The 144,179-nt window shown below is 33.6% G+C and overlaps 1 protein-coding gene across 1 annotated transcript; it reads left to right on the forward strand.

Moving 5' to 3' along the window:
• The first annotated feature begins 2,289 nt into the window (after positions 1–2,289).
• Positions 2,290–88,435, forward strand: LOC145662603 (venom carboxylesterase-6-like). Its single transcript, XM_081728319.1, has 10 exons — positions 2,290–2,561; positions 31,319–31,468; positions 42,358–42,511; positions 48,729–48,914; positions 57,819–58,009; positions 64,149–64,314; positions 67,726–67,910; positions 70,309–70,459; positions 75,560–75,692; positions 88,113–88,435. Exons 1-10 carry the CDS (start codon positions 2,373–2,375, stop codon positions 88,309–88,311), a joined length of 1,704 nt encoding a protein of 567 aa, XP_081584445.1. The 5' UTR covers positions 2,290–2,372; the 3' UTR covers positions 88,312–88,435.
• Positions 88,436–144,179: the final 55,744 nt, after the last annotated feature.

The raw sequence follows: 144,179 nt of genomic DNA on the forward strand, positions 1-144,179 counted from the left end.
CTCGCGACGGTCAATAAGAAACAGGAAACTGGGCCTTCGTATTGAGAATTATGCTGTGCTACTGTACCAATATGATCAGGACGCAGTTACAATAATGTACTCTTTGGAGCAACGTGATTTTATCGTTAAAAAGATTTTAGAGGCCGGGATCTGTTGTTGCTACGCAAAGGGCAGCTACACGCAACTTTGCCTCACGTTCTGCCCCAAACAGGAACATAATATGGTCGCTAGTGAATAAATTGCAGGAAACAGGATCTCTTCTGAGTAAGGCAGGGAAGCATCGGACACCGCTGGCAGATGTTGTTGGACATAAAACTTAAAGATTTCATTTCATTTTACTAACACTTAATTTGTATTCTCACTAACACTTAATTTGTATTCTTCAATTTCGCTTCAAATATCCAATATCTCATTCGAACTGTAACGTACAATGCCGAATATTTGCTGTTTTTCTTGCGGCCTGCTCGATATTACCCCGGATGAATTTAAACCAGTAAACATAGTCCCATAAACCTCCCATTCTCCCTTGATAATTTGCAACAAACCGCATGAAAACCGGACTTTAGTTGGAAATTCTAGAGCCCAATGAATCCGGGAGTATCACTCTACATATACATATGTAAGATGCAAAAATATATTGATCAAAAAAGTCTTAGTGGAAAGGGCAATATAAAGCAGGATGGTTTTATCATATAATATTTGTACAAATAGTTTAATTCTCCTCCAATCAGACACTTTAGTTTGTTTGCCTTAAGGTAAACAAGTACTGCAACCCTATTGACTCCTTATTGACTTCTCCTCCAATCAGGCGTAGATACTTTAGTTGAGGCATTTATTTTTACACCTTTGAGTAACATAAATAAACTATGTCGTTTTTGTAGAATTTAAATTTAAATATTTATTTATAAAATATACATAAAATCGTCAGAACATTTTTGAAAAATCTACAATTTTCAACTTTACCTGTCTAGTAACCTACTTTTTTTTTTTAAAATATAAAATTCTAGGAGACATCCTCCAAAACAGCATAAAAACTTAAGTTTTAAATGAAATGTCGATTGGTATCGATGATCGCTTCGCTAAATCACACAAACGGACATCAATAAACAAATTTCTTGTTATGTAAGGGCCATGAAATGCTAAAATCTGTCGAAATCTAGAATTCAAATTATTTCACGATCACAATTTTTCAAAATTTGGTATAGCAGACAGTAAAAGTACGTTCTACACAAAGTTTGAACTTAAAACTAATACGCTCATTTATGCTCAAAGTTAAGTTTTTAATAAATACTACTGTCTACTACAACGAATCTTTCTTTACACCGAACATTCCCCACACCGAGTTTTCCGTACACCGAATTTTCTGTACACCGAATTTTCCTACACCGAGTTTTCTTACACCGAATTTTCCTACACTGAAATTTCCTACACCGAATTTTCCTGCTCCCCGAAATATTATATCATTAAAGACAACGCTACATGGGACCACCTGTCCGGTGTTGTGATGTTGCGATCGCGGTAACATTAAAGAAATGCCGCTTGAGTTGGTTGATATTTATTCATGTAAATACAGTATTCTTAACTATCACGGGGCTATATGATGAATGAGATTATTGACTTCTGAGCACATTTTAAACCTTGCTTTTTTTTTTTTTTTTTTTTTACCTGTCGTTATCAAGTGGAACTTGATTTACCGAGATTAACAAGATTTTACTGTAAGTTATTTTCTGTACGGAATCTTTTAATGCAACCAATAGTAGCCAGTGGCGTAGGGAAGGGGGGGCAGAGGGGCCGCCCCTCCCCCCCCAAAGAGGTCCGACAATGTACTTCGGTACTTTGACATTTGTAATTTTTTATATATTTTTATGTTTATATATTGCTTTGTTTGTAATGTTTCTATATGTACCTATAACAGAACTTGCCCCCCCCCCCAAACACACATCCTGGCTACGCTACTGATAGTAGCCAACGTACCAAGGGGTTTCCCTTATGTTTGAAGTCGATTTTGATAACTGAATTTCATCATCACAAATATTTTCTTTTACATGTATACGTGACGTCTAAGCACACTATACAAATAAAAGTTTATCTTAAAATAGCGCGTGAAGATTGTTTTATCTAATGCCCATCACTAAAGAGTGAAATAAAAGCATAAATAATGTGATAAAAATTATAGGCAATAAAAATAAAAGAGGTTCCTCCTCCCAAACTAAGTTATCAATAATTGTTATCTCTGGTTAGTCTAAACTTAGTGCAGCGAACGAAACTGGTTATTCTATTTGACCTGTGCCCCAAGGACATCTTCTTTCTACGCTCGGCAACAGCATTGCTAATTTCAGTAACATTGTGGGAGTCTTCAAGCGCGTGTCGAGATGAAGTGGGCTTTGTTTGTGCTTGTATCTGCTGGGTTATATTTCAGTGAATCTAAATATTCTCCTGTTGTAAACGTAGCGCAGGGTCCCATACAAGGAACTGTTAAGAAATCATTTTCTGGAAAGGAATATTTTGCTTTTCACGGAATTCCATACGCTAAGCCACCAATAGGAGAACTCCGATTCCAGGTACGCTACTATTTATTTCTTTTTCATTACTAAACTACTGATGACGCCAGACAGGGACAGGGGTTTAGCGCTCCCTAGTGACCACCTGCCCCTCAGAAATGTTGTAATGTAAATCAAGTAGGGTACTATCTTTTTGCAACCAGAGCCCTGCAAGCCCAGGCCCAGCCCGGGTCGGATGGATCTGTATTCTGTGCCCGGCTCGACCCGACCCGGCCCGAATCTCGAGCCGGGCAGAGAACGGGCCGGGCACAAACGGGCCGGGCGTAACCGGCCTTAGAACAACCAAGTTGATAAGTCATGTCAATCCTTCAATATGCAATGGAAAATAAGAAATGTGTCGTCATAATATTGCAATGTCTATTTGTCCTTCTCGAATGGGAAAATTATGTGAAAGATTACCCAAGGTTTGTTTTCTATATCCCTATTCTGTCTGTCTATTTGTTATCTGTGCTTGCTCTGTCCAGCCATGTTTATTATGGTCTAATACAGCTCATGGACGTAAAAGTCTTATACTACACTCATTAGTGCATTACGAGTAACAGAGAAGATATGTAAAACTGTTACACCATATTCAGGGCCGTACCGTGGGGGGGCGGGGCGACGGCCCCAGGCGCCGAAGAAAGGGGGCGAAAAATTCGGGAGAGAAAAAAGGAAAAAAGATAGGAAAAATTGCTTGGAATATATGTATGGGGGCGCCGTCGTATACTCTCGCCCCGGGCGCTGATTTTCCACGGCACGGCCCTGACCATGTGATACTAATACTACAACTACTACTGCTAATACTACTATTACTATTACGATTACGAATGCTATGCTAATTCCACTATTGCTGCCACTGCTACTACTATTACTATTACCACTACTGCTACTACTCATTACTATACTAATACGACAGCGAATACCACTACTGCTATTACTAGTAATATGAAAACAAGACAATAAAAATAAAATCTTTGAGTTTTACGTCCCACAATTATGCCGGCTAGGCTAAAAGAGACGGTGATGATGAGAAATAAATGAAATGGTTGAATGAATAAAGTGGGAGGAAACTGGAGAACGCCGAGAAATCCCACACACTGTGTTTGTCCACCAGAAAGCTCACATAGCACAAGCAGGGATTGATCCGACGACCTCTAGCACCAGATGTGAGTGCTTTTCCTACTGAGCAATCATTGTCCCTCGTAGATCAAGCATGGGTTCACATTCTACGCAGACCGGCCATAATAAGTAGCATTATTCTGTTTTTTTTTCTGTACTTAGAAGGTAAATTCGGTACCACCTGACATGTCAGTAGTAGTAGTAGTATTACAATCCTTTACAGTCTTGAATAAAGAGTCAGTTTCCCAAACACATTACGATTAGCATAGGCTGACAGTAGAGACCTGCACGGGCCGAATTTTTCGGCCCGAGCCCAATCCAGCCCGAATGTACCCAGGCCCGGCCCAGCCCGGGCCCGAAAAGTTTTGGAGATTTTCGGCCCGAGCCCGGCCCGGCCCAATAGGTTTTTTAAAATTATTGGCCCAAGCCCGGCCCGGGCCCGATAAATTTTTAAAAAATTGAGCTCGAGCCTCAATCTTTCTCAAAATTTAGTACTAATTTGACCTAACCCTCAGAAACATTTTGTAAACTCTGGTTCACAACCTGACGCTTGCCTACCGAATAGTACCATTGCCTCCTAGAACTTTGCCTGTCATCGAGAGAACAAAATCTCCATTTCCTGTAAGAAAAATCTAACTTAATTGATTTTTAGCATAAGTGAAGATTGCAATATTGTTCAGCGACAGGCAAAACTTTCCTACCCCTTCTTGTCATATTTTGGGTTCAGTGAAGGTCAAGATCAGAGCTCAATTTACCGCGCAATGCCTACAATCCTCTATAGTGAAAGTGGAGCCGCTAAGCAACAAAAACTGTAAATAGCTATTACATTCTTTGTAACATTTTTCACGGACACACTTCTTCAACGTTTGGCTTTATTCCAATTATCGTTTAACGAAAATCAATAATTATTAAAGAATTGCAATTAATCGGCCCCAGCCCGGTCCGACCTGAAGAGAAATCAGTGTCGGCCCGCCCAAGCCCGGCCCAGCAGAAAGAAATAACAGAGTTGGCCCGCCCAAGCCCGGCCCGCGGGCTGGGCCGGGCCCGGCCCATGCAAGTCTCTAGCTGACAGTAAGACCGTACCAACACGGCAAAGGCAGGGGTAGTGGAGGACATTAAAAATAAAAGGTTGACAACATTAGTTTCCGATCCTTCTTTCAAAGTGTCCAGGCCGAGCCGGGCCGGGCCGGAAATACATGTGCCCGGTTCGGCCCTATAGCATTTGTGTCCGACCCGGAATGTACCCGGCCCGGTTAGGGCTCGATCCAGTTTGATATTACTTGAAAGGGCCAGAGCGGGCCGGGCCGGGCACATTCCGGGCCAAACCGGGCGCGCCCGACCCGTGCAGGGCTCTGTTTGCAACACAAAAAAAGCTGCCCCTCACAAAATTTTCTGTCCCGGGAAGGTAAAGCTAGAAAGTTGCGTCGTCATTCTACCAAACACTTTACTATGATAATCAACATATTTCAAATATAATTTCACGTTTATTTGTCTTTCAATACTGAAAAGTAGTGCAGTGGTTTAGAGCACTTTACAAATGATTTAACAAAACACTGTTTGGGCTCAATGACATCCTTCATATGACACACGATGAGTTTTACGGGCTCATAAGAAAAACATGTAGATTTTCAGTGATTCTTACGCCTGTGTACTCTGATAGACCTTGTAGTTAATTTTCATGCAATGCTTCGACATACACAGAAGCATACGGCAAAGGAGAATATATATCGATTTCGTGAGAACAGAGAGATAGAGAGTAGAAAATTCCGTTTGTTAGAATTGCTTAGGAGCTTAGGAGTAATACTCTTTATCTGTGTGGCATTTCGTTATCTCGGAATCTGTACTTGTCACTCCAGATCATGGGTCATGAATCTCTCCACCTCTGCACAAGAAAGCAGCTGAATCATTTGAAATGAATTTTTGAACATAGTATTTGCTTCGAGATGTGATTTTGTTTCACTCTGATAATCAACTATCCAATAACTGAGGTAATTGATCTCCAAAATGCCCATTGCGATGCAAAGTAGCCAATTTATCGTTGTTACGGCTGGTCTCTGCGCATATACATTGATTTCAACTTCCTAAAGCTTGCACCAACGTTGTAAGAAATAACCATTACACCACCCATTTTGTTCAAACTTATCATATGCTTTTTATTTTATTTTATTTTATTTTATTTTGATTTTTAACCGAAGATAGGAGAGAAGAATATACTGATTATGAAAAAAAAAAAAAAATCGAATTCGAGATTTCAACACATTTACTCATTTCATAGCCCCTACATATGAGGGATGCTAGAGGGTATGGGGACAGGAAAGAGAGGGACGGAGCAAAAGAGGTTTTAATTGATGGACGATATCAAAACAGAAAATCGTACGTGAAGACAGAGTTGCCTGAAGACCGTGGAGCATGAAAACTTCTCAGCTGCGGCAAATGTCTTGCCAATAATGGTAGAATATATATACATATATACCCGGTTGACCGGGACTTTTATTTCTTCGGATGAAACAAATAGCACAAGAAGCACCAAACTAGGTCAGCTTTTCAAAGTATTCTCCGTACGTTGCCATCGTTGTGGGCATGGGCGGCGATTAGGGGGGGGCAAAGGGGGGCAGTTGCCCCCCCACTTTTTTGAAATTACCCATTAATGTATATAGTTTCATTTGGAAATATAAAGTTTTGTATGTATTATTGGTTCATAGAATAAAAATGTTGCCATAAAATATTTGTCGTTCCATGAGTACGTATTGGTTGTCTTCCCGTGGAATTAAGAAAGCTACAGGAATTGCGTTTAAACTGCCACTAAAAATGGACCAAAAATTAACCTATTGGAGCTCCACAATTCGAGCGTACTTTAATTTCTACTTGCAAGGGCTCGATATGTTAGTCAGCCGCTCTGGAAGTAATTGAGATAACATTTCGCAAGAAAATAAGTCCTTCACAAGTTATTCTTTATTTGCACAAAAATCAACAGTTTCTAAAATGTATTTTCTTCTTTCTAATAATAAGGAATATTTTGATTTGGTTTTCTTCAGTTTAACATCCTGTTCAGCAGCGAAGTTATGCGAGACGTGGACTTAATTATCAACGTGGAGTCCGAACCACGTGACCTCCTCCCGGGGAATCGAGCCCGGGTCTCCCACGTCAAAGGCGTGTACGCTAACCGCTTAGCCACGAAGGAGATCAGTAAGGAATATTCATTTTGCAGTATAATATAGGAGTTTAGGGGTGTACATATACAGTTTTGTACTTACAATTCAATTTATTAAATTTAGCATAATTCTAGGTTTTAGGATTATTTTGTATAACTGGAATGTGGAGTCACTAAGTATTGCTGAGTTTTGATATATTCCAAGAAAGTGAAAATTGTACTTAATGGTAGCGAACATGTTTCGGGAAGCTGCAAAAGTATTTCTTTAAATGTCGTAGCATATGCTTGTAGTGTTCACTGTCATCCTAAGAGTAATAACATATATAATAGCATGCGTGGAATTAAAAATATAAGTTGTTCATTAATTTCGAGTTTCAATATAACTTTTGCAAAACAAGCCTCATCATTCATTACTATGTCAAATCCTTTGATTAATATTTGATTAATATTATCCTTTCTGTTTATTTGTTTTGCAAATTTATTAAATATACCTCTAATCTGATCACACAATTTTCCAGACAGATATTCATGAGCAAGGAATCAAATCTCATCCTTCGTTGTTTAAGAGTACAAAGGGCTAGTGCCTACTTGCGTTTCTCTTGTCAATTTACTTCATAAAATATGAAATACGATATACGGTATTTTAACGGAAAAAGATAGTATCCTATTAGTTATACAACCTTTCGTCAAACAGTGTTACAAGTAACCAGGAAAACTAACATTGATATCAAATATTCAGATCATGTCTTGCCCCCCCCCCCACTTTTAACGTCCAACCGCCGCCACTGGTTGTGGCAGCTCCCTGATTGCTTTGGCGCAGAAAGAACTTGGTTATTGTCGTAGCCACTGGAGGACATCGTTCCGCAGTGCTTCATCTGTCGTGAATTTCTTCCCTCCCAGATGGTCTTTAAGGGGTGCAAACAAATGATAATCACTGGGAGCTAAATCTGGACTGTAGGGGATTTGACAGAACTGTTCGCAGACCGTCATGCGTGTCCACTGCTGATCAAAATTCAACTGGCGTGGAACCCACCTTGCACAGATTTTGCGGAAGCGTAAGTGGTCGTGAATGATTGTCTCAACACTCCCGACACTGATATTCACCTCGGAAGCAATATCCCGCACTGTTACTCGCCGGTTCTCAAGAATCATTTGCTCAACACTTGCGATATTCACTGGTGTGATTGCAGTCGGGCGAACGTGTCCATGTGCTTCATCTGTCACCAGCTCCCGTTCTTAGCGAAACTGTTTACACCATTCGTACACTCTTGTCCGTGACATCGTTTGTTCATAATAGTCTGCTTGCAATCTTCTGAAAATCTCAGCTGGTTTAATTAACTTTCTCCTTCACAAGAAATTTGATTACACACCGCTGCTCCACAGCCACAGACACACTGCTTGCCGCCATGTTCGCTGCAACTGCTGCACATGCGTCAAATACATCATATCGGGCGCTAGTTACTCGAGAAGGAATGCATTACGTCACCCGCAAGTTTCATCATGATCCGGTTTTTCATTGATTATTTACGTACGAAAATCGCGGTCAACCTTGAATATATATATATATATATATATATATATATATATATATATATATATATATATATATATGATGACCAGGGCCCGGATCTTGTTGACCTAAAATTTTCTAAAAAGTGACCAATAAAATGACACTAAAATTCCTGTAAAATGACACTAAAATTCACAAAAATTGACTAATTTTTTTAAAACGTTTATTTCGTTAAACATTGTTATTTTTGAATATCTATTAGATTTTAATTACCATTTCTGACAGATAAGGTTTTTATTTGAAGTTGGCTTGTCTTATCCGTAAGAGAAAAAAGTTGACTTGTCAACAAGATCCGGGCCCTGATGATGACACATGGAATTCAAGCCATTTATCAATGGTTGTCCATCTATTCTTCCGTTGGGCAGAAGCCATATCATTCAACATATCTGGGCCAAACCCAAAAGATAAAGTAGTTTACTGAAGAGTAAAAGAAAAAAACCTGAAAACGTGATTTTCTAAAAAAAAAAAAAAAATCTCTGACGATTATTTTTATTTTTTAAATCACTAGCGTCGATTACCTGCTAGGTTGAAATAAAAACTTTAAATTCACAACTCCTTTATATATATATATATATATATATATATATATATATATATATATATATATATATATATATATCCCCTCCTCCACCAAGTTGCGGGGCCGAATTTGGATTTAAACGCATCGGAAGTGTCACTGTTCATCTCAGCGACCCCCCAAAACCTATCGATTCGACATTAATATCGGCCATTTTCGATCATTTTTATATATCTTCCCCTCCCCTCCTTAAGTTGTACCGTCAAAGTAAAGTGATAAAAAAACAAAAAACATTCCAGGCCCGAACCTCATCTATGCTGGAAACTGGATCGAAATCAGTCGATTGGTCCAAGAGGTATGAAGTAACAAACATAGTGAGTTTACAGATTAACAACCCTATAATATAGTATAAGTCGTTATTCTAGAAAGAAACCAGAAGAGGTAGTTGACTCTTAGGGGAAGTTCTTTAAGGAGCAATTTTGTTTATATTTCATTTTTAAAAAAACTTTCATTAACAAAACTGTAATATTTTACGTCATTTTTAATTTAAAAATTTACAAATGGTAATATACTCTTGGAGTGAGTTGTTTACTAACGGCTTAAAAAAGCAATTGGTTTTGTTCTTATTTCATAAATAACTGAATATTTCGTTTACAGTCCTACAATACGGCATAAATCATTTGGCATGGAAAAGTCTACAAGAGGTGGTTTACTCTTGGATTCAGATTTTTTTTTCTGACGATTTTCGGAAACACCGTTACGTTGATTTTGTTCAGATTTCATAAATAAATAATTCTCTAATAACTCCACAATATGAGATAAATATTTTCTCATAAAGAGTTAGCTTCCTCTTGGGAATGAGTTTTCTCCGGAAAAAAAATGAAATGAAATGAAATCTTCGAGTTTAACTTCCAAACCACGATTATACCCTTTAGACTAAGGGAGACGGATGATTAAAGCAAGTGAATGATGATGGAATTGAATTGGTGGAATGATAATGTGAAAGGAAACGGGAGTACCCGAGGAAACTCACGAGCACTATATTGTCCACCACAAACTTACTTGGACGGGTATCGAGCCAGGGACCCCACGCACCAGATGTAAGCGCTCTACCATTGAGCCATTATGCCCCCTTTCTTCGGACAAAATTTTCGGAAAATACCTATTATAATTTTGTTCATATTTCGTAAATAGTCTCCGTAATAACTGCAATATGACATAATTTAAGAACTGTGAGCGAGAAAGCTTAGTGCGACTGTCCGTACTTTTTATTTATTTATTTATTTTCTTATCGTTTTAAAGCTCTTTCATTAATTTACATTTTTTTTTCAATTTTCAGTTAGATAAAGTTCTGTGTAAAAGGAAAATGATAAACTACCTGTTTTAATCAATGTTGTAGTCTGGGGGAAAGGATGGAGTTTGCAGGTTAGAACCTTGAATATATTTAAAAGTACTGTTGCTGTGGTATTGCGAAGGATACGTACCTCCAAGATGGACAGCTTTAGGAATTCGCAATTAGAGAATGATAGTATGGAGTAGCAAATTATATTTATTATATACAATAGGTCGTATTTTAGAAATGGTTTTCAGTGAAAAATGTATTTGTAAAATACAAAAAATACGTACATAGGCCTAGTTAATTAGTTTAGCCTTAAAAACTATTGTATTAGAAACTAACTAAAATGCTTGTTCACCGCAAGGGAAGAACATAAAAATATTTGAACTCTCCATCCACCCTTAGGATACACATTTCAATGAAAATGTAATGATAAAAGTTCGCAAGATAATTTATTTTTTACATAAATGTATCCATTTAGTGTATATCCTTTAATTAGAATGGCATGATAAGAATCCAGTTTCAGATAGGTACTACGTTCTAAAATTCATTTGGAACAGGTCGGCCGTTTTCCGTGTTGTGATCACAAGCAGCAGATAACGTCGATTTTGGACCTTTCATTTTCTACCTTCCCCTCTCCCTCCAGTGCTGATGAAGGCTGTACGTGGATTTAAACTACATTGGAAAGTACTACACTGTTCATCCCAGTGACCCCGAAAATTATGGATTGGATACATATCGGTCGTTTATGATTATTTTTACATGTCGTTCCTTCCCCTTCTCACTGATACTGATGAGGAATGACCTTGAATCTTAACGGCAACGGGTATGCCATTATTCATCCCGGCGATTTCGAAAATTATGGATTCGACACTAATATCGATCGTCTAAAAATTTTTATTTGTCACCGCTTCCAATTCCCTAAGGACTCTAAAGGGGCCTTTACTTCCATAATATTTTTTTTTCAGAATGTCATATGTATACCAAGTTTATTTGAAATTGCTACAAACGTTCCAGAGTTTTGCTGGAACATATACATAGATACATCAATTTTTATACATACAGACAGGCACGTAGCCAAGGGGTGGGCCCGGGGGGTCCGGACGCCCCCTTGAGAACCAGAAATGAAAAATATTAAAGAAGAATGAAACAAAAAGAAACGAGAAAAAGAAGAATTAGCGATAAAAATATAAAGCTACAGCAAGTGTTTGGTTATTCTTTCTTATGAGGAGCTTTTTGTGGAGGAAACGGGGGAGGGATGTCAATTTGGAAATATATATTATTGTAACGGAGCATTCCGAATTCCATCTGGCTCCATACCAATCCTATGGACTACAAGTAACTATCGATAAACTGTTTGGATCAGATAGACCCTCAGGTAGAACTTAAGAAATGACCACAATTACCAATAATATGAGCCTGGCCACATAGATTAAAGTTACACTTGTTAAAGAAATTTTAAATTTCGCGGCAACACTAATCCATTTTATAGGTTGTCTTTACTGCCGAAAGAGATCTCGTTGCTATCCTTGACGGAATTAAACGAAGATAAGAGAAAGAAGACAAGAAGAACCGAGTTCGAATGATCTCGGAAAAGTATACTTTCATTAGTTTTTAATATTCTTTTACTCGAGGTTTCTTCATAGTTCGTTATTAAAACACTTACTAACATATCCTTATTTTATTGTCCTAACAAACCAATATGGGTATGTTGCCAGTAAAAAAGTTTAGACTGATCGAGCCCCTGGTATGTAACCACAGTATTTCATGTCACGCCTCCCCCCTCCATTACGAAATCCTGGCTAAACGAACCAATATATGTTACCAGTAAAATAATTTAGAATGATCGAGTCTCTGGTATGATAACCACAGTCTAAATCCTGGCTACGTGCCTGATACAGATATAGAATATCTAAATATTTTCGCCTAGATCTTTATGTAACCAGTAACTCAAATGTTTTGAAGTTTACACATTAACGATACTCACAGAGTAATATGATCTTGCATTGTAAATAGAATACATGCAGGCAGCGCCAACCGACGATCCAAATGGTGTGTCTGCAAGACTGAAAGATGGCTTCATTCACACCGCGGTACACCAGGGGTTTTGGAGATATGAAATACACCCCAAGGAACAGGAGGAGGGGAAAATCTCGGATTTTTTTAAAAATTCAACAATTGAAATTAGTATTTCAGAGCTTTATGAACGCAAAACTAGATTAAATTAATAGGCATTAAAAGTTAATATTTTATTGACTATTTTTTTTTTCGATGTAAATGTGTAAAAGAACTACTGATTAGTCGTTTGAACTATCTTTTTCAATGGACGCTCAAATAAACTAGGTTAAATGATTACCCTGAAATGTAATTTAATAATAATATTTTGTTAATAACTTCATTTAAAATACTTTTTTAAATAATAATCAAACTTTAAAATTCAGTCATAGATGACTGTAAAAAAAAACAAAAAAAAACAATGTATTAAAAACAAAGTAAATAAGTAATAATTTACCATTTCAATGTTTTACAATTTTTACCATGGTAGAAAATAAAACTACCAGTATCTCCTACTACAACATTTATTTGTTATTTGTTTCAAAGTAACTTTGTAATGGAAAGTAAACTAAATGCACGGAAAACAAATGAAATGTAGTTAAAAATAGTACCGTATCTATTATGTTATTTGTTTCAGTTTACGGAGTAGGTTTTAAGAGCAATGCATACAGTTATTTCAGTAAATAGGAGACTTGTAAGTACAGAATATTTACAAAGTTATAGTAGATTTAGAGCATACAGTAAAACCTCTGAATAACGGACATGGATGGGACACCATTATTTGTCCGTAGATGAGAAGCACAGACTAGAATACATACAGACGAGCAACTTCCTATATGCGCTATTGATATCAATTTCTGCACAGCGAAATAACCAATCAACGCTCTCGGTGGGTGAGATCTGTATCGTCGTGTGTGGATGGCGCTGCCATCCGTCTTGGAACGTGACGTCATGAGTTGTCATAGTAATCGGCGGATTGTTTTTGTCTGCATCACATCTCAGTGTTATGGGGCGTTTACACTTAGTCGATTTGCGTTCGATTCAGTTGAATTGACGTCACTTTCAACTTAATCGACCGTGTAAACGGGAATTCAACTTAATCGCCTGTTGATCGAAAGCGACTAATCGACTGGAAACTGAATTGAAAGACGTTCTATTTTCTGTGGTTGAAATAATTGAACACATCTATCGATCTGATTCGGCCTAGTTGCTTCGATTTAGTGGCAAATGCAGCGAGTCGATTTAGTCGTGCGACTAAATCGACCAAGTGTAAACGCCCCATTAGATGTAGTGCAGAAAGATAAGCTAATCTTCACTTTTTTATATTACTGTCTCTGGACTGGACGTTCCTTTTCAGCTCTTTTCATATTAACAAATTTTTCTTTTGAAGAGTTCACTTTGAAAATATCTAAGTTGCGCGAAGTACGCCAACAGAAAAAAGCTGTTCCCCAAATGAAACTAAAGGAGCGAAAGAGTAATAGTTACTTTCGAAATTTCCACGTAGGTGACGTCAGATGGACTGGTTAGTTCCGTCGTCGCGTGTTAGAGGTGCTACTGTCGCCAAGTTTCCAGTTTTTCGCTGAGTTTGAAGTCTATATTCTAGTCTGTGGATGAGAAGTGCCCGTTACAAACAGGTTACACAAATTTAAATTAACCACAGCTCATGTGATTGTTATATTCAATATCCAGTAAACAAACTACACTGACAAGGGAAGAGAGGGAGATTATATATCGTGGTGTATAATCCATGTGGAAGATGGTTTATACACCAGTCGAAAGCACTAATGACACTTATTACGAAACTGTAATTTAAAAAATTCCGAATGCATATACTGTGCGAGTTATATGAATATACAAGGTGGCCAAAAAAATCCGTTTCCACCCTTAGAAATCGCAAACAATGGGACATACGCCAAAACAAGGAAACATGTGTTTGATCATTTTAAAAGTACAATGTATCGAAGCAAAATGTGTTGTCCCAGCGCCAACCGCAGGGTCCCGTGCGGGGTTCAAGTTAAAAATTGCAAATGGTAAGGGGGTCAAGTAACCTGTTGTTAAATGAAAGAAGACGGAACAAGTCTCGACTCTCTAAAATTACCCAGTAAAAATATCAGCAAAAACGTCAGTGTAAAGTCTATGGCCACCCCCACCCCTCCAAAAAACACAGAAACGGTGAAACAGATATCAAAACAGGAAAACACATTACAACGATAACGTACGTTGTATATTTAGTAATCCGGACAGAAGTGCTATATTTACAAGCATTAGCCAGAAAATTAAAAGAAGAAAGAATAAGAAAAAATGTAAGTAGTATTTATAGATTGAGTAATATTTTTGTTAATACGTTGCTATGGTGATGGTATTCGTTGTTAAGGATATACTCGTTGTCAAGGACATGTTTATAATATATAATTATGAGAAACGCTATTATAGTCAGACATGTAATTTTGAATTGTGAAGGTAAACAAGCTATTATCGTAAAATGTAGAGTTCTGTGAATTCGAGACTGGTATATGTTTCTTTGTTATCTTAAATATGAGTAGCATATAAATAAACAGGTACTAACAATGCACTAACAAAATAAAAGAGGTACTAACAATGCACTAACGAATAACACTAATGTTTTCGTTCGTACTTGTAGTGGGGGCTAAGTTCACGCTATTTCCCCAAGTTTTCTTTACTTGTAACATTAGTGCTTCCTAGTGCTCCAACACCTAAGTTTAGTGCCTCATCAGTGTAGGTGCTACAATTAAAAAACCTTTGCGGGGTAGCGTGAATTTGGTTCCCACTTCAAGCACTAACGAAAAATAAATCCATTCGTTAATGTATCGTTAGCGCTTCTACAAAACACTCATAGTTCCGTTAATGCTTAACTATTGATGTAGATATGGCCAATTATATGCCACGAAAATCCCATAAGAAATTCATGGGGAATTTTTCATTGCGTCAAATTTTCGCCAAAATCAAAACCACTAATGACCTCTTCTACTGAAATCGTTAGTGCTTCATTAATGTACGTGCTACAAATTAAAAAAAAAAAACCCTTTGGAAGCCTTCATGAAGCCTTTGGTTGGTCACTTCAACCAATAACGAAAAACTTAGAGCCGTTCGTTAGTGCATCGTTCGTGCTTCTAGAAAACAATTTGTTTCGTTAGTGCTTCACTATTAGTGTAGTTATAGCCAGTTACATGTCAGAAAACTCACATAAAAAATTTAAGGGGAGTTTTTCACTGTCAAATTTCTCTCAAATTAAAAAGCACTAATGAACTCTTCTAGTGCAATCCTTAGAGCATCGTTAGTGCTTCTTCGTGCACCAACCTCTAACGTTAGTGCTTTATTAGTGTAGGTGCTACAAGTAAAATATCTTTGGTGGTCAGTGTGAATTTGCGCCCACTTCAAGCACTAACAAAGTGATTACTGCATTCGTTAGTGCTTCTAGAAAATAATGACAGTTTGTATGGAATTTGATATTTCTGAAGTTGGCCTCCACCAAAAATTTTGAATAAATCCCAAAGTGTGGTAGCACTAACGTTTGCTTAGTAAGTTAAAGTGCACTAACGACTACCGTTAACCATATATTTCTACGTCAATTTATATGAAATCTGATATTTCTGAAGTTGGCCCCCCACCAAAAATCTTGAATAAATCCCAAAATATGGTAGCACTAACGTTAATGCTTAGTGCGTTTAAGTGCACTAACGATATATATTTCTACCCGTTAACCCCATATTTCTACCTCTATTTGTATAGAATTTGATATTTCTGAAGTTGGCCTTCCACTGAAAATTTTGAATAAAACAAAAAAATATGGTAGCATACACGTTAGTGCTTAGTGCGTTTAAGTGCACTAACGATGCACTAACGATTGCCGTTAACCCATGTTTCTACGTCAATTTGTATAGAATTTGATATTTCTGAAGTTGGCCCCCCACCAAAAATCTTGAATAAATCCCAAACTATGGTAGCACTAACTGTAGTGCTTAGTGTGTTTAAGTACACTAACGATGAGTTATGTTTTGTGAAAATCCGTCTGCATAAAGATGGGTGTGGGGCTAACTTCATATGAAGTTGGTCCCCCCACAAAAAGTCTTCAATATCTCGTAAACGCTGATAGCACTAACGTTAGTTGTTAGTGCACTAACGATGCACAACTTTTGGTGTAATTTGGGAGAGGTGGCGGGCCAACTTCAGGCACGTCAAATGGCAAGTGAGGTCAAGTAGCATATCGTTGGAAAGCTGTTGGGAAATAAAAGAAGACGGATTAAGTCTCGACTCTCTAAAATTACCCTGTGCAAAATGGCGGCCGGTCGAAATGTACTTCCTCATTTCGATTCTCCGAGCGCATTCTCTTTCCATTTTGCAATCGGCACTTGTTGTCATTGTGAGACACTTGCACGTATTCACTGTTCCTAGTACAAGAAAATTCTTTGTTTGAAACATTTTTTTAACTTGAAAATCCCGACAAGGAGCATAAGTACCACCATTGTAAATTATATGTTAACTAGTTGGTTCTATACTCAAAGATGTCAAATGTTTTCTTTTCTTTATTCCTTAATTTAATTTTATTTTATTTTATTTCTTTGTTTATTTAAATATTACTGGGCCCAAAGAGCAGAATCTCACAGTAGGGATATTTTCTTTCTTTTCATTCAGTACAAGAATTAAAGTGAAAACAAACTAAAATCTGACTACAGAAAGAAGAACTAAAACTCAAGATTTTTGCAAGTATTATCGTAGACCGTTCAGACATATTCCATTTGCTTTCATGTAACAACAGGTTTCAAACGATATCCTACTTGATCCCCGTTGCCATTTGAACATTTTTAGTAGGACCCGTCTGGGACCCTGGAACAAATATTTTATTTTCTTTCAATCATTGTACTCTTGAAATGATGATATACGTAATAACCACACAATGCCTCAGTTCGTACATATATTGAGTAAAAACTCTTCACGTGTATGGCACAAAAAAGGATAGGATTTCCTACAAGATATGTCATAACATTTTTCCGAAGATAAATCCTAAGATATTTTCTAGAATTGATCTCGTAGTGTATAGCACGCCTTAGAGGAGTTTTCACTGTACTATGTGGATTTGCTTTTTAACATTGTACAAAACAATTAATTTCATTATACCTACTTTTTTAGCTTTTGATAACCTTTCTGGAAACGCTCGCGTGCACACGTGGCACACGCCTCAGGCCAGCTCTGCATAGGTTATTATCATTTATGAAAATTTTTGTTTTAAACCATATATCTACTAATTTTCTCTAAGTTGGTCACATGTGTAACTTGCCCACTTTTAAACACTATACAACTAATGATGGTCAATATAAAGATGTTTAACTTTTTTCATGGTACTTCACAGCATAAAGTTCCAAGAAAAATAAAAATTTCCATGTTCGAATGGAAATTAGTTTTGTGACTCTATCAGTACTGTAGAACCCAACACAGGAGTCGCGTAACAAATGAATTTTTATTTCATATTATGAAAATTACGACGCATTTCCAGACGGTAGGAAGATAACATTGAAACCGAAAGTGAGCTCACTCGTGGTTAAACCGTTAGCGTACGCGCCTTTGACTTGGGAGACTCGGGTTCGATTCCTGGCAGGAGCTCATGTGGTTTGGATTCCACGTTAAGCTGTGGATGCACGTCTGGTATATAGCCTTGCTACTAAGAGGGGCGGTAAACTGAAAATCAAATCAAACCGGAAATGTCATACTTACTCCTTTGAGTTTCAGTGGAGGGGTAAAACCGGATATGGATGTTACGCTTGCGACGCTGGGTCTATTTTACGCAAACAAGCGAAAATATTGTTATCTCTTATTATTTTTGCTATTTAAGAACTCCTCCGTGGCTAAGCGGTTAGCGTACATGCCTTTGGCATGGAAGACCCGGGTTCGATTTCCGGCGGGAGCTCATGTGGTTCGGATTCCACGCTAATCAGTAGGTCCAATTCTCATATAACCTCGCTGCTGAACGGGACGTTAAATTGAACTCAACAACATTTCTGCTATTTGAGAATCAAAATCAAACAGAAGTGGCCATATCTAAGTTTTCGGTGTTGGAATTTAATCCTAATTATGTTGAATTCACATTTTTAAACCGTTTTACTATGTATTGCCGCTTTTGTTCTGTGGAGATCCAATATTGAAATTGTTTAAATAGAAGGATTAGGGAAGAAGTAGAAAGGAAAGGAGTAAGTTGGAGGAAGTGTTTGGAAGATAAAGTCCTTAAAAATTAGTTTAAAAAGAAAACGGAATATCACGAGTTTATCGAAGAAGGAAGTGAGGACTTAAAGCTAGAAGATAGATTGAAGAAAAAAGTTTTAAATATTTAGGTTCATCTGTTGCGACGAATAGTGATTTGAACGTGGAAATAACACATAGAATACAAGAGAGACGATTCAATTAGAGGAATGGGGGCGTTTTGTTTGATGGCAGAATCATAACAAAAGAATAAATGGATGATTTACAAAATTGACTTTAGACCAGTAACGATGTACGAAGCAGAAACATTCCCAATAAAGAAATCACAAGAAACAAGATTGAAAGTTACCTAAATGAGAATGCTACGTTGGATGTGTAGGATAACAAGAAGAGACAGAGTAAGGAATGAGGGAGTATGGGGAACAACCAAGGTGGTAGAGATTTCTAACAAGATCCAAGAAAGAAGACTAAAGCATGGCCATCTAATGAGCAGAATAAACGACTATGTGTGAGAAGAGCGAGGACAATGGAAGTGAATGGGTAGAAAGGTAGACGGAGACCAAGAAGGAAAAACGAAATCTTTTAGTTTAACGTCCCACTATTATGCCCTTTATATTAAGGGAGGCGGATGATTATGATTATGATTAGTGAATGATGATGAATAAATTGGAGGAATAAAAATGTGGGAAGAAACGGGAGAACCCCGAGAAAAATCATGGATACGATATTGTTACCACGAACTTATTTGATTGGGGATTAGGATTAGGGACCCTACGCACCAGAGGTATAGTACGCGACAAAACATAACCAATTTTTTCCTAGAAGGTCAAGATCTAAGGATTTACTTGTCCCTAGCTTAAATCCTTCATTGTAACTAGATTCCGGCGTTGCCGCTCCAACTCAGGTAGAACTGTATAAAGCTCTCAGTATGGCTAACCCCATTACGGTTATCATAGTAGCCCGAGCCCGTGCAGACTTCTAAACACATTACCCCACAGAAATGAGTGCCATAAGTCCAGGCCTTCTAAATGCTGTTGCGCCGGGAATTTAGTTATCATTATTATTATTGCTAATAATAATATGTAATATTAGTAATAGGCTTAATAAAGATTCTGCCTTTTCATCTGCTCTGCTTGTAAGTATATTATTTCTAACTTTAAAATATAGTTATACAGGTCAATATATAATTGATCAGTTTCTTTCTAATGTGATTCGTCACGTGTATAAAAACTGAACAAACTACAAATTAGGATACTATACACAGGAAATTAATAATGATAGCTTTATTACTCAGATATTAACCTGCATACATTAATACATATAGGTACTTAATAGAATGCTTTTTATTCATTTCTTTTTTAAAAGAAAGAAGTTTCAAATTATCATTATAGACAGAGGCCTGTCGAATAATAATAATAATAATAATAATAATAATAATAATAATAATAATAATAATAATAATAATAATAATAAGAAGAAGAAGAAGAAGAAGAAGAAGAAGAAGAAGAATGTTCTTCCAGGACATGGAACAAAGTTATCGTGTCTTGCAAAATATTTTTGATGGAGACAAAGATCATGTTGTCATCGAGATAGATCAATCGTCCTCAGAAACTAAGGAATACGAAAACGAGGACACGTTTTGAACTCTTGAAGTGTTAAGTACCAATTGTTTATTTTATCTATTAATGTGAGAATTTTCAAAATAATGTTCAATCAGGTCTGATATAGTGCTTTATGTGAGATTGATTCTAAGTTGCATGAAGGGCATAAACAAATAATAATAATAATAATAATAATAATAATAATAATAATAATAATAATAATAATAATAATAATAATAATCATTTTTAAAAGATTAACATTAGTGCATCACGCTAACTCCTAATAGTAAATCACGTTGATGCTCATTGCAATAATTTAGATTTGAGCATTTATATTTATGTATCCGCAAGTTCGTTGGTCGGCTAACTAAAAAAAAGAAAGAAAAAAGAAAAAAGTGAATGCAGACAATTAGAGCTCTTAAGTATTGACTTTAACCTATAATTAGTGCTTGAACTTTTCGGGTAAACTGTACCCGCCCGATACCCATTGCATTTGGTTTACTCCATCCTTAGACCTGATAAACCCGTTTGACCCGTGTTTGGCCTGTTTGGACCGTTTGACGTGATAGACTCGTTATGAGTTCGTACATGATAATTAGAACAATTTGAGTTATGATAATAAAGTGAAACAACACATCATTTACAATAATGACAGATTAATATTGTTTTCATAAAAACGGGATTATCAGGTCATCCCTATTCATACGGTTCAATCGGGCAAACCCGATTCATAGGGTAAAAATACAATATCGGTCCAACGGGCGGTCCAGGATCTATTCTATTTTCCGAGCATTACCGAAAATGCACAGTAGCCCGAAACGGCTCGAACGTAAAAACTATCATATTATTATTATTATTATTATTATTATTATTATTATTATTATTATTATTATTATTATTATTATTATTATTATTATAATTATTATTATATTAATAGGAGAGAAAATTACTTGTTGAATGATGTGTATGTATTTTATCCCTATTTTAAATGGTTATTCTGGTTTTATGTATCTGCTTATTGGTTTGCAACACTCAGAAAGAATAGTTCGAGACTTCATTGTTTACACTGGCGACAGGGAGAGCGGTTAAGCTTTTGTAATACCGGCAACATCCAACTGGCTGACAAACCGCAGACTAGTCTAGGGGCCGTACATAGGTCCTGTTGGAAAGTTTGACTTCAGAGAATTTCTCTTCAGATATTAGTTAGACAGTTGAAATGCATGACTTTTGGCTTGGGTACGTTGTTCCAGTACTGTCAGTTTTTTCAAAATGGCCGCCAAATCCAATATGGAGGCCAGATTTAACATGTTTCAAATAAGAAAACAGAAAACTCATATATATTTTCTAAAATACGTTAATTTTTTTTATTATAACTTTTTCTACATAAAATTAGCTTTCCAAAGACATATAGAACGTTAGTGTTCGAATTAAACTTTTGGATTGGGGAGTGTTTGTGCTTATTAGTATAATAGATATAAATTAAAATGTAATGTATCTTATAATCTCTTTTTGTTCCGTTCGTTCTCTTCAGATATTTGTTAGATAGTTGAAATGTATGATGTTTGGCTTGGCTACGTTGTTCCAGTCCCGTCAGTTTTTTTTTTTTTTCAAAATGACCGCTAAATCCAATATGGCGGCCAGAACTGACACGTGTGAAACAATGAAATAAAAACGTGTTTTCTTTCGAAAATATGAAATGATGCTTTTGATGAAAATGCTTTTGATGAAAGGACTCAGTAGCATTGATTTCAAGAGAAATTCCTATACAAGAACTTTCAAAAAGGACCTATGGACTCTAGACTATGTTGATGTCGCTTGCACTTTAGGTCCATTTTCATATTATTTAGGATAAGTATCCGCAAAACATTCTGCACCAAACATAATAAAGACGAAAGTAAATTTCTTTCAGCCGGTTTGTTAATTCACATTAACACAACTTACACACTATTACTTTCACATCATCACAAAGAAACAGATGTACAGGTGTTGATATAATTATCACAATGATTATTCAGCTATAAAATAATAAGACTCAAGCGTTCATCTCAGCACTTTCATTCATACTGATTGCGACAATGAATGTTTCTCCCCCAGGCACAGAACCTACAACAGGTAATTTTGTGAACTCGACAAACACAGGTATTTTCTCTAGCACACTTTTTACAGTGGTATGGATGAGGAAAATCATCTGGCAAACTACTTTCAATAATTTCTGGGATAATATCATAATCTTTATGCACATAACCGTATTCAGTTAGAGTTAATTTGGGCATCTTGTCAAAAATATGAAACCAACTATAACTTTGTAAGTATGCACGTTTTATGTGCAGTCGTAAGCTTGAAGATGTTGGAGCTAATTTAGTGAAATCAAGTCTCTTCATTCTGTTGTACTGATAAATGCGGAGAGCATTTATTGAGGTTAATTTCGGTGATAAGACGAGAAAGAAATTTCTCTGCGTCGTCGACCATATTGTCTGATAATTCAGTTTTCCCGAACTGTGTTAAAAGTTGTGGGCTATGCTTGCCACAATTCAGAGCTGAACGTTTACTTCCTATTTTACTGCTCGTGTCACACCCTGTTAATGCATGAACAGAGCGAGGGATTTGAATCACTTTGTAGTCCAGAACATCGCCAAAGACGTGAACGGGGACATAACGTGAAGTGTTTCCTTTTCGGCACAGAACCCAAAGTTCGCTCAAACCATTGCTTTTAAAAGTGTTTAAAAAGTAATACACTGCACAGACAAAAACATCAGCATCAGATGAAGCTAGCACTACTCTTTTACCACCTGTGTCAGTTACAGCGTGCTGAATGTGAAGAAATAATCGTTCATCTGCTTCTTCAAGTTGTGACGAAAGGTCGGTAATTTCAATGAATTCGTTACCATTCATAATCCCACTTTTTTCTCCATGCTCACCAAATCCACCGATGTATATCTCTCTGTCAGGCCATTCAATGTCTGTCGATCGCATATATTCCACGAAAAATGGCTGGAATCTAAGTTTATTTGTTGCCGATGCCCAGAATGCTTCCATATTCTTTGGAAGAGGAGTTTTTGACCCTGAAACAGTCATCTCTATGGGATCTACTTTTGCTCTTCGACAACGTTCCGATGACTTGACACTGTTTTCATTATAAACGTCAAAGACAATATCTATCCGAGAAGAACAACTGGAAATAGCTTGAATATGCTGTAAAATTAAATGTGCAAAATCTCCAAATTTTCATTGATGTTTTGACTGAAAAAATTACTCTAGTATGCATCATGAAGTCAAACACAGTTGCAGTCTTTAAGCTTGAAGGTGGAAGAAGACAAATATTACATTCCTTAAGTTCTCTTTCCAGCTCATGAACGAGATCCGACTTATTAGGTTTTTGAAGAAAGCCATCTTTTGTTAGAAAGAAAGAAGTCGATGTCAGCTCTCAACATAGTAACTTATCGATAGGGTATTCTCTTTCTCGAGCAACATCAATAGTACGGAGTGCCTCAGCAGTTTCTTTCTCAACACTGATTGGTTCCTGCAACTTCTTTGGTATAACTTTCTTCAGCCTTGGAAGAGGATCTAATAGCCTTTTGGTCTTATCAACGAAACGTTCACGTTTAAGAGTCATACTCTTTCTCGCCCTGTGAAACACAATTTAATTTATAGTGCTGATCATCTTCTTCAAAGTGCTTCCCAGTGGTGATATCAAACATATCATTTAGCTTCAAGTCAAATGAATTTCCACGTTCACTGATGTGTTTCATGATGCATTTTATGTTTGCTTCATCCCTTTTGGTAATTGATGAAGAAAATTCGTGATGCACAGTGTACTCCGACTCTTCGAGGAGACCGCATATCTTTTGGTGGAACTGATGTATGTTCGATTTTTCATGCTTTATGAGGTCACACTGTGCTACAGATTGTTTTCTTCGCGTTATTCCGATAATCCCGCTGTGATCTTTTGCAGGCTTGCTGTACAGTTGCTCTAAAGCTTGCTCCATGGCAACGCTGCTAAACTTACGATCTCCATGCTGCACAAGGAAGCCACCAGCAAGAAACTGTGAATAAACGCTGGGGTGACTAAACTCAAGTTTTCATGTCAAACCTGGCCGCCATATTGGATTTGGCGGCCATTTTGAAAAACCTGACGGGACTAGAACAAAGTACCCAAGCCAAAAATCATGCATTTCAACTGTCTAACAAATATCTGAAAAGAACGAACGAAACAAAAAGAGATTATAAGATACATTACATTTTAATTTATATTTATTATACTAATAAGCACAAGCACCCCCCAATCCAAAAGTTTAATTCGAACACTGACGTTCTATATGTCTTTGGAAAGCTAATTTTATGTAGAAAAAGTTACAATAAAAAAATTAACGTATTTTAGAAAATATATATGAGTTTTCTGTTTTATTATTTGAAACATGTTAAATCTGGCCTCCATATTGGATTTGGCGGCCATTTTGAAAAAACTGACAGTACTGGAACAACGTACCCAAGCCAAAAATCATGCATTTCAACTGTCTAACAAATATCTGAAGAGAAATTCTCTGAAGTCAAACTTTCCAACAGGACTTATGTACGGCTCCTCGACTAGACAGTTTTACTGCTGATAAGAAAACTTGGTTTAGCTTTGAAAACCACTATAAACGATCTACCATTGAGTCACCATCCCCCCACCATAAGAGGACCATAGGAGGAAATGGATTGTCATAGTTAAGAATAACTTCAGGGGAAAAGGGATAAAAAAAAAGGAGGAATTCCGGGATAAGGCTTTATGGAGACTCAACAAGTGAAACGTCGACTCCACATAAGTGTGGAAAGGAGAAAAAGAAAAGAACCTTGAATCCCTAGCAAAACCCCGTTTCTGGCTATCTCTTCCTGTCTCTGCTCTAGTACTTGCCTATAGCCGGATAAATGTAAAGACATACTCTTCTATGCTACACATAACATAGTTTGGATGTTTACAAAAATATGCAATAACAAGATAAGGAAGTATAAGAGAGGTCTCAAGAGAGTCAAAGTGTGAATGACCTTGTGTATATGTACAAAAAATGTTATGTAACATTATCAGAAATATCTTATCAGCGAATTGTAAATATGGAGAAGACGAACATTCCTTCTTTCCATTATCTCTAACAAAATTATATAATGAGTCCTATGTTATAAATCACTAGATGCTATACATTACTAAGATTAAAAAGCATATATATATATATATATATATATATATATATAAGTGAACTTTAACTACGGATGTATTTAAGTATCTTATACGATAAGAAAGAGATAACTTTGCATAAAAATTTGAAAACTAATCTACAAGACCTCCAATTGCTTTCTTCGCGAGTGATTATTAGTAAATTACGGAAATGAATTTGTTGCGAAAGGGGCAATGTATTTTTAACTGTCTTTAAAAAAAGTTCTCAATTCTCAATTCGACTCATGTATAATTCTATAAGTAATTAATTGTATGGCATTAATTTGTTTGACTTATTTTTTATAGATATAATAATAAAACTTAATCGATTTAATACAGGGAGACTCTATGTAATATAGATATTTATGTAGAAATATCCGTGAAGATATTGTTTTATAACAAAATAAACAAATATTTATCTTATTACGATAGGTGACTCATTTTCTGTTTACAGCAGTTTTATTTTTTTCTGCTTTTTAACACTTTTTAAAATCGGTTAATATATAAATCCTACAAATTTGATTATAAAGCAGAGTGTGGGACTTGGGAAGAAAAGATAGGCGGAAAAGTAGTGAACTTTTTAAAATAATTCCTAGGAAAAGCATTTTATCCAGTAACATGGGTTAATTGCCTGAAGTTAAAATTAAAAAAAAAAATGCATGCACTATCTTTCCTTGGTAGTCTTGTACACATAGAGACAATGTTAATAATAATAACAATAATAAAGAGGCATGTTTTTCATTACATTTTAAAAGCCAAATAATTAACATCAATGTAGCTTATTAAATCTGAAATCAATGAAAATATTTTTGCATATTTATTATCACACTCGAAATCAGACACAGCTATATTTTCCCCCCGACTTTCTTTATATAAAAAAAGAAAATTCTACAGGTGTGATCTCTATCTTTATTTTATTTTATTATTATTTATTTATTTTCTTTCTCACTCATGGTATGCTCCTGACCCAAGAGAGATAATGACAGTTCTTGGACTCCGAGAAAATTCACACATATGGTGTTGGTCTACCTTAAAGCCCACTTTCTTAGCGTGGAACCACAAAACCATAGTTCCCATGGACCAGGGATAAGCGATCCCTAGGTTATTTGGACCTTTGGATTTCCTATGTTTTGGTGATTATTCCTCCATAGTTAAACCTATTTCAGATTTTATTTCTTATAATTAAATCTTGCAATCAACAGTCTTAGCCGCCATCCAAAATTTGGTCCAGATTCGCTGCCAAGCAAAAGGTATTTCAAAAGAAATGTGTTACTTCTTGCGGGGACAATACGACAACGACATTTGGATAGTGATACGGAAGCTTCAGATATTTTTGTAGAATTTTTGCACATGTGGTAGATTACTAATATCCTATTTATAATAGCAAATCATGATTAACATGTCAGTTTACTAACTTCTAATAGTAAGTCTAAACAATTAAGGTAATATGTGTCACTACTACGCTGCCTACCTGGTGGCAACAGAGGTCGCTAACGTGCAGCCAATTTGAAGATTTAAAACTATTGTGACGATACAGTGGGTTGAAGGATTTCACAATCCCCTGAATTTGACAATTATCGGCACAGCAAATACAAGTGTATTCATCAATGCTCAGGGACTTCAGTGATAGAGCTTGATGGTTCCTGTTTTGATTTCAGACGATGTAAATGTGTGGTAGTCAACATCTTGTCCTTACGTTCTCTGATTTTCACCTACATTCTTTCGCCTTGTTTATTTTAATTAATCTTGTCTTCTTTAGTGTAAAGAACATAACCGTCGAATGTTAAAGGTTTCATCTCAAAGATTTTATCCCATCAATCCTCAGAAATTCCCCTGAATAATGAGTAAATGATATATACCTAGGTAAATCTCTTACACTATTTAATATCATATGAAACAATAAATTAGCAACATATCCTTCCCAAATAGAAAGTATATCTAACCTTCTACGGTGAGTTAGCAATAAGCAACCTGGAAATAAAATATCTGAAATCTGAATTTTTTTGCTAAATGAATTTGAAATGAAGTAATAAAATAAGTGAATGTTGATAGAACAAAGAAAGAAAAATATTTATAAAAAAAGTATGAAAAATAAAAATAAAAATTACTTTCTATTATTTGATCCTTCTCGTAGTTTGTTTCACTGCAATACAAAAATCAGACTTATGGTCGAAAGAAATTGCCGCAACGAAACATACGAATATGAAATAGATTGAAGTAAAAATTAAATTCTTCAATTGTACTCCAAATATGTTCAAAAAATATGCATATCAAACACTAACAAGGAGACTTACGGAAAACAAGAATTTTAGGAATGATCCAAAAAATTAATCAAAAGATTCTATCTTGGCCAAGAATTTTGGGAATGATCCAAAAAATGCATCAAAAGATTGCGAACTTGGCCAATAATTAGTTTTTTTGGATCAGGGACCACAAAATTTTTGTACGGCCCCTAAATCGAGTTTTTATACTTTTTTTTTTTTTTTTTTTTTTTTTTTTTTTTTTTTTTTTACGGAATAAGCACATCATACTGAGTAAATTGTTAGTTTTGGTTTGACTGCATTATATGTAGTTCTCAAATTATGGAGCTGAATCAGGGGCCACAAAATTTTTGAATGGCACCTAAATCGATTTTTCGCATTTTTTACGGAATAAGCACATTATACTGAGTAAATTGTTAGTTTTGGTTTGGGTACACTGTATGTAGTTCTCGAGATATAAGGTCTAGAAAAAAATTTATGCCTGAAATATATTGGGTCTTTTGATCCAATAAGCATCCCGAATAGTGAAAGGTACAGAGATTCACTTTAATCAAGCATCCCGTTAAAATAAATACAGAAAAAGGTTTCAAATCAGTCTCACCTTCTCACAGTAATCCCTGTCAACCATGATTGTTCTTGGCTAACTTCAAGCATTTCAAACAGAAGGCGTTTTGTGATTCGAATCACCATATCGGATCCTCCATTTTGAATTTTGTAATTTTGATATCAGATTCTGAATCAGCTGTCCTAAAACCCCCTGGCAATATGTTTTCTTTTACATTAAATGATTGTTTTCTGTCTATGCTTGGAAACCACCTCTAATGTTCAAATGGTGGTTTCTACCCGTAAATCCGCACCATTGCCAAAATAATAATAATAAAAATACGTGTCGATTATTTTTCGATGTTCTACAAGTATGCGAAGTTTCATTCGAATTGGTGAGTTATACCTCCGTAAGTTTCCTTGTAAAACTCCCTGAGTTTTTGCTAAAGCACTGTGTTAAATATCCTAATCTGATTGAATTATATAAATGCTACAGTATTATTAGAACTTAACGGGAAAAAACGCCCAAAGATAATGCATGCCAATCAATAGAGCTTACTGAGCTTAAGAAAATACTATATGTGAGTGTGAAATGTCATGCGTAGTTTTCGAGTCAATGGAAGAAAATTAATTTCTTCCTAAACCCAAAAATTGATGTTATAGGAGAACCATGCCACTTCCTGAACTGAAACTAATACTGAAACGTACTTTTATTAAGCTCTTCATTATGACTCTAGCACAACAACGATACATTAGTACAGTTAACAAGATATAGGCAAAATATGATGATTGATTCGTAAACTAATAGTAAAAATTACGTAGGCCCTATTATGATTAATTCGTAATTTTTGTTTACCTATAGTATTTCCCAAAGATAAGATATATATTACAATCGATAAATCATATCGTGATGAACAAAATGCAATGCTAGGGAATAAATTCTGATGAGTAGTTTCTGAAAGAACAAAAAAGACTTTTTCTGGTGCAAAAATGTATGACGTTAGTTGTCAATAATAATGATCAGTTTTCATGTTTATTGGAAGAAATTGTTATTTATGTACTGTAAACGTAGCAAATTTTAGTCTTAACTAAAACATTGCATCTGTAGTTTTTTTTTTTTTTTAACTAACGCTGAGATACATTCAGGGTGCGAATTACCGGGGAGGATGAGGGGGATTTTCCCCCTCAATCACATTTCGTCCCCCCCCAACGAAGTCAGCTGAAGTATCCCCACCGGGGATGCTCGCTTTCCCCCTCAAACTATGCTTAGTATAACTCAAATTTTACTGATTTTTGTTATTTCTTGTAAATTTAATCTTCTAGCTGTATTTCGAAATGATCGATGTAAACTGTTCAGTTTTGGTCATTTCTACTTACCACCTAATTACCCACTATTTTCAACGTTGTTTAGTAAACCTATATTATTATGACTACGGTTGTTACTTGCAACTGTACCTTCGTACCCTTCAGTTCGTCATCGTTTGTGAATTTGAATATACTAATTGCGTATAACAAAGCCACATATAGATTTATAAATGTTCTTAGCGGTTAGCCAAGAAGAAGTAAACAAATAGCTTCTTCTACCATACTTGGCGAAGTTCGGATATGTCATATTCATCCTCTATATTTGTATCGATTATCATCTTATTTTAATTTTTGTTAAAACATGTTATTTCATCTTCCAGTGTACTCTTTGTTAGCACATGGTCTTCATTCCCTAGTAGGTTGTGTGTATGCAACTCAAAAGTTGCATTTAATTTGTGATAATTAGCATAGTAATCACTGCTTTTACAGTTTACGGAAATGAACTTTTGAAACTGTACTCAAAATCTGAGATATAGGTATTCTCTCGTAAGTATACATGCTGGGGGATACGCTCCTAGTGAGCAGACATGTTAATGAAGGTGATTTTTAGGTGAATAAGCGAATAATTCAAGATTTGTTTCAGCATTTGTTAATACGACTGGTTCTCCGTGTCATTGTCCGTGTCTGTATAAGCATTTCAACTGGAGCGGTTTTTTTTTTTTTTCTAAAGTTAACCCTTCATTTTTCCATCTTTTCGCTGTACAGTTTGCTGTCCACGCAATTAATGTTGTCTGAAAAACTTCAGTGTAATGTTTTACTTTATTTGAATAACATAGCCCATAGTGAATCAACTCATCTTCAACCTAACAGTAAAGTAATTTTTAAGTGTTGACTTTCTGTGCCCATCACGGAATCGATATTTGGAGAAAAAAAAGTCGTGATGAGCACAGCTTTAGCGGGAAGTAAAAGCACAAGCTCGAAATTTGAATTGAGAGATTTTAAATATTTGGCCTTCGATTTGACCTTGATGTGAGAAATCGGGACCAGCAACAATCCATTTCTTATTTGATAGGCTAATATCTAGATTTTCTTTTTTTTTTTAAAAAAAAAAAAAGATATGTTCGGTTTAACTGATAATTTTAGTGGTTTTCACAAGACTGAAGTAGGTTTCTTTTCGCAACCTGTATGTATTAATGCAAAGTGGAAGCTCTCAATATGAGTGGAAAAATTAACATATGGCTATCGCTCGAGCCGAATTATTAACTAAATAAACCTTAGAGAGCTACGGGGACAAGAATGAGTACAACATTAAAACACGTTCAGAAAGGTTTAGTGGGGTGTGTGTATGTCAGACAATATATATGTGCATAGTTATTGTCGGTAGATTTATTAAATTAATACATCTCTTATTACAGATGTCACACACACACACACACACACACATTATATATATATATATATATATATATATATATATGGGGGGTAAGGCATTTATTGTCTCATTTTGAAATTTGAACCTTCAGACTATGTCCTTTGGCCTAATTTTATCCCCCCCAATATAGATTATCTAATTTGCACACTGGATACATTCCTCATACGCTCATACAATTTCTAATTACAGCAATACTTAAACATTTGAAAAATGATATTGATTTAATGTTATCCATAAAAATATAGTTTAAACTCAATTTTCTAAAATAAGTAAATAAATATTTCCCACCGTAGTTATGCTCCTAATGTTCTAATTTTTAGAAAAGGGTATTTATTATTACTGTAATCTTAAGCGAGTTCTTATAGAGATAGTATCACACAATTTGTTTCAGAAATAGCTTATTATTGTCCTTATTTGAAACAGACTGTAGTCTATTGTGTGAATGTTATCATCTTGATTTTTATATTGTAATTTACTTTTTTAGCCACCTCAACCTCCAGAGCCATGGATCGGCGTATGGAACGCTTCCCATAACCCTACTGTCTGTCTTCAATATGACTTAACTTATGAAGACGAATCACTAAGGATACTTGGGACAGAAGATTGTCTACATGTGAACGTATACACACCACAGGTAATAATTGATCAAGTATCAGACGTGAAATATTTTAGAAATATTTATTGCATTAGAAAAACGAAAAACCCAGAAAAAAACATTTCATAAAAATATAAAATGAACTGAGTCAATCTTTGTGATGAGTAGTAATTGTTACAGTTTCTAATATTTGAATAATTTAATTTATTTTGTAATAAATACTACACATCGCAAAATTACTGTTTATGTTTTTCTCGGTTAGATATGCAGGATGTCCCAGTTGAAGCTCGTAAAAGAAAATCAATTGCAACTGTGTTGTCCGTAGTGCATTTTCACATGGCTCTTTTTCAAAATCACACTGTCGTCTGACTGATTGGGCAACTCAGCCTGTTTCCTAAAGCTGAACATGTACGGAGTTTGTGACGTTGCACGTATGACTCTGGTTCACCCATTGATTGTCCTGTCAGATATTTCAATCACACCAACCCCATACTTTAGTATGAGGATATAAAATACATTACAATGTTAACATACGTGTATACCTAGGTATCCAGTTTTATTGGCAAAAATGTCTTTCGTAACTTTTCTATTTAGTATAGCGAAGAAGACTGGGAAGAAAGGTGAAGCGAAAGTACAGATGGAAGGACAGAACTAAAGAAAGCAGATACACTTAAATATTTCAGTTTGAGTCTCATTAAGGATGGGAGTTTGGAGTCTGAAATGAGTTATATAATTAAGCAGTGGCGATTTCTCTGTGTTATCACGTTTACTTGCGGTAAATAAATAATTATAATCAGGAAGTCTCCTGTTTTTCATGATGTCTCTGTGCTTCAATACAAGACTAAAACACTAGTATCTTGTAACGGATACAAGACCACAAGAAAAACCAAGCAACCATACTCTACTTGTCATTCTACATCTGACGAAAACAATTTTACGTAAGCATTTTCTGTGTGCATCTGAAAATAGTAACAGGTTTATCGCTAAAGTAAGTGAACACCAGATTTCTGCTAAATTGCTTCACCACTTGCGGAGGGATTTCATAAATACATTTTAACTCATCAGCAGATGACGCAAAACCTACTACTTCCGTCTGTACAAAATTAGTAATTGTGTGAATATTTGGCACATTTATTCCGGTAACTAAAGTTTCTTTTCTGCAATACTTACTGTAAAACTTAAAAAAGAAAGGAAAGAAAATAAAATTAAGAAATATTGAAACTTCTATAACTTATTGATATATCGATAATGTTCCGGGTTCCTTCCTCAACGTTGGTCTCTGCCAAAATAGAACAGGAGGAGACAAGAAAGGAACAAAATAAACTATAGTGGAGTATCATATGTGACTGTGAGCTTCGGCCTTGATTTACTCAGGGTAGTAAAGCAGTTTTTGTTGTTTTCGTTTGTTGTTTTTATTTTGCTCAATTCATAAACTATGTCAAATTTAGTTATTTGTCCTACGGAAGAGTGTGCTTCTTCAGAGTGCAGCGTAGATTGTGACTGTACCACTGACTGAAAGTATTTTTGAGAAAACCGTAGTTTTTTCTCTCTTTTTTTTTCCAGAGAAAATAGCAATCAGACAACCTGAAAAATCAACTTCTGAGTATAATACTATATAAGTAAACATTCCGTTTCATGTATTTATCATAATATACGAACAAATTGTAATTAGTCCAGTCGTTGTGTAGTCGTTACCGATTATCAAAATTGTACCATTAAGATGTTATCCTATACAAGCTGTAAACTGCTGTTACTTTTATAAATTAAACAACTAATTACCTTTCCAAGGTGAGACAAATCTTTATTTACTGATACCGGCACATGCTAAAAAATATTATTCCGGTCCTTTCTCTAGCATTTCTTGTAACATGCGCACTTTTTTCTGCCAATTTCTCCACACAGACTCTCGACTTATCTCATACTAAATTCGAAACTCGACAAACTATTCTCTATAACAGTCTTCACAAACTATTCTACATTACACTGGTATCCCATAAAACAGTTTATTTACATTCACGCTAAACTCGAAACTCATTACAACATCTTGACAGACTATTCACCATTTTTTACATAAACATGAACAAATTTTCAGTAACGTTCAGTATGGCACTATAATTAAGGCCGAATGGATGAAGAGGGATAAGATATCAGATGTACTTTGTGGTAAAAGGATGAACGGCAGAATAAAAAGACCAGCCTACAAGACTGTAGTGATATCTTCAATGCTATACGGAGCAGAAACATTGAGAATCAAGCGTTGCAAGACAATAAACTCGATGTAACTGCAATAAAAATACTAGGATACACTTGTTATATAATCGGAATGGATAAGATCAGGAATGAAATAGTACAAGGCAGGATATGGTAACTAAGATTTGGAAAAGAAAGTACTGGAAAGAAGATTACAGTGATATAGCCACATCATGAAACAAATTTAGGATTATGTAGAAATTATAGATTGTTCAGGGGATGAGATAAGCTTAGATATAAACCACTTAAAGGGCGTTAGATAGAAACAGCTATATGTTTGGAATCTGTATTCAGTATGCTAACTGCACTCTATTTAAAGTCACACTCGTAATAATCTGACTTCCTTAGATATTTAACCATCACATTTATTTAGAACAGAGTGTCACTCCTCCGTAAATATTAATTTAAGGTGACCAGATTCTTCAAGCAAAAAGTAGTACACAACTATAATAGTATATGATGGCCTACTGCATCGGCAATAAGCATGTCCTTATTTCATGTAACGTTACCCTGAAGTTAATCATTCATTTTTTTTAAGTACTCAACAAAAATACTGAAGGAATTCAACACAACTCCAAATACTTTCATGAATGACAAATACAAGATTGATGAAACAATTCTAAATAATTTGATGGAGTAACAATGTTGAAGCAAAAAAAAAAAAAGAAAAAAAAGAAAAGAAAATAGTGCGGTTTGTCTTAACGGTTATTTATCTATTATCTTGTATACTCTTTCTAAAAATGTAAACAAATTATTTACATTAATATGTGACACCTGTTCTACCAATTAAACATCAGTACAATGTTTGGTAACTTTTTTTGTTTGAATGTATAGCGCGCAGTAACTTTGTCTTGTAAAATCATGTAATGAAATTCACTACAGGTACAATTATAGTTACGCTTGGTTAATATTAGGTGTTTAAGAGTCTCAGTTTTCAACTGAAATTTCTCATCAGTCCACGAATTATTCATTATAGAAAATACCCTCTCAGTCGAACCACTTGTGGCAGAGAGGCACATACTGAACTCCACAATATCACATTTGGAAATATGGAGTGGAATTTTCTTTAAAATGATTGAATAATTTATTCCATCTTAAATATATCCTCATTTGGGCAGTGTCACATTCTTTAATTTTTTCAGAAGTAGCATATTTTGTTTACATTTGTAACCTAATCAAACAGGCAAGAATCGTTTGTTTCTTTTCCTGACAATTTATTTATGTACTTCAAGTTGCTCTGGACATTATTTCATTCAATTACTGAGTTAAGTCTTGCCCTATTGAAAATCTTAATGCCTGGGGAAGATGTGGACCACTACTCAATATACTAACTCAGTAGAACTTCAATAAAATGAACCACATATTGCTTAAAATTCGATACACATACTACTTCATTTTTTCAGGGATTTTTTAGTTTTGACTATACTATAAATGGAAAAAACACAATCATACCTGTTAATCTATTTTGCTTCGAGTTCAGCGACCAATGGTTTACCTTCAGCCATCGAAACATACTTATCTTCAAGAAAATGAAGGTCAATAAAAACTGATGCCTGGTTGTGGATAAAATAGATCCATAATTCAGACAAAGGATCACTGAAAAAACATTTCAATGATTATGGGATACTTATCTTAGAAAATAGGATTTTAAAGTTGGGTAAAGTTTAAGTATACGTTCTATGTCTGGTAACAAAGAAATCCATCTAGGTTTACTGAAGGAAAGGAGTTTCGAGTACTCAACTGTCACGAAATCATAATATCCACGCAATGTAGCTTCACGTACGATATATATGTAGAAGTATGAATATATTTTCTAAATCACACTATCTACGCAAACTGGTAAACAGTCTAGAGCAGTTTGTATACAGTTATTCACTTTGTGCATAGCACAACCAACAGCCACAATTGGTTTGTTTACCGAATTCTGAAGAATATTGCGAACATTCTTTTACCTTTCTTTGCTGCACAACCAAAGTTGTAGTTGATATTATCAGCACAAAAACCTGCGACTTTCCCTCCAATTTTGTACTCTTGTAATGTCTGAAGAATATATGTTGACATAATGATAGATCATTCATCACATTTTTGTACTTCACTTATACGACGAAAGTAGCGAATCAACAATAAAAGCAGTTTCATAGACTTACGATTTGAAGAATGTGTATTGGAGTCTGTTGAACCAAATGACTGATTATGCACCACTATGTACACTATGTAAACTGCAAAATATGCTTCTTCTGCCGCGAGCATTTGCTCTTTCTGTCCGAAATCCTTATTTCGAAAGAAATGTAGAAAATGGCGCACTGGAAGCAGCTGCACTGACTGCTAATTTTAGTTTGTTTGTTTGTTTAGAGGACGTTCTATTTCAGAGTTTACACTGTTGGCAATGGAAAACTGAGCTGAACATTTTTCACAATGTACGTATATCACTGTCTTCCCTCTCTTAATAAATAGATAGAGAGAGGTTGTAATTTTGAATTTAGATATATTTCTGTCTTGGAGGAATCTTAAAAAAAAAAAAAAAAAAAAGTCACAATTAAAGTGTAAAGAATTCTCGCAGGCTGTACTTAGCACACTCTGTCCGTTCACTTCAATATACTTCGACAAATAACACTCTGAAGAAAGCGAAAATACTCCACACCGCAAGTCGCAAATGGAAAAATCAATTTTTTTTTATTATAATCAAACAAGTTCATTATATTATAATTACTATATTATACTTAATTAGATGCGTAATTAATATTTTCGCTATGGTTCATTTTTATGAACGTACAATGTAAAACAATATATCATGGGTGTCTGTGTGTGTAGACTGTTCTTTTCCTGACAATTTATTAATGTACTTCAAGTTGCTTTGGACATTATCCCATTCAATTACTGAGTTAAATCTTGTCCAATTCAAAAGGTGTCTAGGAAAGGTATAGTTCCTTGTCATGCAATTCAATGTTAATTTAGTAGTATAATACAATAGGAAGAAACTAAGAAGCAATGAAAATATTGCGTAACTAAGTACAATAAAATAAGTCAATAAAAAGGTGGACTCGGACAAATTAACTCCTAAGAGTACAGGAAATAACACGTTGTTCAAAGATTAAAATATAGAATATATCTACACCTTTGTCGTTACTTCGTGTGTGCGTAAAGACTTTTTTTTTTTTTTTTTAATGTATTTTCGAGACTGGAATTATTTCAAGGAAAATCTTGACCGGCACGGGGAACTTCTACGTAACTTGGTTCACATCACTGTCGTAAGTTGAAGTAAGAAACTCCTGCCTTACCGACATCTCAACAAGGCCTTCTCAGTAAAAACAATGTACTGTAAAACAATAGTTTGTTGATTGTTTTCCTTTTCTAATAATAGTCTTTCGAGGAGCTTTAGAAAAGAGCAGTTTATCACTCAGAAAAAAGTGCATGTGATTAGAAATATGATGAGTAAAGAATGAAACATTTAAAGTATAGCAAATAACTTAAATCGAGGGCATTTCGCAAGATATTTTAGAAAAGGACATTTTTTCATTTTTTAGGTGTCTTTGCAACACGCAGGACAACTCTTTGAAAAACAGTACAGTACTGCGAAAATCAGCACGTCTTGTCATCCTATATTAGTTACATCTACCGAGCTCTCTGGCTACAGACACTCAAAATTACTTCATTAACAACAACTATTGTAATCTTCTCTAATTCATGTTTATTCCTTACCGAGTAACAACTGCACATTGAATACTGTTAGCTCACTGCTAACTAATGTACCGTATGTGTTCCTTAATAAAACGCTTTTGAGCCTCTCTGAAAATACAAATACTTTTAACCCTCAATAGATTATATAACCAAAAGGGCGGGGGAAATGGTGGTGGTGGTACAAAACAAAGGAACGGATAGAAAAGAAAGTGGTTAAATTGTGTGGATACGACTTAAAGAAAATAAATTAACAGAAAATGGTGTGTGAGACTGAGCAAAGTGGAAATGAATCGTCAGAAATGTCGACCCTACGCATGTAAGTGGGAAAGCACAATGTAAAAGTAGAAAAAGGTTTGGAGAGGATATTGCATTATAGCTAAGTTCAGGGGTGTAGCCACGGGGGGGGCATCGGGGCCAGGCCCCCCCAAATGAGTTCTTGGCCCCCCCAAATGACCAACTTATAAAACATCATCGTAAGATTACCTTGCTTCAGTCATTTAAAAATAACAAAGTTTACATATTTTTACGGTAAAATAGTATGGAAAGTACAATTTTACCATACCGATCGAAAAACAGTGTGGTATCCAGGGGCATCGTTAAGGGGGGTAAGGGTGGAGTTTGCCCCAAAAGTTCTCAAATTCTTAACAAGTTGGCAAATTAAAATACCTAGTTGGCAATTTGAAGATTGCCGCTTTGTTCGTGCTGTAAATCATTATCAGTTCTTTTATTTATTTTTTATTTATTTTATTTATTTATTTATTTATTTAACAATCACCAGATACGGCTCCGAGGCCATTGTACACTGGATATTTAACAACAACAATAACAATGGAAAGGACTTGGGAAGGTATCGGCCAGGGCCTGTTTAGTAGGTACCATCCCGGCATTTGCCTGGTAGGACTGAGGGAAACCCTGGAAAACCTCAGTCAGAATGGTCGGCAGCGGGATTTAAACCCACGACCTCCCGAATGCGAAGCCAACGCTCTACCACTTGAGCTACTTCGCTCGGTAAAGACTTGGCATAAATTTTGTGTAGTTTCTTATCTTGAAATAAATTGATATATTCGTTGAAAGCTTCTTTACTTGTTGCAAGTGACCAGTGTCGGATTTTCTTACAAGCTAAACAAGCTATAGCTTGGGGCCCCACTGTCTTATGGGCCCCGGAAACCTGAAGAAAACTGGATATCCATTTCCAATGTATAAGAAAATCAATCAATAAAATAAAATTTACATATACGTAGGACGTAGCAAGTGCTTACTGTTGTGTAGGCTACTATGATGTAAGTAATGGTGCCCCTTCTGCTAGACTGCTTCCTAAAATATCATTAGTTTATCCATTTCTGTATATAGGGTACCTACGCTCACCTGGACACGTAAAGGGCCCCATTACCTTCAACAGCTTAGGGCCCCACTAAACCTAAATCGGACTCTGCAAGTGATCACACTTCACTTTTGTTCATTTGATATTCCTAAACATTTTGAAGAATCTTTAATGAAAAATCGGGAAATTGTATCACTGACAAAAGCTGAATAGACATGGCGTGCAAAATTAAAACAAAGACAGACAGAAGAAGCGTTTCGGTTGCAGGTAGAGCATTGGACGCAAAAGCATTTGATACAAGAGCGTATACAAGACAACACGCAGATTGTGGAGATTAATAAGAGAATAATAAGAATTAATAGGCCTATTAATAAAATAAGAACAAGTCAGTGACTGGTTAGTATAAACTTTCTACTATGTATAGTATGTAAATTTGACAAATTTAAGAGTTTTTCCCCCAATAGTAAAATATCAAAGGGAACTAGATTTTGATACCAGAGTGAATATATTGTGTAACCGTGTCTGCTTTGTGTGTGAATAGACCTTTCCCTTTGAACAAAAAATGATCATATTAATACGAAGGAAAACAATAGATTATTTCAGTTGTTTTGCAGTAAGACTCTATTTACAGGGCTTTTCGAGTAGAGAGAATTGAACAAAATGTGTTTTGGAAATGGTATCACAGTAGATTTCTGGGGGTGTTGTTCGGTGGGGAGAAAAGCTACAATGGATGTCAAGCAGTGCCGTGCCTTGGGGTGGGGCGACCGCCCCGAGTGCAGATGTAAAGGGGCACAAACTTCGGGAGAAAAATGCATGTGCGTACACATGTATAAAATGCAAGGAAAAAAGTAATTAAATTGCTCAAAATCAAGAGAAAGCAGGGTTTAATTTTGAAAATTTTCTACCGCTTCGCGCCAAGCATGGTGGCGCTTCGCGGCTGGTCTGTCGATCTCACCCATATGTACGGGGGCACCGTCGTATACTCTCACCCCGGGCGGTGACTTACCACGGCACGGCACTGGAGTCAAGTCATTTCGTCGCTTCCGCTGTGAACCTAAGTGCAAGATATCAAAAGTCACATTTTGGGGTTCAAAACGTCTGCTGGGTGAAAAAAATAGACCGTTATGTGTTTCAGTTCATTTTCATAGAAATATGTTGCCTTTCCTACCTTATTTTTAATCCCGTAATTGCTTCTTTCGAAAGTAAAACAAAAATTGCAATTCTTTCTTTCTTAAGTCAAAGCATTACATATACCGCTGTATGTTACTTATGTAGCCCACAGGGTCGCAACTATGGGGGAGGAAGCGAGGCACGTGCCTCGGGCGCGTGGTTGGAGGGGCGCCTAAAAAGGAGGTTATATATTAGTATTTTTTTTCTGCCAGTATTTAATATATTTCATCAGAGTGCGAAATCATGAAATCTAAGTGGGAAGAGACGAGGACTGAAGTTTAAAAACTTTGCGCACTTTTATGCTTCAAAGTTTCGATATAGAAAGTTCACGTATTTGGGCATCCAGAAGTAGTAAATTATACAAAGTTAGGAATTACTAGTATACCGCTGATCACTAGTTCATCTAATAATTAAATATGAAATACACGTTCATTACATATGAATTACTTTGGAAACTTCTGACATTATTTCAGTGTATTATACCCCCCAGCAAGGATTTAGTGAGGGAATTTTGTCCAAAAATATTCAGTGGGGGGAATTCCCCTGTTTCTCAAGGATTTCGCACCCTGTTTTTCATCGATAATAAATCTCATATTATAATATGAATTATAGTGCATTTTCATCTTCTCTAACTACATACATTATTCATTTTGGTAATAAATCATTCTACAAAGACATTCTCTCAGGCTTTCTCCCACTTTTCTGCCAGAGCCTTTTTCCGCACCCTACCTAACAAGATCCGGCGTTTTAGCAAACTTCTTAAAATATGAAGTAGATGAGCTAAGGAGGTATTTGTGTGCAGGTTAGCCTAGTCTCTCACTGAACCCCTCAATTGAATGTTTATGTAAATTATATGTCCCTATATCACAAGCAGTAAATATAGTCTACCTTATTCTACGTTTTTTAATGCATTTCTACAACAGATTATAGTTTTAGAGGTTCTCGTGAGGATTGGATGACGCGGATTATCTAATCTAGCCATAAGCTGTCAAATTAGGAGTTGTGTATCGTGCATGGTAATAATGATATTGAGTTGAGGTGTAAAATTGCACTCCAAAGTGGAACAAGGGCTGTTCGTATTCGTATCTCAAACGAGGCATGGAATGGGACGAATATGAAAATAAGGTGGCTGTAATAGATTTCCACAGGGTTGGTACAAGTGAGACTAAGATTTTCAAAACACTTTTAATTTTTTAATAAGACTTGGCAATTTTTAAAATCAAGACTTGGCAATGTCAAGTTTCACCCCTCCCCCAATCTTGTAATGCTCGCTACGCCTCTGATGGTATCTCTTCCTTATACCGATCGGAAAGTAGCATGGTATACTTTTTTGTGACAGCAGATTACACAATTTACTGCGATTTATATTTGACAGTTTGATGACAAACGTTTTAACAAGGTACTATAAATACTACCATAAAACATTGGTATTAAATTAATTTGTAAGTACAGTACATTATATTTTTATATGATCTATCTCGTGTTTTATAAAACATATTTTTTATCATATGGAAAATTTGGTGAAAAACAAAGTTTTTATTCAATTTTTCAGTCTGGATTTCATTCGCTTTTTAAAAAATACTACTTGGTGTAAAACAGGAAGTAAGATATAGCTGTTAATAAAATAAATGTTCGTTTAGTCACGAATAATAAATAAATATTTTTGTTAGGAAATCTTTAAGAAATTAAGTGCAATTTCAAAGAAAATCAATCTTATGTAGATAGGTTCTGTGTACAAAGGCTTAACTGAAATAGTTACGCACAAAGATATAACATTTGGTCCGGGACAGTAGTTCTGAGTTGAATATAATAAAAAGCATCTGGAATATAATTCATGGAGAAAAAGTATAATAATAATAATAATAATAATAATAATAATAATAATAATAATAATAATAATAATAATCTTAAAAAGCAGTGCTTTTAGTTTTCCGAGAGGAAACCAAAATTTTCCGTTTTTTTTTTCAGGCCTCAAAAACACTAGTTGCAACACATTTTTTTTTGCTTGGCCCCCCTTCAAAAACGACGGGCCCCCCCTACATTAACCTGCTGGCTACACCCCTGGCTAAGTTGCAACATTCCTCGTTATGAATATAATCTATCCATTTCTAGTAACCATCGGTTCACTTGATACCGTCAACCATAATAAACATACCACTCTGTTATGCCACACAAACGCACAACACACTTGCTCATGGCCATCTAATTACGTATGTTAAAGATTCATATTTTTCCAACACAGCATGCACGATTAATGTGAGTAGTTGTTTTCTTGTTCGTCCACGTGTTACATACAGAGCAGCATTGTCATCAATTTGTTTGCCGGGTTAGAAATGAATTTTTAAAATATACAGACTATACTACTTTTGTACTTGCATAAGTTGTATGTAGAATTGTAAACTAATCAGGTGGATTGTCAAGCGGAACTCTATTTTGTCATCATATACATTACAAATATGTTTAAGAATCATGTCTGATAAAGTCTCTTTTTTACTATTTATCGTTTCAGCTTCCTGAGAATGGGAATAATCCTAACTTAGACGTAATTCTCTTTATTCACGGAGGAGGCTTCATTTTTGGAACAAGCAAATATTTTGGTCCTAATCTGCTCATTGATAGAAACGTTGTAGTTGTTACTATCAACTATCGCCTGGGACCAATTGGTGAGTTCATAAGATTATCAGTGGTAGGCATCCTAGGTATTATAGTCTTGTGTTATTTATATTTTCTGTATTTTTCACGTCTAGCTTGTTTGGTAATATATGTAACTGATAGTTTGATCTGCTGTTCTCACTAATTTGCTATTCCAGAATGTTCAGATCTAAAGATAAATGAAAAGAGATAATTTTCTATCCATATATGTAGTATGGCATAAGTAAAATGTGGGTGTTAAATTACATTTTTATGGCTTACATAGATGAGAACAGGAGCGGATTCAGGGGGGGATCGGGGCGATTGCCCCCCTCCCCAGAAGAGCAAACTTTTTTACTTTATATATATAAATAAAATCCATCCCAGAGTTTGGAGCCCTTAAAAGTAGCATTATGACAACCCACCGCCACTCCCCCAGAAGTCGGTCCTGGATCCGCCCCTGGATGAGGAACTAGAAAATGAAAATAATTTTCTTACCGAGAGCCAATAACAGCAAGACAGGCATACCAGACAACATGTGGGAGTGGAATTGTGCGTATTACATGCATGTGATAATGAAAAGACAGTTTAGTTCTCTGTTTCTAGCAGAAGCAAGCCTCCTACTGACATCAGTCAGACTAATTACTGATCTGGCAAACATAAATTACAAATCTAGTATAGAGGTGGAAGTTATATGTACACAGAGGAGAGGTAAGCCAAGGAATTAATTCTCATTCTAGATTTCTCTTTCCTTGTCCCTACGTTTAGTCCTGTCTTTCCAACCTTGGGGATTTTTTTTTTTCCTTTTCTTGAACCATTTTTATGAAACCTCTTCGAACTTACGCATGTTTTCTAAAAAAATTATTTAGATTTCCTACATTAAATTTATGGTTAACATAAGGCCTTCTTTTTCCACTTGAACCCTTGCTTTTATTTCTTTATATTTTTAGTTGCGTTTCATTCGTAGCTTTCGCTCACTTTTCGAACAGTATATTAATTTTCTGTTTAGATTCGGCAATAAGACCCATATCATCTGCAAAACGTAACACCTAATCCTTCTACCTCCTATCGAAACACTTCTTATTTCTGTAGACCATTCTTCACTATCTCTTCTAGATATATTGTATAACGTTGATGACCTGCATAGCGTAGTTACTAACGCTCTTTCCTTTAGTGAAGCGGTCTCGAGTTCGAATTCCGATGGGAACACTTGATCGGAAAGATGTAAAAAGCTTTCTCAGGCCAGCCATCCTGAGTAAGGATTTTCTGGAATTTTCCTGCAGGAAAATGCCGGGATGGTACCTCACTAACGGTCCCAGACCGATTCCTTCCTTCTCTAATTCCACGGGTAGTATGATCACCGAGGGAGGTCATCCCTCATACATGACGGTCTAAAATAGCCATAGATGCCGAAAGCTCAGAAATATAATTCCTAATTTTAATGGCCCTAATCCTAACAACGTTAGTGAAAGGGCACATGCCTACTGAACTTCCTTACCAACTGCACTCGTCTTTTACATATTTTATCCTACATAGCATTTACTTCTTTGTTCACGTATGTTTTTTATAAGTCTCCTATCCTTCCATTCCAACTCAACTCTCTGTAGATTTCCTTTCCTTTTTTCTGTAAATTTTACCCGAATAATTCTTAATAAGCGAGTGGTATCTCTTGAACCTTTACCGATACTAAACTGAAATTGATTCTAGGGCCGCGGTGACTCAGTGGTAGAGCGTTCACCTCCGGTGCTTGGGATCTCTGGTTCGATCCGAGCTCGCGCCGTGTGGGCTTTGTGGTAAACAAACACTGTGCTCGTGGGTTTTCTTGGGGTTCTCCTGTTTCCTCCCACTTTCTTCATTCCACCATTTCATTCATTTCTCATAATCACCGTCTTCTTTAGCCTAACCGGCATAACCGTGGGACGTAAAACTCAAAGATTTCATTTTTTCATTTTCAAATTTATTCCCTTCGACTTTCTGACTTTTCTTCTATATAACTTTAAGTTCAGTGTTCGAAAAACTCTGATTCGCACTTCTCCATACGCTATAATACTAATGGTTCTGTAATCCTCACATATTCCTGGATTCGAGTTCGTATTCAATTGTACCCTTTTTTATCTTTGAGAAATCTTTTGGTTCTCCTATCTGGAACATCGTTTTCTTTATTTTTTCCTATATTTTTAATAAACTCAATTGATATAGGATCTACCCCGATTTTCTTTCCATTCATTTAGGATTAACATCTTGCTTTATTTTCCTTCTCAACATCAAGAATGCACGGTCTATCTCTACTCTTATACAAGTTCTTAATGTATTCTTTCCATCCTCTAAAACTTTGGTTCTACTCTGTGTTATCGCATCCTTATTCACTCCATCACTATTGCTCCCGCTTTATTTTCTACGAATTTCCATTAATTTATCCTCTTTATACATTTTTTTTCAATTTCTCCATGTCCTGATTTTCTTTTATAGAATTCATCCCTACTTCTATTCTTTCCTTCGTAGTTGACTATTTAACGTTCTATGCATTTTTTCCTACTCTTTGTACTATCTCATTTTCTTCCTTCCACTTTCTATATTCTTCAACATTTCTTCTGTAACCTGATTTCTTTAACTATTCTCTTTTTGGGATACTTTTACTTGTTCTTCAGCTTGGTGTATCTCTCACCACCCATTGCTACCTATAGTTATTTCGTCCAAGTTTAAATACTATTTTAGTTTTTCTCTGTGTTTTTTTTATTTCGAACTTTTGCATGAATTTAATTCATTTTCAAGCTTTTTATAAAAATTCTTGTTTCCTTGTTCTCCTGGCTACATTTTTCAGTTGGATATGCACTAGGACTAGCACAAGATTACGATATGAGAATATATCTATTTCAAAGAGAGAGAGAGAGAGAGAGAGAGAGAGAGTATGTCTTCACACTTTTCCGAAATCTCGCCTAAATCATAACGTAATCTATTTAATATCTACTCGTATTTTCTATTGAGACTTCATTAAGACTTCTTTTGTTGCAACTGTTCCCTCTACAATAATTGATTAGTCTATGTCTCTAATTTCTTTCACCGAAACCATATTTTTCTACTACAGTACTAAACTCCCATCCTCACAATAATAAAATCTCTCATTACATTTGTGTATTCACTTTCTTTCCCTCCATCATTCCTCTTGTTCTTTCCCTTTACTTCTTTTGTTAGTACAATAATCAGTGCGCACTACCTATTAGAACTAGATTCTCTTTTCCATTCAAATACTACAATCGTAGTTATTAGCAAGATGGAATATCTATTATTATTGTTGCATAACATCTCCAAAGTGAACCAAAAAAACATTTGGCAATATTTTAGTAAGTACTATTAAAGGATTAATCGTGAAGCTAACTTTTTTTTTTAAGTTTAATCCAACCAGTAATCTAACTTTTTATTTGCATAGCTACTGAATTTTGTTCTTGGCGTATACAGTAATTATGTACGTTCTGTTTTTCCAGCACATGTTGTTATGTTAAGTTTTTAACTCACAGAACATAACATAAAATTAAAATATAATATTGTGAAGCCCTAAATAATAACATCTAATGATAGTGAAAATACACAAACAAAGTGCTAGGTAAAACTGTGAGCAGTATATTTCTATATATATATATATATATATATATATATATATATATATATATATATATATATATATATATATATATATATATATATATATATTTCTATATATATATATATATATATATATATATATATATATATATATATATATATATATATATATATATATATGATTTTAGTACACATTGACCGAGAAGCGCCGCAGACAGGATAGTGTCTCAAAAGTCCCTTGACATAGGGTAACTCTATTATCAGAGTTACAACAAAAAGTAAGAGGAAAACCGTCTCTAAATATGATGTTTTCAATCTAAAGTGAAGGAATCTTATAAATCGGACGAGCCGTTTGGGCTGTACACTCTTCATGCGACCAATGTTAAATAAAAATGCAATGTTGCCATTTACCTGGTCCCACAACATAAGTGAATGAAGTTACTGTCTTTTACGCTAACGTGTCAATGGCCAGCCCTCATTTCAAACATGTCCCCTATTCCAATTTTTTCGTCAATTTTTTTCTTTAAAATACTGAAAACTTACTCTCCATATAGCTAACTACTACTAAGAAAAACGCTTTCAACAAGTTAATTGTATTTAAGATGATTTTTACTCTTAACAAATACTATTTAAATTATAATTATATGGGCGCATGAGGGGATATTCAAAATTAACAAAAATTTGGCTACTTACCAATGAATTCTCCCTTGAAAAATTTAAAGATTTTGACGTTTCGGAACTCTCAGCTGGTTCCTTCCTCGGTGGCAAAGTAAAAAGGATTAAAACGGTAAGGAGATAAAAGAGTAAAACCAGGAATACATACCACTATATAAAAGTAACGTACAAAAAAAGATCCTGAGATGAACAGAGCAGAGTGAAAAAAAGAATGAACAAAAAAATGAACTGAGTGAGATGACATACATACCACTACATAAAAGTAAAGTTTTTTTATTCAATTCATTCTTTTTTTTTCACTCTACACTGTTCATCTCAGGATCTTTTTTGTACGTTACTTTTATATAGTGGTATGTATTCCTGGTTTTACTCCTTTTATCTCCTTACCGTTTTAATCCTTTTTACCTTGCCACTGAGGAAGGAACCAGCTGAGAGTTCCGAAACGTCAAAATCTTTAAATTTTTTAAGGGAGGATTCACTGGTAAGTAGCCAAATTTTTGTTAATTTTACTATTTAAAATACTTTGACATAGTTTTGCAATCACTTCACTACAAAGTTTTTTTTTAGAAGAAAAAGTACTAGAAAATCACTTTGTGAAGTTTTCTTTTCGCTCCAGAAATAATTTGAAAAATTAAAAACCACTGACAAGGAACGGACATGAACGTGTCATACGGACATCTGAATCAAACCTAGTCCATTCGTTAAACATAACAAAGATATGTTCATGCACAAAAAATGAGGGAAAAGCATATATTGGTATATAAACATTTCACTTATATCTATTCCGTCTATTAATACAAAACTTGGTGATTTCTTATTCCCTGTAGCATTTTTCGAGATACATTTGGATTGTCTGCTTTTACCCGGGGTCACTCCAGAGGGGACCAAAGTTGATACGAGGGATTTCTGGAGGGAATTTTCCCGACATTCTCCAAATTTTCCCTGTTCAAGTACGCAATATGCCCCAATACATAGCACCCCTGGAAAGTTTGTTTCATACTAAAGAGAATACTAACAGCGTTAATGGGCCCCAAGGACCTACTTAGTTGTCCATGGCACGTAATTTTTTGTGCATGAACATATCTTTGTTATGTTTATCGAATGGACTAGGTTTGATTTGGATGTTCGGATGACACGTTCATGTCCGTTCCTTGTGAGCTTAAGCCAATTAACGTTATTTAATTCTATTGTCTTAAGCATCGGTCGTAGGTGTTCGTTTGCAACTAGTGTATTTTACATGGGTACTTTCCCGAGTTTGTCATATGAAGATTACTGAATGAGTTTCATGTATCTACTTGAAGAAGTATTTAGTTATTTAGTAAGGTTTTTGTATTTGTTTGAATTAATATTTTTTATCTCTTTAACAATAATATATAGTAATAATGATCGATATAATATGGTTGAAAATCAATATCCGGAAATGATCAGAAATAATATTTATTTTGAATATCTTTCTTTTTTAATTGTATAATTTATTTTATGTTTCTCTCTTTTCTTTTTACGCAGTCATTGTGTTACAGTACATATACCTTTCAGGATAAAATACCTTATCATTTGTATTTAATAATCTTTAAGATGTTATTACGAGATACTTCCGCAGATTTCAGTTTGTTTCAGTTTTGAAATCGTCGTCACTAACATTTCGTACGCCAATCGTCGTCTTGTGACATTAACTTTAGAAGCATTCTTTTATCAATGTTTTTAAGAATTGTTTGCTCCAGTAGTATAAGAAATTATATCATAAAGAGTGCCTTATGTTATACTATTGTTTATTCTTTTTCTTTTTAATAGCAAGCACATGATGTCTTGTCTTTAAATAACCTCAAAGAACTGATTTAATCTATTCTAAACAAACAAAAAATCATAAACCATCGTGTGTAGACAAAATTATAATAATGTCCTTGGCAAAAGACATATCTTAAGATCCTCATGTCATTGTACTAACACAAAGTTATTTCTGGATTTTCATTGTAGGTTTCTTGAGCACTGAAGATGAAGTATTACCTGGTAACAATGGTCTGAAGGATCAGTCTGCAGCTTTGAAATATGTAAAAGAGAACATAGCATCATTTGGAGGAAATCCAGACAGTATTACCATTACAGGGTTATCAGCTGGAGGAGCAAGTGTTCATTATCACTACTTATCGCCAATGTCAAAAGGTCAGCTCTACTTTGAAGATTAAAAAAAACAAGAAAAAAGTATCTTTAAACCAATGTCAAGTTTTTGTAGAGTCTTTAAAAAAATATATATGTATATTTGAATTTAGTTTTATGGTTTATGAAGATTTTTGTTTCTAAAGTTCAATTTTATACAATAGATCACATAAGTAACACAAAATACAAGTAGACAAACTAATAATAATAATAATAATAATAATAATAATAATAATAATAATAATAATAATAATAATAATAATAATAATAATAATAATAATAATAATAAAGCTGTTAGTAATGAATAATCACTGACCATACAGCAAAAAATGCATCTATATAATATCAATAAATCGTGGTTAGGAATACAACAAATCACGAAAATGATCTCTAAATATCTTTTTACACTCCACACACTTACAGATTCTGTAACACAAAGAAACCAGTCCGAACTGGAAATACCTTTTTATGGTCTGTTAAAGATAGAGAGAAAAAGTGGAAAAAGTGGAGGAACAGGTGGTGGAACAGTTCATGTGTTCTCATTTTTTTAGTTGTTGTGTAATGCTTCCCTATATTCTGTATTTTAAATTTTACATAACAACATTTGTATTATTATATAATTAGTTTAGCAGAATAATAATAATCAGACATTTTTTCTAACGGATAGGTATGAGCACGAGTCAAGCTAAAACTCAACTCGAATTCAAGTCGAGTTTCGAGTCGAGTCAAAGGTAATATTCTCGAGTCGAGTTCCGAGCCGATTCACTGTTTTTGGCTTCGAGTTTCGAGTCGAGTCGAGTTTAATAAATGGCTCGCTCGTTCAGCTTGTTTTAACGCGTTTTGAAATCATGGCCTGATTACATTAGAAAGCGAAAGCCATGAAAAATGTAAGCTAAGCAGTAATATGGAATACTTTTAGTGTTGTTTTCTCAACATCACCGTCTCCTTTAGCCTAACCGGCAAAATCGTGGGACGTAAAACTAAAGTTTTTTTTTTTTTTTTTTTTAGTGTTGCTCACGAGAGGGGACACTGCTCGCATCTCGTCTCGTCTTGATAGCGAGATCACAAGAGATTTTTTATAACAAGCTCAGCTTGACTCGGCTCAACTGAACCGATGGCTCGAGCCGGCTCGCTTGGGGTGAACTATCGACTCGAGCTGGCTTTGTTGGGATGAGTCATCTGCTCGGTTCGGCTCAACTGAGCCGAGGACTCTAGCCAACTCGTTTGGGAGAGCTATTGGATTGGCTTACTTCTCGGTTCGGGTCGATAGTGAATGAGCTGTGAGCCGAGCTGCTCGAGTTGTTGACAATTCTAAACAAGGGCGGAGCAGTTTTATTGGCCTATAACTTTTAACAATGTTTGGCTCATGCCCGAATACTCAACCTAAACCCTCAACCCAAATTCAGAAGCTCGTGAACAATGTCCTTGACTCCTAGACTTCACGACTAACGATGTTGGCAATCAGCTAGTTTTTTAGTTGATACAAACAAACAGCCTATCTTTCATGTTTATACACGTAGTAGTAGTAGTATCATTGATAATAATTATACTGTCTATGTAAGGTACTTGAAGGGAGTACTCGAAACTACACATCGGATTTGACTGGACTCAACTCGAAACTCGATCCGGATTCGAGTCGAGTTGGAGAAAATTTTCGAGCCGAGTTCTCGGGTCGAGCTCAAAGATGTCTGCTTCTAGTCGAATCAAATTTCAAAGAAAACTCGCTCGAACTCGCTCGTGCCCATCCCTACGAGTAACGCAGTATGGCATTTTAGTCAATGTTGCATTATATGAAAATGTTCATATACTGTAGCTTTCAAGTAAAAATTTGTCCTTGCATTTACATAAACCGATTTAGAACGTGTAATAATAATAATAATAATAATAATAATAATAATAATAATAATAATAATAATAATAATAATAATAATAATAATAATAATAATAATAATAATAATAACGGTAGTAATAGTAGTATGGAAAATTGAAGTAATAAAATTTTTTCACATATTCAAAGTTTCGAACCTAAAAGTAACGCGTTAGTAACACGTTACTTTCGAAGTAAAGTAACAGTTACTTTTTTGGGACAAGTAACGCGTTACATTTTAAGAGAAAGTAAAGTAACTTGTAACGCGTTACATTTTTCCAAGTAACTTACCCAACACTGCTAATAACTGATTTTTTCTTATAGGTAAAAATCATAGTGTGTGCTTCAAGTTATGACCTCGAATGTTACAATTTCACTTCATAAAGAAGAAAAGAGTGCACTTTGAAGTTTAGATGAGAAAATAAGAGTATTATTAAAGAAAAAAAAGGTAGTAATTATTAATACTTAAAGATGTAGCAGTCTTGAGCGAAGCATAACTTGACCTTGTGTACATGATTTTAAACTATACAACTTAAAAACACACTGACAAGGCAATATATAACTCGATACAATAAGAACTACAACTATATGATGGTTTCAATAGTGTATCAATATCTAATGTACACTGGCGGGGAAGCAAAGCCAACCTTCTTTCTTCCTCTCGGCGCTAAGATAAATTAAATGTCAATTACATCTCAGTCTTGCACATACATTTTGATTTTGCACCTCTTTTCCCCGCGGAAAAAGTTTTCTGGAAGAAAGTCTGTAAATATCGTCATCACACAAAATAATAATAATAAATAAAATTTGGAAATTGGATAACAGTCGGATAGCCAATATATAAAGGAGAAGAAAAGTACACTTTTGTGTAGTAGAATAATTATAACAAAAGGAAAAATAGTAAAGTATACTGTGAAATAATTAATAATATAAGTAAAAAGGAAAAAAAAGAATGTATAACACCATACATACCATAATCCATTATGATAAGTTAGTACAAAAAAGGAAATATAAATAAGAAATAATAAACAGTAATAACAGCTTCTTTAAAAGTTGAGGATTAAAGTGTCAAGAAGAGAGTGTTTTAAATGGGATGAATAATCTCGATACACACTAAAAATATGTAAAAAAAAAAAAAAAAATAAGAATACAGTAGGACAGTCATATACACCGAAAGAAGTTTAGAAATTAATAAAAATATAAAAAATAGTAAAACTTTGAATGAATCTTCTGCTTTGTCAGTGCCTTAATCCTATGTCTATGTACGAAGGTGGCACCACCTTTGATTATCTTTCTCCGTAATCTTCTAATTTTTGCCTCCTTTTTCTTTATCTTCTCTCCCTCAAATCATCTTCGAGCCTATCTTTAGCCATAATGGAGTGTAAAATTTTGAATGAATATTTATGGAAAATCAGTGTTGTAAACAATGATGGCTTAACTATAAATGACTAGAAAAGAACTGTTTTGCTGATAACGTTCCATTACTTACCTTATGAACCTTTTATATCTTCATTTAGGTTTTCGTGCGTTTCTGTTTCTAGCATACAAACCTATATCGGTAGTTGAAATTATAACGTAAATATTATTTTCTTTCACAATTTACTTCATTAATATTTACTCTCCATATATTATAGCTATTTTTTCATTGGTTAGTTGGCCAGATTTTAATATTCATTTTCAGCGCAGAGGCTGTAATGAGGAATCTATATTTTAAAGTGAGACCTAAACCAGTACTCGGTTTTTATTTGAGGAATCCGCGATTGTGTCTCCATCATTATGGATGGAATCCAAGATCCGAGATCATAAAGAAAACATGTGTTTAAATCACCTGACCACGAAGAAAAAAGTGTCAACTTTTGTATCAGATCAGTTTATCAATACAGCTCTTGTCAGATGAGAAGCGACATGAGTAGTGGCCAATAGTATACGATATTCAGCGCAGCGTTGCCGAATTGCGGACTCCCTTTTCCTTTTTCGCTATTTCTGTATCTAGCAATATTGCAAATGAATTGACAGCATTATACATAATGTCAAAAGTGATATTGTAATAAAATTTCGAATATTCACTGTACATGCTAGACACGTAAATATCAGCTATATTCATTATTTTTAAATTTAATTCATTAGAATTGCTAAAAGCCCCTAGTCTGTTTCATCCTGGTATGATCATCGTCTAGTTTGTATTTAGTAGTTACCTGAGTCTGAATCTTAAATCAATTATAACATCTTCTGAATTTTATTATTTACTATTTCGTGAAATCTTTCTCTTGTAAGTTTTCTACATGCCATGCAAATGATCACCCATAGTATTCCTGTTACATGGTTAGCTTTTCGCTGTTTTAAAGAGAGAGATTTCCTTACTTCAACACAGATGCATGACACAAACTAAATGAACTCTACAGCCTCTGATAATTATTTTTAAACATATTTTCTACAGCTTACAAAAACTCACAATGCGAACTTTATTCATTACATTCTTCTTTTATTATTTTTAATTAACATTATAACAGGTATAGTGCTTGAGTAAAAGCACTTTCTGCCCGAGATATATGTAATTATGAGCCGATACAAAGTATCTCGTTATATAAAATGTCGCCCGATAAAGGGACTAAATATAAAAGTTACAAGGGAGCTTGACTTTTATATTTAAGAACCACTGATCCGTTTATAATAATGACATGATAATAATTGTGTTCTCTACATTTTGATCGCCCTTCATATATAACTTCATTAAGTTTCCTTCATATAAATATTTTATACATTTATAATAAAACTTTTATTCCATTATTATTTATCTTTTATCATTAAAAAAATGTCGTCGCTTACTAATACAATCAACGAAGGATGCGAAATCAAAAGCGTAAGAGATAATTACATTTTAAAACACAAATTACAATGATCAACGATTTCATTCATCATTAAAAACGGTCATGTTAAAAAAAAAAATGTTTGCTCTTTCCAGGGCGCATTATATAACAATTACGTAAGATGGTATTTTAAAGTATACATCATATCAACAAGGCGTCATGATACAAAAGAATCTTATCCAAGTATCATATAAGGTGACACATGAGTACAGTCGTCGGATAATTAGCTTAATAGAATGAACCTTCTACTGAATATAATCTTTGACAATAAAGTTTCAACATAAATCAATATAATATAAATAATCTTTGTTTTTAATCAGTAACAACATTAACATCTTCCCGTATGGTAGATATAATAATCTATGTTCAAGTGAACGAAAAGAAGAACTTAAATTTATTTTCACACATAAATATTCATAAGAATCAATAGCTGATATGGGTTTAACCCCTACCACATCAACTGCAATCAGTTTAGATTCGTACTTGTATATGATTCCAATAAAGTACATTGTACCGCACAATCATGATTATGTCCCGCATTATTATTCTGTACAGGAATTGTGTCATTATTTTGATTTTGATACGAAGTGCCATCTCTTGAACTACGGTTACGTCTATCAATGTAGTTTACAGTATTTCTAGAATTTCGCCATGTATTTCGTCTGTTTTTGAATCTACTTTGGTTAAATGGTCTGACATAATTATTGTCACGATTAGTTAGGTTAGGTGTGTTCCCATCATATCTTTGCCTATTCTGATTGTTCTGATTGTTTAAATTTACTCGATTTAGGTTATGTTCCGTATCGTCTACATTACGGATATTTAGATTCCGGACTGGTACTGATCTAAAGTTATCTGAATTGTTTTTAATTTTGCCTATTCCTGCTTGATGATTCTGCGCCTGGTATTGAGTTTCATAACATTGAACAAGCATTAATAGATGATTAAAACTCATGCATTGCGTAGAAAACAGGATTTGTTGTAATTTAAACGGTAGTAGATTTCGAATAGATGCGATCACTCTAGATTCGGATTGTAGTGGATTTACGATTTTTAATTCATTATACGTATTCACAACAAAATCAACAACAGATTTGTGCAAGCGAGGATTAAAAGGTTGATTTCTAATCGTAGCGTCTCTGTTTGCAAGTAGAAAGTCATTCTCATAATTTGCAATCAGCGCTGCCTTGAATTCCTCATATGTGTTGACGTGTTCCCGTACCGCTTTAAACCATAAAGAACACGGTGGAAGTAATAAATGAGGGATTAGTTTCATATATTGAGATTTATCTATACACATTATACTGCATTCGTCCTGAAATTTTTCTAGGAAAGAAGTAGCATTTTCATTACATCTACCACTAAACTTACTCATAGCACGTATTTCGCTCATTTTTACACTTAACTTTACATTTCTTTCACCATTTCGTGTTCGTGTCGAGTGAAAATTTCTACCTACTGCGTTATGTGTGGTTCCACCATCTCTTTTCCGCCCATCTGTATTCCTTGGTTGAATTCTTTCCAAAATAATATCCTCATCGGATGGGTTACTTGAAGAAGAGATAACGCAAGGTCCACGTCGATCTACTGCGGGTGAATGCGAGGTCATCTCTTGTGAATGAGGGAACTCCAAACGATCATTAACCATGTTGTTGTTGTATGCGTTGTCTTTAATCTGTAATGTCCTAATTTCCTCCTGTAAGGTAGATATCAATTGTGTATTTGCACGTATTTGGTTAGAATTATCTGTCACCTGAATCTTTTGCTGACGAACAGAAGATTCGATTACTTCAAAATCTTTTTTTACAATATTAACTTCTTGGATTACATGATTGTAATTATCCTTGCAATCTTCAGATAATCTTTTTAACTTCTCGTCGAATTGTAACGTGATGTCTGTCACAGCTTGTATTACAGATTGTTTCGCTTCTTCGGACTTTTGATCTATTTGTTCTAACTGCCTACCCAATTCTTCATGCTGTCTCTCTAATCGTCCATTCAATTCTTCATACTGTCTTTCTAATCGTCCATTCACTTCTTCGGATTTTTGCTGTACCGTTTGTTTTAACTCTTTGAACATCTGAGTTAAATTTTGTTCTAGTCGTTGTTCCTGTCGCTGTAATGCTAGTAGAATTCTGTCTTCTAATGTCAACATTCCGGGTGCAATAGGAGCTATATTCTGCCCGTTGTTAGCATCTTCAACAGTTTCATTCTCTACTGTCTCACCAATCATGATTTTTCTTGTAATTACTCTGCCACTTCTAAGAATAGTTGAGTTCGTATTCATGAACCTTCTTACTAAGGTAAATTCACCCTTACTTTAGACTTCGGGATATGAATTTACAAGAATCCCGGGTGAGGTAAACCAAAAAATTTTACAACGACTCACCAAAGGTAGTCGTTAACCCTGGTTCAGTTATATCTTTAGTGGCAATAATCGTTTTCACCTTAAAATATCTTCTGAAGTTATATTCACTAGTATGCTCACCTTTTCTACTGAAATTACAAGTCCATAATGAATATTAAATAATTTATTCTTTGATTCCCTTTTAATGTATATTCACACAAACCGACTTGCAATCAAATATGTTAACTGAGTATCTATAAACAACGACATAGCAACCAACTAGACAATAATGTATATTTCTTATATATTAAAACATTCTTCTTTTATTATTTTTAATTAACATTATAACAGGTATAGTGCTTGAGTAAAAGCACTTTCTGCCCGAGATATATGTAATTTTGAGCCGATACAAAGTATCTCGTTATAAGTTGTACGAGTAAAGGTATAAGAGGTCATGTACTCGCACAACTATATCAGCTCTCCTTTACTCCTACGTGTCTCAAAACAGTCGAGCTTGTTTTAACTGCGATAACTTATTGTGTCATTTGGATGGCTATACTTTTATTCAGCAATCTTGAGTCCATATGTGTGTAGAAGGAAGAAAGGAGTGATAAAGTACTCAAACGTGAACACAAAGGAAAAAGAAAACACATCGACCATACTGGAAAGAAATATTTGTTTTAAAAATGTTTTATGATGTTATTACATTCTTTCTTTAAACTGTTCGTATTATATTTATGAAAATATTAGTGAAAAAATAAATAAAACAGAAATCTCATATTCATCTAACAGCGAAAAAAACCGTTAGTAACTTACTTCGTTTACTTCCAGTTCGATTTCCTGTAAGAAGACAATATTAAACAGAAGCTTGAGTCCAAATGTACTCTATTTTTCACGCGAGACGACTTATTCTAAAGTTTTTCACAATTATTTCATAGAGAAAGATTTAAAAGTCTGTATCATGAAAACCAGTTGACATGCTCGTAGAAACATAGGGTTTGCACGTATATGTTCATGATTACTTTTTCTACTTGCTAAAGAGAAGAATTAATATAGTAATACAACATTGCTAGGTAGCGCGCCTGTTATTGCCAACGTCGCAGTAGTGTGAAAAATCAGTATATACTATCGCCTGCTGCAAAATGACAACAGTGAGTAACTGCCATTGGAGAAAGGAGAAATCCCGTTCAAGGTCATGTAATTTTTCATTTGAAAAGTACTGTAATATTACTGTATTTTATATATATTTTTCTGTAATAAAAGTAAAGTAAAACGGGGCGCCATCTTTCGGAGCAGACCAATGAGGTAACAGTATCGGCAGTTAGTTGCACACTCCGGTAGCTTTTATTCCCCCCGAGCTGTCACAGATACCCATTTTACAAAGACTAGGTATACCTTAAATGAAATTTCCCATTTTCACCAGTGTTGAACTAAGGACGCCCATTTGCAGACAGCCACCTTACAGACCGCCCTATCGCACGGCTCTCACTTTTATAGAATAGTAATAATAACGTTACTTTTAGTGTTGCAAAGAATTTTTAAGCAAAAATACAGCACGTTGTAAAATACAAACATACGTTAATTTACAATAGACGATATATATAATGAAATATAAGATAACTGTTAACTAAACAGGCTAAGACCATTGTTAGAAGGTTAAAATGTTTAAGTTTCCAAGGTTAAAATCAAGATCATTCTTTTATACATAATATGTAAAAATTATTGCTCTATCAGCACCTCTAAGAAGAAAAACACCCTCTGACTGAATTCTGCTTGCTGAACAAAATAAATAAATAGATAACAAGTTATTTATAATGGAAATATTTTAGGTTTGTTTACTCGTGGAATATCCATCAGTGGCTCAGCTTTTTGCCCGTGGACAGTAATAGAAGGTGCCAGAGAGAAAGCCAAGATTTTGGGTGCAAGCCTTGGATGCCCAACTGAATGTTCTCGAAAACTCATTGATTGCTTAACTCAACGTCCTGGAACGCAAATCGTAAAAGAAGTCTCAAATTTCGAGGTGAGTATACAAATAGTTTCTTTCAACATATCCATATTTCTAAATAAGTGCATCTTTTATAAAATTATCTTCGATTTCAATTAACTTCATTTGATTTCATTAGTTCTGTAACAAATACACCCATGTTATGATCAAGATTAAAGGAAACAAAGTTCAAAACTATATACTGAAACTTATAAAAAATGCGCAATGAACACATCGTTATAAACCGTGAAGTAATTATATAATTGTTCCTGTATTTGCATTGCTGCTTGTGAATGTTGGAAGCACCAACATAGTACTCGTGATATAAAAATTTTGAATAAATTGTTGTCATTTGTAGATAAGAATACATTCGTTTCTTTTGCACTGATAGAGGAAATTTTAATTTTAAAAAATAAGATACTACAATAGAAAGTTTTATAATAAAGAATATACACGTAAATAGCATATTAAACTCGACACAGACGAAATAAGTTCTAGAAATTCTCTTAGAAGCTAAGTTTCAACAACAAGTTACAGGATTTCCTATCATAGAGTGCAATACAAGCAAACATTTCTTGTCATAATGAATGATACTAACGTGCGTAAATCCATAACGCATTTTATATTTTTTTTTAAAAAAATCTAAACTATCCTCCAGAAACTTTACTAGGAAAAATATGTCAATTGTCAATATAGTAGCACATAATTGAACTTGCTTTAACTTTTTCTCACCCGAAGGGGCCATTCTCTTATATTTCTTTAAGGTTTTTATTACTTTTATTCATATTTTAAATCTGTATGACCAAGTCTCCAGAGAAGAGCTGAAAGCTTGAAAGCGCAAGAAACTTTCAGGAATTGCAGGAATTCAAATTTGAAGTAAGATAGATGCTTGTTGAAATTTTTTGAGAGCGTTAACATATTGCCCTCCGACTTATTTCATGGTGTGGTCCACTCAGCATTTAACAATGTATTTAATTAATTTCACAACGTGTAATTGCATAATCCGTAGATAGTATGAAAAGTATTTGCTAACAAGATCTGGCAATAGTGATAACAAAAGAGAAATTACTAATATACGTATTAGCAATTCAATAAAAACGTAAACTTCTAATTGGAAGGTGAGCGTTTTTTTAAATTTTTATTTTACTTTTCAATCTAAAACTAACAGCTACCCTTCAATTTTGCTCTGCTGAAGATAGCACCTTCAAGCTACCAAAATTAACAAAGAGAAGTATAAACATAGGAACACTTATAAACAGTGTTCGAAGTGGAAAAAAAGCATAGGTGGTATGTTTTATTATGATTTTGACTCAACATACCGAATATTTAGATATTGTCTTGATCACTGAAAAAACAGAGATGGTATGTCCTCATTACAGAAAAACCAGAGACGGTATGGCATACCACCGAATACCGTCTCACTTCGACCACTGCTTATAAGTATTTAATAATTAAAATTATTTATTACTTTAGTTTCATAAACCATGTTGTTGTCTGTAAAGTAATGAAGACTGGAGTTCCACTGTGAATAGAGGTTAATATAAACTTACCAATCATTCCCAATTCTATTATACAGTAATTTCCACACTCAATTTTTCAATTAAACCCCATCCTCTATTTTAATTTAATCCGGAAGTACATCTTTCTCTCACGCATGCCTTTTTCAGAAATAAATAATAATAATAATAAACCAAAATTTTTATTGGTGGTAATACTATTAAAAAGTGGCTACCTTAGTTTACTGAGGCAAAAGTCAAAGGAATTTAGTTTACAAAAGACGAAGAAAATTCTCCGTTTTATTCTCGGTATACTATCACCCGATGCATACACGAATTGATCTTTCTCTTTAATTAATAAAAATGTTATATTGTAGAAATGAAATAAATTAGAAGTCAGTGTCCATTTAGACTTTAGAAATATTCAAATATATGGAGGCATAGAGAGAGAAATTATATCACCTATAATGCTTCAGACATCCTACAATATAATGATAAAAAAATATTATAAACAAATCCAGCACGCTTTTGTTTGAAAGGGCTGGTCTCTATTGGAATGGCTTAGCTGTAAAAGTATCCTCTCTTTCCTAACCCGAAGATCTGCACATGGTTATGTATATACAAGGATAGCAAAACAAGATATATCACTTCTGGGAGATTATCTCATTTCTCGCTCCGGTAGTTGGTCATATGGAGATATCTATGTTCTGAAAACAACGTTGATAATGACTTAATTAAACATTCCCTATTTAGCACTAAGTATATATATATATATATATATATATATATATATATATATATATATATATATATATATAGGGTGTTTCAAAACAACACCGACAACGACGTTTGGGAGGTGATTCCTGACACCAAAATAAGACTAAAGGTATAGTATAGACTAACCTTGTTGCACAAATGCTTCCTTTCGGAGTTATAGGCAGCCGAATACCTGAAAAAGGAACTTTAAAGGTCCATAGCTCCAAAATTATGGGACCTACGTAGTCGGGTGAAGATTTCACTTAGGAACTAGTATGTACCCGATCCAAATATCCAAGTTTCAGAATCCTGTGGTACTTCCGCAACAATTTTTATTGAGGTAGTTGGAGAGTACTTTAAATGGTATGCTTGTAGCCAAACTACCTCTATAAAAATTGCTTCGTGAGTACCTTAAGATTTTGAAACATGTATTTTTGGATAGTGCACATATGAGTTCCTAAGTGAAGTCTTGACCCGACTTCGGTAGGTCCCATAGTTTTGGAGCTATAGACCTTTAAAGTCCTTGTTTTCATGTTTTCGACAGCCTATAACTCCGAAAGGAAGCATTTGTGCTCACAGGTTGGTCTATACTTTTTGTCTTATCTTGGTGTCAGGAATCACCTCCCAAACGTTGTTCGTGTTGTTTTGAAACATCCTGTATATATACAGAGAGAGAGAGAGAGAATCGTTTGTTAAAAATTAGAATAGCACCACTGGATATAATCCATTCAAAAAATATGCAAATCAATGAATACTTAAAAATATAAGTCTTATCTTAAGAGTATCTTTTAAAATCCATTTATTTTTTTTTTCTACAGACAATTACGCCGTCTTTTCAGCAAAAAATGTAATATTGTTTATTATAGTTTAAACTACCCTGACATAAATAAATTTACATCTGCAGCACAATACGTTTTCGTGGAAACATCGATCGAATGCGAACGGCTGATGGGTATGATGTAGGTGATCTTGTTGGCATGAAGTACAAGAAGTCACGCCGTGACACGTGAACTTGGTTGTAATAAGCTTAGTTTACCCGAAGTTGTATAATTAAGCACTGGAAGTGTTGTAAAAGTTATAGCACCATCAGTGTGCTGTGTTACATCTACTGTTAGCAAGTGTTCACAAGATTATAGTGCTATTTAAACTTGACTGAAAGACATGCGTAGATCCAAAATCCCAGACCAACCGCAGACAACCGAAACTTATGAGTAGTATGTGTGTACCTATGTGTGTAAATGTTGGGTTAAGACAAATAACAATAGATAAAATATTTTAGTGTAATTTTCTGTATATACAGGGTGTTTCAAAACAACACCGACAACATTTGGGAGGTGATTCCTGACACCAAGATAAGACAAAAAGTAAAGACTAACCTGGGTGCACAAGTGCTTCCTTTCGGAGATATAGGCTACCGAAAACTGAAAAAAAAAGTGGACTTTAAAGGTCCATAGTTCCAAAACTATGGGATCCACTGTAATCGGGTCAAGAATTCACATAGAAACTAATATGTGCCCTATCCAAATATCAAATTTCAGAATCCTAAGATACTTTATTCAGCTCAATATAGTCTACCGACTAGTATATAATTTTTCTTTTCACAATATTCCAGTGGAACAGAAGTTAAAATTTAAGAGTTAGTTATATATTTTTAGTCTACAGTATATTTCATTAACCGTGTTATGTATTGTCGTATTGCTAATGCCATTATGAAGAGCTTATTTTTTTATTTATTTTTTTAAAGGAAAGTTTTCCTCTTTTTTCTCGAAAATACGCATAAACTTTTACATTTATTCATATAAGTTTATTCAGCTCTATCTATCGATTGGTATATCTTTCATTTTTGAATATTTTTTTAAAAATTAAACGCTAATAATATTATAGACTTTCAAGGAAGTGTATTGTCGATAATTTATGTATTTGCTGGGAAACAGGATTTACAAAGTAAAGAAAAGAAACTGCTGAATACTTCATCTGAATATACATCATATGAGAAGATAAAATAAACAAAATGCGACTAAAATTACAGATGAAAGATAAAAGTGAACAGAAGAAAAATCTAAAGGGTGTGTGTAGGATTTGGATATATATTCCAGCAGTCAAACTGGTTCGTGAAGTAAAAAATATAATTAAAGGTAAACAGTTGCATAAAAGTAATTTTTTTCACTTTACGTAATTTTGATAGTTGTATTTCTTTATTATTTAATTTTCAATGTATTTTTATATTTTGTTTATTTATTTATTTTTTAAATAAACGGAACATGAGGTTGCATTACATAGGAAACTTGACCACTGTCTTAATTATGTGTATAAATATTCGAAGTTCTTTGTCAATGTTATGCAGTTAGTAATGATAACAAATGAAAAGTTCAATTATTGGCATTGTTCATAATAGAAACCATGGATAAATTTACAAATTTCCAGAATGTGAGAGTATGTTAATGAGAAGCCTGAAGGATATGATGATCTAGGTGACCGTCATGTATGAGATCATAAATCTGTAGTAATTTCTTGTGTGGAATTAGCAGTTCTGTATATTTCGGTGTCGTTGTCTACTGTAAATAGTATTGAGAAGGATTAGTTAAATATAGGATGTTTTTCCGACCATTTTCTTCTACATAATTACCTTGTAGATCTTTAGAATGTATAGTTTGTGGAAATCAATGTAGCCATACAAGAAATACGAAGTTTAATGCAATATGTTACGTGATGCGTGGTTCGTAAGACATGACGTTCAGAAATTCAGCGCTGACCCATATTGCTGTATGTCATACACTACAAAGGGAATTCCAATTAAAAACTTAACCTATAAGGGACCCAAACATTTATAGAAAGTTACGAATGGTTTCGTCGAACTACTGTCAGTTTCTTCAGTTGAATGAAAAACTAAGCTGCTTAATCCGTCACATTAAATTAGTTGTATTCAACTAAGAACTGATGAAGAAATATATATAGGTTGAATGGATGGATTCTTGACACACCAGATACGGACGGAAAAAGTTACCTTCTTAATTCTTCAGACTAAAGGAAAAGTAATGTGTTCAAATTTGCACATTGGGTATCACTTTACAAGAGGACGACGGTTCCATATGCTACTCGAGGCAACTTTGCAAGTGACGGGCTAAGCAGTTTTAGTTTTTCATTCGCACTGAAGTCGAGAATTGTTCAACGAAACCATTTGTAATTTTCTACAACTTCTTTAGGACGCTGATAGATATCGTCCAGTAGTACCTTTAAAAGTCTTGTAAGTTTTAGTGTGACTATTGGATTGTAAATCCCATGTAGTTTAAGGAAAATGCTTTAATAGATTTAGTCTGGCTTTGCAATTTATCTTTGTAGTTAGTTTACCATTCATTTAAAAGTTTGTTCACAAGTCTCGTTGAGTAACTCACTTTAAGAAGTTTTCAAGAAAACTTGGTAGACTTTTGTAAGTTACAAATATTATTAGTGACTAGAAATATTGAAATGTCTACGACATTAGGTTAGTGTAACTTAGACATACTGAAATTTTTATTCCACAATAAGCCATTTTGTATATATGTAATGAAGTTTATTCTCTTATTAATATTATAGATGAGGCATCACGCAGATTCTTAGTGAACCAACATTATATGTGTGGCTGTTCTAGGGAAATTATTTTCCTTCTCTCCCGGCTTTATATGCTCACCTATGCTTCGCAATCATTCTTCATGCTGTTTTGTTATTCCAATAGCTTTAATAGAAGTACAGACGTAAAATCGAAATGATTTTTACCGATAAGTAGAGCAGTATTTATTTAAAATGATTTATTTTATCTCTCATTTTTCTTCTAATACAAGTATGCATGATTTTTCCGCAAATTTCAGATTGATGTGTCTTTTCAAGACAAACCTAGCTCTGGAATTTTTCTTCCTTAAATTTCTATTATATTCACTTTCTTATAGGCTTGGCTATTCAATCCATTTTCACCATTTGGTCCAACGGTCGAAGTGGCTGGTGATAATCCGTTCCTTCCTAAACAACCTTACGACATCGTTAAGAATGGAGAAATGCAGCATCTGCCTTGGATAGCAACAGTCACCACAGCTGAAGGACTCTATCCAACAGCAGGTACCAATCGTCTGGTTTATACTTTTAAAAAGCCCCTGCGTGACTAGCAGTAATGACTACAGAGGATCTAGTACTTCAAGGATGCTTTTGGTGCTAGTATTGCCGATGGATGTTCATAATTTTTTTGTCGTTGACTCATCGAAGAATAAGTCGAGAACTGTTTGAATAAAGAAGTGGAGAATTACGTGAAGAAAGTGAGAAATAATGTATTGGAAGTTAGTGTTCTGACCACGCATCATAGTTGAACGTGCATTTGGCCTGGCAAAATCCTTCACAATGATGTTACTATTATTTGCTTTTAACATTACAATTTATTTTTCTATTCATAAGAATACACCATTAAGTTATGTCTTGATATTGGAACTGGCATGCGACAAATTTAACTAGTATTTGTTTCTTTGCAACTTCCGTATGGAAGACATTTCTAGAGGTTAGACCAATCAACTTCTATACAAGAAAGAAATACAGGGTAAATATAGTCAGGAGGTGAAGAAACCAAGGCGTTGAATTCTTACTCAAATAGATCTCCAACATTTCTTTATGTGCCATATTAATTGTGTTCTTTAACATTAGGCTAGTACATGTGCTTTGTAAACAATCATGAGTACAGTTCTTCTGTAGCCATCCTTTTTTTATGGACGCTTCTTTTGCAGATCTGAAATTCACAGGAAAATTGTAAATAGAAATGAAATGTGATATAAAGAAATCGTACATAAAGAAATCGTACCTGCATACAGGAAACTAGTTCAAGAAATTAATACCTTCATAATTTGATATATGGTTATAATTTATCCGTTATACATCTGTAGAAATATTAATTTAGCATAACTGTGAATTTGAACAAGCTTTCCGTTGATCATGATCTTGAGTTTCAAACGAATTGTTTTTTCTTTTTACCTACTTTATTCTTTTATTTCTTATAAAGCTATTCTCTACACTCAATCTCACGTTTTAAAATTTTAGTGAATTACTCAAAGACAAAGGTCGACATAAAATGTTTACAAAATGTGCAAGATAATATTTACAAAATGCTATTAAACAGAGCTGCCAACCTCAGAGAACAAAATTATCTTTTTTCGTCTTTAAAATTGTCGTATACCTATTATAAAAATGATCATATATTTGTTATGCACGTGATAATCGTAGAAATAACTATAATACTACTAATAATAGCAATAATATATAATACAATTATCTAGTAATCTTCAATTTCGAATTCCAAATCGGCGTCACTGTCGTCACCACTTTCTTTATCCTTATTATCATTACTCTGAACAATAACAATATTTCCATCCCCTCGCAAACGTAATTGGATTTAGAGAATGGATGCAATGTTGCTATTTGCTAATTCTCAAATTGTTATTGATTTATTTTAATGGAAATGACTGTTAAAAACCTCAGTGTGTGTGCATTTTGTAATTATTTAATAGATATCTACAATTTATTTACACATTCAAAAACTGCAAAAACTGTGCGTTCTAAAAATATCTTATATTCACCTATTATCGCAAGGGCATTATCCTGTATAGCATGAAGGCTTAAATTATCGTATATCACGATAAAATGTCGTATGGTCGACAAGCCTACTATTAAATAAACTGGTAGCTGATTTCAAGACCTCTTGAAATTTGAATACTCAACAATGATGACGTCATAAACTAGGAAGCCAGATTAGAGGCCTATAAGAAAGAATCTGAAAACATTTATTAAATCAATTCAATTGCATTTTGCAGATATTATCTGGATCACCTTTTTTTTTTTCCATTCATTTTTGTTTTTATGTTCAACTTTGTCTTTAAGTAATTCACTAAAATACACAAAAATCGGGGTGGTTCCTCATATTCTCACAATAAGAACAGCGGAAAACAAATGGGAGGGTGTTAGAAATGGTGGGGAAGAAAGAATTTTTAGATGCAATTGGAAACAGAAAGAAAAACTGTTTGAGACATTGGCTAAGAAGAAACTGTATCATGACGGACGTACTAGGGGGTATGGTGGCCGAAAAGGGAAGGACGGGGCAAAGGAGGCTACACTTGATGGATGGTATCAAAACAGAAAAATCGAACGTGAAGATGAAGAGAGTAGCTGAGACCGTGGAGCATGGAAGCTTCTCAGTTATGGCAAGTGACCTGACAATAATGACAGAATACCTATGATGATGATGAACCACGAAGAAGCAAAGTTCTTAAATAATATATGACGTATATCATGGAAATTTATAGAGAAAAACAAATAACAGTATTACGCATACACTCTGGTGAACGAGTTTGGTTTGTATGACATGATATTTTCTCAATTAAAATTTAAACCGGAAGTGATCATATGTTTCTAAAACTTGCAGTTTCACTAAAGAGATGGAATATAGTGTATTATTGGGACGCTTAATTGATGCAGAAAACCGCTTCTTGTTATCGATTACCGTTTTTACTCCACAGCAATTAAGTTTAAACAGAAAGTGGCTGATTTCTGCGACTTTCGGCTTGAAATAAAGAAAGAAGATAATACGTCTTCTCAGAAAATTAAAACTATACCGAAAAATCACCTCTCGCTCTCTCTTATTGTTCTTGCCCTGTATAGAACAATATTGAAACCGGAAGTTGTAATGAATTTCTATCACTTTTGGCTTTAGTGAAGAGTTAAGAATGGAGAGCAAACTGTATTCTTAGGATGCTTAATCGATTGCCGAAGGTCTCTTTTCGCTGTCTGTTTCCGTGTTTGCTTTATAGTGATAAACATTAGAATCAGGAGTGATAGATTCTGCTACTTCTGCTGAATAAATCGCCACCATCAACAGACACGATTTCTGACTTTTGAACCTCTACATCCTTTGTCAAAATTCGTAAGTGTTCTTGATATTCTCTTTCTCCGTCTCCCGGACATATACGCACAGGCGGACAGGGTAAATACATAAACGTATTTTAATAAATCAAGTTCCTCAAAAATTAAATAATCTAAATCTTAAGTTATTTCTTTACTAATTGATAGATATATCATTGAGTTCTCTGAATGGTAGTCTAAATTATAAAGGTTAAAAATTGTAATCATGATCAGATTGTGACGGTGAAAAAAACGTCAAGATGATACTGTCCTTGAATCTAATTTTAATTGCACTTTTTAGGTTTTACTGATTGAAAAATGCAACAGAAAATCAAGACAATTAATAGGTATTGTAAAGCTGCTAATAGAATCTATATATATCACATGTACTGATTCGTCTCTTCTTCTTACTATAAAGTACGCTTATATTTGTACTAAATATGAAATTTTCATCAGGTTTACACAAATAAATCTAATGAGGAAGCAAGACAATATTCATTTACTTTAGTAGCTATTGTAGATAAATTCTTATTTCTTTCATCTTAACTAAATATACCTTGATATATTTATACCTCTTTATACTTCATCTTCCAGACTTTGTGGCAGACGAAGAAAGACTTCGTGATTTGAATGACAACTTTGAAAAAATTGCACCTTTCTTATACGACTACAACTATACAGCAGATGCAAGTGACTTTAAAGACATAGCGAAGAAAATTCGTGAGTTTTACCTTGGAGACAAACCCATAGATAAAAGAACAACAACTGAAATTACAAAGGTAAGAAGGAAATTTAATATTTTTGTTCGGAAATGTTACCGGAAATTATATCTCCAAAGTTGTAAAAACCAAATAATTAGCATTCATTTCATCTTTCTGAATTTTATCCTTCCTTTCTCAGTAAGTAGATATTTATGCACTTGAAATTTTATTCGACATTGAAATAAGTATTAGCATGTTTAATTATGTGCTTAAGTTAATTAAAGATTCGCTACCTAAAAGTGGCACAACGAATTACGGAGCAATTTACAAGGAATTCACGCGAATTTAAATTTGTATTCTCTGTAGTTTGATAAGATTTATAACGAAGTAACTATGAGGCTAATCTTCATTCAATACTATTGATATTTAAATGTAAAGTTTATGATTTAAGATCTAATTAAGTAATTTCAATTCTGAAATTAGTAATATAGTAATACATGTACGTATTAAATCGCAACTAAAATTATTATAATTTGAATAAATTTCAATATTTGATACAAATAATTTATTACCTTTTTAAACATGTACAGTTTGTAAACTCGTATTAAATATAGAATTATATAAGGTATTCAAGTTTGACAGTTTCCACCATCATAAAATATATATTTATTTTACTCATATAAAAAAAGTTAACATGATAATTGTGTTTACTGGTATGTTACTCATTACGTGCATTCTCCATGTGATGATTTCGAGAGAATATTAGTTTACGAAAAAGTGATAATCAGTTTTCGGTTCTCCCCCTTGACAAACATAGTACTTTATTTAAGAGAGTTGTTCCATTATTTTGAGTAATGTATTTTGTTAACAAAAGATCGGTTACTTGTCAATAAACCCTCCCGTGGGGAAACTAAATGTTCTTCAAATGTATCGGAAAAACAAGCTAGTTTCGTCTTCAGTGGTAAGATAACAAGAATAAAAATGGATGAGAGGAATATGGTATGGAAAAAGGAATACATACCACCAAATAAATATAACGTGAGAGATGGGTACTAAAAACCATGAGCAGAGTACAGTGTGCAAAATAAAGAGCTGAGTTGGGGGGCGCGGTGGATCAGTGGTAGAGCGTTCACCTCTGGTGCTTGGGGTCCCGGGTTCGATCCCAGCCCCCGCCAAGTGAACTTTGTGGTGGACAAACACCGTGCTCGTGGGTTTTCTCGGGGTACTCCCGTTTCCTCCCACTTTCTTCATTCCACCATTTCACTCATCTCTCATTATCACCGTCTCCTTTAGCCTAACCGGCATAACCGTGGGACGTAAAACTCAAAGATTTCATTTCATTTTTTAAAGAGCTGAGTTGAAGAAAGCGCGGTGTCTGTGTTGCGTCACTATTGCCAGATCTAAAATATACATCATAGGTAGGTAACCAGATTTTATCAATATTGCCAAACTCCAAATTTAAATCGCTTTATATTTATAAATAATGAAGAATAACATAGACACTGCCCTTTCTTCAACTTAACTCTTTCTTTCGCACCCTGTGCTCTGCTTGTGGTTTTTAGTACCCATCCCTCACGTTATATTTATTTGGTGGTATGTATTCCTTTTTCCATACCATGTTTCTCTTATCTACTTCTATCCTTGATATCTTACTACTAAAGACGGAACTAGCTTATTGTTCCAATAAGTTTGGAGGATATTTAGTTTCTCCAAGGAAGAATGTATTGGTAAGTAACCATTTTTTTGTTAATTTGAATAATCCTCTCATGCGCCTACATAATATTAATGTATTTTGTTGTTAATTATTAGTGCTAGAGAGGATTATAGTGTTTCAAATTCATTAAAAGAATAGAATTAGTCTTAAAATAAGTTCACTGTTCTTGTTAATTGAGTTTCGTATCTTAGAAACTTGTAGAAACTATTATAGTTCAATTTCTATACAACTGAATAGAAATTTTACCTCTTCTCAAGCTCACTAATAAATATATGCATAGAGTAATGTTCTACGCCTATCTCCGAACAAATAATAGTAATAATTATGATAACAATAGTTAAGAAAATTCAATTTGTTGATGTCCTCGTCACAATTCAAAATAAATAGAGAAATATGTGACAAATGCTTTGTCTTCACGTATTCATTTGCAGGTTTTCATCTTTATCTTATTGTGCACACTCTTTAATTTTTTATGTCTCCTTTGAACTTTGTATGCATTGAAAATATCTTTTATACTAAAACTTCATGACCTGACATTAAAATTAACAATTTCCATCTCAGTGTATAGCATAGTCATAAAATGTGACTTTCGGATTACAAACACATTTTCGGAGAAAACCACAACAGAATCCGTGACTTTCTTGATTTCATTATCATTATTATTTTTTTTTTTTTTTAAATAAAACACTTGATAAATAGACAAAATCCTGAAAGGTAAACAAAAGTAAATTTAGAAGCTATTATTATTTTGTTTAATTCCAGAGTGTTTCTGACCGAATGTTTGTAGCTGAAATTGAGCGAACAGCCAGGATGACTGCAGAAACTAGTTCGGCTCCTGTTTACTTCTATGAATTTGATTACAGAGGCAAACACAGTCTTTCATCGGCTTTAGCAGACTGTACGGATGACTTTGGTAAGATTTTATTTTAAAATTGTCTTATTTAAGAGAAAGATCGCAAAATATGTAAATGTGTACAGGGTGTCTCAAAAGTTCCCTGGCATAGGGTAACTCTGTTATTATCGGAGTTACAACAAAATGTAAGAAGGGAAACCGTCTCCAAATATGATGTTTCAATCTAAAGTGAAAGATTTTTTTTTTTTTTTTTTTTTTAATCGGACGAGCCGTTTGGGCTGTACACTTGTTATGCACCCAATGTTAAATGAAAATGCAATTTGCCATTTACCTCGACCCATAACATAAGTGAATGAATTTACTGTTTGAAATGGGGGCTGGCCATCGACATGTTAATGTAAAAGACAATAATTTCAATCACTTATGCTGAGGGTCCAGGTAAATGGCAACGTTGAATTTTCATATAACATTGGGCACATAAAGAGTGTACAGCTCAAACGGATCGTCCGATTTAAAAAGTTCCTTCACTTTAGATTGAAAACATCATATTTAAAGACGGTTTCCTCTCTTACATTTTGTTCTAACTCTGATAATAACGGAGTTATCCTATGTCAGGGGACTTTTGAGACACCCTGTATATAAATTAATATTTATAAGCCTGAGATGTTTCAAAAGATAATGTAAGTAAACTCTTGTAAACACAAAAAAGGATCACACACTAGAAGTTTCAATTTCGTCCGGAAGATGTCAACTACTGGAGGGCGTTTGCTGCTATCTAATGACAAGGTTTGTACTAATTGTACTTCAATAGTAGAAAAGGGGATATGGATAGCTACTGTTACACGTTAAGATGTTAACGAATTGACCTTAGTAGTCCTCTTTTCCTTCGAGATCGTTAATAACATAAAGAAATGTGTCATTGGACGTTCGTAAACGATTTATTAAGACCCTGGTATGGAGCTGGCACTTTATGGATCAGAGACGTGGACATTGAGAAAAGCTGAAATATTCAAGCTGGAAGCACTTGAAATGTGGTGTTGGCGCAGAATGCTGCGCATATCATGGACCGAAAAGAAAAGGAACGAATACGTACTAAAAGAAGCTAATGAAGGACGAGAGATCATGAAGATAATAGGAAAAAGAAGAAACAGCATGCTTGGTCATTTTATTTGGCACTCCGATTGGATCATCGTGTTGTTAGAGGAAAAGACAGAAGGAAAACCAGGAAGAGGAAGACCAAGGATAGAATATCTAGATACGGTTACAAAGAAGAGACCTTATCAAAGTATAAAACAACTGTTCCAAGACAGAGAAAAGTTTTAAAATTTGCATGTTGCCCACCAACCTATAGTTGAGGTGAACAAGAAGAAGAACGATCTCGATAATGGTGATCGTTCTAGCTATCTATTGCAAAAGAAAGAAAGAAAGAAAAAAAAAAAAAACAGAATTAAGAACATCTCTTTCGTTCAAGTGTTATCATGTGGACTAGTGGACGAACATAAGTTACCATTACCTTTTAAGATGTTAACGGCTTAACGAGCAAAAGAAACAGAATTCAAAACTTAGCTTCATTTTAAGAGTTATTGTATGGAGTAACAAATGTAATAACTTAACAATATTATAAGTCACACTTGCTTGATTCTAATAATGTACGTCATACTTTTTATGCACTCACATTGTCGCTCATGTCCGAGATTGTTAATAATCACTTTTGCAACTTTGAATCAGTACTGTAAAAATTCAAACTATAATAATTCAAACACTGAATTACCATTGCACATCTGTACTGAAATTTTATCGAAAGAATATACGCAATTTATTAATCATGAAACTTTGTAAAGAATTTTCTAACAGAAAATAAAGAACTAGAATACCACTTACAGTTCCTTTCGATCAATCATGAGATCTAAAAAATCCAACATACCAAATTTTTACTTTAGAAGATAGCAATAAAGAGTATGTTGTAGGGAGAAGACAGTAATGAGTAACCCTACAACATAAATCTTACTTCAGAAATATGGGAATAAAGAATATATTTTACTGAGAAAGTAATGAAGACCCTTCCGACATGATATTTACTTTAGAAAGATGGGGATGAAGTGAATGTTGTAGCAAGGAAGCTAAGGAAAACTCCATAACACAAAGTTTATTTTAGAAAGATTTAAATAAAGGATATGCTACAGCGGGAAAGCAATAACTTCCACAACACAAATATTACTTTCGGAAAATGGGAATAAAAGGTATATTGTAGTGAGCAGGCATAGAAAAGACCACCACAACACAAATTTTGCTTTACAAAGATAGAGATAAAGGGTGTGGTATGGCAAGAAAGTAATGATGAACTCCACAGTAAAAGTTTTACTTTAGGAAGGTGGGAATTAAGGATACACTGTAGTGAGAAAATAATGAAAAACCTTACAACACAATTTTATTTTAGAAAGACAGGGAGCAAGAAAGTAATGAAAAATTTGAACAATAGAAATTTAGGAAAATGGAAATGAAGGATATGCTGTAGTGAGAAAGTAACGTGAAGGAAATGTTTCTAATGTATCTCTTTAAATAAACGTACATTATATATATAAACTTTCCTTTCTTCCACGAGAAACGACAAGCACTTTAATGCATGAGATATACGGTTGCTAAGTTTTTCAGAAAAGGAAACTAAGATTTTTCGCGATATGTGATATTCAATATTTATATATAACAGACATATATATGATTTCACATTGTAAAGGAGAACAATTTCAATTGGAAACTGGGAATTTTTATTTAAAAAAATGCATAAAACACAAGAAAAGTCTTACATAAATCTTTGTTGCCTTTTTATTCTATCCTAATGAAGACTTCGTATCTCTTAATAGCCTTATTTGTTGCATTTTCGCTCTGAATACTAAAATACATCGCTGTATTACGGATTGTTGACAATTTTGCAAGAAATCAGCTTCTCTAGTTAAGATTTGTTGTCCACTAACCTACAAACACAGCTTAAAAGTGCCCAAGATTGTTCCTTCTTTGTTTTCTTTTAACAAATACTGAAGAAATAGTTTTACGAGGAAAAAATAAAATAAAATCGTAAAAATGTTGCGAAAGTGGGTTTATTTGTCAATTTATAGAAACTTTCATCTTGATCGAGACCAAAACACACTCATTGTCACAACAGCAGAATGGCTTCAAAATGTATCATACGTATTAGTTTCTCATAGATCAGACTGAACATAGTATCAACACTATAATCGTAGTAATATAGCTACAAACCAATTCAATATTCTTAAAATATATCATCAAATTTTTAATTTCGTCGGGATAGTTCAACCTAATTTTGCAAGACGCAACAAGGCCCATTCTTGTCTCCACTCTCATGTATATTTTAATAGAAATATTAGATCTCTAGTAATTGCCTCTTTTCAGATTTGTAAAATGAATATTTTCACCTAAGTAAATGTATACTATAAGTTTTAAAGAATTAAGGGAAAAATACATTGAATGGAATTATGTTGCTATAATAATATACATTTTGGCATGACACATCTCAAGTAGGGTGTTTGAGAATATTGACTGATAATATTTTTAACAGTAACGAAATATGGTTACTTATTTTTAAATGTATTTAAATACATAATTGAAAATACATTCGTGAATATGTAAATATTTTTGCAGTCTTAAACTAAAAAAAAAAAAAAAAAAAAAAAAAAATTCTCTATCTTTATTTTTCATTTTCGCAGCAATACTGAATACATTTGAAAAGTACAGAAAATAATCAACTATGAATTATTTCGTCCTTAGTTATAAATCATTAATATAAAACAATTTTACTTGAATAGATTGATGATGTAACAATATGGTGATTGTTACGAATTTGAATTTCCATTTTTAATCAGTTAGAAGAAATGTACAAACAAACAAACAAAGGTTTTTCTGTAACCATTTAGTTTCAAAGTAACTTTCACCATTACAAAGCAAGTAAACATTTTGTTTTAAGTATTTTCAACTACTTTTTACTTTTAGAGCTTTTTTTTTACTGACTTTGCGCTGACCCTTCTTTGTTTATCGAGTGCACGGTTAGCCCAAACACTACATTGATTTAGATTTAGATTTGAAATAAGTAAGTAAATAAAATACAATGAAATCTTCAGTGTAATTCCCTACAGTTTTGTCCTTGTCCTTCAAGTTAAAGATGATAATAAATCGAAAAAAGTCATATTTTGTGGATGATGCATTGGGTCAAAATAGATGCACTTCTAAAAATAGCACCGTGTAATATACCACCGTATTATGAATGACTTGGTACTGAACATAAAACGCTATGTTTTACTAGTGAATCATGGCAGCCATTAAATAAGGATCATCTAATAGTTTAGCTTTCTTTCTCTTGCCCATATTTTGTTGAACACTCGGTCGGAAAGATGTAAAAGCCTTTTCAGTGCATCCCCGAGAGACTTTTCCTGGATTTTCCTCATTCTTACAATTCAAATGCCAGGATCGTACCTAACATAAAGGTCTCAGACCATTTCATCCCTTCTTCTTCCTTTCTTCCCTATTATCCACTTCCCGGATAGTGTAATTGCCGAGGGACGTCATTCCTCATTCATGACTGGCTGAAATGACCATAAATGCCAAAAGCACAGAAATATAATTCCTAATCGCTTCCCCCTTTGTGTTTTATTTCTTCTTCTTTATGATTTGAAGACAATCTGTTTTAGAATACCTTGAGAGTGCATTTTATTATGAAGTTTTTGTAAGTAATCTGCAGGAATAAAACTAAGAGATGGATCTGAACGTAGGGTGAATTATTATATTTCAAATTTTGTTATATTACATCTAGTTTTACAAGTTCCTATACATTTGGAAGTCAATGTTCAGCATTATTTATCATATTCATTTACAACGTAATTTTGTTCATAACCCTGTTGTTCATCTTGTTTAGTCCTTTTTATTATAGGTAATATATAGTTAACAACAAAAACTTAGTCTCTTTTCTGAAATTAATTTTCAATATAACTTTAGATAATTTATTATTAATATTATTAAGTAGTATCAGTACTTTAAATAATACTACATTACCGTAGAGTCAGTTAATTAGAAAGCAGATTATACCTAGATATATTTATTCATGGGATTGTTCATTACATTTCATGTCATTTTCATTTATTTATTTTAAAGGAGTGAGTCACGCTGACGACATTCGATATGTCATTGATTGTCCAGTGTATATAGCAAATGTGGATGACTCTGGACCGGATAAAGAAATGTCCGAGGTGCTGCTTGATTTATGGACTAGCTTCGCAAAGACAGGGTAAGTTGTATTTTATTTTTCACGGTGATCTGCAAGATAATCTCATTGGGAAATAAATATTTGAATTCATTTAGTAAATATGAAAAGCTAAATGTGTTTACCATTAGTACAAGATGACATTAGTACTACATGATAATAGACCATTCATATTAAACATATGATAAACGTAAATACTTTTTTTTCAAGGAATTTCATTTTCCTTCTCCCCCTTCCGAAAACAAAAAATAGCGAGCTACAAGTCTTTTCTATAGTGTTGATTTTAGTATTTTGAATTTAATGATCAACTTTTATACTATATTTTCTTAATATACATTTGTAACTTAATCACATCAATAAAATTAGAAGTGATTCTTAATTTAGGATGATTTTCATGATCCATATTTTAATCATACTTTATATAGTTTTATGAGTGTTCAATATTAACTATTGCCTTAAATGGTGAATTTTGTTTGTTTGTTTGTTCATGCTAATGCAAATATATATTTTTTAAATTAAATTTACTTAACATTAAAATTACTTGGCAGCAAAAGGTTCATTTTATAATCATCATCATCATAGATACCTTGAGAGTGCAAATTACTTGCCGAAACTGACAAGCTTCCATGCTCCACGGTCTTCGCTAACCTTTTAGTTTTCAATTACGATTTTTCTGGTTTGATATCGTCCATTAATTGTAGTCTCGTTCGCCCCCTCCCTCTCTTTCCTGTCATTATATCCTCTAGCACGTCTCTCATAATACAGTTCCTTTCTAGCCAATGTCCCAACCAGTTTCTCTTCCTCTTCTTAATAATGTCTACAATTATTTTTTCTCCCCCACCGTTTCTAAGACACTCTAATTCGTCTTCCGCTCGACCCAGCTAATTCTTTCCATTCTTATCCACACCTACATTCCGAAAGCTCCAAATTCTTTTCATTATTGTTGCGTAATGTCCATGTTTCTGACCCGTACAGAACAATACACCACACGAAGCATTTTATGAGTTTTTTTTTTTTCTCAACTCTTTATTCAAGATCTCACGAAGTAATATTTTCTTCGTCCAAAAGCTTATTTCGCCATTCCTATCCTTGCTTTTATTTCACGTTCACACTTCATATCATGACTTATTATGCTACCCAGGTATCGAAAACTAGTCTAGTCACCTGTTCTACTTTCTCCCCTCCTACTTCTATATTTGACTTAGGATGAATTTCATGATCCATATCATTTTAAATAGTTTTATAACTGTTCAATATTACCTATTGTCTTCAATAGTGGCTTTTGTCTTTCTAACGTATTTTCATCAAATATTCTTCACAGCCTTTCTTCAAGTTTTCTAAAATTTTATTGATTGTCTCTTCAGATTCCACAACAAGCGCCATATCATCTGCAAACCGTATATATCTAATCATTCTATCTCTACTGAAGTGCCGTCTTCATTTTGTCCTGCCCCTCTCTCCTTCGCGTCGTCCATGGCAGATCGCGCAAAATAAGACAGGGGATCTGCAGCCTCCTCTATCCCACTTCTCACGAAATACGGGACTCCACGTCGTTGGAGATGTAGATACAAATAATTTTTATGCGCAACTTTTTCCGATTTAATAATTTCATTCCCTCGCAGTACACCACGAGATATCCCACGAATCCCAGCCCAGTAGTCGCCACCCTCTTCTGGGGAAAATTTTATAATTATCTGATTCCAGATTCGGAATGGAATGTAGTGCAGAACATGGTACTATTTTCTAACAACGTTCGGTGGAAAAAGTAAAACCGAAACATAACTTAAATATTATCCAGAACCTCATGGAGCTAAATACACATACTATGACTGCAATTAGTAAATAACCACAGATTTTATGATAAAACCATATACAGTTACTTATATTGTTAATCTCAATGTGAATACAGCAACAAGTTAGAAAATTGAATACAAGATTAATACATGCAACCGAATAGATCCCCTATTCTTCCTCTACAATTTATGAACGGCGTTAGTTTTGTTATCATAGTAGTAGTGGTAGTAGTAGTAGTAGTAGAGAAGGGATGGATATGTCAGTCTGTATTACCAATAGGAGTGAGCAACTTCTTTGGAAATATCAGCTTATTTTGATCGTACAGCAATGGCTTTGGAAAATTGAAGTATTAGTCCTCTACAATTGTAAGAATCCATGCGCATATTCTTACATTGTCACCATACACCATTTCAGTTTCCATAGTTTCAACTCATAATAGCATTAAAAACTTCGTTTCACGTATACATATAATAATTATTCTCGTATACTTTATAGAAACATTTATTCATACGTCATACACCGGACTCAATTGATTACCATTTCCTTAATATCAGAATTTATTTCAGGTGCAGGTTCACAGATTATCATTGCACGGTGCAATTCTGCATTATTTCTGAAGACTAAGAACTTTGTAAGCATTGAAAGTGACCAATATCATATGCTTTAGTTGAGAATTTCTAAAAAGCTTGCAATGTTCAGCACTCCTATATTGGCATATGAAATATTCTCCCTACGTTTATCAAGGTGAATGTTTAGCAGACGGGGTTCAGAAATACGTAAAAAATACAAAATTTACGGGAGAAATGGAAGATGCAAGTGCTTAGACCTAACATAACCTAACCAAATCTAACCTAACCTAAACTAAACTAACTTAAAGTAACCTGAACTAACTGAAATTAACATAATATTATTAGAAATAAGCAAAATTGTATAAGTTTTTCGAAAATTGTGCCGGACTACTGCGCTAATATAATCTAACGTAAAGTAACCTAACCTAAACTAACCTGACCTGAACTAACCTAATGTGGACAGAAACTGCCGAAATTCTAACATTTTTTAGAAAAAATAACTGGACTCCTTCTGCTAAACAGAGTCCTTTGTCAGTAACGAAATTTACTAAAACTTTCGTTAAATCGCAATTGTCTAGGTTATATTAAACATCGGAGGATTGTAACGAGGCGGGAAAGCAAATCCCCGAAGCGTAGCGTGTTAGTCTTCCATCATGTTTTCTTTGTTTAACACCATAATATCAATATTTAAAGAAACAACAGGAAAATTACCTTTAATTATTAGCTGAAACCTGGTATTTGATTCTCTTCAGCGACTCGTTTCAGTTCAGTTTCAGTTATCTCCCTTTCGGAAGATTTATAATGGAAGTCCCAGCCGTAGAATCTTGTGGACTATTTCACTAGATTTGTTTTAAATCAAATTTGTTTGAAGTAAGCATATGTACTAAAATGGCACGTGCCAAAATGGTCGAATTTACCTGTTTGAAATATAATTGTTTATCACACCGTTAACGTAATAAGAAAGGATAAGCGGTGCATGAATATATTAAAATTGAAAAACAGTGTATTAATATTGTCACGAATAGTAAAATTGTCAAAAATAATGAATTATAAACAATAAAAATTGAATAAAAATTGAGAGCAAAGCTCCCCAATACTTAGTGTTTACAGAGCCATCTCTTATCCGAGCGACTCGTTTATTTATAATGATCTTGATCACCTCCAAAGAGGTGTTTTATACTGGCGCAGATGTTAAAATCCGTCTCGCCAACAACACTAGAAATGTGCTTACACAAAGTTGTACAAAATTTTATACACTTGCTGAGTATCCGGTGAAATAATTACCTTACATTGTTGTGACTAATTATAGGATTGTTACCAAAGATTTTGTGATTGAAATATTATATATATATTTTCCACCGGATTAAAACTACAACAAAAATATAATGTACATAAAAATGAAGTTTATATGTCATTATTGTAATTTCCAGTCTTTTTAGTCGATTTTTTTAAAATATTGACATTGTTAATTTGTAAGAAAAATAGTACCGGTAGAGCTTTATTGATTTTTGCATTATTTAATGACAAAAGATTTTGGACCTTGTGTGGACCAATGCCATGATATTTCGTGATTACGTCAATTAGAATGTTTCTATATTTACTAGTGGAAGAGCAGTTAAAAATAATATGATCTATATCGGCCTTTTCATCCCCACACCAACATCCAAGGGGTCTTTGTTATTGATTTTATATAATTGAGCTGGTGTTAGTTCCGTATATAGTCGAAGCTTAAAAAGATTTATAATTTCTGAGCGTTTTCAGTGTTGAATTTGATCCCACGTTTTAGTAGTTTGTGGATCTGTGATGTTCCAATAATATATACCTGAGCCCATCCTGATTTTTTGTCTATATTGGTATAAGTATATTTTAAGTTTTTCTTTGATAATAGGCATAAAATTGTGGTATGGAAGTTTTATGTTTGCAGATAAGCCGTCTCGAGCTGCTAGTTTGGATGCTGTCAGTTAATTCATTAACAGTTATGTTATTATGATCTTTCGTGTATATAAAATGAATTTCTACTCAATTAGAGTTGAGGGATAGTATGATACTTTTAATTTGTAATTGAAGCCAAGTTGATTGTTTATTCCAATGTATGGAGGATAAGCTGTGCAAAACACTAAGAGCATCAGAGCAAATACAAGCTTTATTAAATCGGTTTGCTTTTACATAAAGTAATGCTTGCCTTATAGCAAATGTTTCTGCTTCATAAATAGAGGTGTATGCCAGAAGTTTATATTTTATCTTTTTTTGTTCTTGATGTATGTAAATAGAACCATGTTCTGAGTTTTTGAATCGTCAGTACAGATTATCATAGTATTTGCTGGAAGTCTGTCAATGTATGATTGCCAAATTGCTGGTACTATCTTGGAGGAAAGATCATACGATAATTTGGTAGGATGCCATGGAATGATGGGTACAATTTTTGATGAGACAGTGTTGTATGAAACACAGAAGCAGGATAATAACGGTACTTTTGATATTTGATCTTGTATATGTCTTAAATTCAAATAAACCTCAAAAATCCACGGGAGTCTTTTATAATACGGTATTTTTTTTTTAATTCATTATCATGTACCATCTGATGTAGCTTTTCTATGAGCGGTAATCCTGTTACTGCAAGTCGTGAAAGAATACACGTATAAGCTTGTTGCCTTATTTGTAAATCTATTGGGATGGTTTTGGCTTCTTCTAGTAAAGCATTTTTTGAACAGAAACTCGGTTGTGAGAAAATTAATTTTAGACCTTTGTACTGAATGTCAGTTAACGAGTTGATATTATCTTGTGGTATGGGAAAAAAAATCGAACCATACATTAATTTCTAAACACTACTTATATATTGTGTACAAAATTGAAGGGTGGCTACCCCCATTTTGTTTGAATTTAGGCCAATAAATAGTTTAAAGAATTTTGAAGCCTCATTGTTGAGCTGCCATTTCAGCTTTTCATGTAAATGTAAACCTAAATACTTGATATGGTGTGTTTGTTTAATACTAGTATCGTTAAATTGAAGGTGAATGGGAGGATTGCTTTTCACGTGTAAAATTGATGAGGCTGGATTTCTGCCAATTTATCGATAGACCATTTTGATCACTCCAATTAGTTAAAATTTTAAGTCCCTTTTGTAGGTGTTGAAGACCTGATTGTATGTCATATGTTTTGACGAAAAGAATCAGATCATCTGCAAAGATATTGAATTGGAGATGAGTTTCTTGACTTAGAGTGTTAATTAAGTCTAGAATGTATATATTAAATAGCATAGGGCTTAATTTACTGCCTTGTGGAATCCCCCTGAAGTTTCTCTAGGTGTACTAATATAGTTTCCAATTTTTATGTAAATCCTTCTGTTAATGAGGAGGTTGTGGACTATACGAATGAATTTTTGGGGGATGTAGAACTTATTCATGTAAAAACCTAAACTTTCATGTATAATAGTGTCATATGCAGCTGAAAAATCAATTGATAATAGTATTAGATATTGACGTGTTTGAAAGGCAGCAAAATATCCATTATTAAATTTCCAAGTGCATCTAATGTTGATAAGTTTTTTCTAAAACCACATATGGTTTTAGGAAATAGTTGATTGTGTTCAATGAACCAATTTAATCTGTTTAAAAGTAGCTGTTTAAATACTTTTTGAACGCATGACGCTAATGCGATGGGGAGATAACTATCTGCAGAACCTATAGGTTTTTTTATAGGGACAATGGCATAATTTTTCCAAATATTAGGTATAATTGATGTATTCCAAATGTAATTAAAAGATTTCACATAAACGAGTTTTTCCTTTATGAGATAAGTATATTAAGTGTGTGTACCGTATTTTGTCTAAACTTGGTGTAGATTTTTTTCCTAATACATGATTTAATTCATCTAATGTAAAAGAATCCTCGAGTTTGGTTGGTTCCTTTCCAGTCATATATTGGATTAGGACACTTCGGGAATTGTTAGTATATGGAGGAGTTAATTTTGTATGAAATAAGGTCCCCATTCATCTACATTCTTCAAGGTACCATATGAGGATGGGGAATCAAGTGGTTTCCTATTTCGAAAAAAAAAACGCCAAACTTGAGAAGATGAGGTATGAAAACTTAGGCTATTGCAAAATTCTTTCCAATATTGACGTTTTTCTGTATTTAAGATTTTTTTGTCTGAGCATTTATCTTTCTATAATACAGAAAATCTGTTTTTGAATTAGACCTTCTAAGTACACGTAAAGCAATTGTACGTTTATTAACCCATTTTGGCAGGTTAGATTCCACCAGGCCGGGTGCGGGGATTTGTATATGTACTTTTTCTTGGACTTTGTGGTTTTAGGTTGTTAAGTTGTGAAACATCCGAAGCATGCAAAATCTGTGACATCAAAGGTTCAATGTCTGTATTATTTTCTTTTGGGATGACAGTATCGGTTTCTTTTGTATATTATTGCCAATTTATTTTGGTTGAAAGGAGAGGTGTGTAAATTGTACAAAAAGTCCTCTTATGGTAATATTGGGATAGTGATCACTTCCAAAGGTGTCATAATATACTATCCAATCAGAATGTATATATTTATCTTTCTTAATGATAGTTACATCCGGTGCTGAAGAGTTTTCCTTTGTGAGTCTAGTCGGAGTTACATCATTCAGAATTAAATAATTTGAGCTTTTTAGTGCCGAATTTAGTTCTGATCCCGCAGTATTAGTTCGAGTATTATCCCACAATTTAGATTTAGATTTGCATCTGCTCCAATTAAGTCAAAATTATTAGTAAAAAGTAAATAAAGTTTGCCAGTTTTGTGTTTAATATTTTTTCAGGAGGACTGTATATATTTACTATTTTATAATTGGAAAGTTCGATAGCTAAAAATTGAGTTGCATAATGTATATGAGGGAGAGAAATAGGAATATTTTTGTATGAGAGACTTTTGTGTACCCCCACAGCTATCCCCCATATCCATCAGCTCTTATTTGTTCAATAAGATTGTAATCAGGTATGTGTATAGGATATATTGGCTTGGACCAAGTTTCTTGAAGTAGTATAATGTGAGGTTGGAAAAGATATATAAGAAATTTTAAAGCATACCATTTTCTCCGAAAACTCTGCATATTCCATTGAAGAACCGTGAATACATTAGAATATGTTATGTCCATAGCGGTTAATCAAACATTTGGGAAATTTGTTGCATGATTGAATTAACGATGTCATTTGGGGAATCTATACCAAGTGAAAGTTGGAGTATTTGTTGTATGGCTGTTATTTTTTTCATAGAAATATGTTGAGATTTATATAAAGATTTAGATTTTGTTGTTTGATTATAAGCATCATGCTGAGTATCAAATAATCAAGTGTTTCCAATTGTGATGGTGCATGCATTTTATCTTGTTGTGAGTTTGAGAAGGAGTTTGTTGACTTGTTTATCCTGTTACTATTGATGTTAGTGGAGTGGGAGAGATCTCTAACCAATTCCGTATTGCTTTTGAATTCGTTTTGAGTTTATGTTAGGGTAGGCTTCTTTTCTTTTTTCTGGAGGACCATCTAAAGTATTTGTTCCTAATGTTGGGGGAGGAAAGATTGTTACCCTGTTATCCTGGAATGAGGATGAAGGTATATATTGGGTATTGTTAATTGAGAGAGATGTACCAACAATAGATGAGCTCATTTTAGATGACACAGCGGTACTATATTGTAATGGTCGAGACGTTGATTTTGGGAGTTGTTGTGAAGCTTCGATATATGATATGTTTTTTGTTGCCATAAGGTTTATGATTTTTGTCAACCGTTCCGCACAGTTTTGTACATTTGCCTCATGTGGTTGTAAACAATGTAAACATCTAGGTGAGTTTGAACAATGCTCTCTATTATGTGATTCACCACCTTTACTACACTTAATATGTTTATCCTTACACTGGGAGGTCAAATGTCCATACCGCCAGCATTGCTTGCATTGTCTGATTGCCGGGATGTAAGACTCGACCGGTAATTTTTTGATAATATAAGGCAATATCAAGTGGTAAGGTTTGTGCTCCAAAGGTAATTACTAACGTTTGGGTAGGTTTTTTGGTGCCATCAGGCAAGGTATGGTGAATTCGTTTTACTGATATAATTTCTTTTTCTGATTCTATGTCTCTAGTTAAGTCCTGCAAGGGGATGTCTTCTTGGACCCCCTTTACTACGACATGGTTTGGGATATACGCTTGCCATTTGCTTGAAGTTAGTACGTCATTATCAAGAAAAGCATTTGCATCGTGCGCGGTTATGAATTGGATTTTCTTGAGATATCGACCTATTTTTTTGAATTTACTAATGCCCGGAATGTCGACAAGGTATAATATGCGACTAATCGCCATCGGGTGAGTGGGTCCTGTTTCTTTGACTTTGAGGAATACAATGTATGGAAGTTTGTGAATGTCATTATATTTGTTAGCCACTGATGGTTCATTATTAATGTGTGCCGTAGACGAATGTCCTTCTGACCCGTTGTCTCCTACCTTGTTATATATGATATTTTTATTTTTCCCTTTTATATCAGAAATAAGCTTATTTTGATTTGCTTTTGAAAGTTGTTCTGTTACTTCCATTGAATCACTATCAGATTCATTTACATTATTACTACTGGTTACTATCATGTCGTCCGTCGTGATCTTGAGATTGTGAACTTCCTTGTTCACTAACATTTTATCTTTGCACTTTGTTAACAAAATAACAAAAAAGAAAAATTAATCTTACCTTATAAGAAGAGGGTTATTTAAGCAAAAATATATACGAAAAAATATAACTTATCACTATTTGATCTGCTATAACACACGTGAACAATATAAAATCAAAACTGATAGTATTTTGTTATTAATTAACAAGGTGTCTTGTCATCTATTTTTTTTTTTTTAACTTTTTGTTGTTTATTTACATTTTACACTGCACATATAGTTCACACAGACACTAGTACTTCATTGATTGACTTTTTAAATCATTTACATAATGTAGATAACTAAGTATTAATTGTTCACATTAGCGAAACACGGATTTAACATCTGCCGCCATTTTGATCTTTACCCTCATGCACCCCATGCCTTATAATGATTTAACAAATGAAAGTTTATAAGATCCTTGTGAAAGACATTCATATTGTAAATTTTTTATTTACTTTTTTTTCTTCCTCGGTAAAATTTTTATTTACTTTTTCTTCCTCGGTGTTGTTTCAAAGAAGTGTTAATTCACGAAATGAAATAATTGCGTTCACTGGAGTCTGCATTAGAATTTCACGTGCAGATTCATAATACGGTTGCATCTTGATAAATAAACTTATAAAACAGAGAAATAATTAACAAAGTAAATCATTAAAACATCTTTGCAAGTACCTGAAAGGTAGAGCAGCACAATTTTGTAGGCTCTTTTTCACTATCTCTTCTAGATAGATATTAAATAATATTGACAAGACACAGAATCCCTGTCGAACTCCCCTCCCAATTACACTCTCCTCTGTTATTTACTCCCCTATTCTAACACTTACTTGTTGGTTCATATATAATTTTCTCATGTGTCTTCGATCTTTCCTTTCCAACCCAACCTTCTTTAGGACTTGCAACAACAATTCCCAATTTACGTGGTCAAAAGCTTTTTTTAGATCAATAAATACCACACACCTTTTTCCCTTTCTCTATAAACCTTTCACCGATCACCCTTAATAATCCAATTGTGTCTTTTGTACCCTTACATCTGCTGAATCCGAACTGTTCCTCCTCAATTTTTTCGTTTGTTCTTTCATATAGCCTTCTCTTCAGAATTCGAAGCAAACTTTTCGCTGCATGAGATATGAGACTAATAGTTCTATAATCGTCACATCTCTTTGGGTTCGATTTCTTAGTCATCGGTATCATGATCGTCGTCGGGAAGTCTTTTGGTCACTCTCCTGTTTCATATATTGCTCAAATAATTAATACTTTTCTGACTAGAGTATATTCTTATTTATTAAATTGAAAATAAGTCGTAACAGTTTCAATAGCTTAACGTTATCTTCATCAGACGTTAACTGGCAAAAATATCTTCATAATATTAAATTATTATTGCTGTAAAAATTTTAATTGTTTTATTTTATAATTTTAAATTTTTAATATGTAACAATAAGCTATAATTTAAAGTTTCATTTTAAATTTTTATTATAACTGTTTTTTATAATCATTATTATTTTCACTTTTCTCTTTTATTATTATTATCATTATTTTAATAAATTATTCCAATATCAGTTAATTTTGAAGTTTCCTCTCAATTCAATGTTCTATCATATAACTTTATTTTTATTGCTTCTCTTATTAATTTTTCATATTCGTGATTTTATCCTTCCATTCGTTCTAACCACCTATCCTATAATTCATGTATTTAAAGTCCATTTGTACAGTTCATTAATCTTTCATTTCTGTCTCTCTTAATCCTTCACACTTGTTTCCATTTTCTTATTATGTTTCAATTCTCTTTTCTCCTCCTCTAGTTTAAACCTTTTCCTAATCAACATCGTGTCCTGTTTCCTTAACATGTTTATATATAACTTTATTCTTTCTTTTAAGCCTCACATCGTCTGTTTGTTGTTTTACTCTTTCTTTAAGCTTTTTTCTCTGTTTCTCCAAAGCTTAATTGAACAAACATTTGTAATTAAAAGTGAAGATTGGGAGACATACATGGCGTTGTATGTTTCACATTAGTTGAAAGGCTTTCTGACCACGAGAGACTGTTTCACTTTAAAGTGGTTAAGCGTATACTTGAGTCAACTATTTGTTTAGATTAAAAAAAAAATATCAGAAACACTATTATTTTAACGTGATTTACTTATACTAGTTGCAATTTTAGCTAGGTATGAGGATTAGGAATTTGTATATACTTATATGTATAAACAAGGTGATAGTTTTGTTCTCACCCGACTTACATTCCTAAAACTAAATAGATTGTCGTGTCCCATAACCTTGATGTTGAAAATGGGCGTTAAATTGGAAACTAACAAACATATTGTAAAATAATGGTACTCTAATACAGGATTACCCACACAAAAGTAGCGCGGCTGTGATAATCTTTACCTGATCAGCCTACATTTATGTGGACCATACTGTATTATAGGAGCTCTTGAATCGTCTTGTGCAATATTTTTGTGTAGATATTACTGTTAATGAGTGTCATGTAATATATTTTTAAGACCTCCATATACCTACTATTAATTATTACCATGATATAGTAAGTTTAATTCGAGTCGAAGGTAAGCACGAATGAAAGTTGTAACATTGGTTTAATTAGTTCGAGATGTAATAGCAAAAAGTAATTTCATAGTAGAACATTTTGAATAACGCATACCTAAGCACAAAATGCATCTTTTCCTTAGCCAAAAATAAAAATTCTAACTTGTTGTCAGACCACGAAAGCTGAATGAAACACGTCTTGTATAAATACAACAAATGTACTTTATTAACCTTTTAGTCGGTTATTATATGTTGATACTCATGCAGTAGCCGAAGCACAGTGGGTTTGACATATGTGAACGTTACGCTTGTTTGAATTCTATCGAAAAACAGAGAAGTTATTTAAAAGTAACGCTAATTTCGAATACTTTAAAAATTTGAATAGATTGAGGGAGGCAACATAGATTTAAATGCTCACTGAGGGATCGCTGGCAGGTGAAGCAAAACCATTTAAGTAGTTAGAACAAGGTCGAAAAAAGATTGGTAAATAAAACATGTCATGTGCAAATTAAAATAATACAAATTTTAAGAATTAATCGTTAGCGTAAACCATTCTGTACAATAGATTTAATTTTCACAATTTCAATTGAAAGTGATAGTATGCAGAAGAATTACTTATTTTTGCAGTAAAAGTCATTGGAATCAAATATATGATAATTTAACCAAGTTCAAATTTAAAACACTTTTCTGGTCTATTTGCTTTTAAGGGTGCCACTGCCAACCGAATATACAGAATAAAAGTTACGGGTGTTTAAGGTTTTGTTAAAATATGACGTTGATTGTTTTTATTGAGTTCAACTTCTAATTTGTAAATACTAAATGTAAAAACTTGGCTTTGCATACAAATCAAGGAACATATATTTTGAATTTTATGAATTTTTCAGAATTCCCTCTTCGCCAAGAACTGTAACATGGGAACCAATGACAGCTGGACCAGATTTAAAATATTTATACATCAAATCGCCTTATGATATCAGCATGAAAGCCTCTAGGAAAGGTATCGGCAACATTGAGTTTTGGGATTCTTTGCCATTAAAAGAACACCATCGAAGTAAATTGCGTCCAGGAAAGGATGAATTATAGTTAATTCTCATATTCTGTTTTTATTGTTAAAAACATTGTTAGTGATCAATGATTGATTATTTTGTATATGCATGAGAAGCGTTTTAATATTAATGAAAATTGAATAAAGAAATTGTTACTTCTATTCGACATTTTTTTTAAAATCTTTTTCTCTTTCTTTTCTTTTAAACATTTTGATTTGAAGATCATAGACTTTCCTTTGTCCTTAGGTAGTTTCACTCTTATTCTCGTATCGTTATATATATATATATATATATAAAAAATCAGGAAAAGCTTTCAGGAATGATAATTGGAAATCGATATTATGAATGATCATATATGGCAACAGTCTAGATATAAATAAGAATAAAATTATATTTTAAGACATTTTTTAATAAAGATGAGTTTATTCGTGGATCCTTATTTTAGACAATCCCTGTCTCTTTTTCATTTCTCTATTGCTTTATCAGTTGTCTCTATTCCAGGTCAAGGATTTCAGAACAGTATGTTAAAAAAAAAAAAAAAAAACACTCACATATCCAAAATAAACACCTCGTTTCAGGTATGTCCGAACACACATACACTCGGACACAAAGAAAGCAAATCAAGAGAAAAGAGTTCAAAAACTTCACTTCCTGCCAAAAATGAAAATTAAGTCACCACAATGTTATATTCAATCTCTTCCAAAATTTAGTTTTTCTGTTAATTTATCGAAAACTTGATACAGATAAGGGAAGAAGCGATTAAATGGTAAACAGTGAACAGTGGTACAAAAATACACAGAATGTTTTCAACCACCAATAGACAAAAAGGGATCTACAGTCTGGGCGCACTGTTTCTATGGCTTAACGTTCATCATCCACGAACTACATTGAATGTTTCTCATATTATTGTGTCCTGGCGATTTTATTTCTTTTCATTTTTTAATGATTTTATCAATCTTTGTCGTACTTACAGCAACAGCGATTAAGGCTTTAGGAGAAAGTCCGAAACTGGGTAGAGAAAGAAATCTATAGAAAGTAAAATCATACAACTGAAATTTAGTTTACACATATACAACTAAATTAAGCTACACTTTTTAAAAATAGTTTTATTCGCATTCAATCATCATTTTATCCAAGTTTTTAAAAAGCTGCAAAACAGTTTTATATCTAAAGATGAAAAATTTTGTCTGTTTTCTGTAACCGCAGGATATCAACAATTACCACCCACTATTGATATGGAACGCATTTCTTATTACAGCAGGAATCCTGCTTTAAAGAAATTTTCTATTTCCGACATTTACTCTCTAATAACTAACTATGGCTTAATGAACTTAGTTCATAGACGCAGAAACAAACGAATGCTATTAAATCTTATTCTTTGTCAAGCAAGTGAAATTAAGGTTAGAACACCTATTTCCACAAAATCTTTTACCGAAAAGGACATCAATCAACTTTTAATTTATTCCCAAACTTCATTTTTCATTTGTTACACGGGCTTAAGTATTTGAATCGTATTTAAATCTGTTGATCCTTTACCGTATTACTATCAATTAGAATGCTTTCATCATCTAGATTAAATGATTCCCATTTACTTAACCCTTTCTACGTTAATTCCAGCCTAATTGTGTAACATAGTTTTAAAAGAATATTCATATTTCTTTTACTATTTTACATCACCTCCTTCTACCTTTATTTGTCTGCTCACATAAGCAAATTGTTAAGGTCGTTCATCGTTAGTCTTCTTTTCCTAATTTTTCTGATTGTATATTCTAAAGGAAAATCAGAGAGTAGATATGATAAAAACATCCTCTTTCTTCAGGTTATTATGTCCTAAAAGAGTTTAATGACTTTTACCCTGTTTATATGGTCTATCTTACTGTTGCCTTTAGTAATCTTATAATCTTCCTTGGAATTCCAAATCTTTCCGAAATGATGTAACCCTTTCTCTCTTAACAGTCATACGCTTTCATAAAGTCTATGAGCAATTGATAAATTTTCGCCAAATTCTGACTTCTCTAATATTTATATGGTATATAATACCTGGTCCAATTGCAGCTGAAGCACATTGTGATTTCCAGTTGTTTCGTTAATCGTGCTATAAGAATATTACTTAGATCATCTTGGGAATAATGAAATTCCATAATAATTACTGCAATCGTGGATTATAATTTTGCTATGAAAATTCCAATTATTGTGCTCTAAATTCAAATTATTGTGGCAGCGGGATGTTGTCCACTGGATATGAAATCAGAATTACATTTAGTTCTATTCTCCACTCTCCAGGTAGCTCTCGTGTCGCATTTCATTTTTATCCGATGGTTCTGCTCACCAGTCAGCAGTAACTGCTTGCCGTCGTTGACGTTTCATGATTATGCCCTTTAGGCTAAAGGAGATGAATAATTAATGAAAGTGAATGGTTGTGAAACTAGATTTTTGTGCTCTCTCACCAGGAATCGAATCCGGAACCACATGCGTCAAAGGCACACATGCTATCCACTAGAAAGCGAAGAGTGACAAGTGTTCGCCTGCCTGAATTACATGTGGATATTTATTTCTTCTTATGTATTCCTTATACAGGGTGTCCGAGAAGTCCTTCCCTGATTACAGAAATTGATAACTCAGGCTAGAAATAAGATAGAAATATGAAACTGGTGTTGAATTGTTTACAAACTATAAAAGTTTTGGTCACATCAGTACACTTCCACATGAGCACCCTTGATAGCACGTAGCACATCTAGGCGATATTCAATTTCCATCCACACATTGGTCGTGATGGACCAAAAGCTTGGCCTCCACGCTGTCTTGACATAACCCCATTAGACTTCTTTTTATGGGGTTATGTCAAGGATGAGGTCTACCGAACACGTGTACCAGATCTTGAAACCCTGCAGCAACGAATAACCACAGTCGTTGCATCGATCCCTCCAGTGATGTTGGCTAATGTGTGGATGGAAATTGAATATCGCTTAGATGTGCTACGTGCTACCAAAAGTGCTCATGTGGAAGTGTACTGATGTGACCAAAACTTTTATAGTTTGTAAACAATTCAACACCAGTTTCATATTTCTATCTTATTTCTAGCCTGAGTTATCAATTTCTGTAATCAGGGAAGGACTTCTTGGACACCCTGTATATAAACAAAGATTAAAGAATACTTGGTTTTCCTAAATGAACCTTCAGTTGTTTAACTCGTTTAACACTTACCTTTTTTTATCCCTATATAAAATTAAATTAATAGATGTTAAAGATCTTTTGGCAATGACCACACATCTTACAAGAATTATTTATCCTGATTATTGCAATTATTGCGATATTTTTCATGACAACCTCGATAACCAAGATATTTCTGTATTTTCATTAGGATTTTACTTTCTGTCATATTAGGCAGATTAGCCTGTGTACCGTTTGATTATACAGTAGGTAGATTGAATTGAAAATAAACTGGAAGAAAAGTGGCACTTGTGTAATTAAGGATACAAATTTGAAACTGAAGATCGATTTTCTTTTGCATGTTATTACCATTGTTACTTCTAACACGTACATCCACTATTACCAACTACTAATAAATCTCCACTAACCAAATGTATATTATACTATTGAAAACCAAACATTAGAAAACACCTACCTTATTATTAATATTTTTGGAGCTATTATTCAGTATTTTCGAATTCGTATTCTAAATGATGCTGGTTAGTTGAATTTCTGTGAGTAACCAAGTTGGCATATTCACCTTGCTTAATCTTAAGACCGGTACAAATACCATACCAAATCATTTGGAAATCACTTCTTACCTGTATTGTTTTTTTTATACTCGCCGACTAGATCTGTGCTTCAAGTGTAAATAAATAACTTCATTCCGTTATAAATTGTGAATTGTAATTTATTTTTCAGAACCGTTTTGTTGAAAAATTGATGTTAATTTCATCTGAATACAAAATTCAGCCTTACCAAGTTATATTGACATTCTCTTTCTATCATCTGATCATAAAGCTCTTATTACAATAAACACTCATTCGACATATTTGTTTACTGACTGGTACAGCAAGAATATACAGCATTATTTTGAGCAAATTTGTGCACGTGCTTTCTCGAAAAACTCATCTCATAATTTTCATTAATTATGGTTATCCTTCCTATGAAGTGTTAACACTATAGATTTCTAAACAGAGAACACATTATACAGTTCATTCCAATCGAAACTAATTGTAAGTTTCATCCTCACCTCTGTAAAATCATTCAATTAAAACAGTGCTGGTGCTACGCGTTAAAACAGGCGTAACAATGAAAATAATTTAAACCTTTTCTTTTGTTACAATAAAAATATAATTCTTGTAAAAAAGAATTATAATAACTATGGATGATGATCGTGATTCTTCTAATGATATCAATAATCCTTTACCTGTTATTAGTGATGACATCAATAAAGATTGCAGGACCATAAATGCTGATATTTCCCATGTAAGCAACGCATCAGGATCAAAATTTAGCCAAAAAAAATCAACCCCAAAATGATACCGCTTTAAACAAGAGCATTGAATTTTCAAACAGGCCTAACGAGACTACCTGTAAGCTTTGTAACAAATTGTGTATTAGCTTAAAAGGCCTAGCAATTCATAATAGCAGGTGCCATTATGAAATCAATAAAACCAAACCATGCTCGCTTTCACAGAAGTCTCAATCATCCATTGATAATGTCGATTACCCAAGAAAGATATTGATCTCCAAATGCAATAAGCTTCTAGCAAGATCAAAGTCTTCTACTCCAATGTTATGCAGGGTACCTCGAGGGGCTAGAGCTACAGTGGCAGACTCTCTGTCCGAGGTATTGCAACAGATAGTACATACAAACGACTCAGAAGCTTGGATGGATCTCTTCTTTTTTCCTTACGTAACACTGTGCGGTTCAAAATCTCTTGTCGTCGTGAATTCTGTCGAGGAATTTGAAACTTAAAATATACAAAACGATAATCATGCCTGTAGTTCTGTATGGCTGCGAAACATGGTCACTTACTCTGAGGGAAGAACATAGACTGAAAGTATTTGAGAACAAGATCCTGAGACGAATATTCGGACCCAAGAGGAACGGGAATGGGGAATGGCGGAAACTTCATAACGAGGAACTACATAATTTATATGGTTTACCCAACATTGTTAGGCTCGTCAAGTCTAGGAGGCTTAAATGGGCGGGTCATGTAGCTAGAATGGAAGAAAGTAGAGACGCTTTCAAAGTCTTGACTGGAAGACCAATCGGAAAACGACCATTAGGAAGACCTAGGCGCAGATGGGAGGACAATATTAAGATGGATCTCGCAAAGGTTGGAATACAGAGTAGAAGCTGGATGCAGTTAGCTAAGGATAGAAGTCAGTGGAGAGCTTTTGTGAACGCGGCGTTGAACCTCCGGGTTCCATAGGCCATAGAGTTAGTTTTAGTTAGTTAGTTTTTAACACTGTGCGTTCCATCAAAAGTTGACAAAGTGAATAATTTAACATCATGGGATAAACAAAGAGTGCAATGTTGGTCTGATTCTCGCTGCGAAGCCCTTCCTAACCACAGTAAAAAATCCTTCAAAGCTCGACGACGAGCAAATTCCATTATTAACATCAAGAGTGTCGAGAACAAATTAGTAGCCGGTGATGTCCGTAGCGCAGTACGGTTTCTCATCTCAGAAGATACTATAGCTTCTCCGAATGGAACTGTATTAGAAGCATTAAAAGAGAAACATCCGGCTCACAGCCACCCTTTTGAACCTCCCGATCTCATTGAGCCCAATATTGTAGCGCCTAGAGTATCAGCTGACGAGTTTACGAAGGCACTTAAATCCTTTCCCTCCGGGTATCTTCGTCCTTCAATATTAAAGGACCTCCTACTATCCCAAGACTACAAAGCTAAAGACCATCTGACTAACGCCATCTGTGATTTTCTCCACCTGATTATTTTGAGTGATGTGCCCACGGAAATTATACCTATTTTCTTTGGAGCATCACTAATAACTTTGAGGAAGAAAAGTGGCGGCATTTGTCCCATCGCAGTAAGCAATATGTGGATGAGATTGTCAGCCAAAATCATTTGCCATAGAATTAGAGAACCTCTAACACATTTTCTATCCTCATACCAACTGGGAGTTTGAGTCCCACATGAAGCAGAAGCAGCAGTCCACGCTGCTCGTATGTACTACTCTTTTCCACACCATCAGGAGAAAGTGTTTCTGAAGATAGACTTTGGAAACGCATTTAACGATTTGAATCGTGATTCTATGCTCATACAGGTAAAATACAGTTTTCCGTCAATTTATCGATACGTTCATCAGTGTTACTCGCAACCGAGCAACTATACTTAGGAGACGAAATAATCCTCTCTCAGCGTGGCGTACAACAAGGTGACCCTCTTGGCCCTGGTTTGTTCGCACTAACTTTACAATCCATCGTTAACAGTATCAATACGGGACTGAACATATGGCATTTGGATGAAGGGACTAGCTGGAGACAAGGATACAGTACTAGAGACATTAGAAATGATCCGTAGATAGGCTAAGGAGATCGGATTGCAAATGTGAGGTCAGCTTTCTCGGAGTCTCCAGTGGGCAGGCTAATAACCTCTTCAAGCTGTTTGACGAAGCGGCACTTGGGATTCAAATAAGTTCGACAGATAACGCCAGCTTACTAGGAGCAGCATTATCTAATGAGGCAAGACGAACAATATTAAAAGACAAAATTTTTAAATTAGAATTCTTCTTTACACGTCTTTCCTTGATTTCAGCACACACTGCCTTTTATCTACTACGCGCCTCATTGTCCATGCCAAGGCTGCTATACTTTCTTCGCTGTGCTCCATCTTGGCGGGATGCTTATCTTCTGGAATGCTATGACAATACCTTAAAAACCGGTCTAGAATCTATCCTGAATTGCTCACTCAACAATAACTCTTGGTTGCAGGCGTCCTTCCCTGTTAACCACTGAGGTCTCGGCATTCGCTGCGCCATGGACCTGGCTATTTCATTCTTTCTGTCTTCATTCTATGGCGCTAAGCCATTGATCGAGACCATTCTCCAACAAGATCTTAGCCTTGTAACGGATTCGGATGTCAACGACAGCATTTCTAAGTGGTCATTTATCGTGGGATCAGATCCCCCTGATCTTGATAAGAGAGGATTACAATCCTCTTGGGACGATCCCATTATAAATCATCACTTTTCTTCTCTACTTCAGTCATCCGATAACCCAGAAGACAAGGCCAGACTCCTAGCTACATCATCTCCTGAAGAGGCGCTTGTCTCCATGTTATCCCGTCACCTTCTTTAGGATTGCATCTTCCCAACGAGTTTTCGAATTGCCAGTGCACTGCATTTGGGAGCAGATGTTTGCGAGCAACACAGATGTCCTGCATGTAGAAGTGTCGTAAACAAGAAGGGACTTCTCAGACTCTCCTGTGCCAATAGTGCGGGCAGACATTCACGCCACTCCAATGTGAACGACATTATCATGAGGGCACTAATTTCAGCAGGCGTTCCTTCTATTTGCGAACCGTTGGGATGCAGTCGTGCAGACGGTAAGAGGCCAGATGGTATGACCCTAATACCGTGGAAGAAAGGAAAAGCAATTCTATGGGATTTTACTTGTTCCCATACCTTCGCCCGATCAAATCTACATTCTTCTTCAGGACAAGGTGGCAACGTGGCTGCTCGCCGTGAAACAGAAAAACGCAAGAAGTACAGCAATTTACTTGACAAATATCATTTTGTCACTATAGCTATCGAATCAGGTGGTTTCTGGGGTCCCGAAGGTCTTAACTTTATAAAAGAAGTCGGACACCGCATTTATTTATCATCAGGAGACGCTAGAGCAACCTCTTTTCTACTGCAACGCATCAGTATGGCAGTACAAAGAGGGAACGTTGCATCAGTTTCGGGAACGCTACCCTCTGGTAAGGAACTGGAGGAGATCTTTTTTCTGTAATCATCTCGGCGAAAGTTTGAAAGTGCTGTTGCAAAGCTTATCAGGACTTAATGCTATAAATTAGTAAACTTACCACGTGACTTACAAAAATATAACAACTAGGTAATTTAAAACAAGAATACAAACAGGGAAACGTCAGAGAATATCAATGCCTGGAAACGTACAGTATCATTATAATACTGATGAAAATATGCTAATGGGTCCAATCCACCCACCTGGTAGACGTAGGATTAAGATGTTTTGATACTTCTTCATTTAATTTGGGAGTAATATTGTATGTCCTGCCAGTAGCTGTTGTAAGTTCTCAGTCATTTAGTTTCCTTGAAATATTGTTCATCGGCATCCAAATCTACCATTCTCATTTTTCGTGAAAACAGTCCTTGGTTTTGCAGGATGATAAAATGTTATATGTATATTTTTTTTGTTCGTCACTAATGCCATTCACTTCTACCAGCCACCACTGACCACCTTATTGTACACATGTGACAGAATCTCTTCTCTGAAGAGTAATTTATACAGTTTTTGCAGTGGAATAATTTCATATTCTGTGTTTTATGAAGTAATGAAGCACAAAGTTCCTTTCTGACAAAGATACAAAACAATGAATATTTCTTGTGCCACTAACTGTCACACAGTTTGCAAATTGGACAAGAAATTCATTATTGTGATGTTCAATGATTTCCTCATCTTTCGTGTAAGTGAACATGTTTCCTTTTAATTGGTCTTGACAAAATTAAAGATTGTCACTTGTTGTCGCAAAATAATATGGTTTGTAAGACAAGGAAAGAATTTTGATGTTCTCGTAAAGTATTCTAAATGTTATCAATTGACTGACCCTGTGTTGTTATCAAGTTAGAATACAAGTATTAGATTCTCATTATGAGTTTAGTATTGTTTTCTAAAGTTGTATCTTTGTAGATCGATCTAGCCAATTAAGCAAATACTAAGAATTGGCGATCCTATTGATTGTGCCATTATTGAGATAAGAAAGAAATCAGTAAAACTTTTTAGTAAACTATTAATAGGCATTTAAACATAATACATTATTACTCTATTCAGATTGATCATAACATTTAAATACTATCATAGTTGAAATATTGAACGTTAACAAATCTATTTTCAACAGCAAAGTATTTTAAACTTGGGAAGAACAATCGATAATTAGATTATGAATCCAGACCAACTTAATATTGGCATCTTAATATTGGCTAACAATACATTTTTTGTGTGATTTTTATCGTCCTGTAACTTGGATTATAGACAAATCTCAAACATGATATTTGTACAGCAGTATAACACACAACAGTGAGTTTATCTGTCAAAGTTTCAGACTTTTAAACTTTGACTTAACAGAAATATAGGGTGCCCAATTTATTTATTTATTTTTTAATTTTCAGTTTTAGAAACATTGTAACTTGTACTTTACAAATTTGTCAATTTCGATGGCAACTATTTAGATGGATTCAGACTGTTTTACACGCAAATTTCATTAAATATGTACAGGATATAAGATAAGTTGTTCTTTCTTGAATAAAAAGGTTTTTGCCTCGTCTACCAAATGTTCACCAGGTTTGAGTAATATAAGTTAATGCAAACCCTACAAGCTCAAGAATCAGCGCGTATTGCCAACAAAAATGGCTGACATCAGATAAACGATACAAAAATTAAAATGATTGTTTATGGACTCGTAAAAAAATCTACAAACAAATAATCATTTGATTATAAAATGATCAACTAACCAATTACTTTTATCTGATACACTTGATATGAAAAGTATCGTAGCCAGTTCCTGGAGAGCTATTATGAAAAACCGTTGAGAAGAAATAGACTTATTTGATCGAGCTTTTTAAGGTGATTTTGTATTATTTCCTATACTAATAATGTGGTTCCAGCTTCTTTTTAAAAAAAAATTGTTCAAGATTTAATTCGGGAATCTTAATTTCGATTAATTACGACTCGTAATTTTACCATTTTAATGGAATGCCTCGAGTCAACGAAATGTTTGGATAAACTCGAAACAGCAAGATCATGGTCTTTGGAGTTTCTAATGTGTTCTTGTAATCCCATCGTCTCATTTTTTTCAGTCATGTTTATGTGTGTTTTATTACAATCACATTCCATTAAATAAGTACTTGAAGCACTAAGATTATCCAATAATTCTTATGAGAAGTGTAATTATTTTCTAATTGGATCGGCAGTTTGAGTGCTACATTAGAACCGTGCTTTTTTCTGTTACTTTTTATAATTTGTATGAGTTTAGACCACAGGGGAAACGAAATTCATTTAGTGTTAATGTTTGCATCTTTGCTATTCTATGCTGTTTTGCAAGCAGTGTTCCACATTGATGATGCAAAACCTTGACCTGCGTTTTCTAAGAAATGAAAATGAAATGAAATCTTTCAGTTTGACGTCCCACGATTATGCCGGTTAGGCTAAGGGAGACGGTGATTAAAGCAAATGAATAATGATTTATACTTGGGAATACTTGAGATATGGGAGGAAACGGGAGTACCCCCGAGAAAACCCATGGACACGATGTTGTCCACCACAAACTCACTTGATCGAACCAGGCATTTTCTAAGAATGTAAATATATTTTAACTAACTATTTAGCTAACATTCCGAAAATTGTAGCACAGAATTTGTAGCAAATTCCTAAACCTGTACCCCGGCAAGAAATTAATAATAATAATAATAAAAGTGTAAGAAAAAGACATACGGTTCCTTCGTTCAAGTGATCAAACCTGGCGTTGTACCAATTGCCGGTAGCGAGAAAGCTATTGATCCATCATTACAGTGCCCTTCGTTAAGTAAAGTGTATAAGTTACCATTATCTATAATGGAAGAATTACGATTTGGACCAATATCGTAGACATAATACTCTAGAACTTCATGGTATCCCCAACGCACCGAATGAAGATGTTCTAGCTACTGTAAAACATTTAGATCGTGGGTTAGATGTAAATATTGAAGATTGTATGATTGATGAATGTTATAGGTTTTAAAAAAGGTCAAAATTCCGCGGGTATAATTGTAAAGTTAGTAAGAAGAGTCGACAAGGATAACTTTCTACAGAGAAGGAAAGTAAAACGTAATTTGAATTGTGTGGATATTGGGTTTGCTTCTGGCAGCACCATTTATGTTAATCAGAATCTTTCGGTTCAAAGGAAAATAGTGTATAGCGAGACCCGAAAAAAATTTGAAAGGAAAAAAATTAAAAATATATTTAAAGATAAATAATTAATACAGAATTGAACTTTATAGATTGTATCTTATTTCTTCCTATTTCTTATGTGTGGGTTATATATATTGTGTATATAAGGCTATAATTCGATTTTATATATAACGTTTGTGTATGTGTATATGTATGTATGTGTGAAAGTAAGTGTGCGTATACTCATGTTTTGCTGCGATTCTCTTTTTTGATTGAATTATTATTATTTTTTCATTTAAGTATTGATATTAAGTATTAAGTATTGATATTGATATATTTTAAACTTAATAATTGTACTTCCTATTATAATAGGAGCTACAGATCTGTTACAGGTGAATGATAAATAAATAAGTAAAAAATCTAAAACTTCAAAAGTACCAAAAATTGTGAGAAGTTTTCAAAGATGGCTAAAAGATAATAACTGCTGGTATTTGAAATCGGATAAAGGGAATATGGTGACCATTATGTGTAAGCAAGAATACGCAGATAATTGACAGAAAAAAGAAATCAATAGAGCAAATTATGTAGAAATAGACACTAATCTACTACCAGAAATCATATATATGATTGACAAGTTATTAGAAGAATCAAGGTTGAGTGATGACACGCAAGCAAAATACGAATACATACGCCTAGCCCACCAATTATATACGGACTACCAAAATTACACAAAGGCAATGTTTTCCTTGACACCTGTAATATCAAAACGTCATCCGACCCATAGAATCACAAAATGGCTTGTGAATCATATTTCTAATAATATGACTAGTTTTAGGCACATTATAAATAAGAGCAATGAAAATAAAAGAGATATCTGTTCATTAGTTAATACTAATGTATTAAAAATAGCTTCCTTGGGCATAATGGACATATTTTGTTCAATATCACTAGACTTAGCTGTAATTTGCACCCAACATTTGTTATGTTAAAACCAATTTAATGATTTGGAAATTTAGAAATAACTAAAATACTTTGCCTTTAAACAAATTATTTCCAATTTGAGGATAAACATTATAAACAGATTAAAGGTTTGGGTATGGGAAATTCCTTTATCTCTATTACTTTTCAATATCGTAATTAATCAATATGAGTCAATTACATAATATTAAAAAGAGACGAGCTTAAATACAATAAATGCTATAGCTATGTAGATGACATATTACGGCTCTACAGGGAAGATGAAGACTTGAATATTTATCTTAGAAAAACTAAACAATATAAGCTTAAAAATAAGTTTCAGTACGGAAATAGTTAAGAATAAAGAAAATCTATTTTCTAGATCTTACCATTTTTAGAGGTGAAAATAAATTTCAAAGCATTATCTATCGCGAAACAAATGTACTAAAAGTTTACATACACTACATGTAAGCAGTGCCGGATTTACGTATAAGCGAAACAAGCTATAGCTTAGGACTCCATTCTTTTGGGGGGCCCAAAAATCAAAGAAAACAACTGGTTGTACATTTTCAAAATATAAGAAAAATAATAAATAAAATAAAATCTACAAACAGCAACAGTTCTTCGTGTTATGTAGACTCATACGACGTAAGTGATGGGGCCCCATCTGCTAGCCTGCTTCCTAAAAATCACTAGTTTCTTCATTCCTATATATAGTGAGCGTACGTTCATCTTGATACTTAAAGGACCCCATCACCTTCAATAGCTTAGGGCCCCACCAAACCTAAATCCGACTGTGACTGTGCTACAGCACACTTTTTTATTGATCATTTTGAAGCTCAACTCTCTTGTAACTGTATCACTGTAGTAAGTATTTTTCACTCCATAGCACAAGTCGAATATGAAACAAAAACTTGTTGCCAGATCTAAAAAAAATAAAAAATAAAAAAAAAATAAATAAAAAATAACTGCACCAAAGTAACAATTTTCGTACACAAGGATAATCACCATGAAATCTCAGCATTGTACACACCTGTTCACAAAAAGCTATAAACTCGTTCAGAAACTAAGTCCGAAAAAGTGAGCCTAGATCCGTCACAATTCCCGCAAATCTATACACAGGGAATTGCATGTTCCCGCCGTTCTTTATATAGACACTAGCTGCAAACCGTACTGTCGTCCGAGCGATGTAAAAATATACAAACAAAATCAAACTACTTATTTCTGAAATTAATATTGATTGCACACCTCATTCACAGTTCCAATATGCAAAATCAACCATTATCTTAAGTAGAAATTGCTGAAAACGACAGAAAATGGATATTTAAACCTCCAAGTAGGAACCTGCTTGGAGCGATTCTATTATCAATATTATAACACAATCTCTTGTAAGTTGCGTCTGTGGTCAAGCGGGTTTAGTTTTGCTACTGACATTTCTGAAGCGAAGGGCGATGGTTCGAGCCTCCGTGCGGAAAGTTAAATTTTTTCTTTTCCTTTTTTTTAAATATATGAGAACTTTTTTATAAATATAAATTTCTACTGTGAAGTGATTGGAAACACACTATCCGACGAACTGTCACTTTTCAAATCCCTGTCACATTTACTAGCCCGCCATGTCCATAATTCATATACGAAAACGCTAAAATAAGTAATGTGAACACAGTTGAATACCTAAAACCACACGTCCAACATTAAAATTATTCATATATATATTTCGGGGGGCTTTGCTAACTTAATTCTTGGAAATGTGAACATTCTACAAGATATTTCATTCACTTTACAATATTTTATTTGAATAAACATAATTTTTTTTGGGGGGGATCAAGCCCGGAAGTCCCCTAAAATACACACACACACACACACACATATATATATATATATATATATATATATATATATATATATGCTTTTTTTTTTTGCATTACAAAAACTTAGGGTATTTCATAATCTGGATTCTTATAAAGCAATTTGAACAATTATTTAGAAAATATGTACTGCTTAAAATCGGATTAAATAGCAATGTCAGTAATCTGTAATATCTTACATTTTTATTTATTTACATTGAATGTGTACTTGTTTTATACTGTATAGCATGAATATTAGCTGCTACATAAGAAACAATTATCTATAATTGAATTTAAGTAGGAAATCGATATAGTTATTATAAGAAGAAGCTTGTGAAAATGAAGTGTATAATAATGGTTGTATCTGAAATAGATGTTGCGTAATGGCAGCGTTGCCAACCTCGGAGAACAAAATTATCGATTTTCGTCCTTAAAATTATCGTATATTACAAAAAATTATCGTATATTCGTTATAGGCGTGATAATTGTATAAACAAGTATAATGCTACTAATAATAGCAATAATATATAATAAACTAATCTAGTAATCTTCAGTTTCGAACTCCACATCGGTGTCACTATCCTTATCATACTTAATTACGCCAAGTAATTACGCGATGCGTAATTTCACTTGCCACAGAACGATTCTAACTTCTTTGTTTTTTACATCCAAACAAAGGCGCTAACATTCACGTGAGCGAATAATAGAGCCATCTATCATGAACAAACAATATTGCCACCTCCACGTAAATGTGATGGATGCAGGAATGCAGGGTTACCAATTCTCAAATCGTTATTGATTTATCTTGGCGAGAATGACTGTTAAAAATGTATGTTTTATAATGCTTTAATGCACATCTACAATTTATTTGCACATTCAAAAACTGCTAAAAATGTACGTTCTAAAATTATCGTATATTCACCTATTATCGCAAGGGCATTATCGTATATCGTACTAAGGCTTAAATTATCGTATATCACTATAAATTATCGTATGGTTGGCAACCCTGCGTAATGGTGTAATTGGTTACCCCGCCAGCTTTGGAATACTGGGCTCTTCAAACTGTCCATCCTTAGGGATGCGCAGAGTCGAGTCGAGAGAGAATTTTCCTGACAAAATCCGAGTCGAGACACAGCTCTTCCAATAGAAAAATATACATTTGTCGAGTCGAGACATCACTTTTACAGCATATTGTCCAGACGAGACGGCCTCAAATCTTGTCTCGTGCGCATCTCTATCCATTCTACCTAGATAAAATCAATTTTGGATGCGAATATTCTATTTCTTTTAACAATAATTATAATCTACTATACAGATTGAAGTAAGATATTGGCTTGAACTGCTTTATTACCCACTTAACCTTCGTATACTGCAATTATATCTAATTGTGGCATAAATATTTATTATTATTAGAATGTAAACATTGAAGAATATATATTAACATACAATGAGGAAGAACTCAATGCTTGTAGTAATTAACAAATTGGTTGCAAGTTTATTTAAAATTAACTCTCTTGAAATCTAAATCATCATTATTAGAAAGAAAGCAAGAGAACCGTTTTGTTAATTTGGACATATTATAAGAGATTGAGGAATGTATATTTAATCGAACAGAATATATGAAACTAAATGGAATGGCATGTGGAACCGAACTTGAAAGAGAATAGGATGTGTAAATGAAAAATGAAAAAAAGCTAAAGTTAAGAAAGAATGTTAACAGCAGTAGTCACTACTTATAGCAGATGAGTGAAATCGATCCCCCCCCCCCAAGAAAGTTCAACAATTCTGAAACATAAGGGCGTCATATTTTCTTCGTTTCCTGACAAAATTGAAAAATGGATTTTGCATATTGTTCGTCTATACCCCTTCAATATAGTTAGCTAACAAAGCAAGTACGGTCGACTGACTAGACGTCAAGTGAGTGAAATTTATATAGGAAGTTTCGATACAGCGTTCACCGAAGTGACGCAGACGTGGTGTTGAAGCTTCTGGTAGGTCCTATTTCGTAATGGATTTTAGGTCAGTAAGATTTCTTTATAAGTATCAGAAAGCTCTTTAACTCCATACTAAAGGCGTGTCGTATGATTTATTCAAATCGTCAGATATTCGGACAACCATGAGCCCAATTCGTTTTGCTTCACTGCTCACAAGTTTAACTTGAAATAAATTCTTACTTTTCCACGGAAACACAAACTGTTTTAATGCTCATTTAATCCAGACTCGATCCCTCGTCCTTTGGCTCAGCAGTTCGACACATAGACAACTAGACTAATTGTCGTTGTGTAATAGCTTGCAGGAAAATCGGTTTGAACTGCACGAAGGAAATTGAGGGCATTGATTATAGCTGGATTGAGGCAACTACCATGTGCTCCCATGTATACATAATTTTGAAATACTTTATCCTTAAGTATTACAATGATGAATTGTTTCTACAGTACAGTTAATAACGGATCAACATATCTTATTACAGTTAAAAGAGGAAAATACAGATTTACAGAATGTTTTCGATTGTGAACGTTGGATTGTGGGTTCGAACCTATCATCTTTGGTTTACTGTTTCCCGAAGATACTCGAAGTTGAACTTAGGAAATGTTTGCCTCAAAAGACAAATATTACACAGTCCAAGTTCAAAAACTAGTTCTTATAGCAACTATAGTGATTTCTTAATTAAATTTAATTCAGAGTTACCCCGTGCCGTAAGCGTCGGTGGACTATCGATGGGTAACTAGCAACATCTCGCCGAAAATTGATGGCTCCACTGCAACGATCCGTGGTGGCCCCACTTCCGTTTTGAAAATTATATCACCAGTGGGCCACCGGTGGCAGAGACGCGACGAAATGCCAATGAATTACAAAATTACTCCACCAAATATGTTTAATAGCCTATACGCATGATTCATTTACATTGAGATGAGTCTAAAAAGCACTTACAAAGTATATATAAAGTTCTCCCGAAATTGCGCGAAACAGCAACCTTGTGATGTAGAAGAATGGGTTACTCTTGACCCCGGAGCTCACTTTAGGAACATTCGTCAGGAAAAACAAATATATAATAATAAACGCATGCACATGACTGGCGATAAGTCGTTTCGGTCTCTTCGCCGATTCTCCACGACGAATCGAAAGACGGGACCGAAAAGAAGTCATCGCCGCTACGTCGTGGTAACTGCAACACACCTACTCTAGATGTCTGTTTCGACTCGACGAAACCCTGCCGCCAGGGACACACTAGCGGCAATCTTTCGATGCGTCACTATATCGACGATCGATATTTACCGGCAAGTGGGCCACTAATATTGGAGACGTTAACGGCATGGTGTCAAGTTTCATCTCACAAATGTGAGATATTCTATTTTTGGCATAAATTTTAACTCCTCTCCTCTGTTAGGATACGCATCTTAATAAAAATGGCGTGACAACAAGCCAGTCCGCGCATGGCACCCTAAAATGTTCTAGGAGGGGCTATCTTCATGGTTGCTATTAATTATGCTTGGTATTTCTGTTTGTATACATTTCGTGAGTCAGAGGGCGGCCCACCCTGCCCCCTTCGGGTGCCCATGAGTCAGAGGTAGGTGAAAGTGTTAACTAATAAAAATCATTTCAAACGGTTAAGCCATTTTTTGTTCTGATAGACTACGTCTTTTTCATTTATATCCTATGTAGATAGATACAGATTAATAGCATTATTACTGTCTTATTATTTATTTCATTTTTACCATATACTTTTCTCAACGTTTAAGTCCTTTAGGCTAAAGAAGACGGGTGATTCATGCAAATAAATTCTAGTTCAAGTAAAATTTTAATGGACCCTTAACGGGAATTGAACCCACAACTATAAGACCCAACAACGAACGCGCTAGGCATTAGATATTAAAACAAAACTGACTTATCGAACGTTCCTCAGTAACTGTTTTTTTAAAATTTGTAATTGTTTTACTTGGTTTTATTGGTTTAGCAGTACCTCTTTAACAACAGGGGCACGAACACAGAATTATCACAGATAGGTAAAAACACAAGCCTCTCCCAGCGGGAATAGAACCGTGCACACGTGCTAACCACTGGACTATCTGTGTAGGGTAAACAAAGGAGCAGAAATAAATATATATTGCACATTTCGACGAAACGCAAACGTCCCAATGAAAGCAATATTAAAGGAAAAATGGAAAAACTTAGTGAGCTCTTGAAAGAGCTCGAAGGTCACTTGAGTATGAAGACAAATCTTTATTCAGGTATTAATATCTCGTATAATCGCCGTTAGCTTCGATGACGCATCTTAATCTTCTTGGTAATGAGTTAACCAAGCTAGCGACATGTTGATGTCTCTGTGCTATTTCTTCCCACGCGTGAGAAACTAACTCCCAAAGTGCATCAGCTGTCCTTGGTGGGGGATCAGGCCAATTTTCGTGTAGAGTTTTTGTAACTTCCGCCCATAGATTTTCCATTGGGTTCAAGTCAGATCCTCTTGGAACCCAGTCGACTAGCTCAACATTGGGTTCCTCTTGAAACCAGGCTTGAACTAGATGGTAATCATGTATTGAGCTATGATCTTGTTGAACTTCTGCAATGCCGTCTTCAAATCAATTTCTCGCAGCGGGGAGCAACCCATACTGCACAATATCCAGACACTTCTGGCTGTTCAATCGGCCTTCTATACGGTGTAATTCACCAACTGTATCCTTACACAGCCATCCCCAGTAGTGAATAGTAACATGCCTCATTCGATGTGTTCTGTGCATGTACTGTGGATTGTAACGTTTTCCTGTAGGTCTATACACAAGTCGAGGCCATCATTTGCTGATGAGAATATCTTTTCGTCTGTGAAGATTACATGATCCCATTACGACCAATATTTCCCTCAGCAAATGCTAGTCGATCAACTTTATGACTATCCGTAAATTGCTCTTTACACGCGACTCGATATGCGTGAAGCCCTGCATCTTTAATGCGTCGCTTAGCGGTGAGGAAAGAGCCAGGAAAACGAGACGCTATCACTAACTGCCGAGATGACATGAAAGGATTGCGACGGCTTACATCAACTAGGGCCCGATCTTGTTGTGGGGTTGAAACCCTTTGAAGCCCAGTGCCAGGTTTTCTAGACACGTTACCTGTTTCTGAGTATTTCTTCCACCAAGTATATTATGTAGAACAGGGAACACCAAGACGTTCGCTAGCTTATCTCACACTCATACCACCGTATTCAACAAGAGCAGTAAGAGCTCGCGAACATTCTGACCACGATGAGCCATGACTAATGAATGAATTGCAGCTGTTTGGCTGTAGGTGATTTCGTTACTCGTAGGCTTAAGTGGAGAAACTCGTCTGCTGCGACAAGGCATACGTCATGTTTTCGTAGTTCAGCATTTTTTCACGAAAAAAGTGTTACAGAGTTGTGTGACACACACACACACACACACACACACACACACACACACACACACACACACACACACACACACATATATATATATATATATATATATATATATATATATATATATATATATATATATATATATATATATATATATATATTATATATGTACATGAATAATTTACATTGTTGACGTCTGTGTTAACGTTTTCATACATAAATTCTGGAAATGGCGGGCTAGTAAATGTAACAGAGATTTGAAAAGTGACAGTTTGTCTGGTTGTTTTTTCAAGCACTTCAAGGTAGAAATTTATATTTATAACAATGTTCCCATATATTTTTTTTTTAAAAAAAGGAAGAAATAAAAACGAACTCTCCGCACGGAGGTTCGAACCGTCGCCCTTCGCTTCAGAAATCAGCATTACTAAACCCGCTTGGCTACGGAAGCACTTAGAAGGAAATGCGTTATAATATTGGTAATTGTATCGCTCCAAGCGCATGTTGACACTTGAAGTTTTAAATAGTCATTTTCGGTCTTTTTCAGTAATTTCTACTTAAGATATTGATTGTTTTTGCATATTGGAACTGTGCATGAAGTGTGCAATCAATATTAATCTCAGAAATGAGTAGTTTGATTTTGTTTTTACATTTGCACATTGCTCGGATGATAGTACGGTTTGCAGCTAGTGTCTATATAAAGAACGGAGGGAAAATGCAATTCCCTGTGTATAGATCTGCGGGAATTGTGACGGATCTAGGCTCGCTTTTTCGGACTTAGTTTCTGAACGAGTTTCCAGCTTTTTGTGAACAGGTGTGTACAAAGATGTGAACCAGGTTAAACTGCATCCAGCCACACGGCGAAAACATCGCTGGAATACTATCGCCATAAGAAACAGGAAACTGGAATTTTAGCAATTCCCTTCTGTGACATCCCTGTCAAGGGTTCAAATGCCAACCCAATGGAATATTGTGCTTCAGGACTTCTCAAGCGGCCTGTCCCATCGTCCAGTTCGCACCGTCTCAGGACTGTGGAAAAACCTGTAAAGAAGAGTGGACTGCAATATCATGGTACAGCTGTAATGCAGTCTCCTGCAATGGAAACTCCAATTGCAAGAGGTAGCCTGCAGATAGAACAGAAATATGGTAGAAACATGTTATTTCATTGGTAAGTGGCAATTCATATTCGGCTCAACATAAAAGAATAACCCTTTATATATATTTAGAAAAGAAAGTTCAATATTTCCATGCAATGCAATGATACATGCCAAACAAGCATCTCCTGCCATATACAGGTGCATTTTCAAGCTTAAACTCCCTACATAATGTTCTGTGGTCAGATCTTAACCCATTCCATCTAATAACTTAATTTCACCTGAATTGGTGCTTATCATTATCTTCCTGCGAACCTCTCATACGTTACATATACGAGAATTCAATCAGAAATTAATAATAGTTCTTACATTTGTATGACAGAGCAAAATCAAAACAAGAATAACATTTATATTAGAAACTCTAATGAGAAAGTATCTGCAATTTCAAGTATATGTAAGCATTAATTTTATAGCTGCTATGTAAACAATACGCATAAATCACTGTCACATATTGAAAGGGAATACTTTGAAAGTTTTTTTTTTTTTTTCAAATCAGAAATCCACATCTAACTACAGACGAAGGAAATTTCAATAAAGACGGAGACAATTTTATAACGTCTGAAAGATAAGTCTTTGAAGAAAAACTCGAGATTCACATACCTGCTAAACTGTCTTCTTCTTTGTATTTAAGGGTACTTCTATTTTTTTAAAAAACTTCAGCACCAAAATTCTTCTTACTATTTACACACTAAAATAAAAATTGTATTTACAGGCCATTACATGAATGAAAAAAGAATGTCAACTGTTACTGCAAAGTAACAATTTTCCGACCTACGTCACCATAAATCATGGTAGTCTGTTGGATTTGTTTGCGTTAAAGTTCCTGGTTTTCTTTTTAATGATACTAGTCCATAAACTTTTCAGAAAAAATAATCCATACATGTGTCTTAATGTTGAACAGGTGAGCTCCTAGTGTGTATAAATTTGTAATGCATTTGCTTTGCGATAAATAATGCTTTGAAATTTATTTTTGCCTCTAAAAATGGAAATATTTAGAAAATTGATTTTGTTTATTCTTTACTATTTCCATAGTGAAATATATTTTTTAAGTGTATATTGTTTAGCTCTGATATCTTTCCTGTAGAGCTGTAATATATAATCTACGCACCTATAGCATTTAATGTATTTAAGATCTTAAATAAAATCGTTAACTATTGTGAAAGATTATTGAAGAGAAATAGACTTATTTGATCTAGCTGATTTTATATTATTTTCGAGGTTAATAATGTACTTCCGGCTTCGATGTAAAGAACCTTGTTTAAGATTTAATTCTGGCATCTTAGTTCTAATAAAGTATGATCCATATTTTTCCCATTTTAGTGGAATGTCTAGAAGATAACAAACAATTGGATAAACCCGAAATAGCAATATCTTATCTTTGGACTCTAATGCGTTCTTGTAATCTCGTCATCACATTTCTTTTAGTCATGCTTATATATGTTTTATTGCAATCACATTCCACTGACTAAGTGCCTGAAGCTCTAACAAGGGAAGTTCAGGAGAAACTTCTCGCCTGCAGAAAAACTAAGCATGCCAAAAATAATCCATATATGTGTTTTAATGTTGAACAGGTGAGCTTACATCGCACAGAAGATGTCATTTCACATCGTGTTCTAAAATAAATAAGCTGTTGTAGCGTTTAAATGTACAGGTAGTTTATATATTATTCTGTGTTGGTGTTGGAAGATTTTTAGCATCCTTCCTAGCTTCTTTGTCCTCTATTATATAAAAATGTTGTTTACTTTTCAGAGAATCCCATTGATGAGCTCATCTACGGGATTTTTAGCATCTTTCCTAGCTTCTTTGTCCTCTATTATATAAAAATGTTGTTTACTTTTCAGAGAATCCCATTGATGAGCTCATCTACGGCATTTTTAGCATCTTTCCTAGCTTCTTTGTCCTTTATTATATAAAAATTTTGTTTACTTTTCAGAGAATCCCATAGATGAGCTCATCTACGGGATTTTTAGCATCTTCCCTAGCTTCTTTGTCGTCTATTATATAAAAATTTTGTTTACTTTTTAGAGAATCCCATAGATGAGCTCATCTATGGGAGTTTTAGCATCTTTCCTAGCTGCTTTGTCGTCTATTATATAATTTTTTTTTACTTTTTAGAGAATCCCATAGATGAGCTCATCTATGGTAGTTTTAGCATTTTTTCTAGCTTCTTTGTCCTTTATTATATAAAAATTTTGTTTACTTTTTAGAGAATCCCATAGATGAGCTCATCTACGGGATTTTTAGCATCTTTCCTAGCTTCTTTGTCCTCTATTATATAAAAATTTTGTTTACTTTTCAGAGAATCCCATAGATGAGCTCAGTGAATTCCATTATTGAAATATTGCATCTTCTATTTGTATTTACCTTACTTACTATTATGAATAGACTTTGAATTGATTTAAAATGCATCTTTAATAATATCCTAATCTTTTTTTTTCTTTTAAAAATCTATATAACTTGAAATAGATCACATTTAATTAAAATTGTATACATTTTTCAATTTCTTATAATTCTGCATTCCACATGTGTTTGATGGTATAAATGCAATATAAACTGATTTTTCCTTTGGCATTTTTAAATCGAAATATCAGGTGAACATTTTTGAGCTTTCAATCAAACATGTTTGTAGTACCTTTATGAATATTTACACGAGGATGGCAAAACATATGTACCTTTGTAGAGGTGAGTCAATTACAACGTTGTCAATTAAATTTTAAATACTTTCACTTTACTATGAAAACGATTATATATATATACTAGATGGTAACTTTTAGCTAAGCCATTATCAACTGTTTCCAGCATATACAGTGGATAGACAAAATATGAAAACACCTGGTATAAAAGAGGACCATTTCAAACACGATTTCACCGGCACATCCTGTGAGGTATACAACCTGGCCAATTGAACAGTTGGGCCAGTTACAGTTCAGTGACCTGTCAGTGCAGGTTATTCTGCATCATGTCTGAGCTCACAGAGTTTCAACGAGGGCAAATTGTGAGTGCGCGTGTGGTGGGAGCTTACACAGCAAAAGTAACGGGAATGTTTAGTGCATCAAGAGGCACAGTCTTGAAGATAATGACTGCCTACGAGTGTTCTGAAAAAACTGCATCAGCGAAGCACTAGCGTAGATCTAAGTGTGTGTTGCGTGACAGAGACAGACACACATTATGTGACCAAGCAGATCACCACGATACCAAAAGTCTCAGCTGAGCTGAATACAGTGCTTACAAACCCTGCTAGAGTTAAAACAGTCTGAAAAGAATTCCACAAGCAGGGTATTTATGGCAGATCTGCAATTCCCGAACCATTCGTGACTGTTGACCATGCTGTTCTACTGAGACAGTGGTGTAATGCCCTTAAAAACTGGACAATGGAGCAGTAGAGAACTGTCATCTGGTCGGAAGAGTCTTCCTTTTACATTGTTTCCAACTGCTGGCCTCGTTTACATGTAGAGAACGCCAGCACAAGCGTACGATACAGGCTGTCTGTTACCAAAAGTGAAGCATGGTGGTGGTTCAGTGATAATTTAGACATCCATATTCTGGCATTCTGCTGGAACCATCATCACCCTGCATGGAACATGTCATTGCCAAGGACTACGTAACCATTTTGAGTGACTGGTTCAAGATGACAGCCCCTGTTCATACACCTCACATCGTCCAGAACTGGTTTGACGAGCACGAAGATGAATTGTCACATCTGCCATGGCCTCCACAATCGCCAGACCTCAATATCATTAAGCCTATGTGGTCCGTTTTGGAGACCAACGTGCGATTACGCTACCCATCACCCACACCGTCGTCTCTCCAACTTGCATCTGGTTTGGCGAAAGAATGGTACAACATCTTTTTGGCAACTATACTCGGCGTATATTTTTCCATTCCCCGTAGACTGCAGGTCACTCCCCGTAGACTGGGTGCCAAAGGTTTCCTACTCGCTATTAGTAAAGGTAATATGGAATTTTTCAGGCATTTTCATATTTTTGTCCATTCCTCTGTATATCTCACTAGTCAATGTGACTAATCATAGGAGGGAAAAATCATAAAATGCCCCTCCCCCCCCCATAAAAAGTGACATGTCATGTTTCGTCATTCTCGTATAGATATGTATACTATAACTTTATGTATAAGATGAGATCAGATTCAATTTTGATGTTTCTTCTTTTTCTTTAATTTAATCGAACGTCGAGGTTTATCTGAAGTTAGTAACTCTGGACATTAGATCCATAGGCTCTTCCGTTTCCAGTACTGGAAGTTTCGGATGTCGTCACTGAACTGACCTTACGCATGTGTTTCTTAGTTAATACTTTACATTATTTTTTTTTTTTTTTTTTAAATTTCAATTTTGTTTTAATATCAACTTGAAATGAAATGAAAAATATCAACTTTTACGATAAACATTTTTGCATGGATTACCACTTGTGCGAGGCCAGAAATTTTATAGAAAGAGTGAATGATAATGATTCAGACAGAATTTAACATAACACACTGAGCAAGGCTATGTGATAAAAATACATACAAACACGTAACAGTTTCTACACACTAACTATGCCTTCATCAGAGTTCCACTCCTTCTTTATACAGGCTGACCCAAAAGTAGGTATACAGTACCATACTGATAAACTCATTGTATTTTATGATTTCTTATTGTTATCCATCAGGTAGACTTAGTTTCTTTATTATTTGTTTTTAATGTTTTCACTTATATGTTCAGCTCGGAACAGCGGAAGCAAATAAACCCATAAACTAGAATGTTATACTTGATCGATGCAGGGGTGTATACCTATTTTCGGGCCAGTCTGTAGAAAATGTTACGTGTTTATGTTTTTATATGTGTCTATCACATAGCCTTGTTCAGTGTGTTGTTCTGTTTAGTTTGACAATATTGAAACAAAGCCTGATAGGGTAGTTATAAGTTAACATCTTCCGTGCCAGAAGTTGAAACAAAATTTATTATCTATGCGCCAGGTATTTTTATCACTCGTCGAAAGCTCATAACCGAAATTAATTTAGTCCTCAAGAATGAAAAAAAAAATCTTTTAATTAAAAATAAGCTTTTGTATTTTATTCAATTGTACTATTTTTGTACACACTTATACACGCAAGAGCGAAATGAAATTACATTCTGGATATATGTAGAGGTAAAAATAAACACGACAAATACACGAGCATCGTAATTGATAGAAAAAAATGACCTCGACTAAATTTGATATACTACAAAGCTTTAATATATTGTAGTACGAGTATGGCACGAAAAGTGTTAACATAACGGGAGAAATAAATGAAAACTTGTTAAGATTCATTTGTATGCAATTTTATTAATTTCAAGTCTTAAAGCTTAGAAAGTGTATAATTGAAGATTTCCTTCTTTATTTGTCTCAAGGCAATAGTTGAATGGTCTATTCTTACAGGTGTACCTAAGAAGGGAAACCTGTAATTTCAACAACAAAAAGTCCTTCCAAAACTTATTTCTTAGAACCCTCAACAACACTACTCTCTGTGAAACTGTTACAACACTTAAAAGATATGAATCGACAGACTTCATGATGTTATATATGTACACAAAAAATTCCCTGAGGGATATTTTATTAAAGAGGCTACCATAGGAAAGTCTTACCGAAGCAATCTTTATATATTTTAAAAATCTTTTTAAAAGGATAGACTTATTTCACTATGGTTCAACTAAGAATATAAGCTACAATACTTGGTTTGATTTTGTTTTCTATTCTGACAAGTTTCAAGTTTCTTTTTCTCTTTAACTTCATATGCATATCACATTGGTCAACTTTAGTCAATTCGTTATATCACACAAAATATATACCTTTTAAAGTGCTTCACCCTAAAAAAAAAAAAAAAAAAAAAAAAAAAAAAAAAAAAAAACTTGGAAATTAACAAAAAAAGTTTTTGTCATTGAAAGGAAGATGATCAGAAATAGACTATTCATTAATATCCTAAGGTTCCAAATGTGGTCAGTGAATAACAACATTATACACACCAAACATATAAGCTGTTCAAATTTTTACTTTTCTGATTTCAGTTACTATATTGTAGTTTTACTGAAACATTTCTATAGATACGCTTTCATTGATATCTCTAATTTATAGCTAAAGTTTTATTTACTTATTTCGCTTAGTTATCATTTCTTTCTTTCTTTATTATTTGCCAGTGTTATTTAGCAAAAAAGATTTCAAAGGAAAACTATTGTCTATTCAACTGTTGCAATTACCATTTTGTTCTTTACTATTCAATTGAAGACTGACATTTTTTCAGTGAATAAATATAAATTATCCAAGGTTGTTGCGAACATATATACAGAATTTTAAAAAAAGCAACAACTTCATTTACTTATTGAAGTTAATCGTTCCTTATATGAATCGTGGATCTTGTTTATTGTGGAATCCTAACCATCGTAATGCGTTCACTGCTCTCTCACCGAGAATCAAATCCTGGATCACGTGCACTAGCCATTAGTCCAGGGGCGAAGGCTACCTGTACAGTTTGATTTCTTTTGCCACTATAGAATTTTGCTCTTACAAATAAGATTCCAAAATAAATGTAAGGATTAATTATATATAATTGATCAAAGAAAGAAATCCTGCTGCTAATCTCTGAAATAAACTGATATATTACTACATAATACTGTTCAATATATTTCTAGTTTATTGGGTTCAAAACTATTGCCTCGTATATGTTACTGTGTATTTGTGTAAAATTCTTAATTGTGTGTCCAGATAGACGAAATAAAAAGTTAATATCATATAGGAACTAACCAAATTGCAATTAATTGTGATAATACACCACCTTGAATATTTTTTTTTTTTATTGACAGAACCAAATAAATAATACCGTATATAGAACTTTCAAGCTGTAACTTGTTCACTATAGATTTGGAAATGTTCCACAGTATTAATAAAATGTGTGGAATGATGATAACGTGTCTGATGAAGGCGATATTACATTGCCGAACCTGTCATGCAAGTATTATTAATATATATTTGTTGTTTTGGTCAGTTTTTGTTTCATTAATTTTCCAATACTTTCTCTCATTTATTATTTTATAGAAATTAGATTTCTTTATATGATTCAATTTATGTGCATATTTAATTTAGGTTTAATTCTAGTTTAGATTACGTTTGTAAATATACATATATAAAGTACTATTTTTTTGAAATTTTCTTTTCTTATTTTATAATATTATGATATTGAAAGAACTGGAAGTGGAAAATATGACATAATATTGTAAACACTTATATTGCAAATGTAAACTCTACTCGGATATAGTTAAATTCTTTAAATTTGAATATAAAAGCTCTGTATATCAAGATTATGAACAATGAAATGGATTTAAATACGTTATTATTTTACTGGACCAAGTTCCAATTTAACTAAAGACGTGATTTCCGAGAAATAACTTCCTTCACAACTTTTTTACATTAGGTTATACATTGATATTTCGACAATACAATCACTACACACAAATTTTTTCATAAGCTATCTTTCTCTCTGTAACTGTTGGTTGATTAACTTCATTGAAGTGGCCGGACCAGTCCCATGTTATTGTGTAACTGAAATGATTAGTCTCTTCCATACTTATATAAATGGAACCGCTAGCAATAGTTGTTCATATGAAAAAGAACTAAGTTTCTAATAATCTTCCTTTCAGCATTTTGTAAACAAACCACGATTTACTATAAATTTAAGCAACTTGAAGGAATATCGACCAGCTGCTGAAGCAAAAACAAAATAACCGATATTATTGATTTTTTGTTCTTATAAGTTAAACTCTCACACATTTTGAGCGACCTCCATATTTAATTTAACGGAATTAAAATAATAAAATTCAGCCAATGCCAAGAAACGACATTTCATAAACATGGAGGAGGAAAAAAAATTTAAATAAATAGCTGGTCTTGACTTTCGTTCCGCAATGAAAAATAGTTTCACTAGAAATTCCAGAATTTCATTTCCAATCCACACGTCTAGTCGTCACACCAAAAGTAAATTGATATACACATAACATCACCTTTATACAATACAATATGTTCGTTGAATCGATAAAGAAATATATATTTTTATATATATCTATGTAATTATTTTATACATAATGTATTTATTTATATACATATTCATATGTACAATTGTAATGTAATTTAATTACATGAGCAGAATGTGAAATGGATATGATGTAGCAGCATTAATACATGATAGAAAGAAAGAGAAACTTCCACAAAAAAATCTGAGAAATGGAATAACATTATACTTTTCTCATGCTCAAATTTTATCACGAGAGATTTGACTAGTTTAAAATTCCGTACCTTTTGCTTCTTTTAAATGACAATTAAATTGAAAATGTGTAAACAAAAAAATATAATCTGAACTATTATTTCTCTCTTTTTAACAAATTAAAATGTCTTCTACGATTAAGAAACTTATTTTTATTTCTCAAAGACATATAACTAAAGGCAGATTTTTCAAATATGGGAACAAGATTGGATTTTTGAAGGCATGTAAAAAAATCTCTTTGTATCACTCTGTGCTATGTATGATATTAAAAATGACTTGTGAGACATGTAAGTGACTAATTTTTGTCTTGACTGTACTATATGGGGTTTTTGTTTTTGTTTTCACATTTCCAATTTCTTTTTCTATAATTATATTCTAAAGTAATCTTGCCCTAATGTTAAAAATTATTTAAAAGTGTAAATTTGCTTGTGGCGTAATTATTGAGTGGTAGTATATTATAGTTTTAATATCCACTTGAAATCTATGACGATAGCTAAAAAGCTATGTTCTAAAGAAGTTGATCCAGATACCAAACACGTTTATTAAACGTGAGTGCATTAACTTATTTGGTTATTTTCGAATAGTGAATTATGTAAACAAACATATCTGTAGTTTCAAATGTTCTCAAATATTCCTTGCTTATTTAAAATATTTACTACTTCTGTCGTTATATTGCTCTTACGTTCAGTTGTTCGTTACGTAAATTTCAGCATGAAACCAATTCAATGTACAGAGTGTCCATAAAAATACTATCAAACTTTAAAGTGTCGCTTAGGATAATCGTATTTAAATGAAATAGGTCAGATTTGAAAGAAAAACTCAAATATTTTTGTTCATGTCAACAATAGACTATAATGTCAATAATGGACGAGATCAAACAGAAAAAAACACTCCTATTTTCTTTGCGATTAGTCGTTATGGGTTATATATATATATATATATATATATATATATATATATTTAGCAGGCAATTAGTGTTTCTGCTGAAGGTCACTTGAGAAGCTTTTCTGTTTCTGTACTGTTATGCCGTAATGTGCTAATGTAAATTTATTTCCTTTAGTTGTGTTGTGTTGCTAATAAAGAATAAGTTGGGAGTTACGACGACCCTACAAGAACGAAATTGGTGTGTTTTAGAATATCACAGCACGCAGAGTCTAGTACAGGTTCAGCGTGCTTTTAACAAAAATGTTTCAACATCAGGCTTCTAGACACACGTCAATTTTGAAGTGGTATCGTTTTTTTTTTTTTTTTTTTTTTTTTTTTTTTTTTTTTTTTTTTTTTTGGATTGTGGCTGCATGTGTCATCAAAGGAAAGGCCATTCAGGGAGACCATCTATTCTTGATGTCTGCATCGCCACTCGTGGGGCCACATTCAGTGTCTATGTAGTATAGTAAAAAAATTGAGTTTTTCTTTTAAATGTGACTAATTTCATTTAAATACGATTATCCAAAGCGACGTAATACCACTTTAAAGAATGCTAGTATTTTTATGGACACGCTGTATATTTTGCATATTTCAAGTATGAGAGAAAACATTAAATTCCACAGTTTCGCAATTTGAAAAAAAGTATAATTTCACTTCAGAAAACTTAACTTGGTTTGAATTTTATGTATAAATATATATTTCCTTCTGATTCGGTTGTATGCTTTAAGTCTAAAATCATAGCGACCATTTTTTTTTCAAAATAAGACTATTGGTAGATGATCAGTTATATTTTGCAAATTATTATTAATTATAAGGTATTGCAAATTATATATATAATCCGCAATACCTTATCATTATGTAAAATGGTGTACTTATAAGATTTTTAATCAAGAAGTGAAAAAAAAATCAAAAGAAATTACTTATTTTGTATTATTAGATTTATTTTATTTGATACTGGCTTTTCAAAAGGAAGATTATTCTAGTTTTCTTCAGGATGTTATTTTTAAATTTCGACCGTACCTTACTATTGAAATGGCCAAAGATAGATAATTAGTTGTTCATTTAAATTCATTTTCTTACATTTAATTTCTTGTCCATAATTGTGCTGATTTTATCAATATCATAATCATCTTCCCATAACTACGATTATCAATTAATACATCACATCACATAGCAAAGAACAGACATTTTTTCTGCCTTAATACAATAAGTAATCTTTCACTTTCATTTACTTTTTACTTTTACTTTCATTACGAGATGGTTGTTAAGGATACCAGTACTTTTTAAATAAATATCGCCGGTAGGCTGACACAGTAACATGTATATTTTTTTCTCGAAATTAAGTTATTACCACTTTGAGGCAGTTTAATACCATAATGTTTATCACCTCATAAATGCCGCACTTCAAAATCAAATAGTAGCAGACTTACAGAAATTCAAAGATTTTGCCATATCTCAAAATATACTTGTACTTAAATCAGCATAGTGATGTATCTCTATATAATTCAATTTCGGAAAAAAAATGAGGTATGTCCTATGCCTACCGACGATATGTTCGAATAAAAGATAGTTGCTTAATTTAACAATAGTCAATGCTTGCTTCCTTTGATCAGAGATTTTTCTCTGATCTCCGATGTTTTCGCAACGTCATTTTATGCATGTAAGTTTCATAACGCCAGGTTAGGTTAGGGTGAAATTGATATTCACTATTTAACAGAGGTTATACCTCTGCATATTTTTCAAAACGATCTTTTAAACATTATTTTCGTTATTCGACGATCGGAAAATTTCTTGTTAATGCAACATTAATTTCTTGTTGCCCACCTCGAAACTATTGACTTATTATGTGCTTTGGTTATCTTGAAGAAAGTTGGTATAAAGCTAACGAATATATTTAACATTGATTTAAGATAGACGGGAGATTGTGTGTTAACTCACAGGTAAATATTTCATACGATTTTGTGTCACTGAAGTAATTTTTTCACTGCAGTAATTGGTAATGGTAATAAATATAATAAAGTACAGATACGATAAAAAAAAAAGTCCCTTATTATATCTATAAAGTACGAAAACGTTAATACAGAAACAGAACGTAAGACAAAATCTCCTGAAAATTTAGTCATTCTCTTCTAAAAGGATAATACACAATTTTCCTTATACAAATATACTTACTGTTTTATATTGGATATCACAGATATAATAGTTAAAACTCAAAAAAGCATCATGTTACCTAAATTTCCTAACTTTACTATACTTTGAAAATATTTTGTGCGTGTTTTATTACTGAGTGTAGATAGTAAAAAGATTAACATTCAGAAGAACCCTTACACTTCGATTCTATATGTAAATACAAATATATTTTGATATACTATATATATATATAAGGATGTACAACATAAGAAAGTTAGGAATCTCCATGGACACTCTCACAGTACAATTTTGTGAACACTTTCCACAAAATAACATAACTGAAACCTTAATCACTTCATTTTCTAAAACTTTTTATGTAATTCATCACTAATGTTACTATATTTTCTTCATTCTTATTTGAATGTATGTTAAGTGTTTATATAACTAATAAATTTTTACACGTTGAATATATTATGTTCATTTTTTCGTTTAATTGTGTCTACATTCAGATAACATTTCAGTTTCGAATAGACAACTTTATTTAAGTAACTCTTAGTCCTATTAAGGTTTGTCATAATAAATTTTATTAATAGATTGTTCTAGTTGTCCAGTCCATCCAAATCAGTTTCTGTGGTAATATCAGTGTTTCGGTTTATGCTTAGATGTTCTCAATTCTAGTAGGAAACACTTAATACATCTTTAGTTAACTTTATTTCTTTGTGATATTAACTCTAAGAAATAAATCACTACCCGAAAAAAATATTTCATTTATCTGCTACAATTTCTGTTGAAAACATGGTATAAAGTCACTAGCACAATTGCAGTGACAGTAATAGATAGAGGTAGTGACTTACAATTAACTATTCTCTCGATAGAAATAATTTTACCACGAACTACCACTCTTAATTACGCCATTAATTTTTGTTTCAAGCATATTTTATTGTAAAGTTATGTTATTATGTAGTTTCGCTACTTCTAAATTAGCATTTGCTCTTTATAATATTGTTATTATTGAATTAACTTGACAAAAACATCATTCAATAGTATGATATGAAATTTTGTTAAATAGAGTTTTACAAACAATATTCAGCTTGTAATTTATTAATACATGTGCTGAATGGCTTTGTTTTCACATGTATATAAATTTTGATTTTAGCGAAGAAATGCTACGGGGTCTATTTCAATATTAAACTTTTTTTTTTTTTTTTCATTTGAAACAAGTCAATGAACCGCAAAGTATGCGATGTATTATGTATAAATACATTTCTGACTTCTGAACTTGACAAATATTAATTTTATTTTTTCAAGAATAGGTTATCAAGAATAAAAATCTTTTAGAGTTCTTGTATCAAAGATAAACGGGAAGTAAGACATCACAGCAAACGTTACGCATGTTTTCTCGATTAACTTCTGTGCGACAATTATTTCTGTTCCAACTTAGTTCACTGACATTGAACTAATCTATCAATGGAATCCCACTTCAAGGAGCGAGAAATTTCGAGATTAACTTCTTGTTGAGCTTCACTTTCTAAAATTCACCTCACGTAAGCATAAGTAACTTCGTAAATATATGAATTCCATCATTAACTTATATCTGTGCTCTGGTTTAACTGCTGCGCAGTTTTCTTATCTAAATGTAACTGAAGAATATTTGATGAACCTAACTAATGCGGTTTACAAACAACATTTCAAACATAGTAAGTATGAATATGCTTGCAACATGATTATAGAATTTCAGTTTATCTTCATGTCATCCGTTCTGCTTTGCAACACACTTATGAGAGAAAAATTATTGCGAACTTACTTTCGATCTTTCAGTTTTATTTAAACAGAAATGAAATGTATTCAAGCTATTATTGTGTATATAATATATTTTAAAAAGAATACTAATTAATGCCAGGTTGAGGAGCACAGTAAGTTTTACGTGTTTATCATAACATATTCACTCTATACGAGAGATTAATTTAGACCTAGTTCTTATATATTAACGTAGCAATTCTATTAGGTCCTGTCATTAGAATTCATTTGGTCATTTAGTATAGCATATTAAATTATATTTATATCTCCAAGTTGTTGTTAATGTACTATGAATCAAAACTTACATTTACGTTAATGATGCTGGTTAGTTTGGAGTTTGGTACTTCTTTCCAGCACCGAAGCCAATGAATCTACATTTTAACATAGAATCTAAATCATATAAGCATACACCGCGAATTGAATCTATTTCGTAATAGAGATGATGTAAACGCTAATCATTAAGTTATCAGGGAGGGGTCTACATATAACTTTCAGTTGTAAATTTATTCATTGAGGAAATAGTCTAGTTTGCACCCGATAAATATTGTATTTCAGTTATCATATTGACCTTCAGACGGACTAAAGATTTAAAACAGATTTAAAACAGAATTTTAATTTTGTAATCTGTTATTATTATTATTATTATTAATAGTGTTATTATGGATAGAATTAGGAATCTGAATTATATATCAAGAAAGTAACATTTTTCTTCAATTTCTTGGTGATTAAAAAAGAAAAGGCGAAACTTAGGAACTCTTCTGTACTTTCTACACAAAATTCCAGTTTTCTTTCTCTACATATTTCTCGTTAGCTCTATTTCATCACTTTTTTATCTTTAATTTTTTATGTTTTCAATTTATTAAAATATTATATTTTATATACAAGATGAGTCAAAAGTTTCTTACTACCTATTATAAAACGAAAGCGAATGCAGATAGCTGGAATTAGTAATTGTAGGGACACGTTAGTGCGAGGGGAATATTTACAGTGCTTGTCAGGTGATTGGGTGCATCTTGCTGTCCGCCATTTTGAATCTCTTTCAAAAAGTTTAAATAGAAAGGAGGTCACAAGATATATGAAACAGGGTTAGAATTTTGAGAGAAACTCAATGGCATATTAAGACGTAACATAATTGTAGTAAGTTTGAAGTTATAATCACATGATACTCAAATTAATCTATGGTTTCCAGGTGCTGATCCATGTCATTAGCCAAAGCCGACCGTATAGAGATCATCAAGATATGAAGTGGTGGAAGTGCCCCTACTGTAACTCGTTATTTCAATGAAAGGCATCCTCAACATGCTCCAGTTTTGCACACTGCGTAGTGCTCTAGTTACTGACCCAATTCGAAGAGACAAGTACGGTCGAGGACAGGTCACGATCAGGTAAGCTCAGAACTGTCACTGACGAAGGCACATCTACCACAGTGCTTGCATCATTTTCTATGTCTCCACAGCGCAGCATAAGCCGATTATCACTGGAATGCAATGTCAGCCAAACCTCAATTTGCAGGGTATTAACGACGCATAAGTGGCATCCCTATAAGCTCCAGCTGCAGCAAAACTTTTCTGTGGATCACCCAGATCGGAAAATGCAATTTTGAGAATGGTGAGTTTAACAATTGTGACAGGATCGCAACTTTGAAATGTAAGTTTTACACATCGATGAAACATTTTTTTTTTCGTTACAGGGGAGGTAAAGAAACAAAACTTAGTCTGCTAGTCTCCAGATAACCCCAAGTAGACAGATCCGTGTAAAATGGTTGGTGCAGGGAAAATTGGTGTGGGCAGGGCTCTAGGGAATATGTATCATTAGACCATTTGTTAACCCTGGGACTTTAACTGTATAGTGTTACTTTGACGTGTTAGAACAACTCATTCGTTCCTCAGAGTCGGCCTCGGACGGTAGATTTCCCTTATTTTACGAACATGATTGGACACCACCTCATAATAGACTGTAGGTTCGTCAGTATTTGGGTGAAAAATTTCCTGGTCGATGAATTGGTTGACGTGGGCCATTGGAATTGCCTGTCAGATCACCTGATTTATCACCATTGGACTTGCACTTATGGGATCACCTAAAGGCAATGGCAGGGGATTTGGATCATTTGAAACAATGGATACACGATGCATGTGAACAAATCACATCTGAGAGATTGCTCCGTGTTAATACAGCATGAAAGAAACGTCTGCAAACATGCATAGCGCAACACGGCCAGCACATTGAACACATTTTGTAAGAGGTAAGTTTCATGTAATTATATCTTCAAAGTTAATACAGTTATGTTAAATGTGATTACACTTTTGAATTTCCCTTAAAATTATGGCCCTGTTTCATATATCACATGTACCACTTCCCATTTCAACTTTTTGAACGAGATTCAAAATGGCGGACAGCAAGATAGCGGTCGTTCACCGGACACGCACCATAAAGGTTCCTCCCCGGCTTAATGTGTCCCTACAAACACCAATTCCGGTTATCTACACTGGCTTTTATTTTATAAGGAATGGTAAGAGAATATAGTATGTTTTCCCAGTGCAATCACTTTATCTACTAGTGCCAAGAACTTTTCCATAACTGCAAATTAAGACTGCCTCCGTTCCTGAATATGATACAGAAATGATCATAAAGGGGAGATTAAGTATCAAACCAACACATTTTCAGAGTGGATTATGGACATGAATCAACCAGACACTAACAGTTACACTATTTTGTAAATTTGGCAAAAATGTATTATTATCGAGTTATGTTGTGTGCTTATGTTAGATCCCGGAAGATAGGAAAATGGTAAAGATTGTTTAACTGAACTAGGCAAAACCATTCGCTTTTTTCACAAGCGTTAGGCAATGAATCTTTGACTTGTACTATTGAAAGTTACCAACAACTCTGTTTCTAGTTTCAAAGACGCAAAGCAATCAAAAGTGTTTTTATCCGCAGTGAAGTTCTGATTAATTGATTACAACAAACATGCAGATGTACTGTTTTGTTTGTCTATGGCAGATCCTGATGACTAAGTGTAATTGCTCATTTCATTGGTTTAATTTAACCAAGATTACAGACTTATATCACACGTTGGATATGAAACCTTCAGCACGTCGATGTAAAAGTAAACATTTCCTCAGGAATCACACTTGCAGCTTCTTAGATATATTTGCCCTTTTCCTGTTCTTCCATTTGTATATTCTCCTTTCCAGCATCGGAGCTACATTAATCATATTATCCATATTCACTGGCTTTGCTTCTTGTAGACTTTAATTAAATTTAAACTACTTGCTTAGCAAAACAATATATTCAAAAATTAATAACGTATAACAGTTTCGCTATTTGGATTATTCTGTAAAGTGATTGGTTGGTTTGAGCCAATCAGAGAACAGGAATACTACAGATGTCTTTTCGCCGTTCGGAGTATTCTGTAAAAGAATTGGCAGGTTTGAGCTAATCAGAGAAAAAGAATACTGTAGCTGTCTTGTATATTTAATCTGTCGTGGTCTGTGAATTTTATAGTGTCTGATGAAGCCAAAGTACTAGATAGTTGCGAAACTGTTACATGTTATTAATATTTAAATAAAAGTATTGTTTTGTTCACTGAATAGTTTGAATTAAATAAAAGTAAACGGTTCATTACCAAAATCTGTTCATGGCGAGGTTTAAGACCTAGATTGAACGCACATCAATACCAATGGTCGAATTGGTAGAATGGCTAACGGCCATTCATTCATGTGATGAAGAAGAGTAAAAACTGACAATATGTCCAGAATATTAGTCGCACAAAATGAATGTTGGTAATGCCGCTTGTTGGAATGATAATGTGAATCAACTCATTAGAGGAATTAACCCAATGGAGTCAGATTTCAATGTTCTGCTGTAAGTATAACAATCAGATTTGAATATCTCAGAGTCGTCTCCACTGCATGAACATTTTCAAAAATTTATAATAAATGAATAAATAACTAAGTTAATAAATATTTCGCCTCTGCGTAATCCTGCAACCCAAACTTTCACTTATTGTAGGTATAACATATTTCCTGTGTGTTAAGCACTTCACAATCAATGATTCCAATGGGTTAATCGTGATCAGAGCAGGAAAAATTGATGTGGATTCTAAATGTTTCATTAAAATGACGAAGCTAGGTAAAAGGAAAAGAAGCAAAATATAATGTTGCTGTTGTTTAGTTTAACTATAGCGATGATAATATTTATTGATGTAACTGTGTGATGAATGTTCTCTATGGTTAGAATTGATTAATGAAGTGTAAAGGCAAGGAGGATTGACCAGCAAGTATTATTAATGTTGTTAAAGCTGAGAAATAAAGTTGAAAGTAACAGTCCTGATTCACCATTTGATATGGGAATGCGGTATAATAACTATTGCAGTTAGGCATTTCGACTACCAACGGATATGGAGTTGTTGAGTGTATGAGATTTAGATCATTGTAAACTCAGAATGAAAACTGTATGCCCAGAATTTTAGACCTACACTGATCAGTAATGTCATTCCACTAATACAGCAACAGTTTGCGGCGAATTGGAGGGAGAACTATTTTACTCAGCAGGTCAATGTGAAGGTGATCCTGCAATTTCCTTTGCATTCAGCAAATCTGGACGGAATATTATTAAAATGCCAAAATTTGAAATAAAAAAGTTAATGTAAAAATATAGGAGATTGGATATACAGGATGTATATTTTACTTAATACGAACATCTGGCAAAAAGTAATTAGTCACTCATGCAAATGTCTGACCAACAAATTTCTGTATTTGCGTGCTTTATAAAAGTCAGTGAAGATACGAATATCAAAATAGCATCACAGGAAATACAAAAGTTAAATACGGAGGTGAAAGATACGAGCTGTGACGTTTCGTTTGATTTACGGGCAAGGAGATGAGGTTGATCAGGGGACGCGGCGAAAGAAACTTAGGAGTCCAAACTTCAAATTATAGCAATGAGTGAATGCATGCTATTCTCAGCAACAAATATGTTCTAAAAGACTTCCTAGAGTCGGAATGCTTAGACAGACCAGTCTATCAACTTTTAGGCTCTTAATACCTTTTAATGAGAGCCCTGTTTTCAGTAGTCACTCCTCTGGTGGAAGTTGTTTTGTCTGTCGATAGATATAGTGCATTTTTGTAGAACTTATTTTAATTGACACGCAAGTTAACTTTTTGAAAGAAAGTAGAATTTAATACACACCCGAAATCATTTGAATAAATTTTTATCAGCAATTTAAAAAAAAAAATATAATTTCATGCTCTTTTTCAAAAATTTTAGGTTCAGAAACAAAAACTGAAAAATTGTCTTCATTCTTCAAACATTTTTTAACAGTTATTTACATTACACACACATTTTCCATTATGCAGGTAGTAATTATCACTCGCAAAATAACATCGGTAATAATAATAATAATAATCATAATCATCATCATAATCATAATCATAATCATCATCATAATCATCATCATAATCATAATCATCATCATCATCATCATCATCATCATAATCATCATCATCATCATAATCATCATCATAATCATCATCATCATCATCATCATCATCATCATCATCATGATGATGGTGCTTACAATAAAAACTCAAAGAAACATTGTCGCTGGTTGTATCGGAATTTAGCGTTCCCTTCAGCACCAAGGCTATATGAGATATAAACCTACATCTTAACGTGTGTGTAAATCCCATGAGCTTTTGCCAGGGATCGAATTCAGGTCTCGCGCACCGAAGACGCGTATGCTAACCATATATGCAATATGCCGAAAAGAAAGATGTTCGTTCACCAAAATAGAATGCGAAAATTAAATTCTCTCTCCTTAGAATTACCGTTAGGGGTTCTTTGTACTAAAAACAATCATAACACTTTCACTCATGGGAAGGAAAGTGTAAATACAAAGGAAAGTCTATAGACGCATTCTTCGAAGAGAGAAAAATCCTTTTATCACGTGCATCTACAGACCCATTCCCCAAGAAGAGAAAAAATCTTTTAATTACGTGCATGTATAGAAGCTCCCTCCAATTTACTGTCAGAGGCGAAACGAGTCTCCATTAAGGGGGTTAATTAAATTGTTGATATTTGTAGTAAACTCACACAATTAAATAATCTTAAATCACGAACTTTCAGATGAAGTTTACTTTAATTGAGGGGGTGAACGCAACAGTGGTCTAACCCACATTTTTAAAAATGGAGAAAAATAAACACATGTGGTTTTTCATACAATATATATATGTACAATGTATGACACATTCAACCACTTGCGGTTGCTTTTGGTATATTGTACAAAAAGCACATGTGTTTAACTTGATTTTTCTTCATTTTTAAAAAAATGTCGGTTAGACCACTGTTGCGCTCACCCCCTCAATTGTTATAATTGATAATAATAGAACTTATTCCTTTTGTTTTGTAGTGATAACAATTGCTTATCATTGAAGAAAACATCGCTGAAGTTATTCAAGGATTGAGTTGGAATGCAAGATACTTCTGATAATCTTACGTCTACCTAAATGTGGTATTTAAGAGTTGTTTAGTAAATGCAACATTAGAACATTGTCTTCAGCGGCAATCACCCAACAGCCCTGTCTTCAATATGCTAGGTTTTGGGGTGCTCAATGCTATCCAGTAAAAGTAACTGCAAAAACAATTCAAGAACTGGTTTATTGTGTTATCCAAGTATTTTACCTGAATTTAGAATAGAACAGCTATATAATATTTTACTCACCTCGCAGAAGTGTATGAAATGCTGTATGATCCAACGGAGGCAACTGATATCAAATACGTTATATGATGTAAGAGAAGCTACGATGTCCGAGTCAATTACCTGAAACTCTCTAAAGCAAACTAAAAATTTGTAGATGCAACAAACAACCACTAGCTTAAGATGTACTGGAGCGTAAGTGTTGCAAAATTTAGAATTATGTATACCACATTTTGGATTATTACTCATACCAATTCTAGAATTTGTGTACTATATTTAGGAACAATATGTAATATTTCTAAATTTCTATACCCCATTTCGAAACAAATATAACAATGCTATGCCATATCTCGGGGGAAAATAGCATTTCTTTACCATATTTTAGAACGGATGCAGTAATATTTATTTCAATCTCAGTAATATTTGTTCGCTTTCTTTTAAAAAATAGACAATGGAAAAAATAAATAAATAAATAAATAGCGATACGATCCCAGTAAGCTCTAATTTATTGTCCTTTCAACAACAAAATGCTGATATACTGTTTGTTACGTTTTTATTTACCAAGTATTATCCTCTCATTTTAATCTTGAAATATGTATTTTATTTTGCTTTTAGCATGAGATATCGACACATTGGCACACATTACATGTAAAAACAAGAAGCCATCCAGTACATGTGAACGCTATAAATTTTTTTCGCATTATAATTTAGAGTAAGGTTTTTTTAAAGTCATCATCATGAGTTTTGAACTAAATGCGTGTGCAGCGCTGCAAAATCACAATGAAAGAAAATAGCTCATGAAAAATAACAAGGCAAAAACACAAAGCCTCTGTGATCAAAAGCATGAGATGTGTTGCTTTTGATATAGATTTCTGCTGTTTATTTTTTAGTAGTCTTAGAATTAAAAAAAAAATAATGTTAAAGGTTCCTTCAGTAATTAGAAGCAATGAATCAGTTGGCACGTCCACTTGTTACACAGCATCCGGAAGATGATGATCAGAAGCGAAGATGAAAGGAATAGACTTAAAGGCCACATGTGGATTAATAACTCCGCTCTCCTGCAAGTCAGAGAAAAACAGTGAGAAGAACACGCCACCAGCAGAGTCATATAAGAAAAATTAGAATATAAACGTTTGTTAATTTTAATTTTAATTTTGGAAATTAAGAAAAATCATTCAAATGTGTCAATAGGAGTCAAAGAGGAAAGACTGAGATAGAAAAATCAAAATAGAAAACTTCAAAGCAACCTAAAATCCTAGAAATAATAATCATAATGAAGAAGAAGAAATTAAAAGAAGCACTCTACTAAAGCTACTGCGTGCAAACGACTCCTACCATTTCTTCAGATAAAGACTAAAAAAGGTAGCAATCCAGTGCAGAATATCGTACTAAGCCCACAGAATAATATGCATACTACAGTAAATTTATGTAGAAGTTTAGGGTTTGGTTTAACTTACATCTGTCCCAAGTATCTGTTGAAAGTAGGTAAATGTCGCAATATAGTTACCATTATTATTTTAAAAAATAATCCAATGAAGAAAATCAACATTTTCTTTCAAAACGAAACTTAATACTACATTACTAAAATATTTATCTTACGTATTAGAGAAAGACTCGAACTTTAAAAGTAATGAATGAAAAATGTCAGTGATTTTATATATATAAGAAAGGATCTCATCTTGCTACAAATTGTTGGCCACAACAAATAAGCATAGACTACTTACTTTTTGATTTGCCCCGAGTTTCATGTCGTGTCCAGTGAGGTATTATAATAAAGTTACGATTTTGTTCACATGCTCTTTTGCGATTAGATACTTTTTCTACAATGATTTAACATTTAAAACTAAAGTAGAAAAGACATGAAAAGAATCTTATTCAAATTTTAGATAAAAATAGTTCGATAATATAGCAAAATTCGTTCTACACACGATTTTATTGTTCGTTAATTTGGTCCTCAACTAAAATCCAACCAATTTATAATACGGTCTCTTCAAATTGTGGATATTCGCGTTATTCGTGGAATTTTCTTTATTTCTTAATCTGAATTTGTAGTCAGTTTGTGACGAAAAGCCTTGGTCCTAGAAACTGGAGACTGAGGAATCAAAAATTCTTTTTGCGGTTAAAACAATGGGTCATAATATATTCGTGAAATACAGAACAGGTGGCATCCAATTCTTTATCTAGATTTAAACATATGTACTCGATATGTTGCGTAGATTATGAATAGATTTGTTTTCTGTCCAAGGAAATTGTGATAATTCTAATCGACTTCCCAAAAATATAAATGTATATATATATATTTGTATAAATGTAAATGTATATATAAATGTAAATTACTTTTCGCTTTCAGTGCCTTCTTCTCGCGTAAGGAATTTTAAATTTTCCTACTTCGTCGTCTCTACTTTAAATAATAATTGTAACGATTTTGCCGTATAAAGGTTTTGTAAGTTGCGGTGTTCACAATATCGTAGTGATATGGTAGATTTTAGTTCTTGTATTCTCTTCAACTGCAGCGATAGCAGTTTTTTCTTTTCTTTCATTCTCTCTTTTTGTTTATTTCTTTCTGCTAGTTAACTGTCTGTAATCAATAGGTTATTGTGCATCTTTAAGTATAGCTGGCAAAGACATTAACGTAACACTGCTTGAGAAAGCATAGGACAAGGCAACGAAAAGACGAAAATACATAAGTGATAAAAGAAGTCTAGCTTCACTGCTAACACGATGGTGCAGCTAAAGGATATTTTGCAAAATCGGTTTCAGAAGTGTTTCCAACATCTTTGTGAACGCGTTCTAGACGTGACTAGCTTCGAATAAAATTGAATGTAAATTATTTTACTATTTATATATAAATGTAAATTATGTAAATTATAAAAGTAAATATGTAAAATGTAAATTATAAATAAATATAAATGTAAAATAAGTATAAATGTAAATTATAAAAGCAAAAACGCGTAGCCTACATCTTGCTTTAAAAAGACATTTACTGTTGTCCATAGTAGCAGCAAATACTTATTTTCTTTATCTTTTCGGATTTTTATTGCAAACATTTCATTATTAAACATTGCTTTAAGTTTGTGAACGGAAGGTCTTTTCAAGGGAGACAAACGACTGTTTTCTGAACATTACCGTACATTATTTTTGGAAAATGAACTTAATCCGACTAAAACCACCAATAATAAAACAATAACAAACACACTTGAAAATAATTGTTCATATTATACCTAGATATATCTGTCCACATACCTAGGTATATACTATCTGATCCATTAAGAAAATCTGAAGGCCTTCGTAGATTTTGCTTCAAAATAAAATCAATATGCAGAAAGACGACAGGAGTGCCGATTATAAAGTCGACGAAAACAAAAAATACGTATTTGCCAAGTCCTCAGCCCAACAATCGACCAAGTTTTGTAATGTGAACAGATGAAAACAATTCCTTTGACACGTTAATAAAGCATTTCAATATTGTGAAAATATTTCAGTACATCATGTCAAAGAAAGAATCCTTTTCCTACAGAAACTGTGGACTTACAATGTAAAATACTGAAAAACTAGCTACAGAGTATCTACATGAAAAATGAATCTACGAATTATACAAATCCAATCACCTACGGTCAAAATTCAAAAATGAAATGAAGATAGAACTGCTTATGTTTTAGAAATTAATATTCTAGTATACTTCAATTGAAGTTCACTACTATTCGTGCATTAAGCAAAGCTTCAAATATCTACAAGTGCTTTTCCTAAATTTACAGAAAGAAACTGCAAGAAAAATTTATGGAAATAAAGCTTTTCTTTTCAGGACGTGCAAATTGATTCGTGCAAGAAGTGATACTAAAAGAAAGACGTTTAAATAATAATAATTTTTCTTGGAAGATCCAAGAAAGGTGCAGATTTCTATATTTTTAAGTGTTGCTGTTAAACGTGCATGATTCATAGTGCATAAAGCATAAATTTTAGACAAGAAACCTCCATAAATAGTACGGTACAGGTTTCATTACCTACTCATATATAATCGTAAACTTCTTTTTTTTATAAAAAAAGCATTAATAGAATCAAAGTTAGAAGGAGGCATTATATGAATCTAGATACAATTTCTGTTTTAAATAGATATATATCCATTTTCTCATGATGATACAAATGAACACTGTGATATTCTGCCGAAAGTAAACTTAATCATTGTGTGAATTACTTACAGTATGCTTCTTCCACTTATTGCGATAAAAGTTATTAATTAATTAACAACATTCGTGAATGAATTTTACAAATATATATATTTATTTATTGATAAAAAGTACTATTTATATCCAGGAAATAATATATTTCGAAATTTGATATGCACTTGTTAAGGCAAAAACTATATTATACTCCTTCTGGATTTACAATTCGATCACTGCATATACTAAATTTTGTCATTTCCATATTGCTAATAAGGAATTTTCTTCCATTCTAGATCTTTTCTAACCTTGATTCTACTAATTTGCCATTATAGTAAATTCTATTATTTAAATAATATAAAATCTTTACTTGACTTGAGACAGGATAAAAGACAAGAATATGTTTATTTGATAGCATGGATTAATGTATTGAGAATAATATTCATAGCTTGTACAAATAAAGAGTTTTATCTGCACAAACTATGGAAATCTGTTACTTTTAACTGAATCAAGTGTAAGATGGTTAAGTCGTCTGCCCTTAAATAAAAACAAAAAATCTATACTGTATCATTTGTTCAAAAGAATAAAACCGCTAAGTTACGCTTTCACACGATAAGGTACAGTATTCTGTTAGTACAGGAAGTACTAACTTCTACGAAAAATAAAGTTTTAAAAATAATCACGAAAGGAGTAAAGGGCAGAGTTTTAGTTGTCTGTTGAACATAATGTCTTTTTGAAAATAAATACCAACTTATCAGTATAATTTATAGTAAGCATCATGGAAGAAATTATTGGAAATACTAGGGTGCAATGAATTATACAAAACAAATAATGTGTATACATAATTTCATGTTAAAACGCAAATCATCACTTTACAAATAATAAAGATTTTTCTTCGATAAGCTTTCGATGGTGGACATTAGAAGTGCATTTTGCTTTACTGTTTTGTGTTTAAGGTAATCTTGAAACGCAGGAAGAGTGAAATGAGGAATCAACTACAAGGATGAATTCTACTCTTGAGTTTGTAAGGGAGTGGAGAAGAGAAAAAGACAAAGAAGAAACAGGGCGTAAAGATAAGAATACACAATTTCACATAATTATTGTATAAATTAAAATAATAAGACTAGTGACGGAACACTCGTTGGCTCACCGCAACCGACTAACATGAAATAACTTCGCTGAATATGTAAATATACATAATGACTCTACAATCTTTACTTACAAATTTTCGACTTTAATTACATTTCAATAAGTTAAATATATATTCTTTTTTTAAATATGATAAACATGTTGTATATTGATTTCACTCACATTACCTTACAACAATGGTTTGCATATATTATAAAATAACATTTATAAACACGACGTATTATAAACATGATATACAAATATATATTAAATTTACGAATTTAACAGTTTTAGCAAAAGTTATAACTATTGTCCCTGATGTTTTAAAATTAGTGTCCAAAAATATGCCATTATGATTTTTTTTTTTTTAATTTCAGAAAATTCGGTTTCTATTGGAACAGATTTGTGATTATACTAAATAGCTTGGTCAAACTTGTGTTATCGTAGCCTAAACATTATTTGATCCGTTTGAAATTTGCTTCAGTGTCCAGATCAGTTCTACAATAAATTATTTTAAGTAAACTGCTGCCATCACCATGTAAAATTTTGGGAATTGAAACATTAACTAGATTTTAAATTAATAAAATAAACTATTAACTGATTACAGTAGTTTTAATTCTTGATACTTTAAAGTTCCGTACTTATCACATAAAAAAAGCTTTTGATTGCTGTCGATGAGATCTTACTGTTATTCTATACTGAAAGAGGTTACAAAGCAATAAAAGAAGAGATAGTATTATTGTTTTATAATATATTAATTTTCTATCAAAATAGATATCTATAATGTCCATATAATATAGAATATATAGGTCGAACAACCTCTTATTTGACATAAATAATAAAACCTAACGAAAAGGAATAATGGCCGTATTTATCGCATTTCTATCACAAGATATTTTACATAATAGAACACAATAATATGTATCTAAATTTCAATCATATCCACTTTGAAATATTATGGAAAAATAGGATTTCCATTTATGTTATAAAAGACGAGAAATATTTTTCTCAGAACAAACTAAATGAATACATAAATAAAAATAAAATAATTCAATGAATAAAATGATTTAAGTGTAAATTAATACACTTACCGTTCATATTAGAAATAATATACTTATTTTCTTGACCTCAATGTACTAAACTAATTTTGTCTTTGTCTACTTGGAAAATACTTAACATTTAGTAATGAACACTAAACATTGAATATTTAATCATGCGTACAAACTCATAAATTTGCCAAGATGTATGTTTACTTTTCTTATTTTTACTATATCACATCAACTACTAATAACGGCTAATAATCTAACATAGTGACAAATATGGTATTTTAATGAAAAGATACGTTGAAGTTTATTCCGCTTATCAAAATACAATATTAACAAAAATGACTTTTATTCTAAAAATAAAATTCGTTTTCCATATTTATAGCTAGTACCTGTTCCTTTTTGTCGTCGTGCAGTAATCGTATTAATATAAATGATGATGGCAACTGATCTTTGTTCCCGTTTTAATATCAGGTAGAATATATTAGGAAGAGTGAAGATTAAATAACATTACAATTGAAACCACTTTTTTTCCCCCTACAAGATATTAACAATTACTTCTTTTAGTTAGATTACATTTAAACAAATTGAGTATAACAGTGACTGATTGACATATAGATGTAGTTCTATATGTTTATATATATAATTTAACAAGACAAATATATGGACGATATATTTTCAGCTTGGTCAAAGTTCATTTTGAGTGATTAAAGAACACTCAGTAGGCACACAATGTGTACATATTAGCATTTAAAAATAATAAATACAGCGAAGAAACAATGTGAATTGTACGTATTGTACGTATGCCGTGTATATACGTATTTCTTTGGAATCGCAAGAGCATATGTGTACTGTGACTCTAGTATAAGTTACATACAAGATTTCTCCCTTCATATTTATAGGGTGCATGACGACAATTCAAATTTTAATTTGCACACTTTTAAGTGAACATTTTTTTTCGTCATGTCTTGCGGGTGCGGCGATAATTGGAGCGTTCCGTATATGGTTACCGATAAGTTTCCTTGTTCACCATAACAGACATGGAGCTCTCGTTCGCACTGCAATCCAGCTCTATACAATGTAGTCGACTGCCCCATTCGCAGTGTTGCACATCCTCTTGTTTGTAGTACTTAATCTGGAGACATGTAGAGAGTTCACCCGTCTCTTTCACCTAAAAGATAAAACACAACGTTATTATTATTATTATTATTATTATTATTCATGAATTCGTCGAATATTATCCACTTCTGTTGCTGTAATGAGAAGCATAATTGTAGTTACACGAATAAAAATAATGATCAAATGAATAATAGTCTAAAATTCAAATGAAGATTAATATTCAAGAAAGATTTTCATAAAACTTTCTTCATTCTTTCCTTTGACGTTTCAAACATTTTCAACGATTCCAAATCAAAGGATATAAATGGAAAAAGGAACCATTAACAAAGAGGATAAGCGTTCATTTATATTTCTTTTCTGAATCACTGAATAAAATCTTAATAAAAAGATTTATCAAATACATCAAATACTGCATGTACAACATTGTACTGTATGAACATAATCGTGAACATTACGAAAAAATGAGTAAAAACGACAGATATCTTTAAAATATGAGTGTAGAGAAGAATATGAAATTAAATATTTGTTTTATGTCCCACGGTTATGCCGGCTAGGCTAAAGGAGACGGTGATGATGGTAAATTAAAGAAATGGTGGAATGAAGAAAGTGGAGAGAAACGGGAAAATCCCAAGAAAACCCACACACAAGGTGTTTATCCTCTACAAAGCTCACTTTGCGCGAGCTAACTAAGGACCCCATGCACCAGAGGTGTACGCTCTGCCACTGATCCACCGCGGTTCTAGAGAAGAATAGAAAACAATAGCTGCGTGAAATGGAAAACCAATGAGGAAGTATTGGATACAGAGGAAAGAAAAGAACAATATTAATGATAGATTTTTTAATATATATAATTAGTTAAAACGCTATTTAAGAAGAAATTGAACTCTGAAGTCTGTGAGAATAGGTATGGTAAAAGGAAAATGATGAACAGAGAGCACAAAACTTTAATTGGTTGGCGATATTGAAACGGATAACACATCGAGATAGAGAAGTTAACGGGAGAATGTAGTGGAAGAAAAATTCTCAACTTGAGGCAAAGTAGCCTGCCAATAATGTTAGAATATTTAGAGGATGACAGGCACATAGCCAATATTTCGTAATTGGGGGGGGGGGGGGTCCGTGATATGAAATTCTGCGGTTATTACACCAGGGCCCCGATCAATCTAAATTATTTTGCTGGCAACATATATTTCTTTGTTAGGACAATAAAATGAGGATATGTTAGTAAATATTTTAATAACAAACTATGAAGAAATCTGGTGTAAAAGAATATACAAAAAGTATTGGAAAAGATTTTACAACATCTATGTCCCTTCCTCTGTTCACTCAAATACAGATTATAGAAAGTACATATGCAACAATGTCTTGTAAAATATTTTACAATATCTGCGTTCTTTTCTCTGTTGAATTAAATGTTAACAAAACTCCCTTTCCATGTAACTTTTTGTTTTTATTATTTCGTCAACTACTTCTGTTCTACATCACAGGTTAAAGAGCAGTAGAAAACTGTTTCTGAAATAACATGTTTGATACTGCAGAGAAGCGATGACGAGAAATTATGATAAAAAATGTCCACACTATTACAGAACGGCACTATGTTTTCGAAAGCTTGAAATTTCCCTGACTAGTAGCAGAAATTCTGAGAATTTCGCGAAATTAAAAAAAAAAAAAAAATCTTTAACAAATGTAACTGGGATTTATATTGCCAGGCTCATATTATTGGTGATTGTGGACATTTCTTAAGTTCTACCTGAGAGTCTATCTGATAGAACCGGTTTATCGACTGTCATTTGTAGTCAATAGGATTAGCATGGAGCTAGATGGAATTCGGAACGTTCTGTTACAATAATAACCAAGTTACAATAATATCCATTTTAACTTGATCCCCCCGCCCCCGTTTCCTTTACACAAAGCTCCTTATAAAAAACAGTAATCAAACACTTGATGTAGCTTTTTTTTTTAATTTTTAACACTGATTCATCTTTTTCTCGTTTTTTTTTTTTTGGTTTCATCTTTCCTTAATTTTTTCATTTCTGGTATCGAAGGAGGGGGTCCGGACCTCCCGGATCCCCCTTGCCTGGAGGAGGATAACCATAATGTTGATGATAGAAATTTTTCTGGTTAGAAAATCTTATGAATTTATAATAAATATTTTAATTTAAAATCAATTTTGATAGTACCAGAACGGTATGTGAATAAAATGAATAAAACGCTACCTGTTACAAGATAGTAGTCTTTGTTAGAAGAAAAAAAAAAAAAAAACGGAATCGTAATACACAGTGATACACTGCTTCAGTGAAAGGCAGCAGTGCCGTAAAGTAGAGAAGGAAAGTAGAAGTTCCATGAATAACGTGCATGGATCAGATTGAACTGGAACGTGAGTGCAGTACACAACAATGTTTTCAGAGACTTCATGACGACGTTTTTGCGAAAATAAAGAAATCACTTCGCGGGAAGCACTAGACCGCAAGAAAAATCATCCGGCCCATATGGCGGTCCCTGTGAGACATTGCCAAAGATGGACGCATTGACGGTGTACGACATCTCCCACAAGTCTAGAAGAAGGCAATAGAGATAGAATGCGATTACATTAAAGGAATATAACAGGTGTTCTCCTGTGCATATAGAGAGGTACGAATTATAACAATCTTACCATTACTTTTATACAGCCCTTGTAGTTCAGTTTGTCATTCTAAGTCAGTGTTTTTCAACCTTTTTCAGTTTTTGCCACACTAGTAATTTTAAATTCTACGACACACAAATATTTTTAACTTTTTTAAAAAAAATCTAATGACAAATTTTTCAAGTTTTTTTTTTGATCATAAAGAAACATTGCCCTAGGAACTGCAACTACCTGACTATCAAATACCGAAAAATAAGTTAAAGTTGTGTAATATCGAATTATGCATAATAAAAAGTAAATAAAGTCCACGTACCTTGCGTATTGGGAATTTTCATTTGGAAGCCTTTTCTTACGATACCTATACAATCCTCCGGTGTTTTTATCAAGGCAAATGTTACCTCGGAATAGAAGATGAAGTTCCTGAACTACATGTTAATTCTTTGGTATCTTCATTCAATTATTAAGATATACAATTTCTTAGAAACACCGCACGATTTTCCAGCGGTAGTTGAGTTCTCAGAAATTGTGAAGTGTTTTAAAATGTTGTATGGCTTAATATTTCGATGATGATTATACAAGGACTAACATCTAATCCATCAGTTCGATCTTCTACTTCAAGGTTACATTTACCTTGATAAACATATCAGAGAATTGCGTAGGTATCGCAATAGTAGATTTCCAAATATAAAGTTCAAATACGCAAGGTATGTGGACTTTATTTACTTTTGATTAACAGAAACTAGTTATTGCTGTCTTGAAAGATATAAATAATGGACTTTTCTATAGAGCGTGCGTAATATTCCGTATTGCGGTATCTTTCTCTCGGTACACTGTTTGAAAAAGGCTGTTCAAGCTGTTGTTACTATGCTAGTCAAATGATTAAATGGCACTTTATTAAAAACCTGAGTACCCCCTTCATAGGTAAATGGGTAACGCGGTTACTATCTGTGCTTGTCCTAGGTTTTGTTCAAAGGTCTTGTCTCCCGTACAAACTCAACAAATGGTTCGGACTTCATTCTGAGCAGTAAGTGCCATCCCACATAGACTCGGTGCTGAAAGATGACGTAAAACTTCAATCAATCAAGTAACAACTGAGAAATAGTAATCGATGAAACAACACCAAACTAAACTCCCAAAAGTTATAATCCTTAAAGAGCAGAAATGCTTAGATTGCTCTTGGTATGTAATGATATTACAAGTAAGCACACCAACTACGTCGTCTAATGTTATCTCCATGAATGTTACGAAAAAGCAGAAAATTATTTCAAATATGACCAATATTAACATCGACTTGCTTGTATTTCAATGGACTGAAAGTGTTTGTTATAATGAATTATGGAAGCTTGTAAGTTAGATTTAATGAGGATAAACAACTAGAAGGCTAGAAATAAACTTTACTATTTTAATAAATTTACATAAAACTGTAACTTTGAAAATACATAGACAGCTGTACAACAAATTTATAATCAATAATTATCCTCAATTTTTAAAAGTAATCTTAAAAAGGTATTCAATGACATACAACTTTTATATAATGAATTAATATGAAAATGTACAACAATGCACGTCATATTAGAAAAATAAATACAAAATAAAGTTAAATGTTAGAAAAAGATACTACTAATAAAATTATATATAACAAAATACGGAATAAAAATATATATATAAACTTAATTCTCTATTGGATGACAATCCATACTATTCCAAAACTGAACAAACTATCTATCATATGTTACAACGCTATCGTTTGGTTCACCTATACAACATGCATGATATTATGACGAATTGAAGACAGAAAAAAGTTATTACAAGTTTAATGACTATTTTTTTTTTTTTTTAAACAAAAGAAAGTAGATCTTTCAGAAAGGCAAGCAATTAAAGAACAACTTTCTCAGAGCCCGTTTTCTGATGTTTGGTTTACTAAAACCTGGGAACAAAGGAAACTATTTCCCTTATGTATTTCTGTAACAGTCCTGGGTTCGTGTCCTGTTATGGGCGAACGGTTAATAACGGTTTAGGGTTATTTATTATTAGGTTTTTACAGTCCAAAAGGTACGGGTCGCTGGACGTAATGAAACTATAGTCACTAAAAACGCTAGGAACACATTTTTGTGCTAGTACAAGCTAGTACCGGTAACTATAAAGTTAATACCTTGTACCTACACAACGCTAAACATAGCAACAAAATAATCATTCGTTAACTTGATATTTCACATTGGGATTATTACTCTCCGGAGCTGTAATATTATTGATAAACATTTATTAAATATATAGAATATTGTGTTGTTGTTGAAATATAGTATGCAACTTACCACAGATTATACACAAATACAATAATATTAACACATCAAAATACTTCGATTATTTCATATTTTAATTATTTTATTTATTTCTCACTTTTTATTTTATGGTTAGCCCCTTCATTTATGAGTTCGCGTCGCGGATGCGCGATTTATTTTCCGACATTATATATAAACGTATATCACAAACATTAATCCAGTTAAGGCAATATTATTAAGTTACACTGATTTGGCTAGTATTTTAGAAGAAACAGCTTCCACTGAATTGTTGAATAAAGAAGGTATTTCATTATACACCATGACGACGAAATTGCGTATATCAAACCATATCTGTTCTCGTTCAGCCACTATTAGTATGTTTTTACTTAAGATTGCTTTTAATTGCAGACTAATTATATAATTTATATTAGCTATTATTAACGACTCATTTTCACTGTACTTTTTCATAACAAAACTGTGTAAAGCTAAATTGTAAGGAGCTGAGCGCCAATTGACGGCGCATCAATATTCAACTACATCTTTCTTGTCTTGATGCAAAATCTACACTGTCACTGTTCTCTTCTCTCCTTGATTTCTTCATCCCCCGCCAATTGCACAGTACACAACAGTGGAAAGGAAGGATGAGGTATTATGCTATTAACAGAGAAAATAATATTTATTCACGTTTCACTGTTTTAAGCGTATTAATTATTTGGAGTACGATTAATTATAACTTTCTGTGCTTCTATTATAATTTTATAATAATTGAAACACTAGAAAATTCACTTTGAAACACTGTTTGTTTTGGACCTATCGGGAACGTCCTGAAGAGTTTTATCCATACTGTTCTGACGAGAGTGGAAAAGAAAGAAGTTATTTTTAGAAATGATCTGTTTATATCATTAAAAACTTTTAATGATAGAATTACACGAGGGTTGTTCAAAATATGTTTTTGTACACTGATATTTTTATGGCACAGCCAAAGTGTCATATTTCAATGTAGCAGAAATATTAAGAATAGCTTATAATATGCACTTTGTCTCATGTGTTACCATCTGTAACGTGTTCTATAACCTAAATTAGGCTCTCATTAACTCTTATCTGTTCCAGTTAAATGTAGCCAATAATTTCCAGTGCGTTCTAAACAAACTTATTAAATGTATAAACGAACAGAAGAATATAAATGGCTTTTATCTGTTAATAACTACAGAAATTAGTTATACATCCTGCTTAAAGAATTGAAGAAGTCCCGCTAATCCACGAACAAAAAAGCACAAAAGAAATATAACTGGCAGCTTTTGAAATGTTAATAATTTAGCAACAGACAATATTTCCTTAGCAAACCTCTTGTTTCTTTCATTCATTTGAGGGGATTCAATTGACGTCAGAAAATGTGGTAGAAGAAGCAAGAGTTAGGATGTACTGACTATACGAGTACTATGGAACGTAGACTAGAAATTGTGATGCTGAATTGATTTTTGAAAAAAAAAAAAATTAAATTAAGGACAAATAGTACACGACTCGTATTTAGATTTCCCAAAAAGAGTAAACAAATATCCGGTTGCCTTGAAAGTATTGAGCCTTTGGAGGTGAAGATTGAGAATATCATTTTAAAGTAACTTATGAAATCACATATGTATCATTTTATTTAAGGACTTTCCATTTTTCTGGCAACATATTAATCACGTCGTTACAGAACTCACGTGGTTTCTGGTAAAAAAAAAAAAAAAAAAAAAATGGTTTTCACAGATCTCTTTTGAAATTAACTTAACACAATTTTGTAGAGACCGAAACAAATGAGTGTGTGACGGTACAATATCCAGGTTATACGGTGGATGCATTAAAGCCTCAAGCAAAGTTCTCTCAATTTATGGCGGTCGTTAAAGATGTATGTGGTCTGGCGTTGTCAGTGTGGTATACGACAACTTTTCTCTTATATATATATCTTGGTAGGTGCTCCTACTCGTGCTACTTGTTGACATTATAGGTTCTATCGTTCTGCTCGTCGGCAAAGCTCGTGATGCACGATGCCCATCCATCCTACTAAACACGCACAAAGAATTGCAACATTTCTTTTTGGCATATCCATTAGCTTCAGCTGTCGAATAACTTTAGCCTTGAATGGCTGCGATTCATACACTCTGCGATTTAGGACCCTAACGCCATCTCGTGCAAAAGGCTCACTACTTTTAAGATACTTGTTTTAACTTTCTAGAACAAATGTTTTATCGAAACTGTATTGAATCTTTTTGTAAAAGAAAAGAAAAAAAAGTATCTAATATCATATTTCACTGAATTCTGTTGGTTTAAAACGACTATTAAACACTATTAAATCTTTGGTAATTTCTATAATTATTTTTCTGTGCTTATTGTTTCCTAACCCAAGGAATGTGAGATAGAAATAAGGATCTCTTTCTTAAAATATTGGGGGCCGCGGTGGCTCAGTGGTAGAGCGTTCACCTCTGGTGCTGGGGGTCTCGGGTTCAAACCCTGCTCCCGCCAAGTGAACTTTGTGGTGGACAAACACCGTGTGCGTGGGTTTTCTCGGGGTTCTCCCGTTTCCTCCCACTTTCTTCATTCCACCATTTCATTCATCTCTCATCATCACCGTCTCCTTTAGCCTAACCGGCATAACCGTGGGACGTAAAACTCAAAATTCATTTCATTTCATTTCTTTCTTAAAATATTAATTCTTTGGTTACATTGCGTCATCAGTTTCCGTATTTAAGGAACTATTGAAAATACAGGTAACAAACGCAATTTAAGGCAGCTACTTTAAAATATCAAAATTTCAATTTTTATTAATTATTGTATCTTTTCGTTTGTATCATTAGACGAATATGAACGCTGCCTTCCTGTGATGTCTTTGATTTTTGTTCGTGTGTCTATGCATACCCTTGATTCTTTATTTAATGAAAATTTGTTTGATTTGTTTTATGCTCTATGTGGAAGTGTGAAATAATTTACTAGAAGATATTATATATATATATATATATATATATATATATATATATATATATATATATATAAAACTTGGAATTGGAGTTTTTTCCACGCAATTTTTCAGCAACCTCTGAATATACAGAAAGCTACTACTATTGACATTAAATAATGGCGGAAACTAGCCCGAATGGTACGGATTGAAGCAATAGAGAATTTGGAAATGCCAAGGACATAATGGAAGAGAAAGAAGGGAAAACAATTCTAGGATTACTTTTTTCATATATATAGTAAGAAAAAGTGAGAGAGTGCTTCATGATGGGGAACTGTGAACAAAACTCTCACTTTATATCGGT

The sequence above is a fragment of the Thermobia domestica genome, chromosome 10 (genome assembly GCF_964235325.1).
Source record: "Thermobia domestica chromosome 10, izTheDome1.hap1.1, whole genome shotgun sequence".
In the NCBI taxonomy this organism is placed as follows: Eukaryota; Metazoa; Arthropoda; class Insecta; order Zygentoma; family Lepismatidae; genus Thermobia; species Thermobia domestica.

Excerpts from the sequence above, each read along its gene's own strand:
- LOC145662603 (XM_081728319.1), top strand. The coding sequence starts at position 2,373 with ATGAAGTGGGCTTTGTTTGTGCTTGTATCTGCTGGGTTATATTTCAGT. Across the intron at positions 58,010-64,148 it reads AAGAAGTCTCAAATTTCGAG|GCTTGGCTATTCAATCCATT; the intron begins GTGAGTATACAA and ends ACTTTCTTATAG. Across the intron at positions 70,460-75,559 it reads AGACTGTACGGATGACTTTG|GAGTGAGTCACGCTGACGAC; the intron begins GTAAGATTTTAT and ends TTTATTTTAAAG.